The sequence below is a fragment of the Trichoplusia ni genome, chromosome 2 (genome assembly GCF_003590095.1).
Source record: "Trichoplusia ni isolate ovarian cell line Hi5 chromosome 2, tn1, whole genome shotgun sequence".
NCBI classification, from domain to species: domain Eukaryota; kingdom Metazoa; phylum Arthropoda; class Insecta; order Lepidoptera; family Noctuidae; genus Trichoplusia; species Trichoplusia ni.
In genome coordinates, this window is record NC_039479.1 from 16,634,041 (window position 1) to 16,753,549 (window position 119,509).

The following is a 119,509-nucleotide window of genomic DNA, read 5'->3' on the forward strand; positions in this document are numbered from 1 at the left end:
CTTGATAAAAAAAAACTAAACGACTTTGTTAAATGTCATCATGCCAGAACATACTGCCTGCATTATGGTACACATGCATTGGACAACAATCAATTTGAAATTCGAATTCTAAATTAAGCCATCAATATATCGTTTTAAATTGAGTTTGAAGTATTTGAATATCGATTTTAAGTATCGATTACTCTGTCTTCGGCAGCGAGGATCGATCACAATTACTCGAGTTATCTGCACCTGCCGCGGTCAGGAATTGGTTGTGTCCTTTCTTATTCATTAATACCTCATGCCTAAAGCAGCAAATTGAAATGTCAGTTATTTAAATATATGATCAAATTATAGAACTTTTTATTTCTTTTTAGAAACATGGTGTCTATAAAACACTACATTACACATGGGTAGGAAACATTGCCTGACTGCTTTAGCTAGCTAGTTCCTTGTGTTTTTGTTAACCGTATTAAAAATCAGCGATTTAATAAGCGCACAATATAATTACGTACACGGTAGGTTAAGTAATTAAAACCGCTAAGATTACTAACATTTGCAATAATTATTTTTGTATCAGTGCAAATTAAGAATATTTTGAAATTAAAATGTTGAGAATATTTTTTGTATCATACTCGCTTGAGATGAAGAAAATAGAAGTAAATGCTAACTAGTGGAATTTGAGAAAATGACAAAATATTTTTTGCTTTACAAAAATCTAATTCATGTAGTAGGTATTATAGTGCAATGTTGTATATAACTAATTTCATAGTAAACTATTTGCTATTAATTTATTTAAAATGACAAGTATTTTAATCATCAAGGCTACCAACTGCTCAACAACAAAAACACTCCAAAACCAAATGCATGCCTAAAATAATATTCGTTAGAATGAAATCACTCATCGAGCCAGCATCTAGCAATGACCTCGGAGTCTAGGGACCTTCACCGAAATGTTATTGCAGTTCGATAACCCGTGCCATTGTTCAACGCGAATCATTCCCATTTTATATATCACGACCGGCTGTATGATTTCCGCGTCATGACGTTCATAATTATTAAATTAAAGTTTACGATACATATGGATTTATGGCGTTTCGGCCGCAAAATAACATGGATGCACAGAGTCTACCGCGGTCTCTTAAAGTAATATTGTACTTGTGAAAGCGGGACAGCGCTATAAGATGTTGTGTTGTCTCTCTTCCTCAATTGCAATGTTGATGCTTTGTAAGATGGTGGTAGGCTCTCGGGAGATTTATAGTGCGTAAACAATAATTGTTGGATCATATTTACTCGACGTTGAATTTATGTCACGCCTCCATACTGTTGAAGTTTTAAACTGCCTTTTTAGTGGCTGAAGAGTTTATTGACGTCCAGTTTTAATGAAAATTATTCATTTATATCTGTATGAGTGAATTAGACGTATTTTTTCCGTATTCTCACTTACATGATTAAACATCTTTGTCTGATTTTTACATATTGTTGATGAAATGTATTACAGTTACATTATTTCCATAGATTCAAAAATAGGTAAGGCGTCATAAAACCTATAAATAACCTAAAACTCCATTAAATATGTACAAAAAAATCTATAAAATCGATTTGCTATTTTCGTAACGTCCATCAAACGAAATCAGAATAGACATAATTATGTTCGAGGTCAATTCATTTACGAATAAATGTTAGGCGCGTACATTTTACTAAAAAGGTTGTTAATGGCCGGCGCCCGTTAGCTCCGATACACTTCCGTTTTTACAAGCCATTGTTACGAACTTCCTTGTGGTTTGAACCAACCAGGAATGCTATATTCCATATCGTACTTAATTATATACAATTTAAATTAATATGAATAGAACAACATGAATATTTATCGAAAACTGCATGTATAAAATATAATTTAGACATTTACCGGTTTGTCTACACGTGGTTGGATGCTTGTGACGTATACTATGCGCAGAGTTTTATGTTAGAAACATATTTAATTAATTATTCATAAAATATAGTTTGTTACCTTTAATTTATGAGTGGAAAATATAGAAGAAATTTAATTATACAGTTGTCGTTAGTTTATTTACGATCTCATAAAGTTAAATTAAAACTATTATTCAATGCCACTTTTTTGACAGCATTTAGTAACTTACTGGTGCCACTGAATGAATATTATTAAAATCCATAAATAACAAATTCCAGAAAATAAAGATGACCTAGTTCTGAATACACATCACGACCGATTTATTATTTGTATTCATAGTTAACTAAATATCCATCCATACAAATTACCAAAAAACATGTCAACAGCGGCTTTACCCACAAATCTTTACTAACGGAAATAAAATCATCTCAATTTAACACATCTGAACTGAAAAAAAAATAGGTATCGTCAACCGTTGGCTACCGTTCTCCATCCTTCAAATGGACAATCAAAACTTATCACACAAAACTCCACACAAGTGCTGACTACAGTATTGTGCCTTTAACGTATCAACGGTCATAACGTATTTCTTACACCTTGTTGGGACTACCTGTACGAGATTCACCCCCAACCTTTTGAATAGGGTTTATGAATTGCGGGGGATGTTCACAATAGGTGAATATAATATAAGTCGGCCGTGGGAAAGGTTGGGATGAATGGAAGCGTAACACCTGTGTCGTCGTGTGAACTCGCAGCCTTAATAGGCTGTGTTTAGTTGGTGGCTAACGTTCGGTTTTACGTTATCTCTTTATCTAATTATGAGGCGGTTAAATTAAATAGAGAACGTCTAGTATTTTGCTTAAAACTCTATAGAATTAAGGCCCAAACTAACTTGCTATTTTAATTCGTAAAAACACGAGGTCTGTGCATACAAAATTTATTTTCGTGTGCCTAATTGTAGTCATTTTCAATAAAGAATTCGAAATCGTGTTTGGCAAAAAATAAATAAAAAAAAAGTAAACTCTCAACAAACAACAACAACTTTTAAATTTAAGTATGGAACAAAATGTTTGTTGTTTCAAAAAATATAGCGTCCTTACATTTCAGCCACCAATAAGTCCAATAACAAATATTTGTGAGTCAATATGGCTAGTATTACGGTGTTTTTTTTTTGGCAACTGTTGTTGTGGCGTTCGAATTATCTGCGTCAGTAGATATAAAGCCAAGGCCATTTTTTACAGCCACGGGGTGAATTTAAAATGAGGTTCAAAACAATATTATGTAATACGTACTTGATATATGTAAATACTAGTCTACTTCACAAACACTAATATTTACAAAAATCTAGACTGTTTACTTCATGTATTGTTTGGTAGAATGATAACAAGTATTTTGATTTGGGCATTGTTTACAGAAATATCAATCATTTCATCATTTTTTGTAAAAGATAAAATAAGTATAAAAAACCCTTTTTTGTTAGTAACAGAAATATTGTAGCGTTATGCCCGCAAGTATTTGCCTTTATACATACATAATATGCCAGTTTGAAAACAATTAGTAATATTCTAATAGCGCTGTTTAATAACTTATAAAATACTAGCTTTTCACCCGCGGCTTCGCCCGCGTCGAGGTCGGCTATATCGCGTTTCCAAGAGAACTCTTCAAAATTCCGGGATAAAAACTATCCTATGCTCTTTCTCAAGGTCAACTCTATCTCTGTACCAAATTTCATTAAAATCAGTTCAGTGGTTTAGAGGTGAAAGCGTAACAGACAGACAGACAAACAGACAGAGCTACTTTCGCATTTATAATATTAGTAAGGATTATAGGGATTTAGTTCTACTAAATATAACGTGTACCAAACGCTACACAAAAACAAGACTGCTATGATATTAACCTACAGTGATTTTATCTGTATCGGCATTCACTATCGATTGTGTAAAATATGAACAATGGTTTGTGTATGAAGTTATTTTGCTCTATTTCGAAGCAAGCTTGTTAGTACTGTTTTATGTTTAATCTAGTTTTACAGGTGCGGATTTTCGATAGTTCATATACAACTGTACCTTGATCGAGAAATTTTCAGTTCTTATTCTCAAAATATCGGTCAACGGAGTAAAAATTGAGGGGTATTTTAGGTTCGCTTGCTAAAGAGGTCGTGTATAAATTTTATATGGGACGGAAAGTTTATATAGCTATAAGCCTGTTTTGTTGTCCAATGTGCATTTATACGACTAATCGCCAAAATCAGGACCACTGAGCGCAAATTACCTTCCGATTTTCTTAAATATATATAATCTATCGCCACTTTACAAAACAAAATTACTTAGACAGATACATACTTTTAATCACGCAACGTGAAAAATAATCGGTTCCTTTCAATATATCACAAAAATCAGCCAAATATCAAATGACACCTACACTAACGCCTTTGAATCATCAAATCATACCTCAATACATCAGAAAGGAACAGGAATTCCATAAAACACGGGATACTTTCTAAACCTACACCAAATTAGTTCCGCCCTTACACGTTCTCTGAATAACCAATTAGAATTGTAATTAGTTGTACCGTGACCTTAAACCGACTAATTGATAGTGGTACAATCAACCTACCGTGTATTGCTTTGGTCTTGTATACTTATTTTTTCAACTAATTTAAGCCTTTTGTGACAGAATTGTTTGAAAGATTCTTGAGGACAAAAACTTATACTGATTTTTACATCGAAAGTATTTTGTTTTTTTTATATATTTTATATTCAAAGAAAAATTAAAACTTAAATGACGTGGCAAGCTCGATCGTTAGGTAATATCAAGGAACTAAATTATATTGTAATAACCATATTACAGATATCATCATCAGCCCATAGTCGTCCACTGCTAGACATAGGCATCATAGATAGAGCTAGGTGTATTAACTATATTACAGAACGCTTAAACTCTGCACCAGTAAGCAGTTGGTTATAACGTTTAATGGCCTTGAAACTTAATTTAAGCATTTACTGTATTCTCAATCGAAGCCTTGGAACTTACTCGGCGAAAACTTGTCAAAAATACACCAAACATTATGTAAAGTAAAATAAATATTAAATGACAGTAAAGTACGAGAAAGTATTGGAACCCTCACATTCACGTTGTTTACTTGGTAACTGCTTAAGAAACTCTACCACGATATCCTTAAGATTATTTAAGAATGATTATTGCAGTTGCGAGAAAGAGACAGCGCTCTACATGGAGTATCGTGCTGTCTCGCTTCCACTCTACAGTAAAACGTATTTTAAGATAATTCGGTAGGTATACAGGAGTGGCGCAACAGTCCCTTGGGTTATTTCCATGAATACGGACGAAAAGTGAAATCAACATAAATCGGCCGCTTCATGAATTTGGGTAACAAATATGTTTGTGATGTAATAACGTCCGAACGTCACATGTTCCCCTGTATAATATCAATCACGTGTCACTTATACTCTGCAAGTCTATTTGAAGGTATTTAATATTAAGTATGAAAGTTATAAATCAAGGGATGTGTTGGTTTTAATACCGTCTTATAGTGTTACTCATAACGAATTTATTGAAGGTTTAATTTTGTATCGAAAAGCCCAAACGATGATTAAAATAATTACATCACCAAATTATTTAAAAGGTAGAGTGTTATTTATTGAAATTACCTAATTAACTCTGTCAGGTCGAGAAAAATTACTAGCCTACTTAAAGACAAAAGGTGCAATATACGTAAGCGGATATAGCTAGCCATTAAAAAAAATACAATAATAATTATAATTGCATATGTATGTACGTTTGTTCGTCTGTGTGTATGTTTGTTACCTCTTCATAAACAAACAGCGAGACTGATTTCGATGAGACTTAGTATTGAGGTAGATGGCATCTTTGATCAACACAAAGGTCTACTTTTATCCGACTGTGTTAAAATAAGGTACTATTTTTGTATCTTTAACCGTTATCCAGGCGAGCAAAGCCGCCAGCTAAAACTAGTAGGTCATAAAACTAATCACAACAAAAATAATTAATTACTTCAAAAATTAGCAAATTGCTTTCGATTATGAGGGATATTCTAATTAAGACCAGTTCTTAATTATTATAATTTCACTCCATCAAATAACATTATAGCCGTGAAGTTTATGTAAATCGTATTTATATAAATAATAATATAAGAACCCACTTGCTAAATCAGAACGATATTAATTCCATTTATAATTTCCTGCCGGTAATCAATTTTAGGTGAGTTATTATATTAAAACTACATTTTACCTATCCAACAGTAAATTGTTTATTGAAAGAAAAGATAAGATGAAATTGAAGTTCATAGAAATACATGGATAATAAGTTATAAAGCATATACAAGAAAATAACCCCATTAAAAATTAACCTTCGTATATGAAAGTTACAAAAAAATTCAAGCTCTATTTTTCACCCCTATGTTGCTTATTTGAGCTCAAACATTACATATATATGAATAAACCTCCCTTTTATCTTTTCATATCTTTAAGGACCGATTTTTCAATCGTCAGACAAGTTTTATCTGAGGAATAAATATGGCCGTTTGACATATTTTCTATACAAAAGCTGTCAAAACGTCAAACATATTCGTCGAATAAAAGTTATCTGGCGAATGAAAAATCGGCCCTAAATCGAATAACTCTTAACGTTAAATGTAATCGATTTCGAGACACTCCCAGAAACAACAGGTCACCATACAAACCATTCACGCAGTTACCTAGTACTAAGTCTGTTCTCCGAATTCATAACATACTCGTAAGTATTCATAGACGAAATCAATACAAATGGGGCCAGTAATATACACGTGACTAGCCTAATAATGTTCATGTAGATATGTTGTTTGTGTTTAAGAAGTTTGTGCAATAATATGTTATGGAAAATCGTACGGAAAATTGTATTCTTTACTTTAAGGTTGTAATAGAAACAAACGCAACCTCATTTTCTAGAACTTTGGCGGGGTTACACCTTGTTGTACATCCTAAATTTCTTTCTCTAAATCATTTGAAGAAGTAATTCTAAAAGTAACTAACGATGTAAACAAAACATTAATACACACTATACTTTAGAATATACCTATGTTTAGTAATTTATTAATCTGAAAAAAAAAACTCTGAAAATAGGTTTTACATCAACCATACGAAAAGAAGAAGATAACTTCATCTTCAGCAGAGGCTTTCCAGTCTTGGACACATGACCCGGATTGATATAACTGACATAAGTTTCAACCAAGGATGCTTATAATTCACTGGTTACGTTATCCGTTTAGCAAAACATGAGCCATATACGAATACTTTAAAGTTATGTTTTTAAAATTCATGTAAAATATATTCGAATTTCTAAAATCTTATGAACAATTTATGATTTTATTTCAAATACATTTTTCTGGATACCTACATCCTTTAGACGGAAGTCTCTTACCGTTTATGCATAGCGAGACAGATGTATGTTTTTCTTTATTTGTAATTTCGACGACCTCCGTGGTCGAGTGGCGCACGCACCGGTTTCAAGGTGTCGCTAGCTCTGAGGTCCCGGGTTCGATCCCCGGTCGGGTCAATGTAAAAATTCACATTTCTACATTGTCTCGGGTCTGGGTGTTTGTGGTACCTTCATTGTATCTGAATTCCATAACACAAGTGCTTCAGCAACTTACTTTGGGTTCAGAACAATGTATGTGATGTTGTCCGCATTTATTTATTTAATATCAACTGTTGTTAGGCATGAGTATTATTTTTCTCAATTTTTATACAGTATACTATTACTTGTAAGAACGTAAGACAACAGTGAATAGTGCTTTTCATCGAAATCCACAAGTAAGCAAGAAGGAAAATGTGTCGTCAAATACACCTATGACGGATAATAGTAATGTTTTTTTTACAGCTTATAAAAAATATTCAAATAAAATTTACTTTTCTTGTGTATAAATCATGAAATCAAAACATTGCAACATCGCCATCGCCAAAGAAATTATTCAATTAATAAATAAAAACAAAAGTACAAACTTGCACGTGTGAAAACAACTGATACTCGGGCAGTATGGAAAACCCGCGAGTGACACTTACATAGTAAACGGGTTTATTTTAACATACATGGACCAATACCACATAGTACGATACTGCAGCAAATGCTTCTTGGTTGTCTATCTATTAATAAATCGACTATAAATAATAAAGCGACGCCGATGAATTTTTTGATGCTTTAATTTAATATTTTTTTGTTTTTTAACTTGTAAATATTTAGTTCTGTAAAATTGTTAATAAATCTGAATTAAATCGAAATAAATTTTCTATAAAAATGTAATTAGCGCCGATTTGCGGTTGAAAAGTCAGAGGATTAAACTAGAGCTAATAACTTTTTAATCTGTTTGAATGCTCAAATAAGTACATCTAAGTCTAAGACGTTGCCGCGTCGGGTGGTTCGGAGAGGGTCAAAAGTTACATATTATCAAATTACTATTAGAAAATTGACGCTTTGTTTTTAGTAAAAGTTCAGATCAAATGGGCAGAAGAGTGGTGTAATTTGATTAAAACAAAGCTCTGTAGCAGGTGTAAGGTGTAAGAGTAATTTTGTTTTTAAGAAAGAGAAACAGAAAGTAAAAATATGCTCCAGAATGCCATATGATAAAGGCAGACACAATTTAACCCATCTAAAGCATAATTATTCACAAAATACCAGACCTTGCAGAAGTGTTCGGAAAATTTTCGCAACGAGTGACGGAAATAGAAGGCCTCCATGTCTAAGCTTCAAAACAGTTACGAAAACGCTCGACAAACAGTTGTTATGCTGAAACCGAAGTATATTTATATGGGCATAGGAAAACGTGACTAAATATCCTTCGGCAGGGCTGGTAAATAGAAAAAGTTATCGAAAGTTAAAACGGTGAGTATCGTTAAAGATTATTCTACAAAATATCTGATTAAATACTTTTTCGTTAGGTTACTTATGTCCATGTACTATAACGAAAATTCGACTTGCAAGTCTACTTGTAAAAATATAATATATCCCTTCTTTATGTCTGTTTTTAAGTTTGACTGCTTTTCAGATTAAAACAACGGTAAATACATAGTGGCAATTGAAAAGCAATTGAAAAAAAAAAAAATGAAAGTGGAGAATTTTATATAGGGCATTTACTTGTCAACGAAAGGGAAACAAGGGAATGATTGAATATAAGTGATTAGATTAGGTTCGCAACTTAACATTCATATTTGTAGAGTTCCGTAGGTACATTAACCATATTACACTATTCTACAATAATGCTTCAACTACTACCTGTACTATACGAACTAAATTTCCACTGTAACTTTCCTGAATAATCTACTTTTCTTTTAGTTGTAAGCCCTATAAACCATCGCTTAAAACACGTGATACACGTGACACGAAAGTTTAGCTAACATCATAAATTCTAAAACTATTAGAATTTTTAATATTGCTTTTCACCAAACTATTCAAGGTTTTACCAATGAGGTGAAGTTTTTATTATAAATAATGTAGAGTCAATGTCAATCTTTAAATAATATAGACACTCATTCATAATATAAGTAGGTGTGTAAATAAAAGATTTTGTAGTTTCACGATTCTCACGTTTTCTGCGAAATTTGAAAAACAAAAGCTTGATATTTAAAAGAAGTCGTAAATACATACGATGATACCGATACTCTGAAAATTTAATCTATGTTACATGACTAGAGATTTTCTTTTTCAAATTCAGAAATTATTCACCATCAAATAGATATAATAAGCGCTTTTTTACTACTTCCAGTACATTTGAACTTGCTCAAAAGTACTCTATTTTAAAACATAATATTTACTATGGAAAAAAGTAGACATGAAGGTTAAAAAAAAACTTTCCGTTAATTCTAAAATCTTTTGTTTTCGATATGTTAATGTGAACGAAACCCATCGTTTAAAACTAGATCCCTAGTGATCCATATAGATGCCTAACGAAGTGCCTTATTACTGCCTCCTTCATGTATATTTTGACGACGTTCTACAAATTAAAAATATAAACAAAGTCACGTTTGGACAACGAGATCGTCTTTCTCCCGAGCACGATTGTTTCACGTGAGTTTATGCTAATAGTGGTCTGTTTTCTTTGATTAATTGGTCTGAGTTAGTGAAACTATTCCTATATATGTACATTTTAATTTTGTAATTTCCATTTTTGATTTTCCTTTTATGGTGATGGAAATTATATACAGATACTTTATGATTTCGTGCATTACTGTATTTTCAAATTAAAATTAGGATATAAGATGGCTGCTCTACCGTTACGAGGAAGGAGAAAACAAAATTTTCATTCAATAAGTAGAATATTATTTATCAAAATAACTCGTTATTAATTTGTATCCCTCATCATTGCTACATCTAGCATAAGCTCTCCACGTTTACTGAATAAAGAGAATTTTAACATAAAATACTAGACTTTTTAAACTGTTATATATCGTCACAACAATCAGATTTACTTAAATTAAATTTTAAATCGAGTAAAATACAAAAATAGAGATAATCTAGATACGATTTTGGACACTGAAAAACGTGACCACTGGCCTTGAATAGGGCTGCCACAGCGTGAAATTTGTTTAACGGAAAATTAAAAAATTGTTTACTGATTAAGAGCAAAATTTTTATTTATTTAAAATCAAAATAATTACTTTTAGTACCCGTTATTAACTTTTAACTTAGCATTTAGCAGCCCTTCACAATTTGGTAAAACTTAATTCTAAATTTTTTAGATATTTTTTTTCTACTAGAATGTAAGTTGAGTTTAGTATAGTTTTAAATGTACAATAAAAATTAAAACTTATATTCTATTTCGTTTGAATATGGGAAATCTGTAGACAAAGAAAACCTTCTCTGATTTCGGTCCAGCACTATCGTGGTAATATTCTAAAAGACATCATATAGTATTTAAATATAAGTGTGTGAGGTATTTAAATAGAAAAAAGTTAAACTTTCTATTAGTTGTAAGCCCTAGAGACCTGCGACTGTCGCACGTGAAACACGTGAGTCGAAAGTGTTGCCGATATTTTTACAGATCAGAAATTCTAAGTCAAAACATTATAATTGTTGATTTCACCTTCTGGTCCAAGCAATGAGGTGAAATTTTATATTAACTCCAATTTATCAAGTCAATGTTTTTCGTGTGATTGTTCATCTGTTTATTCAAGTATTAGGCATTTAGCACACTATGTAGATTAATATCTTTCTGATTTTAGTTGCTTTTCTGTTCGAGTCTAGACAAGATGAAAATGGTTCTATGATTAAAAACGGTTATGAGCTATACATCCACATATTTTGTACTCTATGTCGAGAGCAAATATCTAGACATTTTTTATTACTACAGCAGTTGGAATTTCTTTTGGAATATTTGTGCAGTCTCATCGATTTTCTACTCTGTTTTGATGTTTTCTGGGATTTTTCACTGTTATTCGTTGCCTAGCGATCTTGCAAATCACATACATAATGATGCCAAAATATACATAATCGAAAAAAGTAAAATAGACAAGGAATAATGAATAATTGGAATAAGAGAGGATTATTTTATAGTCACGTTTCTATCTGCGTTTATTTCTGCACGTGTAAGTTACATTAATGGTAAATTTCCTTCCTCCTACAAATACCTAGTGTGGAATGTAGAAGACTCATTACATCCACTACAAGTCTTTAAGAAATTCATTTCTGTACATATATCTCATGATTATTTCAGAAGGCAAATGGTATTTCTATAAGATTTCATGGAAATGTTTGGAAACTACACCAGCTAAAAAAAAATGTCTTTCTCATATCACTTGCATAGATTTGGACGATACAATAAGGATAAAAATGATAATTGGACGTCACAGAGAGCGTTGGATTGATAATATTGCAGGGATTGCTAGAAGTACTTGGATGAGAGAAGCGCATTACGAAGAAGTAGAAGAGGCCTATACCCAACAGTAGGAGATTCTGGAGTAAAATGATGAGTCAGGTTTCACGCTCCTAATAAAACTCAGTAGCGATACTTATCCACTCCCGTTATTACAGTTCTTTAAGAAGTGGGTAAAGGCCCCCAGCCTTCGTCCAAGAATAAATCCTCTTAATTAAAACACTTCCTTACTTACGGTAGTTGTAGTGGAGACGTAAGCAATACTTTAATTATGCATTCCATATCCTTATAAAGTAAATCGACTTGTATATCAAAGGAAAATTGTTTGTCTGATTTTCCTGTTAAGTGAACAATGTCGAAACTGTAGGTATATTCGTTTGTAAATGTTTGTGTGTATTTCTTGATTTTATTTAGCCTGCGAGTCGATCTATTTTCGTCTAAGAATTGCTCAAAATTATAATTCATTATTAAAGTCTAATGCATTAGAAATTTGACGAGTGTAGATATTTTGGTGACGATTGCTTTTCCTCTGCTTCTTCAAGATACTTAATACCGTTGCAAGGTGTAGTTAAAGAGGAAGTAAACGCTACTTACAATTATAATGGCTATAGTAAAATATGCTCATATTAAAGGATGCACGCATGATTAGTTAAAAGAATGGAGGGTTGATATTAATAGCATCAATTTAAATAGAATTGTTAGTAGTAGTATTGATCCCAGAAGAAAAGGCCGTAAATATAATAATTAGCACAACTATTCTTGCGTAAATACAAAATGAATTCTATCAACTTGGTATACGGGAGGTCGTGGGTTCGGTTCCCATCCAGGACAAATGTTTGTGTAATGAGCACTATCGTTTGTTCTTTGTCTGGGCGTAATTTATCCATAGAAATACATAAGTATTTTCATCAATTATCTAGTACTCATAATAGGTTCAAACTATTAGATGCTTAATTTGAAAGTAGGTGGCATGGTGTGAAAGTTATAATATCATTTTAGCACTTGACTGACACAACGTTCCATTAAAAAAATCCAACTTCATAGAATTAAAATTTCAGTTTTTATTCTGACACAACTAAAACGACTTTTTAATGGGTAATAACGCGGCGGAAAGCCTATATTTACCTACCTTCATGAAGGAAGTTTTAAAGGAAAGGGATGTCAGTAAAGATGTTAATTGAAACTTAAATCAATTGAAAAAACGGGTTTTATTTATTCAATCATGACAATTAATAGCATCATCATTTAATTACATGTAGATTAAATAGATAAGTTTATTGCTAAAAATTTCTTTTTTTCATAAATTTATTGTAATAAAATAACTTAATACGTATATTGCGACGCAAAGTGATCTGAATATATGAAGATGAACTCAAAAGCAAGAGCAAATATCAATATTTTTATAAAGAACTAGCTTTTCGCCCGCGGCTTCGCGAGAACTCTTCAAAAGTCCGGGATAAAAACTATCCTATGTTCTTTCTCAAGGTCAACTCTATCTCTGTACCAAATTTCATCAAAATCAGTTCAGTGGTTTACAGACAGACAGAGTTACTTTCGCATTTATAATATTAGTAGGGATAATGCCTTTGCCCAACACTGGGATATTTGCCTGTCCTCGCAATGTGAACAATTCCTTAACTTAAAATAAAGATCCAGATATTTCTTATGCGTCACTAAAAAGTTACTTACTGTGGAAATTTCACAAATATCTTCTTATTGTTTTTATTTGCGTGTAATAAAACAATACATAAATGTATGAATAACTAGATTAACTGATCCTTACTCTTGAGACTGAACTGTTTATAGGAATTTAAACTTTATAATGTGAGAAATACATTTTAATATTGGTTATGTAAGGCTTTATATTCGAACGATCAATTGAAGCGACTGTATTATGAACGAGACATTTATAACAAGTCATATTTGTACTGCAAGTTATTTTACACCTTATTCTTAGGTACATAAGGTATGGTTTTGTATGGTTGTAGCTAGTGATATAATTTGTTTTGGAATCAAGTGATGTGTATTGCGCGGAGGCCGCTGAGGGTCGATGGCTTCGCGGAGACACGTGAGCGATACCGTTAGCCTGCACACGCCAGGGCCTCAAACACATGGAAAGGAAAATCTGTGAAATAGTAGCGTTAGCAAAAAAGTAAAGAGTGAATGTTTTTTTATTATATAAATGAAATGTTTGTTTCTTTGTAGGAGATCTAAATGGGATTCTATAAAATAATCGATGATGTAATAGTTTATGTTGCTTTAGAGACATTAGAACCTTTTTTATATTTTTTTGTGGATTGACGTGCTTGTGTTACATTATGTTATTATTTTTTATCCCATACTATTTTCGATATTTTTTCTATTGAAAAAACCTTTGACCAGAGCGGTTAACCTCTTTACGTAATACTATCGTTTAATTTTCACTATGATTCACGACGGCCATATAAATAGCAATCTAGAATTTTCCATAACAAATAACGGAACTTCTTTGCTAACCCTACTACATTTCCCGTAGTTTTTCAAACCATTTAGTTATTTGCAACACTATCCACATAAAGATAAAGTCTAATGTTCAATGATCTTGATAAAATATGCATGTGTGTGTAGGTATCGCATAAGTTTTTATTCGCTAACATATAAACTATGTTGTTTATGTCCTTACGCGACCGAGATTTGGAAGTTCCAAAAACATTTCTTTGAAAAATTAAGTGTTTCAATACGAGGCGACGAATAAATTATATTTCTTTTATTTTTATAAAAAAAAAACCAGTTCAATTAAGTTTTTGCTTAAAGTAGGAAATAATTATGAGGACATGCTGTATTATCGAGTACATAAAAGCTTGAATATTTGTATGTAATTGTAGCCATTTATTGTTACTAAGAAAGACATTAACATATTTTACGTGAACACACGTAAAGGTGTGAAATAACTTGAATTTGTTCCATTTTAATATAACTTCTATTTATGGCAATACTCGAGTAACGACTTGAAGGAAAAATATTTATGTATATATTATTCTTGCTGATCTTGGGTCCACCAAAAAGTCTAGATGATTAAGCTTACTTATAGACTTGTAAACAAGTTAATTAATTTAATTCATTATGCATTTATATACTAAAATCACAGATGTATTTCTGTTACCAGTATACGTGGTATGGCATTATTTTTCATTTGGTTTTTGGTTTCAAAACGAAATGTTTTACATTTTAGTAAATATACATAAATTTAGGCAACAAGACGTAGTCAATATTTTTTGGAAGACCGTAACTAAGTTTTAATATTTGTTTTGTAAAACTTTAGTAAAAACTTTTTTATCGTTCCTTGTCTGTAAATAATAAGCTCGTACTTGACCCAAAACTTGCACTTTGTGCCTGCATTCCCAGATATAATTCCTATGGAGAAGAACTGATAGGAAACTCCATAGTGTAAGTGAATAAATATGATTCTTTCACACTTTGAAAATATTAATACATTTTTTAAGCAAAATAATTTTGCATATATTACAAACAGGAATCCCGCTCGCAATATTGTTTTTTTTTTAAACAGTGTAACTCAATATTTGCACTGATGTATTTAACCTTATTATTTAGAAGTGTATGTGGATTAACGATATTCAGTAACTTAAAACCACGAAATATTTACTCCTAAATATATGTTAGTCTTACCACCAACAATAGATGATAAAATAAATAATAATCTATTTATAGAATCCATTTACATGTCATTGAAACATTATAAATCTTTTAGTTTACCAAAATGTTCATTAATATCGTTAATGAATTTCTGTTGAATACAAGGAAAATAACTGCACCGGTAGGTAGGCAATTAAATATTGTATTTATAAGGAAAAACCTCAAAAAGAAACTGTATTCATGATGGAACAATTCATCGACGTCTTACCAATTGGGTTTGTTTCGTGATAATATTTAATAGCTTAATGTAAAACTAATAAAAGACCTATCCGACGATTACTTGTAATGTAATTTTTTAATACACAGGTTCTTAGGGTATCTGTGTATTAAAAAATTGCCCAAAAACGGGGATAAGGATACTTATTAACCGGAAAATAGGTTCTATGGGTATTGGGGCGTCAAAGTTCATATTAAGACACTTTTTTTGGAATGGACTACGGCTTTGAAATTGGGCTTAAATATTGTTTATTGAAAATTATGTAATATTAGCACAGCAGTTTTTAGGTACATTAAATTATAGAGGGGAATTAAGGCTATATATTATCCCGGCTTTTCCACGGAATCGAAAACCCCTGCGCGCTGTAAGCTGAAGACCTGTAGGACGGTCGCAGTGGCACGCGATAGTTAGTCTGATTATAAGTTATTTTTGATGCTTTAATAAGACAGAACAAGTAGTAGTTTGTTTATTCGACAAAAACTTAATACAGTATTAAAAAAAACAATAAGATTAGGCAGCGTCTTAGAAATAGTCGATTCAGACGGATCGAAAGAAAAAGTTCAAAATATTTTTCATTTTAAGTGTGTGCAGATTTTAACATGTTGTAAAATACAGTCATAATAGCCCAAAAACGCCAACACGACATGAGTAAGCTCTTTAATTAAGGCTCGACCCTTCAGCTTTGCCTGCAGCTACACCGGGTAATATTTCACTTACATTTTAATAAAAAATCACGATGACGTGATAACCAATTACTGACCATTATTTCCCCGTGGTTTTGATTTGGTTTATTGCAATAATAATAAGCGTCGTGTTGGTCCCATGAAATTAAACTAACGATACACTCATAACGACCAAATTATCGATCATTATTTTTACAAAAATATGTATATGATAATCGGTTTTCCACTTGCTGATGTGAAATAATTGAATAACGTTTTAAACAAGATCCATAAATCGATAATTGCTTTAGTAATAACATGCGATAAGAATAGACTTAGTTAATATTGCGAGAGGTTTTATTTATAAACACATTTGCACACATAGAACTTTTAATGACTTGTGTTTGCAGTTACCTAAGTATTTGTGAAGGTGTTAGCTAAACTTTTAAGAAGAGCTATATTGCTGTACATGAGTGTCCTTATATACATGATTCCTCGCCTATAAACTTGCTCATAGGTTGAATGAAGTTTATCATCGAGAATCCATTAAAATTACGTATAAAAATAATTAATTGCGTGATGGTAATAATTCTTTAATGGATTTTATCTTACCTCTCAAGATACATTATTATATTCTATTGCAGAAATTACCAGTTACAACTCCATTCAACAAGAATTTGAAAAAAGATTCGTCTGTTTTAGTGTTTTAGATTTTTTTGATACCTGATGGTTTCTAATGCCTATCATTTAAAGGAAACTTACCAGAATTGGTCGAAATAGACACATTTTAGTTAACTATTCGCATAATGACTGTCTGACCTCGTGTTTTCCTCGTATATGACGTAAAAACAAATACCCAAAATCATAAAAACTTCTAATAAAACTCTACTTGGAAGAACTATTAAGTAATAAAAAATATCGAAAATGGGTCAAAGCCAGACAACAGTAAATGAATACGAAGTCAAATGATTAAAACTATATGTTGAGTAATCAAAAATAATTAGTTTATTAGTCATCTTTAGCCTTGAATATAATTTATAGTAGATAAAAAGGCTTATTAAGTAACAATGCAAACATTTATTAATAGTAACCGCTTGATATAAATAATTTTTACTCGACATTAAAAAGAGGTTCTAAATTGACCCGATTTTTATACAGTTTAATATAAAACTTGTTCCTTCTTTAAGCAAAAGTTTTGACGGTTTCAAAAGAGTATATTACGACTTTTTGGTGAAACACCTGCATGAGATAATGCAATAAAATAAACATACGCATTTCATTAAATTTAAATAATAAACAAAAGACGCATGATAATTTGACGGTTGCTGATTGATAATCTTAAGTTATGACAGTAAAAATATGAGTGGTTTAAATGATTGATGAAAATATATTTTGAATTAATGTTTACAAAGAGCGGCTGAGTTCGATCAATATATTAAATGTTTATTTAAATAATGATATTGGACCGAAAGGGTCTACGTTTTAAGGGTCTATGTATATGCGGCGAAGCGAAATAAGTTATAAAAGAATTAAAGAGATTAGCACGCAGACAATACTATTTGTTTAATATTGCGGCCTCCTTTCTTCTTCTTTTGTTTGCTTTCATGTCTTTTCGTAAGATTGTTTACTATTGTCAGTAATTTGTTTTGCGTTGAATACTTTTGAAGTTTTATAAAGGCTCATAGACATAGCTCATGTAAACAATACGACTATGTACATTTGTCCAACGTGTGCTCTTTTGATTAAACGGAGGTACCTAATAACACAGATTAGTGATCATAGTTTCCTTTCAATTTCTTAGTATTGACGTAAACATTTTTATACACTGCTAGTTCTGCAATTCAGTGTCAACGTTTAAAACTATCAAAATGGCCTGTTTTCAATCTAATCCTTAATAGCTACTTTATTAAATAGTTTAGAGGCCGAAACACTCTAGCTTATACCTTATTATTACTTACTATTATTACACTCTGGATTATTCTTATATTTAAATAGGAATTTATTACATTAAATCATATAGAGGACCACTCATGGCACGGTAACGATTACAAGCAAACGTGAATGTTGAATTACAATTGCATATCAATTAAAAACAAGCCAATAAGTTCTTCAGTCAAAGTTAATTTAGACTTTATATTATTCTGAGATATATCAAAATAAGTAAGTACGTTTATACTTATTAATTTCTCATGGATTGAAGTTAAAGTTACATAATATGCTGAAGTCAGCTATATTGACGTGTTAGTGAAGTTACTAAGTTTTTAAGTAAGTTACTGGTAGATACGTACTTAAGTCAATCAAAAATCAATCTTACTGCATCTAAAATAAGGATAATTTACGAGTATCAAGCACTTCCTTGGTGGGTATACCTCGCCCCTGACTTCCCGAAACAATATCAAGGTTTTCGGCACGTTCTTGTTTACAACATCTTGGAACTTCGCTTTGGTTTGCATTCTGAATACAATTTTCAGGTCGTTGTCGTACTCTTAATAGGTCGCTTTATGAATATGTAATCTTATCACTGGTTTTCTACACGTTCTCAATTCGTATTGCGTGCAAATAAACAATTGACAATCATTCTTCCAACCTTTATTAAGAAAAAAGGTTATGAGCTGTCAGGATGCATCAGAATTTTTCTTTTTTTTTTGTATTATATGGCGTCATTTAATTTTACATCAATTTTGGGTGCAGAGTATTAAAAATCCTATGCAACTTTCCGGGAAATCAGTAAATAAGAATATTTAATGTTCTTTGAATTCTGAAGTGACACAAAATGGGTCGTGTTTTGAAATTCGAAACGTTTTCGAACTTTGATATCGGTGTTCTTGCTTGAATCTGAGTATTTAACTCCACTATTATTTTGACTTTTAAATCGTTTTATGAGACTTTTTTCTTTCTAGATTTCTGAGAACTTATTTAAATAACAAGGTGGATAATTTCAGAACACATTAAGTTTGTAATATATCAATTTGTAATTGTAAACACTTTAAAACTCTGTAAAAAATTAAGACGACTCATAATAATATAAAAACCTGGTGATGAACCTAAACGTAGGTAAAGATATAGTACATCAAATTATACAGAAGATTTAAGAATTAATTAAAAATATAAGTTAATCGAAATAACAAAATCAAATTGTTAATTTCGTATTATTTTTCTCACGCTGATTCATAACTTAACCAAAATAAATGAGCCGGTCTCTGTGTCCCCATTTTTTGCCACAAACAACTTTGGAGGGCATTACCCTCTCTTACACTCTCGAATGGAAACATCTAGCCTTGAGGCGAATGGCCAAACTATCACCGTCGTGTAAAAAGCTCGTGAGCTTTAATAATTCAATTTGAAAATTCTTTGATGCAAATGGTTGGCACAAAATAAAAACACAATAAGAAAAAAATATGTATAAGAGATGTTTTTTATTGACGTATTGATATCATGTTATTGGTAATTCAACGTATATTGTTAAATGTTGTAGAATTACTATAAAAGAAATATTCTACATTAGAAATGTTCTACTTATAATTTACGTAAACAATTAAATTAAAAAATATTTTGTTAAACTACTTAAAAAAAAACACCTAAATTCAAACACACATCACCAACATACACAATACTTAAAATTAAACCACGTCAGGGATACGTGACATTATTCAGCTAAACAAACACTCGCCAACTGAAATTATGCAATCTCTTTTTACAAACGATGAAAAAACCGAACCGTGTCGAGCCGCCCACGGAAACGTACCAATGAAAAGTCCACTTCAGGTCCGAGGACCTTACCCTAGACATTGGCTCACGGTTCGACGCAATAAGGTTGTCGTCGGTCAACGGCCGCCCCTCCCTCCCCCTCTGGCGCCCCTGCGACCTCTTTTTGCCACAATCCAACAACTTCAAAACGCTCACTTCGGCCAACAATGACCACACAACAAACTACCATCTGACAATGGCAGCCTTATCTAACATGAGCTCGAGAGAATGTGTGGCGTTCGCTCTATTCCAAATTTATTCGAGTCAAGCAAATCTAAACATGTAATGAACACTAAATTACACATCATTATTATACGCACATAACTTTTTATTAGATATTTTTGACTTATTTGTTCGTTTGAGGCAGAGTATTGAAAACGGTTAATTATAACTATTTAGACGAATGTTTTGTGATAAATTTCATTTTTAATTTAGGTCATCATAAATAAAAAATAGATCAATCAAAGATTTTAATATTTACGCGAACTATTTGGATGTTTACACATTATTGGAAGCTTTTTTACTCATCACATTAAATTTTATAAAATCGTCATTTTTTTACTGCCTGAAAATCTACGCATAAAACAATAGGATGTATACCTAATAACATGTGTCAGAATACACAAACGCTGCAAAACAAAATCAATAAAATCCTGTTATCAAAATATCAAGTGTCCGGATTCGAGAATATTTTGTTTTTCATACGCTAATGTTATTCCGTGGCCATTAGCTTCGTGTGCGTGGGCATCTTCAACAATTAATGTTCCGGTGAATAACATCTGTCATGAACGATTTAGGGTAAGTGACTTCATCTCTTTCCGTGACTCTATCATCCATCGGATATTGCACAATATGCTTTTTAATTGGCGTTCACAATTAGTACGCTCACCCGATTCGCTCCAGTTGTTACCGATTAAGTTTTTACAATCCTCTGGCTAAGTCCAGTTTACAGTTAGTATCATGGCCTGTTGCCAAGTTATGCTGTGTGTGCTCGCTAGGTAATCAGATACAATCAAGGATCGACGAGCTGCCAATTAACACTATAACATATTCAAATGAAAACATCGGGAAATTGTTATAATTGCCGTTTTATAAATAAATAATTGAACTGGTTTTTGCAACGTATTCATAAGTAATTAGGTTATTTATGACTGTTCCTGATTCACAACTCTACAAACCGTTAAACACCCAAAATACTGGTCAATAACTTAATATTGTGTAAAAAAAAGTCTTAATATGTCACCAGATTAACAGTAAGTTTAAGATAAATAAACTTATTACATCTTAAAGGTTTTATATTAATAAGTTAAGCGTTTACTTTAAGCCAGACTTAAAAGGCATGATATGTTTACTTACCCACCCGTATGTCAAGTTATATATCGTCCTATTAAATTACAAAACAAAAGAGTCAAAGCAATGTTCAAAATATGAACAGTGGGAATTCCTTGAGGTAAGGAACAGAATCCATACAAGATCTGAAAATATATTTCTATTAGAGTACAAAAATTACATACTCTAATCACTTAATAAAAACATCGCTTATCAAACAATAAGCAACGAAACTTTACGTAACAAATGGACACAAATAAATACCTAAATTATATTCCAATTACTTAAAAATACTTCAAACAAAAGGCTTACGAAGACGCAATAGCTAATTATAATGCGTACCACGCATTTATTTAGTTCAATGTAGGCAGACTAATATCAGCGCGCAGTACATGACAAACAGTAGGAACTTCCGTCGCATCGTGAGGGCGCCCGCATCAAACATTTTCACTCATTATTACTATTTTTACGATATATCCTTATAGCATTTTATTTGTTTATGATAATGAGGTTTGTATCTACAGGAAAATGGAAATTTTGTCGGATTCCCATCTTATCTACGGTATTTCTATTTTTGATCGGCTGTATTTGCAGTTGTTGTTTTTGTGTCGATAAGTTAGTATTTACAATACTCTTACCCGATGAATTCAATAATGTTATAAAGTTTCGTTTGTTTTAAGAGAAAACATGTCTTTTTCACCGTCGTTATCAGCTACGAGCTGTTATAAATGAACGACATAAACTACCATTCATATTTTAGAAGGAAGAAGTAAATTCAGTAAAAAGAAAGACTACAAAAATCGCGAAATTCAGAATATCCCATATACGACGCGTTTCGGTATATGATTTTTTAACCACACAAAATCAGAAGGAACCTTCTTATGGTAAAACTACTTAGATGTTTTGAACTTAGTTTTTAATTTACAAGATAAGAATCTAAGCAGGCTTTTAACGATAAGAATTCATGGGAAACCTTCGTCTTAATTACTCCTGGTCATCACACGAACTTGCTTTAACTTATGACTCAACTCTCGTGAGACTGAGAAAATATGATAGCATATTCTTTAATGCGTTTTATCGCCGTTAATATACATACAAAAGGTTGAATACACCATTTTGTAACATAAGCAAAGTATTCATATTACTTACTACATATTTAAAATACTTGAAACCGATAGCTTTTAACTCTTAACATATGAAGTTGCCTTAAATGCATGAAAACTATACAACATACAGTCAATGTTGCAAGTTATGTGTCAATTCAAATTAATAGTCAACTTCAATCATTCATATTTATTAAGTTGACGCTTGAAAAGTACTTTAAAGGTGTATAAATTTATAAGAAAAAGACATTTCATGTTCGTCAGGAGACATGATAAAAATATACCAATTTTTTTCGTAATATTTTAAATGACATACGTTCACATTATTCCTGACATCTTTTTAGAGAAATTGTGCATTTTTCTTGATTTTATTTCTGTGCGATAGCCAGTATTTTCATTTCAACAACGTGGTAAGTAGCGTGGCTTCTGTCAATATGAAGGTATAAGGGAATAAGATTCCTGAGCAACATATTTTGAACATCAACTTCCCAAGTGCTCTTTCTGTGATAAAAAAAAACAGCACAAAAGATTCAGACCTTGAAAATACCCCTTACAACGTCTCACACTTACAAACTTTACTTCTGTCCAATATTTGTATAGAAGAAGATAGCAAAACGAGTCACCAATATTGTCATAGACTTGATAGATATCCTGAAGCTTAACATGGGCAAGGTCCATACTAACTGTTATTTAAATTTTCTGCGACACCTACAGGAGTTCTTATGGAAATATGCCGACAGAAATATACGACACCCAGTGTCCGTAGGCGGCTAAGCGGATGAGTATAATCGGCTTTTATCAGATTATCGAAAAATCTGTTCGATTTGGTCAAAACCTTGTGCTTAATTATGGGGTTTTAATATTCAAGTTATTTGGAGGATGTTGCCATGAAGTTCATAATTATAGGTATGGTAATGCATGCTAATAATTTAAAAGTGACCAGAAAAATTGTTGGCACTGCTGATAAAGGGGGAATGGAAGTATCGCATTTCAGAAAATTACAGATTCCAGCAACTTTTCTGATTCCAAATACTGATTCTGAAGTCGTTATCATAAGCCTTTGTCCACCAGTGAGGCATAAACAGACTGGTTTTTATTATTGATTTCATTTTTTATTATTATAGTGTACCTACAACATAAATAACATCAAATTGTTTAACAGACTTTATTGAACAATAACGTTGATATATAACCATTGTCATCATTTTTATAACGTTATCTTGGAACAGATAAGTACCTACTCGGATGGTAAGCTATAAACTATCCAAGATAACTCCACATTCAATGCTAATATTCACTGCAAACATGACAAGAAAAATGAAAGTAGCTCAAATATACAATAACATATAACTACGTAACACATATCATATTCTGAACGTCGGCCTATTTACGTCAAATGGTTATAATTTATTCAACTGACACACTGGGTGATTTGAATAGTATAGTGGCTATTGGCCTATTCAATAAGACTAGCGTTTTAGTATGAAGTGCGGACCAAATATTTGTTTTGCTAAGGTAATGTCGCTAGTCATTTGTTTAAATTTTGAGTGGCAGAATTTGTGAAGACGATCGATATTAGTCTTAATTTTAGGAGTCATTTGAGTTCTATTTGTAGTGTAGTTATAGTAGGCTGCACGCTGGAATTAATTGTACTTATTATTTGTTCCGAATCTTTGCGAACCGTCCGCGAATAAAAACACAAGTTCTATATCAGTCTTAATTTTGGGAGTCATGTAGTTCCATTAGATATATTTGTCAGCATAGTCGATTTCATTGGTATTTTTATTTATGCCGAATTTGTCTCATTAAATATGTTGATTCTATCAATTAAAAATCTTCTTTGCCTTTTCATTTTGCCATCTCAGAAGACGAATTATGTTTTTACAGGCACCAGATGACCGATATTATGCCTCAAATGCAAGGAAATGATATCCTTAACCAATTTTCTCACTTGTCACTTATATAGCGACCGCAACAGCGATAACGCTTATAAAAATGTCACTTGTACCGCAAAAAACAGACGACAGTTTTAATTGTGATGTTTTTTAAATGTCTATTTGTCTGTACATTCTGCTTAACAATGACAGGAGCATCATGACACTGATGGGAAACGTTTATCTGGATAATATTTGGCAAAAACGCTAAAACTGTCAAAACCTGCGTTTTGATTAACTGCATCTCTACAGAGAGCTCTACAAAAAATATAGTAACTAAACCTCCGCGTCAGCTCATGATTAAGGACTAAAGTTAGGTTTGAAACTAGATGGGTGATCTCGATCAATACGCGTGTGTGAACCGTTCCGAAACAACGACTATGTTACAAATTTCAAGATAAATAGATAAAAAGCCCCGCTTGGAATGTTTTTTTTTAAATAAGTAGTTCTATATTTGATATGAATGTGTAATATTTCAGGTCGCGTAGGGAAGTGCTCCTGCGCAGGTGACACCGGACGCTGGCTGCCGCGCGCCGCTTCCGTCGGTCATTGTCGTGCGAACGTGCGCTGCTTGCAGCCATTACTGGTTTTAGAGTTCCGCACCCGAATATACGGAACCGTGTTGGTTAAAACTTTGGTCTGTACTTTATACTCTTTGGTTGTAAATGTCGTAATATTCGAAGACTGTTTTTCAGGACATAAAAAAATGTTGTTGTTTTGATGTCATTTTCAGACAATACAAGAATGATTAAAATAGCAACTAATGTTATGCAAGAGTTTTCCTACTTAGTGATGTAATACATACTACCATAAAGCTAGCGATTTTCGGACTTTTGTACCCAATTTAATTATAACATCGACTAAAAAGAATAACATTTAAGTATTTAATTTCCCCGGTGTTTTGGTACAACTATATAAATTTTATATGCTCCTGCAGATACTTGGTGATGTCGACTCGGTCTTGTTCAGTTTTTTATCGTGGCTTTAGCCAGTTAGACTTTTAAATTTACTTTACAAAGCTCGCAATTGGCGAGTACAGAAAAAACTGAAAAAACGTTTATTGCCTTTTTTGGCTGGTATTTTTTACATTATGATATAAGCACCTATTTCAAAGCCGTAAGATTGATTTTTGATTTTTGTACTTTATTACCTCCTATGCATGATCGGCTATACATAGTACAAGCATTTCATTACTCGCTGTTTTAAATGTCGGGATTGAATCTTGCAACAAATTGATTTTCTCTTATTCCTATATTCTGTTTTTACTAGTTCATCTATGAATATGCAGGCAAAATAGGCAATTTACTATTTATTCCATTTTCCAGAGAAGGCATAGTTGTTTTTTTTAGAAAGAAGGCCTCACGGCATCATAACAAAAGTCGAAAGTTGGAATTTATAATCATCTACATCTATCTATACTAAAATATAAAGCTGAAGAATTTGTTTGTTTGTTTGAACGCGCTAATCTCAGGAACCAATGGTTTAAATTAAAAAAAAATCTTTTTGTGTTGAATAGACCATTCATCAATGAAGGCTATACACCATCACGCTTCGACTAATAAGAGCGAAGATACAATGGAAAATTTAAAAAAAAAACAAGGAGAATTATTTATCCTAAGTAACCACGCGGACATAGTCGCGAGCAACAGCTAGTTTTAAATAAAAATATTTTTCAAAAATTTCTTATTAAGTACTGGGAAATGGAATTTTACCAAAATGAGAATATCATACATGTGAACACAGACAGACGCATTGTGGAATATTTTAAACACAGATTTTTGTTGAAGATTTTGCAATATTTTTATAGTGTGGTGGTCTATCAATAGATTTCCAGCCACAATCGTAGGCTTCACCGCTGTGACCAAAGGTCTACATGATCAATTATTACAGTTTAAGGCGACTGTGATTGATATTTACTGATACTTTATTACGTGTACTGTGTATTATTAATTCAAATACAGGTGTATAATGAGTCAGTAGATGACTGAGTGTCTAGAATCTAGTCATAAGGCAACTATGAGGCATTTAGCTATTTATTTTAAAAAGGCTTCTGTGCTAATAATCTCAATTGCAATTCAAAGATAAACGATTGATTGGGGATTTGCAAAACCGAATGTGACAAAAATCCATAGAAGATGGCCTAATATACAGCCTTTATTTGAAAATTTAAAGGCAAAATAAAGAATGATTAATTTTAAGACCGCACAAATTCAATTGCGATTATCAAATCAGATTTTATAAATCCACTATAACATAATATATTGAAAGTTTTATTCCACGTTTAAAATTTGCATAAATTTAAACCTTAAATCATTATAGCATAATACAATTGAAATACTGAAATACGTCATAATAGAAGAATACGACGTAATATATCCTCAGTACATTAATAAGTCTTTGTCAAAACGCTTCCTTTACTTTTAATGTAAATGCATAAACAAGTTGTCTGTCTATCGTTACGCTCTATTTCCCGTGTGAGGTGACATAACTTATCACACCCTCATTTGCATGTCCTATTTACAATGTTAACGTGACATTTTTACTATTATCTCTTTAAGTACAAATTACATTTTTAAATGTTAATAAATACCAGGCAAAGAACGTAGGTTGAAGAAGAAAATGTATGGCTTGTGAAGTATAAAGTAGCTCGATAGATCACTTAAAAGTACTGTTTGGTTAAAGATTAATCTGAGATAGATTTATTTGCAATTTTACTCTGGGCTCTACAATTTCAAAAATGACACTCTAGAGGAAGAAATGATCAAAACTCGTTCTAAAATGTTAAAATAATAATATTTTTATCAACTCTACATTTTTTTTTACTTATGAGACATAATAGAAACATTTGACACTCATTTTACATTAACTCTACATTAAACAGTACGATAAACTTCTTAAAACCTAATATAGGACTATAACAGACATTTCAAGAAGTAGAGCGGCTCTCTTACACAACTACAGTATTAAAGGCACTGACAACCCCCTTCAAAATTTAAAATCAAACATAATTTAAATCGCCACAAATAAAACAAATGAAAAACAAGCGTTGTAGCCAAATCAAAAGCGTATACACAAAAACGCTCAAATTGAGGTGTGACTAGCAATTAACACAAGAACGCAATTGTTCCGTTTCGTCACCACAGCATACGTCATCATCACCGGTCATTCATTGTACGTGATCCCTTCACAGGTCGTTGCCACAACTGAAGCCAACGACCAATGCATTTACTATACCTATCTATTTTTCTAAATATATAAAATGGTACAGCTTTTTAAGAGCAACTGGAAAAGATCGAATACGTCATTAGGATGTAGATTGTAATTGCGGTTGGTCTTCCTGCTTCAATAAAAACTCAAATCAAAGTACATTCACATTAAATGATAGTTTTGTTTTCGCCTAAATAGGTGAATGTTTTACATATTTTTACAAAGTACGCTAATTAGAATCAGAGTATTCAGAAATACGGTATCGTAACTCAGACAGTCAACTCTTTAAGCAAAATATTACAACACCTATCTAAGAATCACCAAAATGAATTTGCAAAATAAGACTCGGCTTGTACCAATTTAATCATAAGTTTTATATTCGTAGTTTCGAGGTAGTAAATAAACGCTTTATCTCTCAAACTTCTAAGAATAACACTTTGTAAAGTGAAGTTTTTAAATTCTCTAATTGTCTCTACCACTTGATAGTGACATAGACTCTTAGGGGTGGCATCGACTCTTAAGGATGATTTAACTCAGTTTCATTCATAAGTCGTAAATCTTCTAGAAACACAATCTCAATACCTACTTCAATAAATTACGGTACGCTACAACTTGAAATTAATTTGATTGATCAATACTAATAACATTAATATGGATGAGCATCGTATTGTAAAAGGCAATGCCCTAATTAGAAATAATGTTGTACACGCGTCTATTGTTGTCTGTCAATTATTGTGCGTTTCATTTAATTTGGGAATTTACAAACAGTTTAACTATCGAATATAGGATTTTTTAAATATTGTTTGTTATTTTTTTTACTCTATTTAGACATACACAATTTTTGAATTCTTAATGTTTGTTTTGATCGAATTGCAGTTTCATTTGTACTCAAATTTAATTTCTTCTTGGCTTAAGATAGTTGCTAAAACCTTATAATTGAATTAAAATATTATTGCAATACCAGCCTATATGCCCTTCCCATGTCATAAGCCTCTTTCCACATAGGAGAGGTTTGATCATTGATCACCGCTAGCTCACCGGCGATTTCAGATTAATATATTTAGAATCCAGGTTTCCTTACGATTTTTTTCTTCACTATGTTGAGTGGTGCCCTTAGAATTAAGATATTACGTATAATTGAAATTACGTGTAATATCGAACCTGCACTTAGTGCTTACGAATCCATGCATAGAACCGAAACGCCACTACGACTTATTGCAATATACCATTCATTGAAGCCGATTAACATTATGTATGCCTAATTAACTACATCACATACTTTGTCAGAAAAAAGGGCAAAACCTTTTTTGTTAAACATAAATAAACTTTTTAATTCCAATTGCACAATTTTACTGTGCATCGTAGAATCATAATAAAGGTTAAATTGCTGCATCTCTTATTTAATTCTAATTTACTTGGTTCATTGTTAATTGCTAAGAGGTCACTATATACAACTGAAGTATTTTACATTTACTAGACAGTTGCATGGTACCTTGATACTTCAAATGGCATGAACGTTGTAAAAAAATAAATGAAATTACAAAATAGATTGCAATTTGAAACTTATGCAGCTGAAATAGGAAAGTTTTTGCCAATTTTTCTTAAAAACCTTACGCAACATTAAGTGCTCTATTGTTGCTCTGCCTGATACCAAAAAGCCATTGTATCTATCAACTACCCATATCAATACTTCTATAATCATATTAATTTCATATCAATGCAGCCTATATTGTATTTATTCAACGGTAACTTAGATAATGATTTAACATCAGACAAGTAGTTTATAGGTCAGATAGTTGTTTCGTGCATAACATGAAAAATGGATAAGAGTACCCAACTTTGAAAAGAAAAAAAGAAAATATAATTTAAGAAAGCGATAGGTATAATACTTCAATAGTATAAGTTACTCCTAATCCAATGCATAGTCTGTGTCAAAGACCCATATTTTCTTCGAGACCTCTCTACCTCTCGCGATTTACCCTTCTATCAATACACCCGGAAAACGCATACATCGCTGCATCAGAAAACGTAATAGACATTGGCCCACAAATATATACCACGATTAGTTTCCACCTGTCGTCCTAAAACAGTAAAACAAAGCATTTATTTAGTTCTACAGTCAAAGCATCTCGAATGAGCCGTTCAGAAACGATGTCAACGCCGGCACAATTTAGCCGGGACAGCGTAAAGGGGGCGCGGAACATGAATATGCATGTTACCTCTTTGTTACTGCCAACTGTTTTGAACTCCACAATTGAAGTTTAAGTAGTGACTCACTTAAATACTTCAATCTTTGCGACAGGTACGAGAAAACATTATTACTTATTTTAAGATTTTTTGTTGCTTGCTATTTTGATGTGTTGTGCTCATTGTTGCGTATCGGTTTATTTTAGGTACTGGTGGCTGTCAGATAATGACAAACATAGATCTTGCGATACAGACTTGTATTATGCATCAATTTAGATTTTCAGGACTTGAACATGTGAGATTTCTGGATCAGTGTCAATGTTAATGGACTCGATCAAATATTATAATATAAGCAGAGTTCCTCATAAACTAAATCAAAACATAATACTTACCACTTACAACTACTAACTAACTACATAATACTTACTATACAACATTGTAAAAGTTCTGTAATTGTGACAAAAACTACTACAGCGAACTAATAAACACTAAAACTTATCGGAAAAATTACCCGCATTCCATTATAATAAGTTTGTCTGTAACAGTTAATTTAATTAAACCCTGACTACGCTACGTGTAGCAAACATAGTTTGTCACAAGGAACCGGCCAGCACCACTGTGGTCCCTAATGATATCCACAGTAATTTTATACTATCAAATTCACATTACACTTCGCAATCAGGGAGAAACATCATGCAGACAATATTTATTCCCATGGAAGAAATAATCATGTCTAATTCGTTCTCTTATTAATACTAGGTACTACGAAAGGTCATGGAAAAGACTTAAACGGAAGAGTGAAAAAAACAGAAGTATTTGAAGCAAAGAACCGGTATTAAAACAAGACTAAAATTACTATCTATCAGGATAAGAAATACATATTTTATAACATCAAATAAATTCTGGCAGATTAATATTTTTCGAGGTTATCGATACACTAACCAATTTACAACCCTAACATTATCATTTATTGCCAAAAGCAGGTGCAAAAACTTTATATGAAGTCATAATAATTATTAGTGCAATCTGCGGACGGACGCTGTCGAAATACTTGACAAAATCATATTCTACTGCCGCAGCTGCGTATAATTTGCGTGATAATCAAACATGCACAGGTTCAGTTCGGTTTGACAGCCAGAATTAGGGTTCTATATGCCATGAGCACCATGGTATTATGTACATAAGAGAGATATTAGTATTAAACAATTGTTCAGTATTAAGTTTTTTTTTTCGTTTTTTTTCAGCCCTCAAATAAACAACGAAATTACTTTTATTAAATTGATAGAAAGATTTTTTTTACTTTTCAATGGTCGGATATTAGCTAAATCATTTACTTGCTGCTTTTCCTGAATGTTAACTACGACGACTATAGAGGTTGTGGGTAACATTCGAACATTTCATTGGTTATGTACGTGTGTAAAATACTTTTCACATCCTATGTTTGTATTCCAAATTCCAATTCCTTCTTTTGTAATCCAAAATTGGCAAAAATTTCATTTTCAATAAATGCCTTACTTGTATTTTCTTTATACGGTGAAGACGACAGGTATGAAATTTATAGGCATTACGTTTCGATGCTATTGCCTCAGTGAAAGAAAAACATAGCGTACATCAGCTGTCCACCCACGTTTTTTTTTAAATGTCAAGTAAGGGAAACAGGTTGTCGCGGACGTAGGCGATGAGCTAACGAACTGTCACTGTTTACATATTTAGATACTATTTACATAAATATTGCGGTATTTTTATACAACTTAGTATAATGTGTGGTCTGTCATAAAGGCCGGTACGGTACTAGGAGTGGCCAAATAACTTAGAAAAATTCTTGACGAAATTTTTGCTACTGTGTATCGACAAAAGTTAGTCTCCAATGTTGGGGAAAATTACAAAACTTTTTTGTAAATTACTGTACGGTTCTTAATATTAGTTCTAATGCATAAATTATTATAATTGACACAACAGCTTCGTCATTTTGATAAACTTCAAACACGCAAAGATATTAAAATCTTCAAGACATTTGCAATACGATTTATCAGTAAAATTATGCAAGTTTTTGAGTCACGCACATTCCAGGTGATTAAAATTAATAATAACGATATTAAATCCAGTCAAAATGCTTGGTATCACTCTCTGTACATCTGATATCATCAAAAGCTGCGAAAAAATTCATCCGCAGGTGGTAGATGAAAACAACGATTAGTTTCAAGACAGCCTTATGTGACACGAAAGTTAATCGTACCGACTGACAAATAGCCTTGTTAAGTCGGCATTCGTAATTAGTTTGAATTAGTTCTCGATAAAAACAAGCATTTATGCATCACTCCCTTTATCCATGTGCATAAGATACTTTCTTTCGAACAATTTTAATTACTCTACAAAAGTAGGGCCAACAATTTTTATGTTCTGTAGAATAGTGTAAAAATTTTAATTGTACATTTTATTGCTTGTATTTTAATGTTAAAGTTCGTTTTATTTTCTTGAAACGAAAATAAAATCTATTGCTTAAAGCTATTAATTACACGTGGAGAATAAACAACATAAAATACTATTAAGGACATGATGATGTTTTAAGTAAGTTGTGTTTTATAATGTCCAGTAATACCATGTGTCTTCGTACGGTTGTAGCAGTATATCTAAAAGACAAACACATAAATAATAAACATAGGCTCGTCAAAGTTATTGCATCCACGTAATGAGTACAGAAGATAAATTGCACACCTGTAATGACGGTCTTACGGGAAGATTACGGGGCGAACCATGTCATAATAAAACTGCCAGTTCAATTAGTAAATCATGAATAACTACGCGTTTCACAAATGAAAAAGCACTAAACGCATTCTTAAAATAATAACTTAAATTCTACCCTTCACCGTAGTAAATCAAACCGTAATCATTAGTCTATTAAGACATCTCGTGTTGGAGAGTTGTTCTAAAAACAGAACCGAGACACCTGGCATATGAACGTAGTGAACTAGACTACCGTTCCCAATTCCCATTGAACACTTACGACATCGCCATGCAGCCCTGCACTACAGACGCAAAACTCGTTTCGTCGATAGGTACTCAAGTACTCAATTTCGTAACATTTCGCCTCTGTGGGGTCTGTGTCTTGGTCAGGGCCGCGGCGAGGGGCAGCAAGAAAGGGGGGGGGGAGTGCGCCGCCGCAAAGCGGAACGCCAGATCGTGCTGCACCGCCGAGCGCGACCGCTAAAGCAGCCTCGGCTCTTGAATTGCAACATCGCTTGCTTTGTAATAGTTAGGTGCTGGCTGGTAATGTCGATCCACGTTGTATTGCGTCTTCTATGGTTATTAGGCATTACTGAATTATAAAATAACGGGATTATACTGTTTCAGGTATATTTTTAAGATTTTGTGCAATTATGTACTTTTTATCATGTTTATACGAACCCGTAATTAAATATCTACCTATTTATTTCTTTAATAACACTTGTTACGTACCACTGCCGCAGCTGTTTTAATTTACCTTCAACTTGATACCACTAATCCTCTCCTAATTTACACATGCTTTTCGCCATCTATTTCTCTTCCATTGCTAGATACCAAACAATTATTTCATCTACTATCATCATTCTCATTACAAATACTTCACCTACAACATAAATCTCAGTAACAAACCGTAAGATAACCCGTACCAAATACTCCATCCAGTATTATGAAGGTAAAGTAATTAATAAAGCTACATAAACTTATGTACTGGAGAATATAAGAAAAGTGGAGCTGCGGTGTCTGCCGGCTCGTAACCGGTCGCGTAAGTCTCATAATGTTATCGTCACTGATGTAAGCGAGTGCGCAGGGGCCGAAGAAAGGAACCGCATGCGAAATAACCACGACAAGCTTCTTTAACATATTTTAATAAGTTTTACGTGACTTTTGTTATTGTAAACATGTGTTGTTTTGTCTAAGTGTATGGTAGAGTAGGCTCTACAAATACGAGCATGAAAATTGTCACAAAAAGAAACCTAGATCTAACTGCATTTTTTTCAAGGCATATATGATATGTAAAGGCATAAACAAAAACATTGTTTACTAAACTAAAACTTCATATACAACACACCTTAACACCTTAGAGAGCGATGAAAATAGGTTGAATCAAACAAAAATGTTCCCACAATTATAAATATTATAAAATATTGATCTAACATCGTCTATCAGTCAGATGAGGCAAGAAAACTTATTTCCATAAGTCAAACGGCGATGTGAGGTCGTCGATCTTTCAGACCAGTGAGACCGGATCTTCGAGGAAACTTTTTATGTGACCACCGGTAACATATTTACCCAAGAATGGCCAGTACACGAAATACTTTAATTTAAAATGTGTGATTAATGTGCAAGTACCATTGTTTTTGCTATGACTCGTAATGTATGTATTGTATTGACTTGGTTCAATTTAAGTACTTATCACAGCTGTTTTTATGTAGATAGAGCTTATTTGGTATTTTGAATACTCATAAAAAGCTTGTTGATATAAAGTTTTACAAACACTTGGACTATAGAACTTGAACTTGTTGAAATGATTTTGCAAGGTAAAATTAAATACTCAAAAACTCTAAAAATCCGTATTTAACTCGGTTCATGCGATTAGGAGCTACAGTGACACAGTCCAATCCATTAAAGTCCAAATTATAATACCCTTTTTAGAAAACAGCTCATGGTCTTGAAATGGCTAGATCAATATTAGCAGAACATGCCTAAGAACCATCGCAAGGAAACGTTCCTTCAAATAAAAAACTGACTGATTATGAAACTGAAACTGATTATGTGTATGTCACACATAATGCGATCAAACTTATAACACGCCTCTTTTTGTGTCAGGTTAAAAAGTCAAGAAGTTACTTAGGTTTATGGGGTTTTATAGCTAACTGTACTTTTCGTTTACCTTCCTATGGATAGATCTCACACCTTTAGGAAGGCAACATTGTCTTCTTCTTATCAACAGTTATGATACTAATTAGATTGATAGCCAATATTAACCTACAAAACAAGTACTGCACAAGACTTTACCGTTTAAACTATATAATAACTTAGGTCAGTACTTAATATTCCATTTAACAGACTTTAAATGGAACATGTATATTTAGAATTATACTTAGAAAATCTATAATTTGGTTCTAGTTTAACCGTCGAAAGCCACCGTCCTCCAGCCGAATCATAAAGCTTTGACATAAATACTTTTTCGATAGCATTCCTCCATGGAGCCCGTATACTTCATCTTCTCCTGACTTACATCGTAACTTACTAATCACCCTTAAAAGAATAAGCGTAACAATTAATAAGAACGGTTACATGTATAAAACATTGCCTACGAAAAAAATTACATGAGTATCCAAATTTGACACTTATTGGCAAACATTTATGGTCACTTTTTTTCGATCAATCTCTTTACACCATTTTAAGGAATAATTTTCTTGACGATGCCTAGTCAAATATAAATAGTGCTGAAACTTATGAAAAGCAATTCTCTCTTAGTTATCACTTCCTGCGGTCTCTACGTTGGAGTCTACTCCTTTCCTATAATATGGCGAGGAGATGATGACTGACCCTTGTGTTATACTCTTAAGCTAAGCTAAGTGCTGCTTGCTTTAGACTATAAATAATTGTTCGGTACGGTGTAATCGGAAAGAGCCCTTTCGTTGCTCCGGCTCCGTAGTAGCCTAATTTTATTAAATGGCATGATTTGGATTTTCTTCTATCTCTCCATTTTGAACACTACAAATCCAAAAGAACCTCTTATCTTACCTAATGCATAATCATTTACAGAAGAGTAAACAAGTACCTTGTGCTACGTAATATTGACTATCATAGTTTGACTTCCAAACGACTTTTGCCACGTCGGTCACACTGTAAATTGATTCAACAGGATTCTGTTCAATTATCGCCTCGAAATGAAGTTTTTAACAATGTTTACTTGCCTGTCGGTTACCGGTTCTACTGTTTATTTAATATTCTAGACGCAACGTCTCTTTATTTATTTAACGTATAAATAAGAAGTCACGTTTGTTAGTCGTTTTTTGCAAAGTATGTGGAGGTGAGTATTTGGTGAAAAATTCTCGTTGGTTTGTATGTTTTGGTTGTAGGTAATATTGATTATAAATACTGTTGTTAAAATTAAAGGAAATGAATTAAGTTCACTAGAATTAAATAAGACGATTGAACTCATGCATCATGTAAGAAGTTTAAAAAAAAAAATATTCAGTATGACATATACAGCCCGAAGATCCATTAAAAAGTGTCGGAGAACGAATAAACCACTATTTTACTTTTATTTATAAAGTTTCTGTCGCGTGTCTGCAAAATATTCCACTTATCGAAACAAGTGGAATATTTCCAACCCTACTTGTGGGATGTCCAAAAGAAAATAAACAGAAGTACTTGTGTTCATTTTCTTTTGGACATAGGACACCTGCATTAATGTATGTACACGTACAAGAGCACTCGCGGCTATGAGTAATTAGGTACATAGTCAATATTTTACTTTCTTATTTGCCTACTTTAAATTATCCATATCCTGTCATTTCCATTATTGAACGACAAAACTTTACTACATTCCAAAAAAAAGACAAATCCAAAAAACTATAATTATTTAAGAACAAAAACAAAAGCTCTACATAAATAGAACAGATGAAGTAAAAAATACCGATAATGTTCGAAAATTATCAGACTCCCTTTCAATATAAATTTCACTGGCTAAACTCTGTAAATCCCGCTACATGACCCGTACGCATTAGGGCAGTGTGTGTTGGTTATGCTCAGATATACATACTACCCACACTGGTCGCACGAACCGTCTGTATTATGCGCGAGCACAAATCGTCCGGCATTCCTGCGCCCGCGCCAGCCCGAGCGAGACAGGCGTGAAGATGATGTCATGCGGTCTCGCTCTGCACTCGCAATCCTTTCCTTTCTACCTGTTGCGCTGTTACAAAAACCCGGTCCTTAGGGCCGCTACCTTACGTGAACTGAATGAGGATTGCGGGAGGCTACGGCTCGGCCCATATAAAGATAGGGCAAGGGCTATTATACATACAAGGTAACGACGCGGACCAAAGCTCGTCAGGAGTCTTGGGACACTGTTTACCGTGGGGATGGTGGGCAAAAAACGTGTGCCTATGTGAGCCGGTTGCATAATAGCTACTCGTTTGGGAAACGGGAACGGTGCCTGATTGGTGCTTTAAGAAAGAATGTTAGAATGTTATTAACAGAAATTATTCCACAGCCTTGCGATCTTTAGTAAAGACGCTCCCAGAAAAATAAATTATCTTAGATTTCATATCTCGAAATTTCTTTTGTGACAACATACGAAGCCCCGGAAAGCAGATTCATGAATACATTCCTAAGTTTATTCAAATAAAGACCTTGAGTACTAACTGCATTGAAATGGTTTCGTACCTATGCATAAGTTCGACGACAGGGATTATCATTCTAGAAGAGGAAATGACACCAGGCCGTTTTTAAAGTAAGTACAGACAACAAGAAATTTCAGTTGAATCGTGATTGTATTCTGAGTTCTAAATCCGAACGATCCAATCGCGATAGCACGAAGCTCGGTCGTGACGTGGCTGACATTCGCCGCGCATGCGCGGTCCGTGATCTTGGCAATGGTGGCTGCGGCGCGGCAACCATCGCTATTGCGGTCGCTGTACCCGGCGCCGCGGCCCGCGCGCCCGCGCCCGCCCCGCCGCCGCCCGCCGACACCCGCCGCCGCCCGCGCACCACGCAGCCTTTTGACAACCGGTATACGTAGGTAGTTAGCTACACGTGAACATAGCTTGAGAATTTCCTGACGTTTAATTCACGTAACGAAGAGTTCTCACAATTGAACTTTTTAATGGAACTTATGGAACGTCGAAGAACTCTACACGAGCTCAGGAGATTACAACACTCATCAGTTTTTATGGAAACAACAATATAATTTTCATTTCGATACAGGTGTTAGAGGTCAATATAATGTATTCACAATGGATGTTTCCTAATGGATATTGTTAAGGCGATAGCCATAGATTAGCAGTTCAACCGCAAAATATCTCGGCAAACAATGCTGTGTTCGCCGTCTGTACTAATGAATAAATTAAGCTATTTATCATGGGAGTACCGTTGTAATAGATTCCGCGTTTTAGGTCACAGGACATGAACATGCATTATCGATATATCCTACTTCCGTATTCACGCAATACTTACAGGTAATGTAACATTGTGTTTCTAAACAACGTCAATTAGTCATACGACATCTTTTACAAAATGTTTAATTCAGATTTGTATCTGAATACGATTGACAGTTCCATGTCACAAGATCTACATGGATGTACTGTATGAGCGAGTACATTATACGTTGGTATTTCGAATGAGGTACGTTACTCCATTATTGGCGGGGTTCCGCGAAGAAAAGAAGTGGTATTCCCGTAATGAATATGGGAGTTTTTCTTTAATGTTACTTCCTAACGGTTGATGTCGAGTGACACATCAAACGTGTTTACCTCGCTTGCGCAACTTAGGATCTGTTGGTATGTTATGAGTTATATTGTTGCAACCCTATGTACCAATCCCGGGACGGATCTGATAGATATTGCATGCGTATGTTTAAGAAATGTTTTATATCCAAATCCGTTACAGACTGATTGTGTAACGAGAAGTAATAAATGTTTGATCTATGTATGTATGTTGCAATATTCTGATTCGTAATATTACATTACTCAATATAGTTTTTTCCTATGGAATCTATTCTACTACAGGTCAATAACCTCGCTTTCTTTATTGCTTTTTACGCATATTTGCTGAATTTCTTTCCTAGACTTGTACTGACCTACAGTATTCAAAACAGATCGACTTTATACCATTAAAATAAACCTCTTTCTATATCGATGAATACTCTATAAATAAACTCACTTTACCGAGTATTTTTAGACCATGGCCTTTGCGAGAAAGACATTGTTGCGGCAACACTATTATTTGTGACAGTAAGTTATCGACTATTTTATGTAAACCTTTTTGTTTGATAAGCGAAACAAGAAGAATGGATTATATCACAAAAAGTACAAGAAAATTTACTCAACAATACATTACATAGTATAAAATACAAGTTAAACTAATCGTTCCTGTTTGTAATGGTGGCAATAAAATGTTATATGTTTTATACATACTTACGATGATTGCAATGGATTTTAATACATACTATAACGTTTATAAATGCCAATTTGAACTGATAATAAGATAGTGCTAATGTACGATATGTATAACAGGACTGGTGCCAAATCTACAAACTAGCTTTTAAGTATCATAAAACAAGAAATCTTAAAAAAGTTTCATTGTTTTTCGTCGTTATGCCTTGTTTAGTACTGAATTCGTATATATAACGTAGGAAAAAAAATGTATTTAGTGTACCCTCGTACCAAGCTACGAGAGACAACGCAGTACAGATCACGTAGGATACACAACTGCCTATAATTATTCCTTAAGGGAACTACAATTTATAAATTAACTTACTTACTTACATTACTCCATTGCATACGTTTCAGACGCCTCCTATCTGAATCCAATTAAGAATACTGTTTAAAAAGAATATTTTGATCCGAAATAAAAAGTAATATTTCTTAGGCTCTTATCGAACATGAAATAAATTAAAATGGTTATCGAATACAGATAATAAAATTTACAATTAACAAAAATGAAAAATATTTTCGTTTGATATATGTACATTTCTTCATTATATTACATAAAATTTATTTAAATAATTTAATTTTAACACAAAGAAAGAATATTATGCAGAGTCTTTTACAATTTCTATAACAGTTGTTAATTAAAAATTCGCATAATAATACCAACTTAATAATGAAATATTAATTATTTCTATTTTGTGGATAAGGTGTGTTTGAATACGTTTTATTCAGCAATAATATAAGCATATTTATTTAACTTTTATTCCGCTGCGGGGTCTTCAATACTATTTACTAAACCTACCATAAAATCCTTAAAAGCTGTATAATCGGTCGTCTTTAATTACCACGATACGATGCATTAGTAAAAGAGAATCAACAACGACCTATAAAAACACATAAATTATATAAAAGCGACAAAAACTGTCAAATAAACGAACGCAACGCTTCATAACAAAACGGCTCGTGCGACCAATTGAATAATACGTGTGTTCATTCGACTTGTAATCAGTGGACCGGTTCCAAACATTAATACTATTGCAATTTATTCCCCCATGATGCGCGTGCTTGGGGGCAATCATCGCGAATGCATGGGGTACCGTTGTTCCGCGATCTATATACGACGCATGATGAAAGACAAGCTTTGCTATCACTGCGGGATGTTATTTACTTGCTTTCCGTCACGTCAGGAATCTGACGAAGGCTTGCGAACAGCCGCATCCGTTATGTCTCTACATAGAATTGTGCATTGCCGATGAAGTGCAAGAGAGCCCTGAGTACTTTTCCAATGTATTTTTTTTTCAAGTGTTAAGGTTTAATTTCTGATAGTATAATGGACTTTATCCAATTTGTGGAAATCCCTAGATCTTCATGCGTTTCGCGTTCGTAGGCTGTAAAAAACCATGTCCCGACCAGCTAAGCTATATCTGAAAATATCCATAAATAGTATTGAAATAATCAAGCTCTTTTGCAGCAAATAATTTATTATACCACATAATGTGTTTAAAAAATCGTAGAAATGAACGACTTAATGTTAATAAACGTCTTGAGGATTTGAAGTAGAATTCCCAAATTCGCTAGTTTAATGCTACTTTAAAACAGTTGAATTTCGACAATCAAACATTCTAAGAACTCTGTCAAATGAACCGTGCATTAAACCTAGCCACTGTCAGTATAAATGTAACTTTATCGGACAATAGATCGGGCGTTAAAGATCGACTTCACTTCGTTCAGTGGTTATGCGTGAACGCCTGTCAAGTGCAAAAAGAGTTTCCGCCGGGGTAAGTAGTCGGGGAATATCATTGTGATCGCCGTCGAATGGAATTGGACAGACATTCTATCAGATATGGGAGAGAAGAGACCAACCTTCATAATTTGTTAGGAAATATGTGACGTATATTACACGATGATCTCCAAGATACTATATCCTGTAAGGTGAGAGGATTTGTGGGGACGCGTTTGATCAGTAGTGGAACGCAGGGGGTACATACAAGAGGATAATTTTAAGTGATCGGTTAATTTCATCATCGACATTTCTTTCTACTCAAAAAAGGTACGTTGAGCACGTGTGGTTGTTGTGAAGACTTATTTTGGTGACCATGTTATCCATTGGAGAGGTAGATCGACTACAGACAAAACATATAAACCTGTTAGCAATGCATCGGTTGGTGCAGAAGTTTCAATAAAATTGTCTTAACTATAAAGCAAAAATTATTCCTAAACCTCAGAATGTTCTTCTTAAATAGTTTTAAAGTGAAAGACAGATGAAATTCATCTAAATAAAGATATATGAGTTCGTTGCACGTGATTTTATGATAATCTTTATTAATATTCAATTATTTCATTACTTTTCGCGGATTACAAATCATAATTCAACTCAAAAAACATATAAAAGTTAACTGTTTTTATAAGACACCGTTATTATTGTTCACCTTAAGATAAGCTTACACTAATTCATTCAACAAAAATATTTCGGAAATTCGCACCCACTCCAGCCTTCATACATAATTCATGTAAATACCTATGTATTTTTGGGCTAGGTATATGACAAGCATAGTAATCTTAGCAGCGTTCTTGATTATCTAATCTGGACCTTAACATCTTCACTGTATAATGCTTAATAGCTTGCAGATTGCAATAATTATTATTACCTAAGAATTAATTGGTGCCAATACAACTGCTTCTTTAAACTTGAAAGAGGTTATTGCCGAGAACTTGAGCCTGGTTACCGACGTGGAACCGGCGCGCGCGCCGTGCATCCAATCGTTGCGCAATCGACGCACACGCACCGCCCGCCGCTCAAATGTGCCGCGATCTATGAAGAAGAGTATCTTTAAAAATATTTATTACACTCTCGGAAAAATGCTTTAAAACTAGCAAATACAATTGGCTTCACATGTTTCTAAAAAGAGTATTTGTGTATTATGTATTTATTTATGAGTTTTTAACACGTTGCTCCTTAGCTTATGGTATATGAGAGGAACCAAAAATTGACGAAAATATAAAAACGAACTTGACTTACCTATAGCGAACATATTAGCTATGTTTAATTATTATCGAGTTATCGGTAGCTGTTGGTTCGGCGTCCAAACTCATAAGAATCATCTGAAGAATCATCCGACCACACTTTACATCGAGGCTTTGTCCATCTTCTTTCGCAGCGTGTATACAGTTTTATACTTCCATGGCATGTTCTCGACGATATCAAAGACGCACGATGCTGTGAGCACGACTCCCAAACACGTGTACTGCTGGCAACACGATTACGGAGCAACCCGCACTGCCCTACATTGCAGTCACACCTTGACAATCGATATTTAGAAGTTTGGTATGCAGCTTCGAAAGTTAATCCACAATTATAAACCAAGATACAATTGCTATTCTGTTAATCTGTTTTCTGGAAGTAAATATGATTTTTCTTACAGTACAAGAATTCAAAGATCATATTAATACTAATGCTATTTTTTTGGGATTCATAAATGTTAATAAAGGTATCTTTTATAATTGACTATTAACTTCTGGTCTACGGTAAGACTATTCATTGGAATAGAACAAAAAACGATGTACTATCAAGCCTCTAACATTTTTGTTAAAAGAATCGACAAAAACTCACGCAGTCGACGCAAAATCGCTACCATTTTTTATGAAACCCTGAACGAAGCGACGGACGGGACCAATTCGGTAGCGTATTACATTCTTATTTTATTTGTGTAAACAACTCCTTGGCACTTTATGGAGTCGTTAGGTTCATTTTTAATAAAAAACAATGATTTATGATCACTAAAATGAAGGCTTTTTAACCATGAAAATAGCGCTGATTGGATTCCTAACGATCTCTACATTTTATCAAAGTATTGAATCAGCTGTGGGTCTGAGGCACTCGTGGTTCTTCCTTTCCTTTTAACTTGGAGTAAACTATGCATTCCTGACTTTTATAACAGCGGGCTAGAAGATAAAGAAAGTTCCAAAGCACATAGCTTGCACTATTCTATTATATCCAGAAACAGCATTACCTTCATATTAAATGAAGAAACGAGTGAATATAAAACTCAACTATAGCTTCTCATCCGTTAGGTTGCCACCAAGGAATGCTTGCAGTAATTTACACTCGGATTGGTGACTTAAGATTTTTTTCTAATTCGCTTCAAGACAACTGTTACTGCTATTGTCTTGATGGCACGAGTCTGATCTGATCACTTAAGTACTGTTCAATTTATATAGCAAAGAGCCGTTACTAAAATAAATAGAATCATGGGATTACAGATCAAAATTAAGACTACTTTGAAACAGAGCTTTACCTGTCTCAGAGAGCAGCATAATCATTAAAGCGTATAATCTAACTATTCTTCTTAAGTCTTAAATGAATAATCACTTTCTTTTTATACTTCTTGGGCTGAGGTTACAAAAAATCCTAAGACCCGTTTTCTTGGGATTACTTTAAGAATATCGGGCCACTTAATCTCTTGGCTCCGGTAAGCCCCAAGAACCCGAACCCGTACTAGTCTCGGCTCATTCCATGAAATTGTTTGTTAAATCTTATTTGTTGCAAACATCTTCATAATAAGCCAAACGCGTTAAATGCACACCATCTTAGTAAGCAAGTAAGCCATATATCCGCTGGACTGGAAACTGCCGGAAACATAAATGAAAAAGAAGGAAGCACACGTATTGTACTAAGGTGTTCAGAAAAATAAAAACGCCATGAGTAATCTGGATGCGGCATCCTACAAACTATATTGTGTACAAGCGTAACTGTTAAAAGCTATGCAATAAAACGTTCTCCTAAAGGATGGCGTCATCAACATGTGATATGAATTCCAAAGGCGCCGACACTTCCACTACGCTGAACATAACAAAAACATTTTTCCCAAAGCCCGTTCAAACAACTGAAGCTGTTAAAGTTTATTGGCGTTATTTCATATTTTGAAAATCCGTTCTATACAGTCCGCTTTCGGCCCGTTCTCGTTCTATTGTTTTGCAAATCTTCCTGTTAATTGAAAGGCTGCCGACAACGTACCCTGTGAGGTCCTTACCTAAAATAAAATGTTAATACTACATTTTAATTAGTCATGAATATGTAAAACACAATTATTAGTTTCCAACAATGAACATGTTGTAATACTATGCCATTTTAAAATCAATGTCATGGTAATTTTCGAAAACGTTAAAGTGGATGAAGATGCAAAAGGTCTCGATGTTATTAAACAATTCATGTCGGTGATTCAGCTGACACACATTTTAATGTATGTTTTACTTGTAAAAATGGTAAAAGATGAGTTTCATTTCCAAGTTTCAATAAAGACATAAGTTGATGCGTAACTTAAAGTTATGTAAGATTCATGTATGTAATATAAAAAAAAATCCGTTATTACTTTTAGTATCTTACTTATAGATTACCTAAAATATTATTACAACAATAATTTAGACAAAGTAAAAATAAATAACAGTAGTAACATAGCATGTACATATATTTACAGAATAGCTTTAAAAGAAAAAATCTAAAGTATTAGAACAATGTGAGATAAAACAAGTCGCATACACAAAATAGCACTTTTACTGGTGCGTGTGGCTGTGTGCAAGGAGGTTGGTTGTGCGGAGGTGCCGGTGTGTTCGGTGCGCGGACGCACGGGGCCAGGCGGCGGCGGCGCCCGCGCGGGCGGGGGCGGACCTGTTCGGGCAACGGTGTCGCGGACACCGCACACTAGCTCTCAGTCCTTTCGCAGCGGCCAACGGTACCACATGTGCCGCTAACTTATACGCACAAAATAAACATCAACAACGCGAGGAAACTTAACGTGCAGTGTGATACGATGCTGATCTGTGAATTTTAAAAGACCAAGTGACATAGACGAACAGAAGGATCGAGTGTAGTGTTGAATAGCGCCCGAAGATGCCGAAAATCTTCCTAATTAAGAAGCGGCTGCATGAGCAGCAACTGGGGTTGCAGGAAGGGCAGGAATTGCTCGCTAGCAAGTCCGACCCGCTGTGCCCCGGCTCCCCGCTTGATGATGGCCCCATTCCACTCCTCTCCAAGAAGGATAAAGATTGCGTCGGTAAGTGTCCACAGTTTGCACTTGCAAGTTTTGTATTCCTACAAAACTTGATTCTAATCGCATCCAAATACTAAAGCAACAAAATTAGATGATAGATACAATTTTCCGTTGTTGTTAAGATATTTAGTTGCAACTGGAAACAAGTTCCTTAGTTGCATTGCCTGTTAGTTCACTTTCTTCATTTACACTTCAACAAATATTATTTTATTCTTCTTCACCGGCATCGTTGTCATTTGGTCCGACGACGTTTTATTTTTATTTATCATTTCCTTCTTAACGGCCACTTGCTTCTCCAAAAAAAAGATACTCGCACTTGAACAGAATCCAGTTCTCGGCTCCGCTTCGCTAACAAATGTCTACCTGCGATCATTTGTGTGTCTTGCGTGATCCTAATCTATCGTTGGCTTTGTCAAATTGAGATTGAAATTCTTCACGTTTAATAATATTATTTCTCAGAACTGTAAATGAATCGTTTAAAATTGTTAGATTGCGAGGATCGGGCTTTAAGTAAAATATGCAGATTAGTTGAATCTCCAAATTCTTTTAGAATTTCCTAATCCTTTAAAACTTTTTGTCTCGTACTTGGAATTTGTTAACCCAATTAAGTGGAAGTTTAGGATAATAAACAAAATCGCATAAGGTAATGGGCGACCCGCCACTACACATTTAACGGTCTCAGGTAGTGAGCAAGCGTGAATCACTCATAACTGTCATGTTTTTGCGTTTTTTCCATGAATCGTTTACTCTCATAGGTATACTAATCACACAGCTTCTTGTTTCGTTATTAAACTTGTTACAACTTTATTTAGAGATTTGACGGTAGTTCGCAAAAATTGGCCTTGAGTACATTGGTCTCCAAAGTTAGGCAATGTCTGATTCTCTTGCGTTACTTTTGAAGTTTTAGATCTATGATATGATAGTAAAAAAAAAACATCATTTGAAGGTTAAGGCTTCTCTCGACTCTATCCAAACACATCTGTTTAATTAATATGTGACGTTAATCTGAACTTATATCTTTCCAATCCTCCAACTTTATTATCGTTCTTAATGATTATCGTTAACCGCTTATTTTCCTCCTTACTGTATTTCCTAATAAAGCTTCAACATTTCTTAATGTTTACTCATAGAATAACGCACTTAATAATGCTACATCATTCAAATTGATCACAAGTACGTAACAGTCCCTTGTTCGCTGATTGGTCCAATATAAAATTTGGGACTTTGAAATTAAATTCTATTGGTTTTTTTTTATCTAATTGGGAGGCGCACACGGTACGGGAATTGACCGGATGATAGGTACCGAGGTGTCAATGGTTGCGGGACAATGGCGCGACTTCCGCCCGCCAGCCATCGCCGCTCGCTTTGTATTTAGGTTAGTCACCGCAATCTCGACTGTCATTTCAATATAATTAACTCGTGTGACGTGTATGTTCCGTATTTGCGTTAATTTTGCTAAAAGTTTCATTACGAAATAATTGATCTCGTTTTTTTCCTCATTCAAACTCGGCAGGAGTCAGACTGAAAAATACTAATTTCGCCGTTTCCTTTCAATTCTGTCATACCAACTATTGTCTCTCATACAATTACAAATCGTTGAAAAAGCTAAGACCTTAAAACTTTAACGGTAACCAAACATCCCATGTTATGGAATAAGTTAAACATAACGTAACATTTTCTCTATAAGTCAAAACAATGAGTCAACGTTTACCGTTTAGCCCGCATGCGATATATTTACCGCGTAATTTAAAATTTCAAAATGCTTTAAAAATAGAGTAACTACGGATGAAGTCATTACAGGTGTGTTGGCACCTGTGGGTAAAAGGGCACGGATGAGTTGGCGAAGGTCGCACGACCCCAACCTGCAGCGAAGTGCACTATAAATAAGATGGGGAACAAATAACGCCGGTAGCAAAGTACTGCCTTTTATGTATTCATATTGTAGGCAAACGATAAATAGGGGAAAAGAAAAATGGCTCTATTATACAGTATTCCTTACCTATTATTCTACGCTAAAAGGCTTCTTAATTAATTAAGAACGACATAAATTTAAATTAATATCGATAAATTGAATATAAAACACACGATTACTTCAATAAATCAACTATTATTTAAATAAAATTCGATTAAATAAATCGGAGCAAGAATTCGTAGCTCTTTAGCGGCCAGTACAAAAGACTTCAACGGGATGTCTGCACCATTCCGAATAAAAATAATTATTTTGTTGAACTATTTATTGTGACAGGTATTATTATTAATAATACTAATTGGTGTTAAGAATTACTTTGGCCCTTCCCCCTCCCCCCTCAGTATGCCGTGAGAACCGTACGGTTACAGTTGGCGACCTTCGTCGGTCATTAACAACAGCCGTTACCGAAAACTTAATGAATTATGCAATACCCACATTCTTAAAACATTTTAAAAGAAAACAAGTAATTAAATTATCCTAATATTAGCGATTTGTTCCGACGATGTTGAAATTTTATTGCAATTTCTACTCAATTGTAATTTTATTAAGTAAGTAATATTTTATCGATGTAAGACGATAATAAGGTGTGACGTTACATACAACCGTCATGTGAATAATTAAGAATGACCCTGCGGTTTGCCGTCAGCGATCATGTGCCAATCTGATGTGAGTAGAGAGACGTCAATGTACTACGCATAAATACAACACTTTAGTGTAAGTCAATTATAAGAAAATTGCCGTTCTTAACAGAACAACAGTAATTATTCGGGAAAGACCGTACAATTAAGTAGCTAGCACATTTTATATCTACGTATTGCTGGGCTGCCAAAAACGATGGATCTCATGCTGAAGTTATTAGAATGAATGTGGAACAAAGTCAAACATAACTAACTAATAGTGACTGATGTAATATTATATCAAAATAAAGTTTGCATAATCTGCGAGCAAATAAACTTAATACACTTAATTAAACAGCGCTTCAGAATCGTGCGCATCAATTAACATATGCTGTTGACGTTCACATTAAGGCCAAGGGATCGTATTGAAGATATATGCACTCAACTGTACTCTCACAACTACATACATTGTTCTGATTAACACTATTGTGGATAAGATCACGACTCAGTTTTACGAATCTAATTTGCCATCATCACAACATTAATTAAATATATTGATGACTGCTGAAGATATTAACGAGTTCTATTGACTTAAATCTACTAATCTATAAAAAAAACGCGCGTAAGTTAAGTATAAGCCGTGTTCATTGCCAAAAGCTGTGACCACAAAGGAGTCCGACAACAAAAACAAAAGTTGTACGCGTTATCGCGTGTTGCCATAATATATGTGAACAGTAAATCTGCATCTTTACGAGTTACCAAAAAAAGAAGAAACGTATTTCGCCATGTGGCCGTGGCTATTGTATCCTACCCATTGTACTGCAGCTACCTTTTTAAGGTTTTGCCTTTTTAAAGATTGGCGATCATAAAAAAAGCGATTACATTCAGAATAGGCGCAGAAAATCTGTTCTTGGAACGACTTTGGATCGTAGAATCGTTGTTAATGGTATTTCGATAGCATTGCCATTTACTTGTAAACATTTATATTTAACTCAAGTTTTTGTGACAACTCGGTTACTTATCGCCGAATTTGCGTGACCCCCTGCGACGTTGGGGGTCAGAAGCCGACGTGCTGGTCATTTCTGTTAAGGGTTAATCGGATTACGGCCATTATTTTGGATAAGAACTTCATTTAAAGAAATGGTGACTTCACAGTGGCAGTTTAAGAATCTACATTCACGTGAATGCCATTTTTTCTTCTGCCTGCCAGCTTTGTGGTTAACTGTTTGGAATTCCATGCCTCGGTTGCGGCTTCGATTTCCGCATTAGAGTTAGTCGATTGATCTGCAGATATCTGATACGAGCTTATGTTACTGTTTTTTTATTTTTAAAATAGGGTAACATTCGCTTGTGAATACCAGAACAAGACACTTAATTGAACCTTATAACCTTGACTCATTAAGTAAGTCGGTCAAGGTTCAACCTATAAGGTATTCTTATGATGAATTGCACTTAAAACGTACTTACGTATTAAACACCAACACATTTCTTATTTCGAAACTTGAGAAGAAACAAGTACTGTAACCACAAGGATATTTACTTAAGTCAAACATCCGACATTGCCTCACTTAGGCGTCGACGGTTAGCAAAGGGCCCATCTTTTTTTTTTCTTTTTTTTTTGACCACGCACGTGTTTTGTTCTAGGAACAGTCTTACACATGTCTAGTTGATACTCGAAGTATTCAAAGAGAATATGGTTACATCGAGTCGGCTATACGGGCACTTAATTGCCAATGAACTCGTTACTACCGCTTATGTAGATACATCTGCTCTTATGTACGTTTCGTAGCTATTTTTAATGTCGTTTTATATGTATTGAGAATATACGGGCTGGTAGCTAATTAGGTACGGGGAAGTAAATGTTGGTCTAATAGATAGAAGTTTTGCTAAAAGGTCAACAAGAATAAGTCATTGCTTTTCCAGAAGAGATATGATTCATAGATATTCTTTGAAATTGGAGGTGGTTATGTAGAATTCTTGTAGCACATTATCTAGTTATTTGTCTAATCTAGTTAAACTCATTTTCGTACCGTTATTTCATTTCAGAAAAATCAAACCAAAATTACCTGATTAATACATTTTTACAAATTTTATATCTACGTAAGTGTTTTTAAAGATCATTTTGTAGATTACAATAATTTCGTTATAAAAGCGTGTTCCATTAGGTGTCGGTTGGGGGGTAGTGGAGTGCGGTGCGACCACAGACTGTGTCCAATCGCCTGTAGTGCGGAAACAATAAAACTCGGCGTCGATGCTCGCGTGATTGATATTATAAAATTCTATGAGAACGCCGTCAAAGATAAACCGCAAAGTAGTTCCAAGATTTTATGCGCTCCATGGATGGTAACGGGAATATAATTACACTGAAATACGTTAAAAGCATTTAATCATTAATTTTAATGTCCGATACTTCTTATTTGGCGAAGTTAAGTTTAAGCGATAATCTAACCGTTTCTTCATAAAAAACTAATCATAAATACGTACAAAATCATTAGTGGTTATGTTCGTCAACAATTGACATGTTAAACGGTAATTTCAACAAATACAGGCGTGTGACGTAGCGGCCTCAGTCTCGTCGCGATTGCGCGTGCGCAAACACAGAGAAATTATGTTAGTAACTTGTATTAGTGTTTAGTACTAAACAGCAACAAACCTACGACACCTATACAACCAATAATAATTACTCAAATGATAATTAATAAGCTGGTATAGACGCCAGAGAACAACGTCTTGACCTTTAAGAGGACGCTTGTAGTTGCTCTAAAAGAGGCACTGCAGCTTTTTAAAATTCATCTTGCATTTGTTTCTTGCGATAACATACAAGCATATATCTACAATGTAGGTATGTTATGTACTCCATAAAACCACTGTTAATAATTTAAAACTCACGTTTACAAGAGACGTTCTGACAAAAATCTGTAACGGTAATATTTCGGACTGCAAATATTTTTCGAAAAACGGACTACTACTACTATTTCCTAAAATAAAGAAAACTGCGCCATGTGTGAAAAAGATGTTATCATTATTTAACATTAGCATTTAAATAACATTCAGACAACTGTTAGTAATGTGAATACAATTCTCTTCAAAAGTGTGATAACCGAAAATGCTTCCATTAAACACAAATGGAAGTAACAATATAGAAGAATGTTCATATGGTAATTTTGATAAAACAACATTCACCATGAAACCTATACATTAATCTCAAACATTAACCGACAGCTAAAACCTCCTTTATCACCACTTAAGGTATACGTTCTTTTTAAATGCTCGACTTAAAATCCTTTCGTTAATGGACCTCAGGAAAAGCTTGACGTTTTAAAATTATATTTAAAATAAATAGCGAGTCAACCGAGGTTTTAAATCTCGATCGTAAGGTCATCTACTCCATTGTTGTGTCATGCGCAATAAAAGATAATCATTTCGTGTGTTTTGGAGCAATTTGCTACGGACCGCCCACGAACTCGTATCAACTGTATATGCGTATGCACGAATAGGTTATGTGTATAAAAGTTACATACAGCATGTTCAGATCTTTAAGAAGAAAAGTTACGGAAACCTTTTGGAACATCGCTCGTAAAGTTGTTTAATTACATTAGAGTATTTAGAGTTACTTATAAGGAATTTGACAGTCTGAACTCCAATCCGAATTCCTTTTTATTCATATCAGTATAGCTACATCTATGAAACATTTTAATTTAAGCTTTATTACAAGCGTAAAGCCCTTAAAAAATCAATAACGGTAATCGCTTTAACGGATCAACCGGTGATGGTTACCTCGAGAACATGGACGGAAAACAAGTCAACTATCAAGTTTTAAGATACCGGATTTTTTCCTATTAGCTAGGCGAATTAGTCGGTGCTAGCCTTGAACACTTCGCTAAACATATTTGGGTCATTAACCCTCGCCAAATCTGGTTGTGATTCACGCCGTGATCAAAATAATAATAAAGCGTTGAACAGTTTTTGCGACCGTTGGTTGGTCGGAGAGGCGACGTATTAGAACCGCTTTTTGTTCCACTAGTGCTATTCAAAAATATACGGAAGGTTGAATAATTACATTTGTAGGCGTACTGGGCGTAGGTATATTGGACTGTATCAATTCACGGCTAGATAACGCGTGTGCCGAACAAAGGCGGCTCGGGGAAACAATCACGATACATTAACAGCTTTTTCTACCTTCCTTTAATGCATTACATTACTCATGACAATTTTTACACTATTATTTTTAAACAAGCCGTCGGAAACGAGTCCTTTTGCACTCAAGAGGCTCGTAAGACAAATGCTCCGAGTTTAGAAACGACGTCGGAATGTTTGCAGATTTGTAAGTGTCGTACATATGGTTCGAACGGTCCACATGCGGTCTCGCCCACGATAAATAATTCAAGACAAAAAAATGTCCTTCGGGGCGACCTTTTAACCGATTCTTCATCGCGGCTGCGGACGCTGCATAGTACCGTGTGCTATCGGTACTGATACTTATGAAAGAAAAAAGGCTTCAACGGAATTTTATATGCTGTCCGGAGCGGTTCTTCATAGCTGTCTTACGTTTTATAATGCGTTAAATGCTAACAGCGTCCGATAACCCCGGCCGCAAGGTCATACTAGTCCGCCCCGCTGCCTCGCTAGTTTTTATTAATGCCTCAGGCAAGTTTTACTGCCGCGTTTACATGTGTGCCTTTGTGTTTGCCTGTGTGCCTAATAATAGTTCAGGTTGTAATTTAACTTAAAGAGTATTAAAACGGCACAAAGGCCATGACCATCTAAAATTTGCACATTATAAATTAGTCTTTAGATCTGACCATTAAACGTATTTTGTAACTTTAACCGCTTTTTGTCTGAATTGTAAAACTGAGTAACCGTGAAGTAAAGAGTTTTTATTGAATAGAATCCTCAAAAAGTAATAAAGATGTAATTGGAAGTTAACAAAAGAAGGCTGTCTTTTTTAGTGTTAATACAATTTCTTCTTAAAAGGATCTGAGACAAGTACCAACAAAGGTTTGACTGTATTGTTTGTTGCACGCGTTCCTAAGTGTAATAGTGTAACACAAGAGTTTGTACAACCCATAATTAATCATTTTAGAATAATATTTTGTCGATGATTAATGTTTCGATAATTACTAGGAACACGAGTCGTAATGGTGCAAGCCGCAAAATGTGTTAAGGTTATTAATGCTTTACATAGTTACGCGGTGATTGCCTGATATTATTACAATTGTAATTTAATAAGCAGGTATGCGTTACCCAAAACATGCTTCAATAATTGTGTCCAAATACTTATAAACGACCGTGAAATCGCAATAAGGCACTCATTATGTCAAATACTTTCTTTGTTAAAGGCCTGATAACTAAATAATATAGGCGATAGGAAAACGTTTTATATGCTGGTTTGAAAACAATTGGCAAATAAACTTTTATATTGTTTTTCCTGCCCGTAAGTCATAGGAAATATCAATAAATAAGTTCTCAAATCACGATCAGGATACGCATTACAATTCTGCTAAAGAACAAGGAAAAAATAGTTTCAACCACACAGATCGTTATGTGCTCAAATGGCTCATGCTCAGCTAGCTCTAAATTGTTAAGAGTTCGGCCAACCGCTCGAGAATCGCTAATTATTGCCAAAATATGATGCGGAGAAGGCTGCCGTTAATGGCCAAATAATGAGTGTTCGTATTCAAGGCTAAAGCGCGCTGTTTCTCGGCAGGAAACACTGAGTAACTGAATAGATATGGTCGCGGTAATTACGGGACCTTGACTTACCGTTTTAGAATAAAAACCGCGCTATTTAAATGTGTAGCTCACACATGATGCATGTGACTGTTTGTTTTAAATGCGCGAGAATCGAGGGTTGTGTTTATAACCTATCAGCTGACAAATTGTTTTACAGATTTTGTACTGCATAAGTCCCAGTTGAACTTCAGCTAATCGCGCAAAATTCTGTTATCTCTTAGTTATTCTCATCTTTTTCGCCTTAATTAGAAATATAGGAAAAACCATTGGTCGTCACAAGTGACGGTTATCTCTCATTAATTAAGTATAATAAAAACAAAACAATATTGAAACTTGATATCAAATAAAAAGCCAAATAATTTAACCTGTACAAACATGCCATTTTTTTTCTAACATTTTTTGTCAAAGTACAAAAGTATTCATCTCATGTAAAATAGTAAGCAAAAAGTATAATTATGACGCACTACATTAAGAACATTTCAATGATCGAATGACGTCAGCGCAAATCGCTAACGGTGATCACCTTAGTGTTAGTATAACCATGACTTTAAGTTGCGATGAAGTGGTGGTAACATGATCAAATGCGGTACTAACATCTCTTAATACTTCCTATAGAACCGCGAATAACATTGAAGCAAATTATCTATTGATTCGCCATTCAATTCTCCATTAGAACGTCTTTGTATAAAATGTTAAATAATTTGACGAAATAAGCAATGAACTTCACGGAATTAATTGCTCTGTTTTTGTAATTTGCAATTCATTTTAATCTATTTATTTAAAATTAAGTGTATTTGTTAAATTTTCTCTGAATAGAAGGATATATGGTGTTTTAATAATTGAAAATTGTGTGCACGTGGAAAAAACAAAGAACAATTTTATTCTAGTTCTAGAAGCCATATCTTATAATTATTGTTAGTGCATTAATATCAAGTTGTAGATTCATTTGGCATATTAATCATGGCGTTAGTCTGGTTTCGAAATGCCAGTGCACAGCGCGAAAATAGACCTGTAGCGTTTACCTTATTGAGACGCGAGTAATTAAGAATACAAATTAGTTTAGTAAGTTTAAAGTTCAATGGCTTATTTATAGAAGAACTTATTATAAAGCAATTCAATATTAAATTATCAGTGTAGTAGGATGTAGCAATTTTGTAAATGGGCAATGATGAGAAATATATGAAGTTTAAGGTTTTTAGCAAACAAATGGTCGTAGAAAAAAATAACATTAATTGAGTCGCGGCAAAATTTCTCTGGAACTTTTCTAAAACTGTGCCGAAACATATTGAAGGGGAAATCTCCGTATTGTTAAAAAACAAAGCAAAATATCAACTGGTATTTTACACTAATTGATACTAATACAACCTTGTCTAGAGGGCAAAATACTGTTGCTTTATCTAATTAAACCTTATTAACTTAAGCACACATTTACAAATCGAATGACACTGGTTATATGAAAACACTTCAGTTATCCTTACTGCTGCCGTAAAAGAAATATCGAAATCAAGTAATTTGTACGCAAAGGTTCTTGTAATATATTAGTGCTGTACAGATCTTAAAGCTATCAAGTTGTAAAAGTAAAAATAGTATGCAACTTGACAGATCATCCATTACCCCTTTATTTATATTAAATAAAACTTCTCTACAACAATTTTAAAGACCATGTCGCATAAGATAAATTATAGTCAGTTAACATAAAATGTTCTTTATACTATTTTTCATTGGCATTAACTTGCTAATTTACATTGAGACATACCTCAAACCGCCGTAATATATCTCTGTCGCACATTTAAACGTTATCATTTCCATCTTAGCCATATGAAGTGTACCGGCCACGGCATTCCACTCCATCCGCAGCGGATTTTATTCCAAATTCGTGAGCTATTTCAAAGTCGCGGCATTATTTTTTGCAGAGCAATATCTTTGAAACGTATTTACATTCTTGTAGAATTTTAATGCCTGACAAAAAAAGAGTCGCAAAATTTCGGATCCAAGCTTAGTAATAAACCCAAACCCAAGTCATTAACAGTTAACAAATTACCGTTCGATATATTTACGTTTCTGCAGTTAATTAAATTAACCTTTAAATAAACAATGACATCCTTTAGCCTTATCTTTAAAATAAACTTTTGTTTTATTTAAATTCTTTCATTAAACTGGCCATTTTATTCCTAAATGGGTACTTCAGAATTAATAATAATCATTACTCTGCCCCATTGCCGCATACGTATATGTAAAATGAACAGTAATCGTTGCAAAAATGCATTAAAGTAAATTATTCAAAGTCCCTTGTAGGTCAGAGCTTGCCCAATAACGAGGGACAGCTTATAGTCACTTCTAAGAAACCGATGCACGAAGGAGCGTAGCGTACAAAAAGCAAACATAAAATATTTACGAGGCTTAAGTGCCGCTATAAACTTTGTCAACACACAACCCAAAATGTTCTTTTTAAAAATTGAAAGCAGTACATAATCGTGGGCTATGGACGATGAGATTCGAAATGAGAGTCCACGTTTCACGCCCGGCCGCGCAGACGCATACAATTACAAGCTCATACAAAAAAGAGCCCCAACAATGCCAGACTTCGTCCTTGGGTCCCTAACAAAAGCCGAGAAAGGGCAAAGAAACTCGTTTGGGCCAACCTTGGGACTTTCACTGACTACCTACGCATATTTTGCTATAATAGAGGGATTTTTTCTACCGGAATATTTACTTCCTTTATAATTGGAACTCGCTCTTGCAATATATTATTTCACTGAACTTCTTAATTTTGAAGTAACGTATTATAAAATAAGCAATTAATATTGAGGTACCATTGAACCCTACAAAGCGATTAATCTGGTTAACCGCTGGCAGATTTGGGTCGAGATTGATTTTGTCACTCTATGTGCTGGCGCGCCAATTACAATAATGCGACAGACATATACCATCATACACATACACGTTTATATATAGACTGGCGTGAGTGTGTATGTGGAGGCATTACCGTTATGGAGGCACATACCACTGACGTCAACGAGGCCTCATGCCGCCGACGCCGCATGAATACGTTAGTAAAAACCCGAGGACGAATAGTAACTATTTTATAACGCGTTTTGTCTTGGATCTAGATATTTTGATGTTTTAAATAAAATATTCAGGATTGATAGTAATAGTATCTATGTTTATAAAATTCATTGAAATTATGTAAAAGTACTTTAATTATTGATTATTTTTACCATTATTAACGTAAGCTTTTTTTATTATTTCAGATCGCGACGTATTTGGCGAAAGCAATGGAGTTAAAAATACAAGAGATAAACGTTTGAAGGAACTCAGATTTGTGTCATCAATACTTGGTGGCGATGTCCCATACGGCAGCCATAGAGGACATGTGCTCACACAAGCTGAACGCAAACAATACTTGCCAGTCGTGGTAGAAGAGAAGAAAACCGAAGACAAACCTCTTATTAAGGAAGAAAAAGATTCTCTAGACAGTGAACCAGTAGTATTACCATCCAGAAATACCCCGTCACCAGAATCTGCTCCCTCACCTGGCATTGATAACAGCGTCACTTGCCAAAAAGTGTCGGTCATACAGAGGACACCCTCACAATCACAATTCCGGGATGGTAAAAAAGAACTATCTGACGTCAGCATTCCACCAACATTGCCGACACCTGAACCTGAGCAAGATCAACCTATCGATTACGTTATTGCCAAAAAACGTGGCGAATCAGAAGACGAAGAAACAGAAAAGAAAATAAGGGAACAAAGGCGAACAAGTAGTTCAAAAATTGCAAATGGAATTTTGGCTAGACCATCCTTCGTACTTCGTAACTGTCCAGCGAATAAAGTCCCTGGCATTATCAATGCCGCGGCGGGTCATGGTCGATCAACCGGTAATACCGGTTCAAGTGGCAGCTCACAAAGCAGTGGTGGCTCGGGCAGCTTTAGTTCTGGCGGTGGCGGCACTGCGCCTTCGTCTGGCGGCGGTGGTGCGATAGGAGGTGGTTCGGGAAGTGGTGGCAATGGCCGCGACGGTCGATCAAATTACGGCCCTAACAGCCCTCCTACAGGCAGTCTTCCACCTTTCTATGAAACCTTAGGACCATCTACAAAAGGTGGTCAAAACTCTTTCAATGCCAATAGCAACTTCTCTAATGAATTCAACATTATTAACGGATTTAACATGGACTGCGAAAATAATGACAATGCCACGAACTTCCCTGAACAAAGTAAACAGTATTCATTAATGCAAAATGCACACTACGGGTTAGCGCTTAAAGATGAAGAAATAGATTATGAAAGCAAATTAGAGAATATTGGGGCCATTGGTAATTACGGAAGCAATTTTGATGAGTCTATGGTAGTCGATATGGGCGAAGATGTAATAGACAACTACCAATTTGCTAACACATTGACATTCCCAGGACCTAACGAAGGTATCTTAGGAAACCTGTCAGATTCAGCTGAAGACTTCGCTAGCTTACTAAACAATCATGTAGAATCTATTACTGACTCCGACATCAGAGAATCATCGTCAATCACTCCAGATTCAGTACACAATCCCGTTGATATTGAATCATTAGCAGAACAAGTTAATTTAAGTAGACAATACTATGAAAAGGCTAACTATTTAGCATTCGCCAGTCAAGAAAACCAGGGTTCTTCATATAACTTTGCAAAGGATCGGCCAGATTTATTGATGCAACTGAATCCAGCGCTTTTGCAACACGGTGAAGGTCAAATGCAACAGCTACAAATCCACGTGCAGCTTCAACAAAGACAGCAGATACTATCCCCCGGCTTCCCCTTCACTAGTCACCCCGCCTTGGACCTGGACTCGCCGACGGGTACATCGCTGCCGTCGCCTGGCGGGAACAACTCGCTCGACGGCAACAGCCACATTGAGAACGCCTCCCTCAGTCCTGCTGCTGCTGTAAGTCTCAAGAAATCCTCTGCCGGCGATGGCAAAATTCAAATCTTGCAACAAAGGGTAAGCATTATTTGATTTTAAGGCGAAGCTTTAATGCATTTCCTTTCTATGTCGTCTTACAAATATATAAACGACATAGAAGCTGTAATAAAATATTTTTATTACGCCGAGCCTAAATCAACTTATGCTTTAACTTACTGCATTTGAAATTTACGTATTCGGGTCATAATTGATATTGTAATTGATATAAGCTTAGCCTTATAATTCAATAATGAAATAATCTTTCTGACAGAATACCCTTTTCGAATCTAATTTCACTATCTTGACAGTTCTAAAATTAGAACTCGTGTTTTATAATGTGTGTATTTTTTTTACAGTTGGGTCTACCAGCAGAACTCCCGTTGGAATTCATAAATGGTGGACACGGAGTAAAGAATCCATTGGCGACAGAAGCGAACGCGAGACAAAGAGAAGAGGAAAAGAACAAACAAGTATTAGTAAGCGAAGATGATCCCACAAAGTTTGTTTGCAGAGTTTGCTCAAAGAACTTCAGTTTACAGAGACTGTTGAACCGACATATGAAGTGTCATTCGGACGTCAAGAGATACCTGTGCACGTTCTGTGGCAAAGGGTTCAATGACACCTTCGATTTAAAACGACACACAAGGACGCACACTGGTGTCCGACCCTACAAATGTAACCTCTGCGAGAAATCGTTTACCCAAAGATGCTCTCTGGAATCTCACTGCCTTAAAGTACACGGAGTTCAACACACTTACGCATACAAGGAGAGAAGGACTAAGGTAACTATCATACTGACAATCTCAACTATTCACAAGTACCTTAAGTAAATCTTATTCTTAAATCCCAACAAATCTGGAGTTCAATCTGACAGGCACTCTTTTTGATTCAAAAGCTAGAAACATGTCCATGAATTGTACGTATAAACATAACACAACGATTAATAAAACATTTTAATTATTCCAGATGTATGTTTGCGAGGAATGCGGCCACACTACATCAGAGCCAGAAGAGCACTACATGCATCTAAAGAAACAGCACCCTTATTCCCCGGCGCTGCTCAAGTTTTACGACAAGCGACACTTCAAGTTCACAAACGCGACGTTCGCAAACCAGCTTCTGGGACAGCTGCCCATGCCAGTACACAACTAAATGTACACTAATGATAATTTCATAACTGTTATAATTAGCACTTGCAATCATTAAGGACATATTTGTGCTATGGATCAAAACAGGGGCATACGAATAACTTTAAGTTTCTCTCGCATTTAATGGTATGTCCGTCATAAGAACATTTTGTCTCTAATGAATACAAGTCTCCAAGAACAGGTACCAATTAAGGTATCGGATTTTTTCAACAACATGGTTTCATCTAATTGAATGAATATGGCATTTTGAAAAATGTACTTAACATTACGAATTTATTCCGTCCGTTTAAACGTATACAATATTTGTCTAAACTACCCAGTTCTTATTTTAGATTTGAGTCTGCACACTCGAAATTCCTCTTAGTTATGTAATCGACATTGTCTTCCAAACTATTATTGTAGTAGACATTCCGTGTTTTAAGAAAATACATATATTATACGGTGTGTATCAAACAACGGAACAGTATCCATGTTTTGTTCCATTGAAAAAATACCTTAATTTTTTAACAGTCAACGTGAAATAATCCACTGGCCTAAGTAGTTAGGCATGACTGCAATTAAAAAATCAAAGTATCGGGTATTATGTGCAATCTTTGGTGATGGTACGGGATTATTTTAAGTTTAGTCTTAAGTTAGATTAAAAATATAGCTTTAGTCCGATTGTCTCATAGAAATCGATTGTAAGTTTCATTTCAAACCAGCCAGGGTAGTCTTGTGAGATTGTAATGAGAGTTGAGTTCAAGTGGATGGTGCTAGATAACGATTTTAACGATGCTGACTTGAAATGAAACCATTTATGGATCGGATGACGCTTATTGTCCGATCTATAAGCAAATATCAAAGACTTATGCTTTGGTATAAATTGAATCCACGGTAAGGAATCTCTTTCCTCGTTTTAGTGATACTAGCTCCTAATTATTTCTCAAATTAATAACACAAATTACGTCACAATTTTAATTTGTATTGTAACTATAGAAAATGTTATGTTTGTTTTTGTTTTGTACTTATTATAAAGTCAAAAATTTTTAAATTCGATAGTGGCGCCCCGATGCGGCGTCACGGCATGTCGTACCAAGTTGAACTGCATTTCTAGAAGTATTTATATTATTTAAATTAAAATATTGATCGGTTACAGTTTGTGCTGTGAGTGTGTGTGAGAATTATGTATTGTGTAAATGTGTTATTTAATGCGTCAATTGTTATAATTTTAATGATACGTCAAGGTCGCCTTGATGAAGCGCTTCCGAGTTATAAAAGAGGGTTTAAAAGACTATGATGCTCAATTGATACATTTGCGCTTTCACAGCGAAGCTTGTGGATAAATTAGGTACTTAAAGAATTGTAAATATGTCTAAATTTAGAAAATAGTAGTAAAATTTTGAGAAAGTAATATTACCTAATTATGTTAGTAGTACCTACTTAGCATTTATGAGATTTTTAAAAAAGATTATTGTTAAAGTATTTTGTACAATTTGGTAAGATTGAATAGATCTGAATTTTGATATTGGCTTATCATGTGTCGATGCGTCGATGGCGGTCCGTTACAATTGTGATAGCGCAATGCCTTCGTTATACATACTGTTGCATTTATTAGCATTTCGATACAATTTTCAAACTGTATTTTAAGAAACAAACAATTTGTTACTCTGTATTGATAAGCAATATATCATCAATAAAACTTCTGTTGTTTCATTTTTAAGGCATACTTTACATGTTATGAATCCAGTTAGAAGTGGAATGACGAATGCATATTTCTCAAAATAATAATATGAATATGCTTATGCTAATATTATGGTTGGGGTCCAAAGCTAGTCTGACGAATACTCTACACGAAAGTTATTACAAAAATTTGAAAAAAGAAATAAGATTAACGCATAAGTGGAAAAGAGACAGCACACTACATGATATAGAGAGGCTTCTCTTTTTCTAATCTGTGTGTTTGTATATTAAGATCCTCAGCAGTAAAGCCGGTTGCAGGCCAAACTAAGCTATGTCAAGGCTAAACTAAGCTACGCCAAGCAAGCCAGACTAAGCTAAGCTAGAAATAAATAGCGTGCACCAACAGCTAAGCCAAAGCTCAGTCAATGTTGCGTAGTTCAATTAAAGGCTGTGCGAGGTAGCGGGAGGGGCTTAGCTTAGCTCGTGTACCTACGCATCAGCATACACAACTAACTTAGCTTTGGTTAGTTAAGTTAGCTTACATAGCTTAGTTTGCGGTTTGCACACAAGTATGGAAAACTGCGTCAGCTATGCGAGCTAAACTAAATTTACTTAGCCTAGCTCTTGGTCTGCAACCCACATAAGGGACAAAAAAGAAGGCTGAAATATAAGAAATAAATTTAAAATTGCATCATACTATAAAAAATAAGGTATCAATTCAAAATAATTCATAATATATTAATGTTAACTATTTATTTTAAAATAAATACACAATTTTATTTTTTATAATACACAATTTCTTTGATGTTCTGATGTTTATTTAAATTACCTACTACAATAATATTTCCTGACTTATAAGTAATTAAACCCGGTTTTTTATCACTCTATTTTTATCCTTTTCGCAGTTATAACCTATCTCTTTCATTTTGGGCGTGACGTAACTGACGTGTCTTTTGTGTCGATATTACATTATCACTTTTGTTTTCAGTTAGTAGTTAAACGACGTAGTCTATGCAATCCATTAATCATCAATATCAATATTAACGAAATTGATAGTGGAAATGAAATTATATTTCAATCAGATAACTTTTGAAAGCCCCAACAGTATAATTTAGCCCCTGATTTTACCCAGGAGACATGAAATATTGTATATCATCTAACATGAAAATATTACATGGTATCAAACAGTGAAGGTTTAAATCTTCGAGAATCTAGACGTGTCTCTAACAACCTTATTTCGAGCAGGTTAAAAATGAATGAAGACGATGAAAAGTTCCTAATGAGTGATTACGCTAAACGACTAAAAACGATCTTTAGATTCCTAGAACCTACCGGGTTTTGTCGCTTTGTTATAAGGAAAGGCAAAGTTGTGGAGAGGCAAATAGACACAATGTGGTACAACATATTTGTGCTGATCGTAGCCGACGCCTGCGCTGCATATCTTCTATGGTTCGCCAATGTCAAAGAACAGTACTTGAGTCTAGTCGAGTACATCGCCATCATGCATTTCTCGATATTCTCAAACCTGCTACTGTGTGACATAACATTCGGAGACAAATACCGTGGCTTGAATCTGATCAAGAAATGTATTGAAATTGACTGCTTATTGGGAGCGAAGGAAACCGAGTTTATGCGAAAATTGTCCATTACTTTCTTCAAAATATTAATCATATTTATTGGTATAACACAGGTTTTCGTTGTGTCTTACATGTACGTCATTTTTAACGTTTCGACAGCCATTCATATCGTCGGCTCTTATTACTTCATGTGGCTATTCTTCGCTTACGACGATTTTTGGGTGTGCCTCTACTTACATTCGTTCCTTGGTACAAGAGTGCGTTACTTGAATGTAGCTCTAATTAAAGTAGCGAAAATGAAAATGGAGTACATACCGAAACAGTTACTGTTTAATAACCTAATGTGGAAGGATAGGTATGACGATATGGTCAATTTCCATGAGAGATCCGATCTCAAAAACTTTTGTATTGCCTACCGAATGTTGTGTGATCTATTGAAACTAATAGCAGATTGTTACAGGTTTACCGTAAGTTATTCGTTTTTCTTTGATATACTAATAAAATATTCTTTATGAGAGAAAGACAACTTTTAGATAGGCTTTACACTGAACTAAGAACATATTTATAATGTAAATCTACAGCACGTGCGTTTGATACTGAACTCCGCCTTAACGGCTCGACCGATTTGAATATTGTTGCTGTATGCAATTTAGATATTTTTTTGTTTGTGTTTAATATATTTCATGTTGTTTTCAGTTAATACTTGGTGCTCTCACCGTGGGAATTGGTTCGATGGTGGCTGTTCAAACATTTATCATGTACATTCAAGAATCAGATGTAAGTGTAATAAAAGTCGTTTGTGAAAGTGTAAAAAAAAATAAAGTTTCTTAAATCTAATTATAAATTATCTGCTAAAAAAGAAACTAATATTTCGTTTCATATTCGGTAGGAATACAAATAGTTAAATAGAGGTGGGATTTATAACTATTGCTCGTTAACCATGGCTAAGCAACCGCCACAAGGGTCGATCGACCAAACCTCAGTGCGGTTGTTCCGTGGATGGTTCACCATGTATGTCATTATGTGTTTCGGATGGAGTACATTTGTAAGTCGTTACTAACAGACAGAAGTCAATCTTGCTAAGGAGTTCCGAGTTGATTGGGTAACTGGGTTGAGGTCAGTGAAGGTGAGGATTGAGCCATTTAGGCAGTCACAGCGTTTATATCAAGCTGATAATGGTGGTATTTTATTATCATCATTTTTAAGGTACAAACGTTACCCTAATACTGAGTACTGCTGTATCTCCGTCAATCCGATCACCTGTCGGCTTTTCACCAAGCTGTATCTCATGAACCGAGATAGCTACACAGTTGAGATTTTGTCAAACGCACAGTTGCGACTAAAATAAATTTATAGGTGCCCTCAATTTGTCTCAAATTTGTTTGACCAGATTTTTTTGCTTCTACGTATATTTTAATTTCAGACAATGGTGATACGGGGGTCTGTGATCTCTTCCTGGTCGTTAGCCAGTTGGTTTCACCTGCTGGTAATTAGTTCACAAACCGACATGTTCTATAAACAATTGGGACAGACTAAACTAATATGCGCTTACGTACAACTGAAGCCGAATACTCCCGGTGAGTCAAATTTCATTAAAAACTTTCGTTGTTACTTGGGGCCTATAGTCATCTCTTGTAGTTGTAGAAGCGAGAATCTCTGCAAAGCGTTGAACTAAATCTCGTCTTCACAACCGCTATACAACTGCTTTAAGAGACGGGGCTGGGCACAGGAAATATTATTCATTGTATTTAATAGTTTTTGTGTACACAAAACGGTGAAAAAGGTAAAAGAAAACATGTCCAAGGGTAGTAAATTAAAAATATGTATAAATAAATATCTTCAACGTTTTGTATAGAAATAAATGAATTTGAAGCAAGACTACAGACTACAGTAAGATATAGACAGTTTAATCAAGCGAACTTTCACACGTTTGCTGGACTTGCAAGGCAGTCTATTTGCCACTATATAAATCTTGTTCTAAATGCTTCACTCTTCATAGTACCTACTACTAAACGTAAGAACCTTAGTCACATAACATACAATGTCAAAAACAAAGAATAGTTTATCAGACTCAACATTAGTTAAAACAAACAAATCTCGCCAGTGACGTCAACCTTTTTCTTTCAGATGACATCCTCAAATTAACAAAAACTATATTTGGTACTTTAGAGCTGCGAGAAACAAGAGTTTCCTTATACGACATGTTTTATTTCGACACTGGATTCGTGTTAAGAATTGCAGCGTCTACCTTCGTTTATATCACAGTGCAGTTACAACTTGCTTTACCAAACCTGAAGGATGCACATTATGTTAGTAACACTACTGCAACGACCTAGATTCCTATTTTTGATGATTGATGGTTTTGTTTATTGCGTTATATTAGCAACATAACGGAATGTATTTATACTGTCTTTTTATAGAAATAAAGCAATTATGAGAAAATTGTGGTTTGTTTCTCTTATGAAAAATGTTATTACTTCCGCTCATTTTATCACTCCTAGCCGGCAATGAAATTATTGGACGATTTTTTTATGCTATGGTTTTTTAGGGTATTTTATTACTAATTGATCAGTTTCTACATATTTTAGCTATGGCTTTATCCTGTACATATATAAGTTGAAAGATGTAACAAAAACTTTGCGTTGGAGAAACTATTTCTGTCTTAATTCTGGTAACGTTCGCACTTACTCTTATTCTTATAATATTTGAGTAAAATATACAATAGCTTTTTGTTCTACAGACTTCTATAACTTTCTGGTGTTCTAATAGTTATCCACTTGAACACACATTATGGAATAATAATCTACGCCTAAACACAATACGGCCTTAAGTGCGACATTTAAAAATGTTGAATCACTCACATAACATAAAAATCATCAGATAGATTGACAGAAGTCTTATAACATTATTCATGTACGAATCTACCTAAATATATTTTGCGTTGTCCGTACTCTGCTACATTGAAAGTTTTATTATCCTAACCGTTGGCTTTGAACTACAATACGGACCAACACATCCTAACCGGACCAAATCGGATTTCGTATAGCCTAGGTTTAGAAGTGTGATACCGCTCTACAGGGTGCCCAAGCACGTAAAACTCAAGAATAGTCTTAGATATTGGCCTATTCGACGTCTAGAACACCATGACTAGATTGAAATATACTTTTTCTAATATTATTTATTTTTAGCGAATATTGGGTTATCGATTGTTCCTTTTTTTATATATTAACGTTTTTATTTGCTCTTAGTTTAGATGCTTCTTTTTAACGATATGTTATTCAAAATAAATATAAACAACTAATAATTTTCTTAATGAATTCAGAGGAAAGTGGTGCACAGCAGGTTGACTTAAATTCATTTTGCATTCTTGTGTCATAAATGACTGGTTTTTTGCACAAAAATTAGTGCCAATCGGTAATTGTTGACTCTAAAGGGCAAGCACTTTGTTTTACGTAGATGATTCAATGCACGTTGTCAGACAAAAAATGCGTTTCTATTTGCGCTCTATGTGACAGTTTATCGTAAGGCCGACGCACCGACCACAATAACTGGCGGTAGGAAGTCGTTAAAAGGTTAGTAATCTAGAATTTCTTCGACATTGATACATTGAAAGTCAGATAACGCTTTGAGCTATAAGAATTGTGAAGTAGTAGAAAATGTTATGTTAATATTTAATATGATTTCTGCAAAAGAAAAATTAGGGTAGACGTGCTTTATTATACATATTAACCTATGCTCTCGCATTAGTAACTTGACTTAACGTATTTACTTCAAAATTTGATATTATTGATCTAAACTTCAAGAAATTCTTTGGTACATGTTTGCATTTTTTAAATGTATGCTAGAAATAAATCTCGACATGATTATGTCTTTATATAGGAATTAGTGACAAAATGACAATGAATACGATTTCATTGTAAATGCGGATTTCTATTGTAATTTTATCAGTTTCTTAGCATCATACCGGAAATTCTTATAGATTAGTACTAAATTGTTTTCGTACAGTTCGAGTAAAGTGTGAAAAAAAAAATCAAAATGAAAACTGCTTTCGTTTTTCTTGTGATGGTGGCGTGTTTTGCTTATGTGGTAAGTGCTTATATGGTTATAATATTTTAAAAATATGTGGTGTATATTAATAGACAAGTAACTTTTATAAAATGTTCGCTTAGTCCAACACTTAGGTATTCTTATTGATATGTACTGTGGGTCTAAACAATTGAAGAAATCTTTGGTACTATGTTTGGCATTATGTGCTAGAAATACAACTCCAATCTTTAAAAGAATTATATAGTAGGAATTCCATTTTTAACAACGATTTCTATTAGTATAATTTTAAAACATCTCTCACTTTAATTATTATTATTGTTTTAGAGCGCTCAGGATGCCAGCCCGCCAGCAGACCAAGCATCAACACCTGCACCCGGTAAGCTTAATCAACAATTGAAATAAATTACAAAAACGAAAATAATTTAGCTTGAAAAATGGATATCGCTGTCGAAGATAGGTATCGACTCTACATGTATCTACTCTACACCAAATAATGATCTAACAGTTGTGGTGCTACTAAGAAACTTCGAAATGTATCCTATGTATAGGTTACCTACATTGTGAAGTACTTACAAACTCTGGACAAATATACACAGATAGGTCTGATAACGTAGTCGTGGAATTAGAATTTTTGCACGAAGTCAACTTTCTTGGATTTTTGAAATTTTCTTTTATTGTGCATATAATTCGTCTTATCATATACTTTGGTCAAATATATGATGCACCCTCGTTCTATCAAGCATAATAATAAGATGTGATAGACCCTCAAGTATATAATGCTCTAAACATTCGGTACGAGGTGGTAGACCACGGTAGATCTAAACATTCGAAATACTATGTTAATATCTTGGTATAAAATGAAGTCCATTCATAGACAACAGCTGTTTTAAATTCAGAACATGTGTGTTTTTGGAACGGGACAAAGACGAACGTTTAGGAATTCTAATGCATTCCCTTCATTTGTTTTAAGTAGCAATCTTAAATTCAGAAGCCAATCTATAGGTGTTGTATTGACTGTCATATAGACGAGACTTTTACTACCTCTGTCTGAGGACCCACGCATGTAAACAAGCGAAAACTAATATCAAGTCATAGAGTCATTTTTTAGATCTTACTGGCAGCTGTCAGGTTCCTTAGCTCATCCTTAAAATCAGAAGAAAACATGTATTGAAAAAAAAAAATGCCCAATTTTGAACCAAACCTTCGACACAGAGAAATACTGTACTATAAGATTCCTTGCACTCATAAGATTTTCACACTCTTAATTAATTGATGATTTCTTTTACAGGTGCAACCTCTGAACCACCCGCAACTGGTAAGTTTCTAACGGATATATAAAGAAAATAATCACATAAATAAAGACTGAATTTTATTATTTTTACTCATTTAACAAGAGATTCTTCTAGTATTGGAAAATATTAAGAGTTTGTGTAAGCTAGTAATTATATTTACATAGTATAGTAGGCTAGCTGACCTAGCAAACTTTTTTTTGCCGTATGTATTATTAAGTTTTAGGAAAAAAGGTGATGTGAAAAATATGTACACAAAATTTCATAAGAATCGATCGAGCCTTTTCTGAGGAGTTAATTTCGTACACCGTGATACGAGAATTTCATATATTAGGAGAAAGATGTAACTATTTCATATTATTGTTATCTCACAACACGAACCATGTTTATCTTTTGATTGTGTAATGTGTGAATAAAACATTTACTATTTATAATGAAGAAAACCTATGTAAACGAAAACCTTACCTGAGACTGCATATGAAAGACGAAAATTATATATAGTTCTTGCCAGAGAGCATATTGATTCTAAAGACAGTATGACTAAATGATGTGCGCTCTTGTTGTTTTTGTTCTGATATCAAAAGAAATGTATGTTATGGTAAGACTGACTGACTGAATGTCATATTTATATGAACACCAGCTACTACCACGACCACAACACCTCCCCCGAGCCGACGTGGATGCCACGGTGGTGGACGAGGCTTCCGCAATGCACGCTGGCCCCAATGGCCACGACGCTTTTAATCAAAAACAAAATCATTTTCTCCCACAATATAATTGTTGTTAATTTGTTGCCATGTGTTGTTACTTAGACATTGATTATATCAATAGATGTACATTGTACAGCGATTTTTCATTTATCACCCTGTTTAGTTAGTATTTTTTTTTATTGTTTGAAGTCAAGATAGTACTTGAGTATTATTTTGAAATGACCTGCCAAAAAATAAATTTCGATCAAAAAATTCTAACCCACATCAGCTCAAAATATAGTCGACACTTTTATCGGTAAAACTTTTAAGAAACTGCTGTTTACCTGAAACTCCTTAAAAACAAACATTGAACTCTAGCTAGTTCAATGTTTGTTTTTCTATTATCTAAAATATATAGCTAAACCTATCCTCATTTAATACTATACTGCATATGATATTATCCCAAAGCTTGACTGGAAATTGTAATACATGCAATATTGGATATGCTAAAAAGAGAAATTAAAGTTTTCCGTATTATTTTACAGAAAGTCCTGCCGGTTCAGACAATCCTGATTCGCCCCCCGCTGACGATGGTAAGAACTATAATCTATCTTCTCGGGTCACTGTTAAAAATGGCCTTTTTTTAATAATGCGAGAGAATCCTCATAAAAACCCACATATAGTTACCGGCACGGATCTTGAGCGCTCGGCGGAAGAGTGAGGATCGCTTTGCGCTTCGTAAAACGCCAGTCAATTCAATTGGCCGGATGCGTACTCGTCGTCTTGAGGTGCATGCAACTGCATCAAAGTACGAATGAAAAGTGACGGCTATGACGCGATGCACTGCAGGCCAATCACTGCACTTTAGTTTACTCCGCGCCTCACTTTATACCGCAAAAGGGACCCAAAAATCACTTCTGCGCAGGTGAAGGTCAGCGCTCAAGATCCGTGCCGGTAACTATACCTTTGTCGAGGAAGAAATCAGGTTGTTTCAGACTTACTAACTTAACCTGAACCGTTTAGAAACTTCCCCCTCTTTTGTTCGGTACGTGGCAATGCGTTGCAAATCTATTACCGACCGCATGAACATATTTAGACCTGTCAAAGATGTTTACTCAAGTCATGCCGAAGTTTAATTTTTAATTGATTGTTTTCTTTTACAGGACAAAAACCTCCCAACTTCTTAAAAAAAGCCATTGATACAAGTCAAAAAATTACAATAGGCGCAGCTAACATGGGATTTGAACTTATGAAGAAGTTCACCGGTAAAGATATTTATTATTTCCTTAAAAAGTATCATGCTGTATTATGACTTCAAGGTGGAGTAGATATATTATTTTCTTCGAGGAGAAAAATCTGGACTGTTTTTTTGTTTTAAAAGATTTTACGAATGGAAAACGTACCCTTTATAGACATTCCAAAATATATATTTTAATAAATACATTTTTTTTAAGTAATGTCTTCTTACATTTTCAGATTTTGGCAAGTAAAACCCCAAGGATGGAGTTATAAAGACAACGGACATTAACTGATTTCCTGATTGATTTCGTGTTTAAAATTAAACAAGCAATAAATTGTTTTCGATGTATTAAAATGGTTGTCTCATTTTGTTCTTCTCCATTAATATTATCCTACTCCGTTAGGCACAGTAGATTAATATAAAGAATCTACTGAGGTTAAAGGTACGTAACATAAGTTTAGATCGGTATTCAGAAAGTTTGCCATGACTAAATAAAAATAACATTTATTTAAACAGCATTTATTGTAGCAAATACAAAAATTAACAATGATTTGTACGAAAATCCTTCTTAAAATGTTACCTACCAAATACGGGTTATTACATAATACAGAGCAGTTGAAATTAAACCTTACTACATGAAATCTAATGCTCATATTCCTCCGGAGCAAAAAAAAACACTTGGAATGGCAGCAACTTCGCTGTACTATGCAATTACCCTAAAACTAAGCTATCTAAACTAATTTGTGTGAATTCATTGTGCTTAAATATAAACAACTTATAATAATAAGCTCGTCAAAAATATCATAAAAAAAATGATTTATAAATTGATTATTTTAACATCGAAGTAGAATCGATATTTTTTTATTAAAGACAATACGAAAATAGAAACAATATAACTGGCATGAAGAATTAAAATTATTATATGTATATAAGTTACGCCATATTAGGGGGCAACCATAACCTATTAAATACGTTGTGGGAGGAAAATGGCGTTCTACAGAACGTAAAGCGCCATCTCTTTTCTATTCTTTCATGTTTTTTCTCGTAACTATTGAGCAATATTATTTGAGACTGAGACATAAAACTACATATCTAAAGTCACGTTAAGGAACATTGTAATTTTAATGAAACAACGAATTAATAAAGGCACTTCAAAGCATTATTATACTTATACAGCGAATTAAAATTGAATCTTAATACATATTCTGTATATCACATTTGTGTCTAAAGTAAATAAAAATGATAACTTATCAGCTCAATTTTATCACAACACCTAAGTTTAATTCTGTTTCGTCACCTACAAATAAATGGCAAATAAATTGGGGTTTATTCAAATTCAAAAGACTTTGTGCTTATTTTATTTCGAGTATTATTTTTTTCAAAAAGTATGTTCCAAACTTTTTTTTACAATTAAGGAAGCATTATACCATTATTATTTTTTTAACTTTCGTTGAAAAAGAAATTGGTGTCTTTTGTTTCGTTTAGTAACACTGGGAAAGCAGAAGATTTGAACTCAATATTTTAACCAGATTTTGCGTGAAGAGTGTACTCATTTAAATACATTTTTTTGTTACACTACCTTGAAGAATAACAAAAAAATACATTTAAATTAGTACACCCTTCCTATCGCCACGCATAAAGTGTGAATTGACGTTTGTAGTTGACGCGCTCAGCTGATTGGAGTCCACTTGACGATCACTGGACCCACGCTTGTCTTTCGTCATCTGTGCCACCTTATGAAGAAAAATATAACGTAACACACGGAAAAAATCACGAATATAATCTAACTAAACAAAGAAAACCCATTCACCTGTGCACTTGAAAAAAGCAATGAAGATTTTTCTGTATTTTCTTTTAAACACATCATTATGTTATACTCCTCATCTAAGCCTCACACTATTGTTAAGAAAGGTATTAGCTATTGATAAGCATTACAACACATATAAGCAAATTACACGTCTAGAATTCATTAAGCAACAATTAGCATATGAATAAACAATACTGTTCTAGATAATGTATTCGAATGAGTCACGTGGTGTGCAGTTGATTGGCCGTATAATGTAACACAGATTATTGAATAAATGGAGTGTGCGTGTGGACTTTTATAAGTCTAGCTGTAAATTGCTTATAGCCTGCGCATAAGTTCTAGTCATCTCCTGAAGAATGTGTGCGCTAGAATTAAGGTAAACAAAAGCCAATCTGAGTCAACATTTGACCCCTCACATACTCTGTAGATAACTAGCAGTTATGAGCACACTATGATCGCCACAGATTATTGAACAAATGGAGTATCACATTTGTTCAATAATCATGTAAAATGGGAATGAATACTTACGGCGTCGTCGATTGCTTTGAACTGCCAGTTCCAATGCACTCGGTAGAGGAATGGGCGGTGGTCGAAGCGATTGTCGTCAGGGCTGTAGGTCTCGGCGTGGTATGACGGTGTGAGTACCGTCATCTTGTGGCGATTTATTGCGTAACAACGGAAGAAATGTTTCACTTTTTCTGCCACCTGTTCCAAAGTAATACATGGATCAGTAAACTTTAACGATTTTATTTAAAGTCGGTTGTGTCTTTGTTTAAAAAAAAAATATGATCACCTCATGAGGCGTGCACTTATCGCTCCATGAATGAACGAGTTTCTGGAACATGCTGTATGGTCCACAATTCTGTGTCTTCCTTAGTCTTCCGAACTCTGACAGCTCAGCATACGTCATACCCATGTCTTGTTCATCTGTCTGTGTTATTTGGCCGTCTGTGAGTGGCTCCAGCTCAGCTGTGGGCGGGGCTTGTAGGATCTCCGATAGAGATGGAAGGAAGAATCTAAACATTAGTGAAGATAATATTATAATATATTATTTTTATACAAGGACCATCAGTTTGGTAAAAGGTAAAATCTCATAAAAATCAATGAATCATCCTCCATTTTCGCAATCCCTGGCCGCGTGGGCACGATGTGTGTTAAATAATAGTCCTGCACACATTATTTCACTAGTCAAATGCTAAGTTCAATGAAAAATATAAAAAGGAAATTACTTTTGTCAATTATTCGCTGTTGAAAGTCACGTTATTAGAGGATGAAAACAATCCATTTGAAACTCTAGACCAAGTGGGGCTAGTAATATTGGTATTTAGCCAACACATTGAATTTGCTCAATGCGTTGGCTTCGATAAATATAGGCTAATATTATTCCTGTGTCAGATTTCCTGTGTGTGTGATCAATTACTTTACGTTCAATTCAATTTCTATACTCTACTCTACATTTAAAAAAGTATTTTTTTTAACTACGTAGAAGTCTGCTTTAATATCACTAAAAACCCAAAACAAACAAAAGCAAAAGGCACTTTAAACTCACTACCATAAAGTCCAAAACACAACATACCTGTTCTTAGCATATTGCAAGAACGCCTTCAAATCTGTCTTCGATATCCCTCCAATAGGGTTTACATCAGCACTTGAGCAGTCGTACTTCGTCATGTATCCGCGTAACGCTTCGTCCACGTTTGATGAGCCCAAGACTAGCAGGCCGCCTGGTCGACCGCGGACCCACAACATGAGTTGTGCGAATAGGTATGATAGGACCATACGGAGACGAGCCTACAATCATATTACATGTCATGTAGAGGAAAATCGGGGATACATAGTAAGGAGAGATAAAGAAGGTACGGAGGGAATAGAGAATCATGCGAAAAGTATTACGTTATAGATGGATAGCTTCCCTATACTACAATTGATGATGGAAATTCAGTCGTTACAATTGATAACAATTGATCAAGGTGGTGATTACACTACGCCAGAATATTACCGTAAAGTAGATTTTAAAAATAGATTTAAAGCTGTGGGCGAAGTATAAAGGACATTTACAATATCCCTACTTGTTTATACCTGTATAAAAGTTATAATCCACCTATTTATGAACATATTCATCAAAAAATTACCTGAATATTTTGTAAAGCTAAATTCTGCCTTGGGCAACCTCCATTGGCTCTAAACTTTGGTATGAAACCGGTAGCCGCTGTGAATATTCCAATAACAGCGCTTACAGCTGCATCGATCAAAATCGGAAAGTGATAGCTACCGATTTGGCTGGCAAGCTGCAACAGAAAAGGTACAGATGAAGCAGGTATCCAAACGTTTTAACCTCTAGGTTTCTCTTAAGAAAAGATTTTTATTAAACTAGGTAACTTCATAGGAAAAGGAGTGAGAATAAATATAATTTTGTCTTTTTTTCAGGCCGAACTGGGAAATTAGAAAACAGATTTAAGGTATTTAAGGCATTCGACTTTAGTAAGTCTGGTTAATACTCCCGCAGTAAGGAATTAATTCTTTTTTCACGTTACGCGTAGTTAGTTCGGCATTGTGACATTTACCACCGGCTATCTGTGCATTAATTGAGTGATACACTTTACCTGTGAGGCACGTTGTTTGGTTTCTTGGCTAGAATTCTCTGTAGCCATGTAACACGTAACCAGCAGTCTGTTACAGAGTTCCATAGGATCAGAAGGCGTGTAGTCCGACTGACAGAGAATTTTGCGGACGTCGTACAAAACTTGACTCTCTGCAACATAAGGCATATTTTCCACAAACGTTTTATTTAAATAATAATAATAATGACATTAATAGATTTTTCGGCCATATAAGCAATTCAACGTTTTTCACATTTAAAAAACGTCTGCCGCTATTCCTATACAATTCAAAAATCAAATATACAACAACAATTGTTATAAGCTTTTCTCTTCTATGTACAAGTTAAACAACTTAAATTAAATCATACTAGAAAGCACTATTATGTTCCTGATATTTTAATTCATACTTAAAAACGAAACACCAAAATTAGACATACCTCCTTTCTGGATAGCGTCACATATCTGCGTGCACATAGAGAACACGATACAAGCCGTGCTAGTGGAGTCAACGCCTCCACTTAACGGCAGAAAGAATCCTCCTTGACCAGATCTGCGTAGATAATCCCACAGCCAACAAGCGGGACCTAGAAAGAAATAAGTTTTTTAAACTTCGAAGAGTACAACATACAAAACCGTAGTATAATATTTAATTTTATACAGTTCATAGCTGACGTGCTTATACACTTTTGTACAAGTCAGTATGGTATGGTGTGGTGGTCAGACAAATACTTTTAGAAATCATAAGACCGATTTCCTTCACTGCTGGTAATCATTTTACCTACTAAAAAAGTGCCAACCACGTTAACAGCAATAGCAATAAAATTAAACAACCCACAAAGGATAACCCACCACCCACCCACGTACAGCTCTTATATCATAACCTACAGTGACTTCATAGATTATAACTAAAAGCACTAGCAGGGCCATATTCATACCTAGTTCAATTTCTTCTTCAGGGGTCAAGTACTGCCATTCTATAGGTGGACTGATAGTAAGATGCACATCCTCGTCGTCTGACAGCGCGAAGTCCACGGTGATGCGAGGGAAAGGTGGGTTCGAGGCCGCCAAGTGAGACCGAGACCGAATCTTAGTTCGATAGGAGCGAATATCCTCGAGATCAATTGTAGCTGTTATTACTTCCTGAAAAGATTTTTGTTTGGTTATAAAATCGAATTAAAATAAAACTATAACTAGTTGTTCTTGGACTGGAATTAAGAAAAGAATTAGATTATGAAAGCGATTAAAGTAAAAATCGAGTGGTTGACTAGAACTCGCAGCAAAAATTGTGAAACGTATTTAGTGGGCCCTAATGACGTCAACTTTTCGATTAAAAATGTACTGCTTAGTGACGTTATGAGTCATGACGTCACTTAGCAGTTCATTTTCACGAGTAATCAATTTGTTATCTGAAAAAAATATAAATACCCATGCGATATATGGGAAATCTATCTGAGGACTAATCCGATTGTTAAGCCAATTATCCCAATACAATACAGTTATTTTCCAAAAAAAAGTAAGAAAATACTATTAACGAAAATGTATGCTCATTAAGTTACGTACTAACATAGTCCTATTTCTTGGTGCAGTTTTTAACCAAAAATACTTACCACATCGTGCAACGCAAACTGCTGTCCTCTACTAACGATATCCCCATTCACAGCCACACAGGAACATCCATTAAAGTAAATCCTCTGTCCATCGCACCCTCTAAGGTTACTGAACAAATAAGCGCCCCCGCTCTTGAACGTAGCGCTTTTGACCAGGTCTACGGTCACGTAGGCCTTTCGTAGCTCCATGTAGCTTCCGGAGCCATTGGATATGATCTCCACACCATCCAAACTGAGAGGAATGTGGCGGCTGAAACATAAATAGAACATCTTGCTCTGGCGAACATTCTCGCCTTTAGATAGTTGGCAGAAATTAAGGTTTGAAAAATATAAATAGGTTGATTTTCTGTAATTAGCTAAATACCATATTATACTTTCATTACATGCAGAATTTTCTTGAACTTAGATAGTATTTAGAAAGTAGCTCAGGGTATAAAATATTAAAAACATTTCCCAAAAATGTAAATCCGATAACATGAAAAAAGTAGGCTAAACGCAAATAGAAAATAACTTTTTACTTTAACGATATGTTTTTTAGTTCTAACCTCTGTGGATTCCACAATTCTTCGCATATTTCAAAACCTATGCACGTATCTTTCGTCGCAATGACTGCATCACCAATAGGAACTGTCGTCTGTTCAGTTATTGCCGTTATCATCCTAGGCAAATAGTATTCTTCAGTCTGTCGCTCCTTAAGAAACAATTAGACTTTGTACAACATAACATAAAATGAATTTGTAAAAATAATTACACTTGGATTAATTAATAAAAAAAATTTCGCAAGTTCTATTTGAAGGAATGAGTAATTATGATCAAAAATTTATATTCTGAATTAACAAGCATTTCATTACAAACAGTATTTAATGTATTATTCTCAACTCAACAAATAAATAAAAACTAGTCATTAAAACATTCTTACTATTGTACTGAATTCCAAATACGTTATGAGTCATGACGTCATTAGCAGTTCATTTTCACGAGTAATCAATTTGTTATCTGAAAAAAATATAAATACCCATGCGATATATGGGAAATCTATCTGAGGACTAATCGATTGTTAAGCCAATTATCCCAATACAATACAGTTATTTTCCAAAAAAAAGTAAGAAAATACTATTAACGAAAATGTATGCTCATTAAGTTACGTACTAACATAGTCCTATTTCTTGGTGCAGTTTTTAACCAAAAATACTTACCACATCGTGCAACGCAAACTGCTGTCCTCTACTAACGATATCCCCATTCACAGTATAAACCTCTGTCATCGCACCCTCTAAGGTACTGAACAAATAAGCGCTCTTGAAGTAGCGCTTTGACCAGGTCTACGTCACGTAGGCCTTCGTAGCTCCATGTAGCTTCCGGAGCCATGGATATGATCTCCACACCATCCAAACTGAGAGGAATGTGGCGGCTGAAACATAAATAGAACATCTTGCTCTGGCGAACATTCTCGCCTTTAGATAGTTGGCAGAAATTAAGGTTTGAAAAATATAAATAGGTTGATTTTCTGTAATTAGCTAAATACCATATTATACTTTCATTACATGCAGAATTTTCTTGAACTTAGATAGTATTTAGAAAGTAGCTCAGGGTATAAAATATTAAAAACATTTCCCAAAAATGTAAATCCGATAACATGAAAAAAGTAGGCTAAACGCAAATAGAAAATAACTTTTTACTTTAACGATATGTTTTTTAGTTCTAACCTCTGTGGATTCCACAATTCTTCGCATATTTCAAAACCTATGCACGTATCTTTCGTCGCAATGACTGCATCACCAATAGGAACTGTCGTCTGTTCAGTTATTGCCGTTATCATCCTAGGCAAATAGTATTCTTCAGTCTGTCGCTCCTTAAGAAACAATTAGACTTTGTACAACATAACATAAAATGAATTTGTAAAAATAATTACACTTGGATTAATTAATAAAAAAAATTTCGCAAGTTCTATTTGAAGGAATGAGTAATTATGATCAAAAATTTATATTCTGAATTAACAAGGCATTTCATTACAAACAGTATTTAATGTATTTATTCTCAACTCAACAAATAAATAAAAACTACAAAACAGCTTACTTTGGTCCAACCTGAAAACCACCGACTCTCCCTATAGTTTCCATCTTCGCATAGCAACATCTTTGGTCTGATCAGCAATATCTTCTTGTTTAAAAATGCTACTCGACAGTTGTACAGAACATTTCTGTGCTGGACAGGCATACCTACATCTATGAGCATGTCTTTGCATGTCGGTGATTTGAGGAGTTCAGCAAGAACTTGCCAACTGTGAAGGTAAGTGTCCGGCTCGTAGAAATGGTCCTCACAACTGTATCCACTGGAAAATGATACATATTATTATTTATAAGGAATTTATGCACACATTACGTAGGGGAAAAAAGGTTAAAGAGATTTCTTTCGATAAGGCTAAAAAATGTAGTTTCACAAGAAACCGTTGTCTGATTTGTTCAGGAGGGAGAAACCCCTTCTAAAGAATAAACTAACGTTAAAGTACCGACATCTATAAAGAACTGGATAGTATTACCATATTTCCAACTCAGGTCCCGTGCGATACAGAGCCCCTAACTCTTTGGCCTCCTGTATGGACTGCAAGATCCTGTTCAAATTGCCCTCGAAGTCCAGCGCCCATTGGTTTAGCGTGGTCACCGCCACTGTGACTTTTCGCCCCATTTCTACAAATTATATCTGTAAGAAAAAAGAACAAAGATATAAAGTATGCAAAAAATATCCCATTTTCTAGAAAATTACTGTGTGTCTCCTACGACGTCAACCCAACAAAATTGATTATGACTTGAAGAAAAACGAATATCAATCAATAAAATTAATAATTCATCACCTAACACGGGTTTAGATCAACTGTAGCCGACGACTCAGCGTAAGGAAATAAAAATCAGGAAACCAAATACGAAATCTTTTCTCCTACCTCAAATCGAATGGCCTTTGTATTTTAACAAACGTTTTATTGTGCATTGTCTGAAAGACATCGTTTTCTATTCCCTATAACAACAGTAATAGGTAGTAGATTTTGTAAAAGATAGGATCATAATACGACGCTATCTCTTACAAGAGCTTAGACATGCTTCCAAGGTTACGTCACAAAATTTGATGAAACTATTTTGGCAAGATTCGTATCGTTGAAACTAAAGTTTGCTGCTACCCTAATTTAACTTTAATCAATCTAGGAAATGTAAACTAAACATTCTATACACGAGCACGGCATAGTTAAAACTTTTTCGACTTAGCAATAAGTCGGTAATCTTCAATCTATGTAGGCACATAATGGGCGAAGAATAAAAGCGAAACTTTTACAAGCATCGCAGTGACTCATTACCATACCATTATGTGAATTCCTCGAAATTATGTATTGAATTTGGAAGTAATCCCTTTGTTTTATTTCTATAAACGAAAGAATATTTGAGTAATCCGTCCGTAATGAGAACGTAAATCTTTGGACGCTTTTGTATTCGTAAATTTTGGTGTTCATTCATTTTCTGTAAAAAGTACGTGAGTTTGTAGAGGTGAGCTACAAGATTCTAAATTGCCTAAAAAAGGAAATAATTGAAATAGTAGCATTGTGGTAAAAGCGAGCCCTCACAATTTTTGCCCACTAACTAAAATACTTTCAGACAAATTTAAAACAAAGCCCATGACTTAGTTGAACAGCATATTTCACTAATAACCTATCTTCTTGATAAGTACAAGCTGTTTACAACTCAAATCATCAACTTAACATAAACAAGACTTCCTAATTTTCGGGGAAGTACGAAAGCATGCATATTCATGAAACATTAAGCATGAACGTTAGAAGCGAGGAGTCTTGATGAATGACAAGAGACTATAAGATCGGCCGTCTAGTATGGAATCGATCCGCACCAGGCCGTGCCATGCCTCGGCCAATCACCCCACAACCCTTACTTGACACGTAGTTCATGCGTTGTACACTCAAGTGAACATTCAGTAATTGAAACACGATACTGAATTGATATCGTTATTCAATTAGTATTAAATTTGCGTTGCAAGGTTCCTCGTTCACCACATACATACGCATCTAGAAAAAAAGGCCTTTTTGAATTGTTTTATGTGAGGCCCTGAAATTATTTGAGATTACGGTTTTATTGTTTCAATATTTTACGAAATATTCAAGTATTATAGAACACTTAAGTACCACTTAGTAAACTTTCTTACGATTACTACACAAAGTCTTATTCAAATTGACAAATGATTGTGGGAATGTAATACATCCAGCTAGTACAGACTACGTAATATCCAAGCTCGTGGTAGCGTCAGCCACGCAGAAATCGAACTCCAAAAAGTTTTATAGCGTCCCATCATACCATAAAATAGTTATAGTATTTTATGATCTGATCCAAACTGTGACACGACAGATTCCAAGAATTACTTATAATGAGTTTAATGTCCTTGTCCTCGGTACCATATTTTATATCACGTATCTGTAATTCAAATGAAATCTTGGCGAATGGAGTTTATAAAGTGAGTTCATGACTGTTATTACTTTTATGCTGATTTAAGCGATCGTTATCTTTTTATTTTACAAATTGCTGAGGTATTTGGGGTTTGAAATAACTTAATAAATTATAATTTGATTTCTGATATCGTCAACCCTATTGAAGTCAATAAAGTAGTAGACAATAATGTTCTAGCAACTGTTAACGAAAATCTTATTTATTTATTCAACAATTTATGTACACATACAATAATGGTCGTAAAATACTCCACTATACTCTTTCCGAATAAAAGATAAGTTAATTTACGCAATTCAAACGATTAGAAGCGAATGTAGCTCATGAACGCAAAAAAAAACGATCTCGTGTAATAACCTAATTTAGAATGTACAGTAAATATTTAAATTAGTTTCCGATTTTAAATACTTCCACTCCTTAGAAATGTTAATTTATATTATAGTCCACAAATTAAGTTTTATGACCAGATAATATCAAAAGACCCAAATACTCTTATCATTAATGAAACCGATCAACCAGAAAAAGTAAAAGTACCAGCGATTTCATGGCTCATTAAAAGGGTAAAATAAATTTACTAATACACTTCAGTGTCGAAAAACTGCGCTTGCGACACATTGCCTAATTTCATACTGCAAGCTGCTTAAGATTGATTTCGGAGAAATAACAGAAAACTATCTATATACAAGTTAAATTTCAGGCTTCATATAATTTACATGATACGAAAATGCAAAGTAAAACAGCCAAATAAAAACACCATATACACCTACTGAAAAACTTACATAACAATCCAGCCCCATTAAATTATGTAATGTCAAAGCAAGCTAACGATATCAACAACTAGGTATTTGAAGGAAAATAGTTAGACTAAAGAGATGACATACATTTACTGAACTAATCTGAGAAATATGCACAGAAAAAATATCTTACCAGGAAAAACTGCGAAAGGTTTCGAGCGGTATTTGATCGATTCTACTTAATCTGTTGCCTAGGTAACTGTGGCTTACAACTTGTGTGTAGAAACAGATGTACTCATGCTACTAAACTCACATTTCAGGCCTTTCATAAAACATTAATTGATATTTAATTACTGCTGATAGCATGTTTTTTGAGTGTGTAATTCAAATCTACGTCGCTGGCAACGGTTGAATAACCGATAAATTATCCTTTATTTTTACATAAATCCTATAGTTTACCTTAATATAAAATAATCAACGAACATTGAAATTCATGACAACTGAATAGTGATGGACAGGCGCACCTATACATTCATGCTACTCTCCCCAGACTTCAAAAAATCGTTTTCCAAAATAAGACTATAATGGCGTAATTTATTGGTCTCCAACATTACAATTGAACCCCATAGTAATAAAAACATTCTGATTTATCGTGTCATTGACTTTAAGAATCCACTTATTGCTTTCTTCGAAAAAGGAATAAGAGATATACAATCCAGACGATAGTATTTTTCTAGTCTAATATTGAAGACCACGCGAGCTTACCCTAAAATAACTAAAGTAACGACACAAGTTCAATATCATAGTAAATGAATACTTGGAAATAGTCATTTATTACGTTTCGATCGAAGTTCAATTTCAGCGATCTAGTTTTATTTTTTGCCTCCGCCTTTTTAATTTATTGCATCCATTTTATCTATTACGTACTTAGATCGTAAAAGTAGCATCTGGATAGAATATTGAAAGCTAGTACAATTTTCCTCGTAAAAGCTTGCGGCCATGATAGAGGTTACAAAGTTTGCAACAACACAAATTAACACCTACATCGAAGAAGTGCAATCACCTCTAAACCTTCGTAGAATCTTTATAACACGCCTAGATATGGAGATATAATTCTGCAAAAACACTCATTCAGTTAATCAGAATAGTTTATAAACAAACCTTGGAAGTACAGAACTGAATCACCCACTTTCGCCGAAGAGCGTACACCTATGTTATGGCGATATAATGCAGCGTTTAGACAGCTGACACCACACCTCTACCTATCCACATACAGTCTAGTCTAGACTGGGTGCCGACTGGAATTTGTAACAGCTAAGCTCTCTCGCCAGACACACGCCTACGTAATCGGACATATTTTTTCATATTAAATGACGGCTTCCCTTTAGAATATTAAGTGATATACGTGTCATACATTTTCATTAAAGTATGGAAGGAAATTGTGTAGAGTTGGCGGAAAAGGACAATCTCTCCGACATCTCTGATCAAGGTAAGTAAACTTAGGTTAATGAACTTCTTAAACCACGACATACATTATATTGCTGGCTGTCTGGATACAATATTCGACAAATGTTATTAAATTTTAGTATTTGAATAATCATTCAAGTACTAAAATGCTACTGGAGTCTTATCTAAACTATAAAATCTCCAAATCCACGTGAATAATAATTTCAGCGAACCTCCAATTGATTACCCCTGTAAAACATCTATAAATCAAATCAAAATTTGACCTCTATCAAAGGTTTCCTACATCAAAATTTCCATAAGCCCAAAGTTTAGCATGAATAGTCATTTGACGTCACCAATCACCTGATAAGCTTTATACGGCCGAAACATGGCATTACTGGGGCAATCGTCTTCCAATAACCGAAAGCGTGTACCCCTGTTTTTGATGTCGTCAGTACAGTTTGGAGCGCCGCGCAACCCACCAGGTTACACGCCTAAAATTGAAACTTGACGACTAACATTCAAACAATTGTGTAACCATGGTGATGGAACGCTCGACATCGTCGTCCATAAAAATACACACGACAAAGATTAATCTGTGCTAGCGAATAGCGCATGTAGCAGTTCGTGAACTCAGTTAATATGTTATGGTGGAAGCAGCACGAGAGCGCTCAAGATAACATAATGATGCTCGAAAGAGAAGAACAAAAAAAGGAGTACATTGAGAACACGACGGTAACGCTCACACTTCCTTCAATAAATCCTGTATTGCAAGAAAGTTTGTTCTTAGGCAACATAGAGCAAGTTAAATCGCTACAGGCCACACTATTTCCTATTTGCAGTAAAGGTAAATTTCGTCTACAGTGAATATTATTAGAAAGTTTTTGTGTATGGAAAACAAATAATACAATTTTATAGCTTTAATAGCGAACTTCTTTAAATGAAAAATTAATAATCAAAATTTAACGCAACAATTAGAATAAACAATTATTATTGCAAGGTGCATTCAAGTTAATTATTAAATGTTATTCTATTTATAACTTAAAGCTTTGTCTCGTAAACAACATATTATTGTAGACGTTACTTTTATGAACTTTTCACCTTAAACATTTGCCACATACGACTTTTTCCTAAAAAACAAAAGTGAAATTAAAAACATAAAATCTTAGTCATAAAACTTGTTGTCGAAAACTCGCGTGCTTATTGATGGAATTCGTGAAGCATGAAATGACTCAAAATACGCAAGCTGCCATGTATACCCTGAACAGAGGTTTAATTCCAATAAACTGGGTCATAACATATTACTACCCATGTGATTTTGACAATTTACGACACAGTTTCAAAGCAACTCATATGTTTTCGTCAGACGCTCTCATGTTTATGATACTTTTAAACAGTGAGTAAACAAGTGTTTTACATCGAATTTTTGGTGCAGGAACCTTCATATCAAACTTTCTTCAGAATAATATAAAAACAAATCAACTAGAAATAAACACAGATATTCGGACATTTCGAACGACAGCTAAACTAAGAGAGCCGAGGGATCTGTTTGCTCTGCCAAAAGAGCTCGACTGCCCACAACAAGCTCCACGATGGCCTTCGGAATGCCAAGTGAGTAACCTTAACATTAGCTTGTTGAACAGTACAATGGTTATTAATAAACAACCTGTTAATGTAAATGAAATTAATGTGTGAAAGAGCCGCGATCCTGGGAATTACTGCTTATCTTCATTTATTGTTAATACAAACTTTAACTTAGCATCGAAATCAAATTATGACTGGGAAATCTTAAAAGCTTTATAGTCAGTACCGTCTCAAATTAGCTTCAACTATATTTATTTAACAAAATAGTACAATGGCGGTCTTAATATTTTAATTATCTTGTCTGGATATGAAATAATTTTGAGTCATCACATTTGTGTAGGTTGTAGAAGAAAAAATACCACATACGGTTTGGAGCCCGGCATCGCCGGAACCATATTATATATCTACAGGGAAAGAATTACAGCCACAACCCGTCGGAGAGGATGCTGGAACCGTAATATTTCAATACTATCCAATGAGCGCTGTTAATTATGTAAGTGGTGTAGGAAAACTAGCCAATTAGGTCTCTTAAATTAAAAACAAAAGCTTTGCAAAATAACTCAATTATTGATGGTATTGCAGTTTAGTCGCTCTACAGTAGGAGGATCTCGGTTGTTTTTATCGGCGTGTGCAAGCGCTGGAGGTGAAGATGAGCTGCGATTTGAATCTCGCTTTGAAAGTGGAAATTTAGCAAAAGCAATACGTATTACATCCGCCTATTACGAACTACATCTCCGAACCGATCTCTATACGAACAGACATATGCAATGGTTCTATTTCAGAGTCACGAATACAAAGAAGCAAATGACATACAGGTAATAGGATTGCATGATGATTGAACGTAACGTGTGATTCCTAAAAATTATACACACGCAAAATGTTCCAGGTTCTCCATAGTGAATTTATCAAAAGCCGAAAGCTTATACAACGAGGGCATGCGACCTTTATTATACTCAACCAAGGACGCACAGCTGCATTCGATCGGCTGGAGGCGATGCGGCGATAACATCGCATACTATAAAAATGATTCGACGTGAGTTTTTAACCTTCAACTTGCGGCCTACTGTCCTAAAAACAACATGTTAATTTCTAGTTTTTGCAATTACAGATGTGAGGAAGAGGAACAGTTCCCAAGTTATACTTTAACATTCAACGTTGAGTTTCCGCACACTGACGATGCAGTATACATAGCACATTGTTATCCTTACACATACTCAGACCTGCAAGAATATTTATCGAAATTACAATCTCATCCAGTAAAATCGACTTATGCCAAACTGAGGCTTCTTTGTAGAACATTAGCTGGAAATAATGTCTATTATTTAACAGTAACGGCTCCACCAAATCCCAATGAAGCAGAACAAAGGGTAAGGAATATTTTTTAAACACATTTTCACATAAGTTATGCACACAAGTCATAGTATTTGATGTTTTCTGTTGTCAGAAAAAGAAAGCAGTTGTAATAACGGCCAGAGTACATCCCGGTGAAACGCCTTCGTCATGGATGATGAAAGGTTTTATGGACTATTTAACAGGCGATTCGAACCAAGCTCGTGAATTGAGGGAAAAGTTTATTTTTAAATTGGTGCCAATGCTCAATCCAGATGGTGTGAGTAACAAATGACTATATTATTAAACTTTTCACAATACGTACAAAAAAGTGTCAAACGCCATAAAATGAGTCGTCTCTATTATTACAGGTAATTGTGGGGAACAATCGGTGTTCACTGTCCGGAAAGGATTTGAATAGGCAATATCGAACTGTTATAAGGGAAACCTATCCACCAGTCTGGCATACAAAAGTTATGCTACGAAGGTGAGTGTAAAGAGAGTATTCATTGCAAAAAATAACGCACTGTTCCTAATAATACCTATACTACTAACTTTAGACTTCAGGAGGAATGTGGCGTAGCAATGTATGTAGATCTTCATGCGCATTCTCGAAAACACAACGTCTTCATTTATGGATGCGAAAGTCGGAAAACATCTGATAAACGCTTGCAGGAGCAAGTGTTTCCATTGATGTTACACAAAAATGCTGCAGATAAGGTACACGATCTCAAGTACAATATCACACTGATAATAACCTTATCTCTTAGCGTCTATAGTACAGTAATACTATCAATTTTCGACTTTCCAGTTCTCTTTTGAAAACTGTAAATTCCGTATACAAAGAAGTAAAGAGGGTACTGGTCGAGTTGTAGTGTGGATGTTAGGAGTATCAAACAGCTATACAATGGAAGCTTCATTTGGCGGATCAGAGCTCGGCAGTAGAATGTCTACACATTTTTCCGTTCAAGACTATGAAAGCTTAGGAAGAACTTTCTGTGAGACACTGCTAGATTTTTATGACGAGGATCCCAGTAAAGAAAGGCTAAGGACAAAAATTGTCACGAGGTTATTAAAAGAAGGTTCGAATGCAGATGAGCCCACGAATATTGATCTTTCCGATTACTCAAGGTATATTAACAAATAAAATATAAGTATTTTTTTGTATTTTTGTGTTCTACACGAACTCCTAATTACTCCCAAACAATTAACAGTGATGAAGGCGATACTTCGAGCAGTAGTTCCGATGCTGGCGTTAGAAAGGAAACCACTAAACAGCCCGCACCACCGCCTTCGCCAATTTTCCCAGATATTAACAAAAGTTTTAGTGAGGTAATAATTTAAGTTTGTGTATGTAATTATTGACCTGTAATCTTTAAGGCACCTATGAATGCATGTACTTTTAATAAAACATTCATTTTAAATAACTGTTGAAATGGACGATTTCCCAGAAACCTAGAAAGCAACGACCGAAATTAGAGAAGATGAAACGGATAGAAAAGAAGAAAACGAAACGAGAAACTTTACAGGTTTGTACTCTGACATAACAAATGGCCTTACATAGTCAATTTCCAAATTAATTCATATTTTACTCTAGGTATCAAGAGCCACTATAGATTTAACATCAGACGCCATGACAGATATGTCGTCAGATGCTGAATCTTACGACGGCAACCACAGCCCTATGAGGAGGGTTCACAAGTTAATTCAATCTTCGGCCAAAGTTAAACCGAGACGAAAAAAGAAAATGCCGCCTGAACTCAAGATTGTTAAGGCTCCAGTAAGTGTGTTTGCGTTTATAGAAGTAAAAAAACAGTTTGCACCAAAACTGAGTAAATGAACAATATTATAACTGCAAAGGATATTGGCCTCTACGGCTCCTCAGCTCAGACGAATTTGAATTCAGAATCAAAAATGTTATTTAACCTTTTCCTATAGGTGTCATAGTTGCAAAGTATACTTTATTTAAGTGATTTTAATTATTTACAGACAAGTGATTCTCCATACCACTCAGACCATGAGAAAACTTTAAAATGCAGAAGGCCGCGAAGTGTTTCAATGTTTAATGAGACTACAGAGAAATCGAGACTGAATCCAGCATCATGGCATCAATTCAGGTGTTTACCACCAGCAAAGTATGCAACTTACTTATTTAGTTTTTTAGTAGACAAGTTAGATAGTGGCAATGTAGAGAATTCCTTTATGAGGTTATTCCCCTACATTCCGACATAAATCGCGCCATATTCGGAAGACGAATAAGGTAAGACGTTTATAGTAAATAAATGACAGAAATTATACTTAGAGTTCATAGGCGTGAGGCATGATGATATTCAGACAAAACCTATAATTTACTTGCCTTATATGCTAAAAAAAACTTTTTTAATATGTCTTTAGGTGTCTATCAGACGTGAAAAACAGAAGTTCACAACCCTCGGAACTACAAGTGAAGTTGAGTACACTGAAGAGAAATATATGGACAGGAGTTCAGAGTGAAGAGAAAGGCCCATTATCATGGGGCATTTCAAGTTTTGCTATGAATTCATATTTTACAGACAGTGAGGCTTTATTAAGGTATTAATTATTTATTACGCTCAAGTGGAAATAATAAACAAGCCAATATCTAGCAGTAGAAAAATAGGTAACATACTAACTTTTAAATAAAAGATTTTTGTATTTTTTTATAGATCATGTTCAAAAAAGCTGGAAGAACTTGAAGGGGAACAGCAGAAAATAAAAGACGAAAAGAAGAAAAAGAAATCAAAGACCAAAAAGTTAACACTAAAAGTGCCAAATTCTGTAAATGACATCTTAGAACCTATAACAAAATTATCTAAACCTTGGAAGAAAAAAGGAAAGTGAGTAATTTAAATACCTATCAAATATATATTTTTTAATATTACAGAAGCTATTTCATGTATACATCTATACTTGTTACAGTAGTTTTTTTTAATCCCTGTTTACAACTGTTAACTGCCTAATTGCTTTGTATTAAACATTATATCTCATTGTTTCAGATTAAAAAATAAGTCTGAGAGTTCTCCTTACCAAAACAATACAAGTTTTACCGATATACCTCGTAATACCCAGCAGACACAAAAAGCAAGTCACTCAGAAAACAGACAAGCTAAGTCTCGTTTCAAAAAAGGCGCCATAGTCACAACAGCTGTACAGACAAAGAAAACAAATGCCAAAGCAACAATAATGTCGGACAACTCCGACTCAGACAACTCTATTCAATCAGTAAAGAAAACAAAGAAAAAATCTAAAACAGTTAAGCAATTAAAGTTTAGTAAAAGTCTTACTGATAATAAATCTAAAAATTAAATTGCAGTTTTATTTTTCATTTTAGAAGCATTAATGCTTGTGAAATATTAGTGTTCACGCCTGGAATTTCCTTATATTTATTATTAGGACATACTTATTTTTTTTTGTTATGTTTCAACAAATGAGTAAATATTAAATATGTTGGCTAAGGTAAAGAATATTAGCTAATATATTTAATATTTACTAAAGGAAGAATACGGCATTGAATAACACAATGTCATAAATCTTCATACGGAAAGAACAACTTGTAAAATGAATGGCATATATTTCATTGCCACAGAATTTATACAGCTAGTTGCTAGTACCAAATACTATCAACGCTTCTTTAGGCAAGAAATTAATTACCATCACAAAATCTTTTTAAGAATATTATTTTAATAGTTTTAAAACATATTTGTCACCTCCTCAGATAAACTTTATCTGTTGTAGTATTACCATTTATCATATCATAAACATATGTGTTATCACAATGATATTCTAATTATATTAAGTAAATGATTCAAGTAATAACTTAGTTATTTAACTCAAGAATATATTTGAATATAAAGATCCAGGGCAAGCATATCATTTGAGGAAAAATAAATAGAACTCAATTGTTTGTACTGACCAATGGTTTTGAGTAAGATGTCAATAAAAGTTTGACTTATATAATGAATAATACAAGTTTAATTGGTACCAATTTGAATAACTACATTTACATTTAAGTGCAATACGAAAAATGTTGAAGACATTTATCACACATTCTCGAGTTGATAATTTGTCATTTTTAGTATAAGTAGTTTGGAAGTGAAATAGAAAGTATTTCCTGAGTTAAACAGACCTCATAAATGGATCCCTATGATTAGTATAATTTAGTGAACTATCTAAAAAATTATAAAATAAAGAGTCAAAATTAAAAGTTTGACATACAATAAAAGTTTGAAGAAAGAGTTTTAGAACAGAAAACTTAAAAAAGGTATAAAAAGTTGTTAATAGCAAAGTAACACTTGGTTTATAAAATATTCTCGATGGAAGCAATGTAATACGGTAAAAACTACTTACAGAGCAGCAAATAATTCTACGATAAGACTGAAAGACACAACTTGTTCATTTAAAAAGAATTTTATTCATAAAACTTATCATGAATCCACATTCATAACATGAACATCGGTTGATAGTTCAATAAATGACAGATGACATCTGACAATGACATTATCTCTTTGAATAATTGCCTTTTGAACACACACAGGCTAACTTAATAATAAATCAGTCAAACGCTTGAGGTAAATAATCACAATTTCAAATTATCAGATTTTGCGTTGTTTACATAGATATTTCAGCAGATATTGGTAAGCCAACTAGATTGTGTTAAGTTAGGGCTACTGGTACAAAATGAATTGGTGACTGGGGTATTAGCAGAAAATGCAAGAATTCTTAATTCGCCAGCTTCTGAAAGCTGAAGAGCGTTACTGACCCTTGTTCCCGCTGCCGTGTAGCCTGGTATCTGAGGTTCTCCTGTAATCGGATTAAATGAGCCACATCGTGATTTGGCTAAAATACACGAGGTAACATTGTTAAAAAACCGGACATTATCCGCATCCACTGTTATGTTGACACCAGTTCGAGCTTCCCGAGTACATTGTATGATCTGAAAATCAAAAATAATATACATAAATCCTTTGAGACTACAAAGTAATAGGTATAAGCTTATTTATTTTACATTAACTTGCAAGTTATTTTACAAAAACGACGTACCAAATTCATAGAATTAGCTCTTCTTAGACAACGCACAAAATCGCAATAACCCATGAAACATCCAGAGGGTTGAACATTTAAAGCTGATGTGGACAATGCCTGGAAACGGTAAGCGTTTTATTTAAAAAGTCATGCAACAGGTTTTTGTTAAACAAGGCACATAAGAATTCAAGTAAAATAACACTAACCATGAGAGCTGTGGCACAGGCAGCGTATGCACCAGTAAAATACTGCACGGCACAAACGCTGAGAGCATTTAACTCTTGAGGTCCCTGTAAATAAGTTTTTAAATATCTAAATCATTTCAAATTAATTAAGCCAAAGAGTGTCAAGCGTTTTACCTCAGGCATCGAAGTTACTCGAGAAAAACATGTAATGCAAGCATCACGTTGGGTCACATTTGTCGGCTGTGCCGTGCTGCACACAATATTTAACAAGTTTTGAAGTTGTTGGCTGAAAACAAAATTAAGATTACGTTGTTACTTAATAAGTAGGTACGAAACTACCAATAAGCCCATTGGCATTGTTATCGCTAATAAAGTGGTCTTCCAAGCTTGCTGCATAGACAAATACCTAAGTTAAAGCAAAAGACCACGTTTACCCGACCGTTTAGTTAATCGTTCCCTTATACCCTTAGATAAAGAATCAGCAACATTTTTGTTAGGTCCGTTCACTGACTCGAGATGAGACTTACGCATTTGATGGACAAAGAGCGGCTAGCTTTTGAGTTTTCCATTGAATTATTTTGTTTTTTACGTCGCTAAAGTCAAAACCACCATTACTAGTTACTCCAATCTGAAAAACACATTAAATACCTAAATATTTGTTTAAACACTAAATTATTTATACTGGTAGATACATGGATTCTAACCTCGCTTAAATTGCGCAAATTCTGGTTCTTCCACTGTAAAATATTTTTTTGTATCTCATTAAAGTTTAGTAAAGTACTATTCGATCCAATCTGCGGGACGAATGTAAGTGATAACACATTAATCATTTAAACAGAAGACAAATATGGATTTCATTCCCAATTTGGCTTTGTATAAAAAATTGTACTTACTAAGTACACCAATATAACAGCAAATTGTATTTTTAACGTTGTATCAATTTTTTTAACGGTCATTTTAACAAAATAAATGTTAAGGTTATGGCTCTCGAAACTCATGTGTGGTTTGTGTGCCGGTATTTCTCTGATGCACCATTATTTATTTACTTTGGAACATATTATTCTAATTGTCCCCCCTTCATTCACCTTTTCATCATTTTATGCGCATTCACCGTGAAGCAGCGAAAGTGTTGATAATACATCACATGACAAATGATATTTATAAAATTGAAATAAATTAGGTCACCAGTAGGTAAATTATGAACAGTTTGCACCTGGGCTTATGCATCTATGGAAAAACCCACACAGCATTCGTTGTACATTTCAGTGTACTAGTGCGTGCATTGATTTTATCAAAATGTACAGTATTTTATTTTACTGTTTTCAAGGATATCTTTGTCCACCTGTGGGGTAGTTATAGACTGCTAGGTACATCGGATTGCGCGAATTGCAGAAATTGAAAGTATTATACTAGACATAACATTTAAATCGAGAACTATAATTGAACATTAAAAAGATATTAGATTTCAACAAATATACATTGCAATTTTATTACTTGTATTGATTTTATGATCTTCGTTCATCAGCTCGTTCTGCTCCCGTTGAATCGATACGCGTTCTCGGCGTTCTTGTCACGGTACATGCATATTGGATTCTAAATAATGTTCACTCACTCACTCACTCTTGTGACCGATGAAGCTTGTGACTGTCGGTATTAATTTTTTCTTCAGTTCTTAATTATTTTATTTTGTTTTAATTTTTATGATGATTGAAGGACGTGCAAATGTAAGTGCAAGTAATGTTTCAAGTGATACTATTTTCATTCAAAAATCTGTTTGACGCTTAGTTTTAATTTCATAACCTACTTTCAGGAACTACCCGATTTTCAAGTCTTTCAGACGGTAATAAAATATTGCCTAATCATTATCGTTGTACCCGTACTTTCGTTCTTCTCTGCGAAAAGTGTGTTATTCGATGGCATCCTACGACTGGAGCCCATTACGAGCAGTGTATATTCCGCAGTAGTCGCTGTTGTAGTGCTACACGTAACGCTCGGTCTTTACATCTACAGAGCCTATAGTGATTCGGAGAAAAGCGAAAGACCTAAACCGGTCAAAAAGGACTAACAACTTACAGTTGTTTTATATCGACTTCTTCTCAAAATGGATAACTTATACATGAAAGGTGAACTATTACAAGTTCATACAAAGAACAGCGAAATACATGAAGGCCGGTTTTACGGAATGACTAACGATAAATCTAAAATATCTCTTTACAATGTTAAAGAATCCCCTAAAGGTGATCCAAGTGATGGTGTTTTACATTATTATGACTCTGACATAAGAGACATCGTGAAGCTCAAGGAACCTACTGAGCAAAAGCATTTAAAAATATCAGAGAAAGATTGCGAAGAAATAATAAAGACATCCAAGAAGTATATTTATATAAACCAGGTTGATAAGAGTTTCCATGAGGCTGTGGAAGAGTTGAGCCAGTACATCTACATAGGCTTGAGTACTGATGGAGCAAGTATGGGGAGAAAATGTAAAATGCCTTTCCTGGTTCTGTCTACACCTCAACAAATTTATATTTTTGACACTAAAGTCATGGAATATCATGCATTTGAAGCTGGCCTAAAGAAACTGCTGGAAAGTGAAACTCCAAAAAAGATTGTCCATGATTCTCGGAAGGTGTCTGATTGTTTGTATCATAAACACAATGTTAAGTTAAACTCAGTGTTTGACACCCAGGTAAGCATGTAAAATGTGTCAACTTAAACCACTCAGCTTCTAGTGCAATTAAATACAGGTCTTCAACATAACTGTTTTTTTTTTAATAATTTCAGGTTGGTGATCTACTGATAAGCAGGAACAAAACTGGTCGCCTGCCTGATAAAGTGAAGAGTTTGTCAGAGTGTTTGAATCTTTATCTTGGATTACAACTTTCCTCGGTGGATGAAAAAGTAAGAATATTAGTTACTTAATAGAATGGTCTTAAACTTATAAGTCCTAAATAAAAGTGTCCTATTAATAGGGAATATTAAATTCAAATACATGGTCTGCTGAATAAAATAAAACAAATAGACAAAGGCTTTGAAACTATTGTAAGAAGTGGGCATTAATAATTTTTTGCAAAGTTTCAGGAATAAGATATTTCTTCACAAATTAAAGTTATTAGTGAAGCACTTACTTGAATTATTTTTACAGCTTGGTGTATTGGAGTGTACTGAGCGTCCATTGCAAACAAAGATTAAGGACAGCCTCGCCAAGAATATAGCTTTCCTGCATCGTCTTTCAGAAACCATCAATGATGAAATGATGTTACCATTTGTAAGGGGAGTTGAATGCTTTGTCGAAAATATACGCGCTTTAGATGACTTCAAAGCTTGGGAACGCTGTAGTATGCAAAATCAACTACCAAAGGACTTTAAGAGTGCAATTGAGTATTAAATACTACTTTTATCACACATTCCGAAGAAAACAAAAATTGTAGATGTAGATTGTTTTTTTCTTTTCTGGCACATTTTGGTTTCATGCTAATGTTTGGCTTTAGACTAGTCTCAAAAATACAGTATTAAAATTGTATTAAGTATATTACAGTTGTACTAATTTGGAAATTAATAATTATATTTTTGATGCTTACAAGTTAATGAGGTTAACACTATAATCAATATATGTAACAATCAATTATACTGCTTAGTGTTTGATGTAACTGTGATCACTCAGTGCAAGTGTCTAAATAGCTTTTTAAATATCCCTAAATTAGGTTTATTTTTATATTTATGGTAAAAATGTTACAATGTAAGGCTTGAAACATTTAATTGTGTGACTCAAATGTATTTATTAAGTAAAATAATGTTTTTCATCATATCTTGTAGTAGGTATAGTATCTATTTATCTTTGATGTAAGATTGAGAATATTTTGAGAGATGGTTTACAGATATGGAATTTAATAATGGTGTGGTTTATAATTACGTGTCTAGATAATAATTTGTCCTTTTCATCAAGAAGCTAGCTTTTGTGAAGTTAAAGCCATGCTTTTAATAAAACCTGTATGTGCTTGAAATTTGTGTATTATTTATATTATGACCCAATATTCTGAAAGGTTATTGTCTGTTGGAGTTGCTGAAAATTCAATTGTATTGCAAATAATTGTAATAAACTCTTAACATAATAACATCATATAACAGTTCTAACTACAATCCTTCTCTGAGGAACAGGTTGGGGTAGAATGCCAGGCCTTCAATAGATTCATCTCGACACGCCATGCCAAGGCGTTCTGTAGTAAACAGGCGCTCGCGAGCTAGCAGGACGGATACCTTCGCTATTTGTGATAATTTCTCTGGGGTCAGACTGCCGTTTGCTTCAAGCTGTAATTATAACAAAATAATTGAATTAAACATGCAGTAGAAAAGGTTTTCATAACATTTTTTTTATGTCTATGCTCAAAGTTGGCAGCTGATTATAGACTCCTTATTTCTCATTATAATTGAGAGAATTTAACCAGCAGTAAATCTATTCCCGCCAGTATTATAGTAATATAAAGATATGTAAAAAATAATAAAAAATACTAAAATACCAATTCATTAGTAGTCTTGGCTATTTCTTCGTCTTGATGGCTATTTAGCTGCAGAACACATGCACCACTGGGGAACTTTCTTAACGACATTGGAGCACCTATTGTCTGCAGCAACCTAAAAAAAGCAATAAACAAATTAAGCATAATTATGACATAAATATAAAAATGACGATTTTGAGCAGCACCCATCATTTTTGCTAAGAGTGCATGATGAACCGACAAAGTTATAAAGGTTTATGGCGTGGCGGCATAACATGCATTCATTAATACAACATGTGTATGATTAGGCAATCAGTAACAGAGCTTTACTCAGAACTGACAATTTTATTTGTATCAAATAAAACTGGATCTTTCTTTTCATGATGCTTTACTTATACTTACATCTCTCTCTACCTATCCTATAGTAATTACTGATGCCCCAAGTTATTCACACTGTACTGTACTCACTTGCATGCATTTAAAAGATCCTCAGGAGAAATGAGCTCCAAGCCTCTTGCTCTGTTTACTCTGCACCATACATCAGCTAATGACATGATTCCTCCTGTGTCCTGTAGATTCACAAGTAATAAAATTATATAATTTTTCCTTTAATTTATTTCATCGTATACATTAAAATACATTTGATTAATCAATGAGCTTTTTAATGGGTTTTTAAAGGAGGTTACTCAATTTGACCATATTATAATGCTTTTTTTGACCTTTTTAAATAAATTATTTGATGAACATAATAAAAAATAAATTTCACCAATATCTTACCATAAGCACTGCAACCATCATATCAGAAATTTGTTGTGCTAGTCCCAAATAATAGTCTGAATCAGATCTGAATGCATCTCTTGTGACTGGATCATCAATACCTAGGCTCATTAAATAAGATTTAAATCTTACTGTATCATCTTCAGATATATCACCTTGTTTATCCTGTGGAAAAAATATAGAAAATGGTTAATCACAGTAGAACAATGATAATGAAAAATGTTTTTTTGTGTGTTTCATATTGGCAGGAAAAAGACTGGTTATAATCTAAAGAAAAAACAATACTATGTAATTCTAAATTCAATTTAAGAGTTTTTCTTTGTATTATACAGACAGTTCTTAAATTAACAATACTGGATATACTTTACAACACAGGATATTGATCAGTATAACATTTACTCACCCTAATCTTATTAGAAATATTTTTTGATATTGCAACCATATCTTTAGCTTTCTCCATAAGTTTTCTTAGATCTTGAAATGCTACTGTAATACTTTCATCAGTTTGTCTATGCTGTTCCTCTATACTTCTTTCAATGCCTACTATTCCAGAACGAATTTTAGAGTTTACAGGCATCACTGAAGGTTTTGGGGATGCATTAGGACTTGTAGCAGAAAGTGGAGAAGCTATTGGAGTTGACCTTTCCCATACTTTGGCTGCTACAGCATCAGTAAGAGCTTTGTAAAAAGCTTGATCAATCCCATCCTTGAATGAAAATTTTACAAAGTGGAATGGACTGACTACGGCCGGGCCTGGCCTTTTACCTGAAAAATAATAGTGGTTTTTACTCTTTGTATAGGAACATAAAAAGGCAAAGAATATTCGGCTATTTATGTCTGAAAACTCAACAAAAATCACCTCTAAACAAATTTAATAGATAAGAATTATTCTATTAAATATATTACTTAAGTATAACAACACAAATCACAGTGAAAAATATATTTTTACCTGGTAGTGAAGGTCCAAGGTGCAATATAATTCTCTTAGGCCCACCCAGACCGAATACTCCGCCACTCTCTTCCTCAATACAGAACACATAATATAAATGTAGGGAGAGACAAACAAGCCCTCTTGGTATGTCTCCTGGTTTTCCCCATAAGATTCTGTGGGTGGTTAAAACTACTTCTCCATCGACAAACTGAGTCTAAAATAAGGAATACCAATAAGTCATAAATCTTTAAAATGAACATTTGATAAAAAAATATTATTGCCTATGACGATGAGTTTACTTGACGATCAGATTTTACGGTATTCGCACCCGTCATTGTGTGATGAAAAAAAAATGTATTTCTTTTAGTTTAAATGAGTATTGATGAAGATTTAAATGGAACCTAAAGTCAAAATAAACAACCTTATCATCTCCATCGTAAATCTTCACATTCTTGTCTCGTTTAAGGTAATTTTCGCCTTCGAATAATCGAGCTTCAATATATTCAAAACGATCCATAGCTCTTTTTCATTGAAATATTTATATTGAAGCACTTAAAATGAAAACTAAATATTTTTTGCGATGAATAATAGTAGATTTTTGACAGAAATCAGATTTGATTTCTATTGACAAAATTGACATAAACATGACAGATTTAAGGTTGTCCATATAACAAGTGGTCGACTAATGAATTAATCGACTAATGTATTTTTTATCACATTAACTTGTTTTTTGATATTAAAATTTGCTGATGTTAATTAAGTAGCAATCAGATTGGGGTAAAACTGACATTGAATCTCTAAGAAAAAGAAAACATTTAAACTGTTTAGGATTGGCTGGTGTGTCCATCTTAAATTTAATGCAATAAATTTTTATTTCTCACCTTTGAGGTATTATCGTTTATACGTAATGATCAAGATAATAAAATATGTTGTGATTGTGACAATCGATTTCAATTATTTAATCGCCTAATTTGCTTTTAGTGATTGGTACTCACTACGTGTTCGTGGTTTAAACGTCAGATGTCAGATGCGTTCCATTGTTGTTGCGGATTTTTACTTGCGGTCAAAAGGAGATGCAGTTACGAGGTCAGTACTAGAGAAAAAGAGAAAAGATGTGATTTTATGTTCCTCATAAGTAATTTTCTGTCAAGTTGTATAACCTCCAATCTAAAGTTCTGTGTGCAAAATTACTTGCTTGCTATTTGCTGCATATAAAAATGAAAGGCATGAAACTAACAGTCAAGAGCCTGTAATTATTTCTATGCGAGACGTACTTTTACTTCATGGGGGTGACAGTACAGTACTTTGAGGACAAGAAAACAAAATGTACGGAAAGTGGTGCCATCTATGCCACAGGGCAAGTCAACTAAGGCATAATATTCCCTTAAATATTACTAGATGCCGCTACAGTAACTGCTTTCTTCAAAATGTTATTCTTTTAATAATTTAATAAATATTATTTAATAAAAAGTAAACTAAAAAAAATTAAAAAAAACTGAATCGCCTTTTCGGTCTTCAATTAATCTTATACGCAATTTTTATTTTGCTAATGACATGACAGCACTGATATGTTTTGAAAACTTTTCACTCAACGTTCGTTTCTTGTGCCGTGAGTTTACCAAGTTTTATTTTCGACTTATTTGCCTATTATTGACCATCGCGTGTTTTCTGGACCTCGAAACTGCTTCCTACGTATTTACTTGGCTTCTCGTGAACGGATACCGACGAATATATTTATTTCTCTTGACCCTGGCATCGTTTAATGGACTACGACGTGTGTTTACATTACTTGATTTAAAAATTTGGCTGCGTTTTTTACGGATTACGATGGCGAGATTACCGAAATACTCTCGCACTCATTGCTATTTTGGATGTGAAGAAGGAGGTAAGATGATTATTGATGATAGAATAAGTGATCTTATTGTAGGAACGATCCGATCGAAGTTTGTACTATTATATATCACTATATTTTTAAAACATAAATTTCACAACCTGCAATTAACTCATTCTTTCTAATTTCAGGTACATTACATCATTTTCCTAAGCCAGACTGTTATAAAGAAAGGTTTGAGATCTGGAAACAAGTTTTAGACGATGATATTATAATGAAAGGAGATACATACATCTACAACCAAATAAGACTATAAACATTTTGAGAAATACAACATAGGTAAAGGAACGGTATTAACGAGAAATGCAGTGCCAACCTTTTACACCAGCCTTATCCCATCAGGTAAATAAATATATTTGCATATTATAACATCCAATTTACATGTAAACAAATATGCAATTAACATTTTGGCAGATGTCTATTAAATGTATGAAATAACTGTGAAATCTGCCCCTAAGATGAACCACAGACCAACAAGTGCTGTTTCAATTTTATTTTCTGTCACCTAATCATCGCAAATGAAGTGCATTAACTGTCCTGTTGGTCTAGTGGCTAGTGTCTTTTAGTGCTATGCCAGAGGTTTTTGGTTTGATTCCCAATCAGGACAAATATTTGTGTGATGAGCATCATCATTTTGTTCTGTGTCTGGGTGTAAATTATTTCTATATTTAGAAAGTATGTTTATCAGCTGTCTAGTATCCATAACACAAGTTCTGCTTAGCTTAGGACGAGACAACATTGTTTGATAGTTGTGAAATGTTATAATTATGTTAAAATACTTCTAAGTAGTCTTTTGTAGAATTGCACAATTATATTAATAGGTTTTAAAGTATGTGCTAAGTGTTTTCTAACAAGATTATTGCTACTTTCTAGATACCACCAGCTCATCTGCAGTTGCAGAAGTATCAGTTGAACCAGTCGCTTCAGTTTCAATGTTGGAGGATAAGGAAAAGGACATGGAGCAAACATTTGTAGAAGGTATGTTGCAACTCATAATGAAAATCAGTTAAATGTTTTGATTATAAGTATTTTTTATCCATATAAATCATACATATATACTTTTTCTTGTGAATACATATCATCGGCCTAGCCAATGATATGTATTCACATATATATACATATATATATTTTGAAATTGATTATATATATATTTTGCATAGGAACATAAATAACCACAAACATTAATGATGTATATATATATTTTTTTGTTTCAGAATGCAACATATTACTAGCTGAGTGTGAAGAAACTGTAGATTTATTGCTGATTTTTTATAAATTATTTGATTCATTTAATGGCCACTCACACCGTGATACAGCAAAAATACTCAAGGGATGTCTTAAAAACAAATCACCACATTTCCCGTTCTGGGCAGAAATTAAACCTGTTTTTAAATCAAGAGGAATTTGAAAAAATTGTAAAAAGTCAAGATGGGTCTCAAACAGTTAAATATGATGATTTATAAAATCTGATGATTTAGATTCTGATTTTGCAGTTGATTCCTTAATTTCAACAATGAGTCAAATTATTTTTAGTAATTTGATTTTGCATTCGGAAGCGAAGAAATATGTACCCTGGATATATAATAAAAAAACTAAATCTAAAAAATATTTAAAAATTGTAATTGTATTGTTGATTTACTTCAACACGAAATTGAACCTAATGCATTTAATTGATGCATGATTGATTATACAAAAAAATCACATGTGATTCATTTATTAAATTACTTAATGAAATATATTTTATGATTGAGACTTGATCGCCCGAAATAATAAACTTAAAAAAATAATAATTGTGTTTTTTATAAATTGCAGATGTGATTTTTCAATTATTCAATGCGATGAACATAAATTGATTTTAACTAATTATATAATTAATTTGTTCATCAACTTAATTGTAAATAGTTGGTGTACGGGTGTAAATAGAATTTTAACAGGAAAAATTGCTGATTTTGATAATAACGATACTTAAATTACAAGCATACAATTTCTATAAAATTCATAAAAAAAAGGAAATAATGTGAATGATATTTAAAACCTTATTGTTAATTAAATGATTTGATTGATTTAAATCATGTGATTTTTGATGGGTGGCCATTTCCAACCATCTACTTTATTTACATCGATAAATAAAATAGAAGGTTCTCAATTATACCCTTAATAATTTAAAAATGGTTTCTATTAATGTGAATTAATTGGTGATTGTAATATACCATAAGTGTATTATGAATGTTAGCCAATGAAATTAAACCATATTACGATTTTATTAGAGAATAATTTTTCTACAGAAAATCATATTACTTAGTAAATTATAATAGTAAAAATGTGTCAAAGTAAAAGTGGTTTAATTTCAATACGTTGTAGACGTTAATTAATAAATTGTATAAATTATCCGTATTTATAAATAAAGAAAAATCTTTATATTTTTGTTGTATTCTTTTTTCTCTTTAGTACATTTTATACACGGCAAAAATGCTGTACTATGCGTAACTACCTATAGCAACCTATAGATATTATGTAGATGAGTGCATACATACATATAGCTATAGATCGCTTCACAGACGCTAGCGCCATCTAGTTTACAGGGCAAGTAGTGAAAAAAAGAACTGATCTGTCAGTGTCTCATCTATACCAGTATTATATGTATTATCTATGTTTTACTTTGAAGGCCTTGAGTGATCATTCTTCTTAAATTATTATTTTAAGTTCAAGTTTATACGATGGCAGATAACCAAGAAACTATACTTTTAAAGATAAAAGAACAAGGCGATCTTGTTAGAAAATTAAAAGCTGCGAAAGAATCAAATGAGAAGGTAAGCTAAATTGTTTGAATTCCTATAGGTTACCGTGAACCATATTGATATATTGTTATTGTATTGCATCATGCTGTCAAGTAAAGCGATTTATTTGAATTGTAGGGAAGGAAGAAAAATTTGCATTACAATTTACCAGAGATTGATGAATGGTTACGTGAATATAGCTACATATGCGGCTACGAGCCTAGTTGTAGTGACATAGACCTCTTCAATGGGTTAGGAATAAATATAGATTTTCAAAAATACAAATATATCAAGAGGTGGTGGTACCATATGCGGAGCTTCAATGACTCTGAAGTATCATTATTCCCTAAATTAGATTCTCCTAAAGTGATGCAAAAAGTGAAAGATGAGACACTACTTGACCAGCAGGTGTGTGATGTGTTATCATACTCTTGTAGTTTCTTTGCTTTTGTAAATACTTTAGTTTCATTTTAATAATTCGGTTTTTGGTAGCACCTTGGTTTTTTGTGTCGAATCTCCACATATGGACATCTCATCACCACAGCCTCTTAAAATTAAACCTTTTTAAGTTTTGAACTGTAATGTTTTGACTTAAACTTTTTTTTCCCGGTTGTGGCAAAGGTGTGGTGTTGAGATCCTATAATATTGTGGGGAATAAAACTAGTGAAGCATGTCTTACAAAGTTTTGAGGTTCTTAAAGAACCATGCTACGTTGTTGAGGTTGCACAACCCGGTAGTCAGCAGTAATTTCACAAAATGCATTGCAACATCATCTCAGTGCAAGGTACTGGCGGCCTACTTACTGCTTTCTCTTTTTATTTTAGATTAATCAAGATTTTATTGTCTTTATTGTTTTAAACAAGCATTTAGTGTCCAATGTATCAGTGTGTAATAGAACTTCTCTTTCTTGCTTGATGTTTATATTTGTGTTAATATTTTGTATTTAAAAAAAAACACTTTAAAATGGAATCTATACATATTTTTCTTTTATATTATACGGACTCTATGTAAATATTTATGATAAACATCAATTCCAAAAATACACCAAAATAATAGCCTCACAATAATTTAATCTCTGTCCTTCTAGATTCAAGAAGAAGTAGCAAAGCTGTTGGCACTAAAAGCACAGCTGGCTCCAGAAGATGCAGCGCCACAAAAGTTCAGTCTTAAAACGCCAAAGGGTACGAGGGACTACAACCCTCAACAGATGAGTTTGAGGAATGGGGTACTGGATAAAATAGTAGCAATCTTCAAGAGACACGGAGGTGAATGTATTGACACACCTGTGTTTGAATTAAAGGTTGGATTTGTTACTTTCTTGTCTTTAAAATAAACATTCACTATAACATCCTACAGTAGGCCATAATTTTGTGGGTATGACATATTTTTTAGGTATTTTATGACATATGATTTAAAGTTACTTTTTTTAAGTCTTTATAATAAAATAAATAAACCAGCCCACAAAACACAGTAGACCACGATTTGTGAGTATAACATATTTTTTTAGGTATTTTTGAATATAAAATAATGCAAAAGTAGCTTTGTATGTGCAGATGTTGCTTATAATAGCAGTTAGTTGCCTACATCCTGGTTACGGTTTAAGCTTAACATCTTACTTGACGAATTTGTTTAGACAGTTTCATTGTGAAAGTGTAACAGACTCTCAGAATCACTTTCACTTTTATTAATACAGTACTTCGTTTAAGTATAAATAGATCAAACTATCAAATGCTATATGAGTTTTCCTCTTATTTATTGTTCTGTGCTTACCAGTATTACATGTCATGTCTAATTTACATAAACATCTGGTCTATGATACTGTTTTTTTTTCCTTGAATATATTGCTTTGCCTTATGTGATGTTGATCATATTTTCTTTCAAAAGACAGTTATGTGTTAACATCTTCTGCAATTTCCCCCTATGCAAGTAGATCATTATTAACTCCATTGCATTTAAAGTGTACATTGACGTTTTTAAATCAAAGTTATTGAAAAGTTATCAAACATGACTTTGGATTTCAGGATGTATTAACTGGAAAGTATGGAGAAGATTCAAAGCTCATATATGACTTGAAGGACCAAGGTGGTGAGATCTTAGCCTTAAGATATGACTTGACAGTGCCATTGGCAAGATACTTGGCTATGAACAAGATTAACACATTGAAGAGATACCACATTGGAAAGGTGTACCGTCGCGATAACCCGGCGATGACTAGGGGGCGATACAGGGAGTTTTATCAGTGTGTAAGTATTTATTAGTTTTTTTTTCAGAATTTACCAACTCATAAATACCGGAAATCTTCTGTGCTAAATTTAATGTATACTTATAAATTGGTTTGGTTGTTATGGTCACAGTGAAATTCATGCACATAATTTGTAAAGAAAAGGTGTAAAAATGTCATTATTTCTATAAAAATGTTTGGTTCTTCTATAGAGAACTTCTAGATAGATCTTCTAAATAGATCTTCTTGAAATATGGAGATGGATTATCTCCATATTTCAAGCTTTTGTCCTTTGTGATATCTGACCCCCGCATATGTTTATTCTTATTTTTCTAACAATTTTATTGTATTCCAGGATTTCGATATAGCAGGTCAGTATGACCCGATGGTGCCAGATGCGGAATGTTTGAAGGTGGTCACAGAGATTCTGGAGTCGCTTGAGATTGGCCAGTATGTGTTGAAGGTGAACCACAGACGGCTTCTCGACGGTATGTTCGAAGTTTGTGGGGTGCCAGCTGATAAGTTCAGGACAGCTTGCTCAGCGGTTGATAAGTTAGATAAGGTGAGAAAAGATTCCTAATTAGTAATGTCTAATTGTCCATTTATTGAAACTAGTCAAGCAAGTGGCACTTTGACGAATTACTTAAGTGTTTAATTTAGGAAACACAGTATTTAACTTCAAAAAATCCATCAATATTCAATTCAAGTAAGGCTACTAAGTAGCAGTTTGCGAATGTCAAAGAAAAACAAAGTCACGGTATATTGTCCCATTAGCCTATTATTCTGTTCAGCACAGCACACTTTCACTTTTCATGCAAAATGAGTATAATATACAAAGCAAAAAATAATTTATGAAGATTTTCAAAATCCCGTCTTCTTTTCCACAGTCGCCGTGGGAGGAAGTGAGATCAGAAATGATAAATGAGAAACAAATATCTCCTGATGCGGCGGACAGGATCGGAGAGTACGTGCGTCTGAACGGTGGCGTCGAACTGGTTGAGAAACTACTCAAAGACGAGAAACTGTCCAAAACGAAGGCTGCCGTCGAAGGCCTTGAAGGCGTGAAGCTTCTGCTAGAGTATTGTGAACTCTTTGGTATCAAGGATAAAATACTCTTCGATCTAAGTCTTGCGAGAGGCTTGGACTACTACACTGGCGTTATTTATGAAGCTGTCTTAACGCGTAAGTGTCATAATTATGGGACAGTCTTAACACCATGTATTAAAAATATTTTAAGTGGTTTTAGTATTTAGATGCGTTTTAGGATTTTGTAACCTTGCAACATAAAATACCGTTTTGAAACTCAAGCTACACTTAACAATTAATTTTAATTTTGATGTTTTAATTAAAGTAATTTTGTTTAATCATTTTAATTGTCAATTTTCGTTTCTATGAAATTGATCTAATCAACACTAGTTTAGCGGTAATTACGTGGATTTTTGTCTTGTTATTAAGGGCACGGGTGTTTCCTTTCAGAGCCAATTAAAATCGGCAATGAAGACCAAACTGTTGGATCCATCGCTGCTGGCGGCCGATACGATAATCTTGTTGGAATGTTCGACTCTAAACACAAACAGGTATGTAAAAAAGTCTTCAAATTTTATCTTTTGTTAAATTTAGTGACCGGAGGCCCTACTACCACGTCTTAAAGTATGTAATATAATTGTTTGAAAACGTAACAGCGCAATACACTGCATACAGCAGCGTCTCTCATCCACACGGCGATAGACCCAGCAAGTTAAAACAAAATACAACAATACTTCTTGATCTGTCCTCTTCATGTAAAAACGACTTTAGAACATATATAGTTAGCGTTTAACATAAAAACCAGATTCCAATTATCTGTAGTTATTCGGGCGCAACATAGTTTGTTGCTTCACAGTTGCGGAGGTTACATTACATTACAGTAAATCAACACTTCAAATACCTCATAACGGATTATCGTAGGCAGGAGGCATTTTGCCTGTAGTAGGTTGTGATTGATGTGAGACATAATTTGAGTTTGAATTAAATTTACCGGAGATAAACAAAGAAAAAGAACATGAGACTTAACTTGTTATAAATTCAAATGAGAAATTTATTAAGTTAGATGTCCATATTTATTGATAAAGTATTATTCCAAATACGTATTCAAATTAATATTTAAGTCTTAAGAAGTCCTTCATAATCTATACTCTATACTTAATATATAAAACTGAAGAGTTTGTTTGTTTGATTGATTGTTTGTTTGTTTGAACGCGCTAATCTCAGGAACTACTGGTTCAAATTAAAAAAATATTTTGTGTTCAATAGACCATTAATCGAGGAAGGTTTTAGGCAATATAACATCACGCTGCAAGTAATAGGGGCGAAGATACAATGGAAAATGTGGCAAAATTGGGGAAAAATATTAATCTTCGAGGGCTTTCGTTCAAAAATTCCTAACTTATATCTTCTAACCACGCGGACGCAGTCGCGGGCAACAGCTAGTTTAAATATATTTCTGTACTATTATTTATATAATTGTATTCAGTGAGTCACGTTGGATTATTTCTATTATACCAAATGCTACAATGCATGTTAGTTGCGTCAAGTATTCTTATCAAAGTTTTAAATCGTTTTATTGTTAGTTCACCTTATAAACAACTTTACATTATATGATGGATGCCTGCATTATATAAAATAAAGTATATAAAAAGGTAAAATTTACACAAAATTAAAATTGTTGCAACCATAAAAATCTATTAGTGCAGTAACTTTAATGATATTAATTATGATGATAATTAGTCTGAGTAATACAAATACTTTCTTGAAGATATTTTTAAAACTAAAACCCACTGCACTGTTTTAAATGCTATTTTTTCCTTATAGCGCGATTAACAAGATGTCAGATACCAATTACGATTAGCAAACCAAATGAAACGTTTCTGGCTTTTTTTAATGAATAATATGTATCTCCATTCATGCGTTGATAATTTCACGCGTGATTTGAATTTGACGTATAAGAATAATGTATTGGATTCACCCGATCGGATGTTGATTATCGCGCTTTTGGAGTTTCAGGTCTAATTGTAAAAAAATCGTTTGATATTTTTTGTTTTGAGATCGAATTGGTATACTAGCACTAAATCGTACAGTGGTACGATTTAGAAGTATGCTCCTCGACAGTTAACAATGCTAATAGGGTATCTTAGTTTGGTTCGTTATTACCATTTCAGGACCAAATCAAGAATCAAAACAAATCTGTATTAAACAGAACCGAATTAGATTCGAAAGAAAAACTGCTGGTTCTTTTTCTTATTACTGCTAACAACGATACATATAGTCAAATATATTAAAAAAAAAACAGCTGATTCTAATTTGCTTTTTGGGATGTTTTTTTTTTATGTGTACAGAAGTGGTACTTTAAAAAGATCGGCGCCTGTAAAATGTATTGAATAGAATGAAGGAATGAAATGCCTCTTTATTTCAAAGCAAATCGAACTGTATTCAATTTCTTTAATTTACCATATTTTGCGTAATACTAATACCAAAATTCATCTCTTTATTTACCCAGGTTCCCTGCGTAGGCCTCAGTATTGGTGTAGAGCGTATATTCTCCGTCATGGAAGCTAAGTTAGCGGCCGGCGTGATCAGCGTGCGTACCAATGACATCGACGTGTACGTTGCGTCTGCGCAGAAGAACTTCTTGGAGGAGCGCATGAAAATATGCGCAGAGCTGTGGAATGCTGGTATTAAGGTAATATTTTTTCGTTTTCTTATTTACCTTTAAGAATATCAGCCTAAAAAGCGAGTGACGCCAGCGTATTTTTCTCTTTATTTTAAATTATTAGACATTAGAAATTATTACCTACTCTTTTATTTTAAATTTTATGGTTGTATTATGTAATGACAGGCATATATCAATTTACATTTACTGAGTGATAAAATTAAATTGTTTCATAAACTAACTAAGGTAATAAATACTATTTATAATATTGTACTTGAGTCTTTAACCTTGTAGGTTGTAATAAAATGTTTTTTCGTATGAATAAGTAAATAATATTCAAATTCATGTTTTCAGACTGAGCAATCATACAAGAAGAATCCTAAAATGCTAAACCAACTGCAGCACTGCGAGGACAACGGCATTCCTATCGCCGTAGTACTAGGCGAGTCCGAGCTCAAAAGGGGCGTGGTCAAAGTTCGAAACGTGACGTCACGGCAAGAAGACGAAATACCAAGAGAAAAACTTGTTGAGGAACTGAAAGCAAGGATCGCCGCGTTAAGTGTTAAAGACGTGAATGGTTCCGCGTGATGCAATGCTTATACAGTTCAATTTAGGCGCCAAACTGTAGACAATGACATTAGAATTGGTGATGAAACTGTTTTATATCTGTTCGTCTTGGATTACGTTTCTAGTCTTCTTTTAGGTTCGACAAGTTGCTAGTAGACCTGGGGCCAAACCACAGCTTCTTAAAGTAATATTGCCGTTGTCGAAGAGTGACACCACACTACTTTATGTAGAGCGGCATCTCTTTCACAAACGCACTTATATTAGTTTAGAAGGTTGTGGAAGGCCCTCTGACCTCTGCTTTTTTCTGAGTACATCAAATGTCGTCTTGTGACGTCATAATCTGAGAATCCTTAATAAATTCACAGTACATTGTTACAATCGTAGTTATTGTGTATAGTTTGGCAATTACCTGTTATTTTCGAAGATTTACATAATAAATACAAGTGACCTGTCTCGTAATAAGAATGCAATGTCAAATTGACAGTATTGGCTGCGTTCAAAAATAACTTTTGTTGAGTGTTGAGAGTTCACAATGGTAGCATTTCATACATATTTCAAATATTTATTAAGTCTTTTTATACCAGTTTGTTTTTATTTATATAATATTGTACGAACGAAATTCATAATTTTACATAATAAATTATGAACTATCAAACAGAATTATTATAACTTTAAGCATTTATTTTCATCGCGTGCTGGTTATACAATTATCATATTTTCAGTTGTTTTTAATTCCATGCGAAGCAACGCTTGTCAACCAAGAGTGTTAGCCTTCGATAACACTTACCTACGTATGTGCGAACCTCCATGATTTTAAATACGATAGTCACTTGGAGACTATGTCATCAGAATCGGAAACTGGCATGATTTGTACGAAGGAAAAAATTGGGTATTTAACGAAAATACTTTAATTAGTCTGTAAGATAGTTTCCCACATTGCGAATACAGGGAACTGATTTTTTCTCATGTTCTTCTCATGAGATTTATCTGATCAACAAAAAATTATCATGATAGAGTAGTGGTTTAGTAATCTTCCTTAAAAATATTTCACTATCTTTGCGTTTTAATTTTTTTTTTATCGTTTTCTACCTGACAGACTAATTAGATATCTTTTAGGCAAATATCCTAGACGTTATTGATTAATTCTGAAAAAGTTCCAGTATATTTAACATGTACAACACAAATAGAATAAGTAGTAAGAAGTATTGTTTTCAAAATTAAATTAGTATTTTAGAGGTTTTACGTTAGAATTCGATGTTAGCTACGTTTAAAAAACAATTTCCCTCTTTAGTAATTTATTTTAGAAAATCTGTTTTATAAGAATAACATGACTACTTAATATTTGTATATGAGTGAACTGAATATAATTTGGTAACATACTTTGGTGGTTTTATTTTTAAATCCTCTGTTTATCAAGGCTGGCGATTTTAAGGCTAGCAACCACAAGAATGTGCGCATGACCGTTATTGGTACTCCTCTAAGACAGCCTGCCGCACGATTAGACTCGTATTAATGAATTGATCAAACTAGGGCATGATTTGGATCAAAAATTTACATAAATGTAACTACAGCCGGGTAGCCTGAGTAAAATTATACTTGAAATGAAAAGAGAAGTAGAAATCATTTATTTTCATACAGCAACTATGGTGTTCAAACAAAAAACAAATATGGTGTTCATTGATAGAGTACCGATACATTTTGGCTTACGGCATGCAAAATTATTTAAACAATTTAATCGTTGCTTAATTGATACGTTGTTAACATTTATATACAGTTGGTTGAGACAGTACATTCAATCACATCTAACATTTTTCGCTTACGTAGGTATAGCACAAAATAAACTTCACTGGTCACGTACCTATAATGTATCTAAATAAAAGATTCTCAGACCTACTTCTTTCCATACAATGTCTAGATTTCTACTATATCTAAATATTAGAAATGATTGATGTGTGATTTTGTGATTGAGTTGAATGATTGTGTGTTAGACATGATGAGAAAACATTTTACTTTACAGGTAATATTGCAATGTCATATCGTAGAACCGATGATAGAATTAACATGATTTTGACATACATGATACGCTTATTCATTGCGCGTGACATAGTTAGTATTGTTTTAATAACAAAAACATACTTCTAACTTTCAATATAAAACTACATAGCGAACCTTAATGAAATTTTTTAGGGCTATTTCACGATAAATTAAAAAGAAACCAAAATCTATTCATCCCGTCCGAACATCCGAAGTAAAAAACATAAAAAAAACATTACAGTCGAATTGAGAACCTCCTTTCTGTAGTCAGTTGAAAATAAAAAGTGTCTAACCGAAACCCAAAATCACGAGACTGAATATAATAATACAACGCTGTTTTGAAAAACACGTCTAGGATTCAACAAATAAAACATGTATAACTAACTTTTACGCGCGACTTCCTTCGCGTGGCTATGATATACCTAACATAGATCGAGCATCCGCGCTACGACAATTATAATTAATATAATTCTTCTAAAATTTTCACTAGCAATATATGCTGAAAGAGTCGTATTTGTTGAAAATCCTTGTAACGCAAAACGTGTTTTTTTTCTTAAGAACATATAATGCTGTTGCGCACGTTTTGTGTTTGATATATAAAACATAGAAGAACTAAAATGTTTACTACATACTACCAGTACAGTAATAAATTCACCTAAAAGTAAGATGTTCAATGACCTTCCAGTCAACGTACTACTCAGACTCCATTGACCTCGATCGGTTTGTCCTACAGAACGTCCGCGTGCTTCTAGTTCAATAATGTCATGTCATGGACGTGCCAGCCAGTTGTTTGACTCATTGTTCGCACCACAGCTTCTGTGGTTCCTGTCATTGTACCCCGATTAGCCGTGAAGTCCAACACGATTTTCAACGATATAAAACTCTTTATACCATCCATGACCACCCTATTATGTGTTATACCGTTGATCAGACAACATCTAGCGTTTAAAGGGTGTTGAAATGATCCCTCGTTATAAATATTGTTTTAGTTTGTTAATTTGTGTCCTGTTGTTAATATCAACTGTTAATGGATCGGCAATAAAAGATGCCTTAGAAGAACATCTGAAGGATATCTCTCACGACGAAGGCCAGGAATCTATCAAGCATGACAAGCAAAAAGGGGAAAAGATACACCAAGAAGAAAGGCAAACCAATGACAACCACAAAAATCAATATTCAAAAGCCAACGACGAAGCAAAATACTTAAAAAAGGAACATGATACTAAATCAGCTTCGGAGAGTGATGCTTACAAGGGGTATGCCGCCAAGCAGGACAAGGCCGAGGATAGTCAGACAACAGGGTATAAGAGAGGACACAAGAAAGGACATCATAAGCAAGGATTTCAAAACTCCTATCACAAAGACGAGTCTTCCAATAAAAGCACTTTCTTCGACGATCTCAATGATGAAGGCGATCAGGCTGCATACAACAGCAGACTAAATTCACACGACAATCATGGAGGTAGGAGCTATCAAGGTTCTCACAACAACGGTCAGGAATATGTGAGAGACAATTACAACGGTGGAGGCTACAACAGATACGGTGACACTGGAGTCAAGAATCATGGTCACCAAGACTATGGAAAGAAATATTACTTAGACGATTCCTTAAACCATAATAAATATCGAAACAACCATAATAATTATGCGAGAGATCATATTCGGGATCGGCATGAGTATCAGGCACCTCATCATCGTGAACCTGGCTGGGATTGGCAAAGGTGGGATGACAATAGAAGAGGTTGGGAGCGTCCCGGATGGCAAGCAGACCCAGGTTGGCAAGCGGACCCAGGTTGGGCGAGGGAACCCGATTGGCAGAGAGACCCAGGATGGGAAAGAGACTACGGCGGCCCCGGTTATTACGATGACAGGGGTTTCCGACACGAAGGAGGCTACGGATATGGATCTAACCATGGTTACGGCTACGGCTACGGTGAGTCCCGAGCGAATCCTGTAGCAGAAGTCCCACAAAACGCACCCGTCGTAGCGCACAGAAAACAGACTATAACTATCTATGAAGACCCGAGATACGACGGTAAGGATACGGGTCAGCTAAGGAAGGAGGAAGGGGATTACCTTCAATTGGACTTTAAGCCCAGTACTCACCGATACGCCACTTACGACGATACCTATTATAACGCTCCCGTTACCCGAGGGGGTGCGGTTGAAGCTAGCAAAATTAATAGATTAGTTTACAACTACCGACGACAATAAACAGAAATTGTAACAACGTGAAGCTTTCGAGAGATACTCATTGAATAGCTGGTAGTGTTCATACTATAGTTTTATTTATTAAAGTGTTTAAAAATAGTGTTATCTATAATAGCTATAGATTCTAAATTGTAATGTAGGTATTTGGTAAAGGTAATCAGACGGATCATAAATTAACAAAATGACTTTACTGCGGACAAAGTACAACAGCAGAGTAAAATTTGGGAAACGGTGGTGGTTAGTTAACATAGAAATAATATTTATTAAATAATAGTCATTTCTCTAAGCCTTGAGGAAAAATAAAAAGTAGTTTGGACACATGGTATTTCAATTCCTCAAAAAAGATTTCACGAAAATTTGGGATATGCGAATATTAAAATGTGAGTATTGACAGATTTCCAGTGAAGCGTGGAAGTCAAATAGGTGCGACGCTTTGAAGGGAAGATCCTCGGGTGGTTGCTACGTGACGGACTGACGGACGGTCAGTCGGGCGGCATTTCAATATGCTCCATGTGCCACGGTTGAGTGAACAGGTCCGTCGAGCGTGACACTACGGGGAACCTACTAAATCGGTGCCACTGATCTGGACTAAATCTTTAGGTTTACTCGTCTTGCTAACGCTTTAAATACATTCGAAATTTTAACATACAAGCTGCATTTAGCTGAATTACTTATACCAGTATAAGTGCCTATAAAACAAATGACACTAATAGTTTATTCAAGTAATTTGTCCCACCTCAGCGATTTGTTCTCCGAGACCGAGGAGTCTTGCAAAATTCACAAAACTCTTGGGTGTCTTTCACGAAAATTTCAACCATAATTCTGAATTAAGTCGTTTTATTACCCCTTCCGCTTTAATTAAAAGACATCGTTATTGAGCCACTACCCACTCGTAGATATTTTTCAGTGCTTTTATTTGTAATTTAAATTTTGCAACCCTTACTCGCAGTACCGCTGTTTCCGTTTTAGGGGGATAAACTAATTTAAACGTTAAGCTCCGGACAAAGTCTCGTTTTATAATATGTATGGTCTGGGCAACATTTTAAAATTGGATTAGACCAGCGTGCATCCGAAATAAAGAGACGTTTGTTTTATTTTTTTCTTCGCATAATTTAGTTGTTTTCACAATGAGGATAATTTATGTTGCAACTGCGCTTTACGATGCTTATTTTACTGTGAACCTAGAGTCAAAATCAGTTTGGTATAGAGTTAGATCAAAAGACACACTAAAATGACATTGAAGAAAAACTTTCTGGGATTTCGTTTACAACTTAAATAGTATTAAGTATTGTAGTGTGTATACCAGTGTTCAGCGCATAGAATAAGCAAAAAATCGTTACTCACTATAAGACCACGACTGCACTAGGCCGGTTCAATATTTGACGTTAATAAAAATCAATAAATCAATTGAATGTTTCTCCTAGATCCTAATTTGTAGGATATACAAACAATGACATAGAAACATTATTTAATTCAAATAAAGTGAAGTTTGCAAGTTTATGATAGACAGTGCGTCGTACGGCCCAAAAGAGATATGCATATTAGCAGCCAATCTGCAATTTAAAAGAAACCAACCAATCATGGTGCTTTGTAGTGACGAGTTGTAGTCGGTGTATTTATTTTATCTCGCCTTCTTGAATTAATTAAGAGAGAGGTTTACATAAAATCCTTTGTTTTTCCTCGCATAGTAGTTTCAATTGCTGGTTAATATTTTCGAGCCAAAGATATTTATGAGCTACAATGTTGGTGCTTGAATATGTTTCGAAAACGAAGCTAAGTTGTAGAGATTGGATTAAATTACTTTTTGAATGCAACCTGGACTTTGTTAGTTCGCTGTGTTCTATAAGTAATACGGTGTACACTTTTTTTTTTATTTATACAACAATGAATACATAAACTGAATCCTTTTGATTTAAATAAACATTGAAGACTGAGCTTCAAAGCTCCTACCAGGAAAATTCCCAAAGCAACAAGAGCGAGTAATCACCTCGCAACTAATCACCGAGCCCTCACTTTTTATTGTACTTTCTAACGACTTGTCTTAACACTAAAGCAATTTCAAAATTGCACCCGAATAACACGCCAATAATCGTTAGCAGCGATTGGAAAACAAAACTGTGATTATAGGGTATTATCTACTATTTTCTTTCTCACTCTAACTCGTTAATAAAAGTAATGTCGTCTCATTTGTCTCGTGAGGGGACGGCGAGATAGAGTGACATTACTTTAACGAACTTTCGATGGTCCACAATGGGATGGGGTTCGAGATTTTCTAGTTAGTTTTCATCTGATAGAGCTTAGCATTGTATAATTGCATACAAATTGTGTTTGGGATGAAGGAATATATTGAGTCTCCCCTTTTAAAGAACGAATTTACTTGAGTTACATTTAACAAGCGTATCCGAAACATGTGAAGTATTATTCAGTGATTAAATGACTTAAATTGTGATAGGAACAATTGTAATTTTCGTTTGTGATATTTCTAGAGGAAAACATGATATTCATTGCGGCTCTCAATTTATTCGTATATGAATCGACCACTAGCTCAAAAGCTACATTTAATTGCCACTCGTTACAAACGAATAATATTCATAGGCCATACTTAAATACCATTAAAATAATCCAGAAAAAAATACTATATCCACTAGTCTATTTATAAAACGAATAGACCTATATAGATACTAAGAATAGCTTTTAAGAAAGCTGAGCATTTATCCTTACGGCAGCCGTCAGCGAGTCAATACACAAATTTATAGTCCGGTAAAGTTATAAAGCCAAAATAATAGTGGAAATGAAAATATTTATAAACTTCTTGCAATGACTACATAATACCTTGATAGAAGTATATTTTTTCTAGCGGAAAACAAAAGAATATCACATTTTCCTGAACAAATGGAGTAAGGAATCGTTTACCGTTTCGCTTCACAAACTGGTATCAGAGAGGTACTTATTTTCTAAGCAGTCCGTCGGCCGCGAAGTTGCCCGACAATGCGACGCAACTCGCTCCGTTATCTGCGACTGTTTATTGTCTGAACTTGGCTGGATGGCCGTTTTGTTGCTGATTCCCCGACAACTCGGTTTAGATGAACAAGTTAGCGATGCTGTTTATACGACACGATTATCCAACGATTCGAGTAAAATCCTAATATTATAAACGTGAAAGTTCGGATGCATGTATGTTTCTGCAAAAGCTAGTAGATTTATCAAGAAAAAAAATTAAGATTTACGAATTACTGTTGATATTAATAATAATATAATGCCTTTAGCATCTTTCTAATGTAAAACTTTGCCGACCGTGATAAGTAATGAACTTTGAAAACGAAGGTTTTTTGAACATCCTAAAATAACGTAACGAATTAAGCCGTTTCAAGTTCCTGAAGATGCAAGCAATTCGAAGTCAAAAATTCACTTGTTTATCGATTTTCGGAACCATAGTTTCTACGGTACATTTTATCTAATTTCATTTGAAAGTCGCATCGTGTAAGACGAAAGGGGTACCTACTCATTCACTCGTGACGAATCCACTGCCTGTAGCTAACTAATTGGTATAAAATGAACCGCTCCCGTGGGACTTGCCGCCCCGATTTTGTTTTAATCGAAATTTTCTGCAAAGTACAAGTTGTGGAATGAATTGTCACAATTCTCAACATCCAATTAAACATTACGCTTTGTTTCACGTAATTTACGATAGAAATGTATTTTTGTATCTAAATTTTCGAAATGAAAAGGCACGTTTATGAAATTTGAAGGATTTTTTAAACTCGTTAAAAAGTATTGAAAAGATTATTTCTAAGGTTTCGTGACGTTCTTGTGGTTTCTTATTGTGTTCATGTTTTACAAAGAATTGGGTAACTTACCACCCTTTTTTTTAAAGAATACTGGTCGTCATTTTATTTTTCTTTCATGCTTGATTTCATTATAATTTACATTTAAACAGAAACAAATTCTATGACGCAAAATTTTGCTAAGAAACGACAACATTTTCTAACACAGATTAGAGCTTACCCTTAAGCCCTGTATTGAACCAATCAATACATAATGTCAGTATTGCAAGTCCATAAAACGTCTTACTACCGTCCGTAACTCATAACATGGCTAGTTTCTGTTTGCGTATGGCGCGGCAATGTTCTACAAACAGCCTTCAGGTGAGTTAGCCCCTGTGTGCAGTTTTGCTTATTAACGAACCAACATGGCGGGCGTTTGATAAGATTTTGGTTTGTCTTGGCATTCGTGCCTCGAGGCGGCCTCCGGGCATTTGGAGTTGAGGCCACTGTGTGATGCAAAGGTGACGGAGAATAGCTCTACTTCAACATTTAAGTTTGATTAATATTTAGAGCAAATTACTGCAAGTCCTTACTTAGGCTATCATTTCTAGTTATCTCTATTACGTATTATCTTTATCTACCATCTTGCCAAGTTGAACGCCTGGAAAAAAATATTGTTTCCATAAGTGAAAACATCACTTCCGACCGAAATAGAACGTAAAAAGATATCAACTGGTAAGTGGATAGGTTTTTCAACTCTGTATAGAATTTTATTAACGAGTATAATATTTTATAGTATAGCATTATACAAAGCTTGAGATTTGACGACTTCAAGCTAATTGTCATGAGACTAATAACCTATTAAATGTTAACGTAGAGCATCTTACCAACAGTTCGACTAAGAAATTTGGTTGCAACGTGTAAGGCGCGCGCGACGCATAACTCAAGGCAGGCGCAAATCGCCCGCCCGCCTGGGATAACTAGCGGCGTGACGTGTGCACATACTCTAGTATGATACCCATAGTATACTGTCACGTTATTGTCTATGATAGAAAATGAAAATGAAGAAATCATTATGAGACATATATTTGTTACAATACGTTATTCGATTATTTGAAGAAAAAAATCTCCTGAGACTGTACAAAACACTCAAGCAAGCTCGCCTTTATGGCGAATAGACTTTTAATTTGTAAATACCTGAAAATGTCACTCTAATATTTCTTAAAGAAAAGTTTCTGAGTTAATACCTGGACCTGGACCTTTGGTACTTTATTAGATTTATTACATTAGATAACATTGGGGTACCTACACATAAAGTATATGTCTGTTAAGTTCTTCTTAAACAACAAGATTCTCTAAAAGATTTTTGACACAAATATACATCAGAATTTCCTTTAACACGCTAAATATAATAAATATCGGAGGCTGTTTAACAACACGCCCAAAAGTAAACATTGGAAGGTTGAAGGAGGAGCTTAATACGGTAGGCTTAGCCGAGGCGTGTTATCTCAAAGTTCAGAATTTGCAAGCGCCTGAAGCCGACTCTCGCGAAATATGAGAATGTTTCAGATGTAACTTTGTATCGTCGCTTGACAATGAAATACTGACGTTCTTATCCTGTGAACACTGTTCGTGTTTCATGTTTGTTCTAAGGAGATTAAGATTTGATTGAGGCTGTTTTGTTTTATGTATTTTCTGGTTTTTTTTTGTTTGTGATTGGGAAGGACATGATTATGGAATAGGAGTTTGGGATATATTGTGTTTGGGCACATTGATCATTTTTTTTCCCTGTGATCAACTTCCAACGCATCGGACAATTAACAATTGGTAACAATTTTTATTCTTATAAGTTCTTCACATGACATCATCTTTGGGATTTAGTAAAAGGCACATACCTACATACGTAGGAATGTGTTATCAATAAGTATAATATTTGCTAAGTTTGATAAGCTTGACAAGCTTGATAAGTTCCACCACCTAAGTATGTTTATTTAATTGAGTTGGATCGCCAAAATAAACGTACGGTGCCTATCAATACTCGGAATAAGTGCTTCATTGAGGACAAATAGGGGTTGATCGGGAAAAGAAACTGATAGATTGCTATCGTCCCGGATTAGGGGCGGACAATTAGATGCGCTGCTCGTCCGATCTAATCTCTACTAAGTTGCTCATTTGTAACTGATCACTGCTAACTAAATACGGTTCTATTTGCTCATAGATCTCGATTCGAAGGACGAACTGGCTTTCGTGAAGACGTATTTTTGTGCAATAATTATGGAACATTTTGATTCGAATTTTAGATTTTGGTTTTCGTTAATTTTTAACTGTATTTTTTACTAAAATACTTAATAAATGTGTGTGAATTCATAAATAAATATGAATTATAATAACAAGCTTCTAGACAGAATAGTAATTCAGATATTGTTATATCATCCTAAGTAATTAATCAGATTGAAACAAAATCACATCGCAAGTCGAATTAAGATAACGCGCTCAGATTCATAGCACAATCGTAATACCGGAGCGTACAATTAAAATAATGACGTCATAATATCATCATCTAAAATTAAATTCCCAGCCCCACCGCTCAAAGGTATCAAGTTGAACATCGAATAAATGCGGCCATTTCTCATTTTAACCGAAGCAAAACTTAATAACCCTACTGGAAACGCAATAATTACGAGCGCTCAGTACGAGATTCGGGAGAGAAATAAATGAAAGCCATTAAGAGAGTCGCGTTTAGATATTTCATCCCCCTTAAAGAAGACGTTAGCGGCGCACGGCACGCCACCGTGTGCACTGTTCCCACGCCGGGAGTCAAAGATGAAGGACGGAGTTTATGCCTACTAGCATCTTTAATAGAGTTTAATGGATACTGATTTGTTTTAATATATCTTAAAGCAATATTATAGTGGATGTGGAGAAAAGATGACACTCTATGCTGTCTATTGAGAAGTCACGCTTCCAAAACCATAATAATATTGAACCCTCAGGTAGCTTTAACTTCAGTTTCAAGAGTGACTAAATAAATGCCCGCGTATTGACCGGTATCCGTACATTTATTCAACAGTCATTCATGTTCACGACTCTCTGAGGGTGAACCTTAAGTTTAACTTTAAAAACCAATTCCATGTAACACTAATACGAGTATTGTCCTAAAATGAAGAAAAACAGTTCTTTGCCACATCTTCTCTGCCTGTTCTTTGTTCGAGTAGCACCTGACAAATTATCGGCGTTCAGTAACAATCCTCACGTTTGTTTTTGTTGAATTGTTGATGTGTTTTGCGGGCCTGAGACTAATGTGCTATGTAATTGCCCTTACCTTAGCAGTAGGTGTGTTTCAGGAAGAAAAA

The 119,509-nt window shown here is 34.1% G+C and overlaps 8 protein-coding genes across 15 annotated transcripts; 5 read left to right on the forward strand and 3 right to left on the reverse strand.

Annotated features, from left to right (window-relative positions):
- The first annotated feature begins 44,538 nt into the window (after positions 1 to 44,538).
- LOC113508444 (transcriptional regulator ovo-like) lies at positions 44,539 to 61,148 on the forward strand. Of its 2 annotated transcripts, none has more exons than XM_026891501.1 (4): positions 44,539 to 45,067; positions 56,635 to 58,361; positions 58,679 to 59,104; positions 59,289 to 61,148. In XM_026891501.1, exons 1-4 carry the CDS (start codon positions 44,905 to 44,907, stop codon positions 59,472 to 59,474), a joined length of 2,502 nt encoding a protein of 833 aa, XP_026747302.1. In that variant the 5' UTR covers positions 44,539 to 44,904; the 3' UTR covers positions 59,475 to 61,148. The 2 variants fall into 2 exon arrangements, with proteins under 2 accessions (XP_026747302.1, XP_026747303.1); XM_026891502.1 differs by having other exon boundaries at positions 44,541 to 45,067; positions 56,635 to 58,304.
- Positions 61,149 to 71,416: 10,268 nt separating this feature from the next.
- Positions 71,417 to 78,862, reverse strand: LOC113508446 (probable glutamine-dependent NAD(+) synthetase). Of its 2 annotated transcripts, XM_026891508.1 has the most exons (13): positions 78,837 to 78,862; positions 78,525 to 78,685; positions 78,062 to 78,317; positions 77,692 to 77,837; positions 75,986 to 76,235; positions 75,314 to 75,518; positions 74,816 to 74,962; positions 74,382 to 74,530; positions 73,911 to 74,066; positions 73,355 to 73,569; positions 72,572 to 72,794; positions 72,307 to 72,483; positions 71,417 to 71,704 (listed from the first exon to the last, which is right to left on the reverse strand). In XM_026891508.1, the coding sequence occupies exons 2-13, from the start codon at positions 78,668 to 78,670 to the stop codon at positions 71,576 to 71,578; spliced, it is 2,199 nt and encodes a 732-aa protein (XP_026747309.1). In that variant the 5' UTR covers positions 78,671 to 78,685; positions 78,837 to 78,862; the 3' UTR covers positions 71,417 to 71,575. The 2 variants fall into 2 exon arrangements, with proteins under 2 accessions (XP_026747309.1, XP_026747308.1); XM_026891507.1 differs by lacking the exons at positions 77,692 to 77,837; positions 78,062 to 78,317; positions 78,525 to 78,685; positions 78,837 to 78,862 and adding an exon at positions 76,531 to 76,706.
- Positions 78,863 to 78,918: 56 nt separating this feature from the next.
- Positions 78,919 to 89,932, forward strand: LOC113508445 (cytosolic carboxypeptidase Nna1). Of its 3 annotated transcripts, none has more exons than XM_026891504.1 (17): positions 78,928 to 82,704; positions 84,097 to 84,272; positions 84,586 to 84,738; positions 84,828 to 85,060; positions 85,132 to 85,278; positions 85,354 to 85,612; positions 85,690 to 85,854; positions 85,946 to 86,061; positions 86,135 to 86,294; positions 86,386 to 86,705; positions 86,789 to 86,906; positions 87,026 to 87,103; positions 87,172 to 87,354; positions 87,564 to 87,709; positions 87,969 to 88,145; positions 88,259 to 88,429; positions 88,589 to 89,932. In XM_026891504.1, exons 1-17 carry the CDS (start codon positions 82,644 to 82,646, stop codon positions 88,896 to 88,898), a joined length of 2,973 nt encoding a protein of 990 aa, XP_026747305.1. In that variant the 5' UTR covers positions 78,928 to 82,643; the 3' UTR covers positions 88,899 to 89,932. The 3 variants fall into 3 exon arrangements, with proteins under 3 accessions (XP_026747307.1, XP_026747305.1, XP_026747306.1); XM_026891505.1 differs by having other exon boundaries at positions 87,564 to 87,691; XM_026891506.1 differs by lacking the exons at positions 88,259 to 88,429; positions 88,589 to 89,932 and having other exon boundaries at positions 78,919 to 82,704; positions 87,564 to 87,834; positions 87,969 to 88,053.
- A 10-nt stretch (positions 89,933 to 89,942) lies between these two features.
- Positions 89,943 to 92,327, reverse strand: LOC113508449. Of its 2 annotated transcripts, XM_026891511.1 has the most exons (7): positions 91,693 to 92,327; positions 91,504 to 91,593; positions 91,327 to 91,427; positions 90,974 to 91,085; positions 90,821 to 90,904; positions 90,633 to 90,731; positions 89,943 to 90,525 (listed from the first exon to the last, which is right to left on the reverse strand). In XM_026891511.1, the coding sequence occupies exons 1-7, from the start codon at positions 91,795 to 91,797 to the stop codon at positions 90,214 to 90,216; spliced, it is 903 nt and encodes a 300-aa protein (XP_026747312.1). In that variant the 5' UTR covers positions 91,798 to 92,327; the 3' UTR covers positions 89,943 to 90,213. The 2 variants fall into 2 exon arrangements, with proteins under 2 accessions (XP_026747312.1, XP_026747314.1); XM_026891513.1 differs by lacking the exon at positions 91,504 to 91,593.
- A 175-nt stretch (positions 92,328 to 92,502) lies between these two features.
- On the forward strand, positions 92,503 to 93,023 carry LOC113501768 (vacuolar ATPase assembly integral membrane protein VMA21 homolog). The gene is made up of 2 exons (XM_026883009.1): positions 92,503 to 92,523; positions 92,610 to 93,023. The coding sequence occupies exons 1-2, from the start codon at positions 92,503 to 92,505 to the stop codon at positions 92,862 to 92,864; spliced, it is 276 nt and encodes a 91-aa protein (XP_026738810.1). The 3' UTR covers positions 92,865 to 93,023.
- Positions 92,878 to 94,803, forward strand: LOC113508448 (piRNA biogenesis protein EXD1-like). The gene is made up of 3 exons (XM_026891510.1): positions 92,878 to 93,488; positions 93,584 to 93,700; positions 93,945 to 94,803. Exons 1-3 carry the CDS (start codon positions 92,901 to 92,903, stop codon positions 94,185 to 94,187), a joined length of 948 nt encoding a protein of 315 aa, XP_026747311.1. The 5' UTR covers positions 92,878 to 92,900; the 3' UTR covers positions 94,188 to 94,803.
- A 76-nt stretch (positions 94,804 to 94,879) lies between these two features.
- Positions 94,880 to 97,623, reverse strand: LOC113508447 (vacuolar protein-sorting-associated protein 36). Its single transcript, XM_026891509.1, has 7 exons — positions 97,425 to 97,623; positions 97,022 to 97,217; positions 96,476 to 96,837; positions 96,073 to 96,237; positions 95,764 to 95,864; positions 95,317 to 95,431; positions 94,880 to 95,107 (listed from the first exon to the last, which is right to left on the reverse strand). Exons 1-7 carry the CDS (start codon positions 97,518 to 97,520, stop codon positions 94,934 to 94,936), a joined length of 1,209 nt encoding a protein of 402 aa, XP_026747310.1. The 5' UTR covers positions 97,521 to 97,623; the 3' UTR covers positions 94,880 to 94,933.
- A 537-nt stretch (positions 97,624 to 98,160) lies between these two features.
- Positions 98,161 to 109,526, forward strand: LOC113508450 (histidine--tRNA ligase, cytoplasmic). 3 transcript variants are annotated; one of them, XM_026891514.1, is made up of 10 exons: positions 98,161 to 98,277; positions 101,547 to 101,704; positions 101,810 to 102,079; positions 102,759 to 102,971; positions 103,693 to 103,914; positions 104,248 to 104,454; positions 104,780 to 105,074; positions 105,369 to 105,469; positions 107,428 to 107,610; positions 107,935 to 109,526. In XM_026891514.1, exons 2-10 carry the CDS (start codon positions 101,612 to 101,614, stop codon positions 108,166 to 108,168), a joined length of 1,818 nt encoding a protein of 605 aa, XP_026747315.1. In that variant the 5' UTR covers positions 98,161 to 98,277; positions 101,547 to 101,611; the 3' UTR covers positions 108,169 to 109,526. The 3 variants fall into 3 exon arrangements, with proteins under 3 accessions (XP_026747315.1, XP_026747317.1, XP_026747316.1); XM_026891516.1 differs by lacking the exon at positions 101,810 to 102,079 and having other exon boundaries at positions 98,165 to 98,277; XM_026891515.1 differs by lacking the exons at positions 98,161 to 98,277; positions 101,810 to 102,079 and adding an exon at positions 102,293 to 102,455 and having other exon boundaries at positions 101,618 to 101,704.
- Positions 109,527 to 119,509: the final 9,983 nt, after the last annotated feature.

Excerpts from the sequence above, each read along its gene's own strand:
- LOC113508449 (XM_026891511.1), bottom strand. The coding sequence starts at position 91,797 with ATGAGTTTCGAGAGCCATAACCTTAACATTTATTTTGTTAAAATGACC. Across the intron at positions 90,905-90,973 it reads GAGTAACTTCGATGCCTGAG|GGACCTCAAGAGTTAAATGC; the intron begins GTAAAACGCTTG and ends ACTTATTTACAG. Across the intron at positions 90,732-90,820 it reads CCTGTGCCACAGCTCTCATG|GCATTGTCCACATCAGCTTT; the intron begins GTTAGTGTTATT and ends TACCGTTTCCAG.
- LOC113508448 (XM_026891510.1), top strand. The coding sequence starts at position 92,901 with ATGGATAACTTATACATGAAAGGTGAACTATTACAAGTTCATACAAAG. Across the intron at positions 93,489-93,583 it reads ACTCAGTGTTTGACACCCAG|GTTGGTGATCTACTGATAAG; the intron begins GTAAGCATGTAA and ends TAATAATTTCAG. Across the intron at positions 93,701-93,944 it reads TTTCCTCGGTGGATGAAAAA|CTTGGTGTATTGGAGTGTAC; the intron begins GTAAGAATATTA and ends TTATTTTTACAG.
- LOC113501768 (XM_026883009.1), top strand. The coding sequence starts at position 92,503 with ATGATTGAAGGACGTGCAAAT. Across the intron at positions 92,524-92,609 it reads TGATTGAAGGACGTGCAAAT|GAACTACCCGATTTTCAAGT; the intron begins GTAAGTGCAAGT and ends ACCTACTTTCAG.
- LOC113508444 (XM_026891501.1), top strand. The coding sequence starts at position 44,905 with ATGCCGAAAATCTTCCTAATTAAGAAGCGGCTGCATGAGCAGCAACTG. Across the intron at positions 45,068-56,634 it reads GAAGGATAAAGATTGCGTCG|ATCGCGACGTATTTGGCGAA; the intron begins GTAAGTGTCCAC and ends TTATTATTTCAG. Across the intron at positions 58,362-58,678 it reads TTCAAATCTTGCAACAAAGG|TTGGGTCTACCAGCAGAACT; the intron begins GTAAGCATTATT and ends TTTTTTTTACAG.
- LOC113508450 (XM_026891514.1), top strand. The coding sequence starts at position 101,612 with ATGGCAGATAACCAAGAAACTATACTTTTAAAGATAAAAGAACAAGGC. Across the intron at positions 104,455-104,779 it reads CGGTTGATAAGTTAGATAAG|TCGCCGTGGGAGGAAGTGAG; the intron begins GTGAGAAAAGAT and ends TCTTTTCCACAG. Across the intron at positions 105,075-105,368 it reads TTATGAAGCTGTCTTAACGC|AGCCAATTAAAATCGGCAAT; the intron begins GTAAGTGTCATA and ends GTTTCCTTTCAG.
- LOC113508447 (XM_026891509.1), bottom strand. The coding sequence starts at position 97,520 with ATGGATCGTTTTGAATATATTGAAGCTCGATTATTCGAAGGCGAAAAT. Across the intron at positions 96,838-97,021 it reads CCTTGGACCTTCACTACCAG|GTAAAAGGCCAGGCCCGGCC; the intron begins GTAAAAATATAT and ends ATTATTTTTCAG. Across the intron at positions 95,432-95,763 it reads GATCTTTTAAATGCATGCAA|GTTGCTGCAGACAATAGGTG; the intron begins GTGAGTACAGTA and ends TGCTTTTTTTAG.
- LOC113508445 (XM_026891504.1), top strand. The coding sequence starts at position 82,644 with ATGGAAGGAAATTGTGTAGAGTTGGCGGAAAAGGACAATCTCTCCGAC. Across the intron at positions 86,062-86,134 it reads ACAAAAGTTATGCTACGAAG|ACTTCAGGAGGAATGTGGCG; the intron begins GTGAGTGTAAAG and ends TACTAACTTTAG. Across the intron at positions 88,430-88,588 it reads CCTTGGAAGAAAAAAGGAAA|ATTAAAAAATAAGTCTGAGA; the intron begins GTGAGTAATTTA and ends TCATTGTTTCAG.
- LOC113508446 (XM_026891508.1), bottom strand. The coding sequence starts at position 78,670 with ATGGGGCGAAAAGTCACAGTGGCGGTGACCACGCTAAACCAATGGGCG. Across the intron at positions 78,318-78,524 it reads GGACCTGAGTTGGAAATATG|TGGATACAGTTGTGAGGACC; the intron begins GTAATACTATCC and ends ATCATTTTCCAG. Across the intron at positions 71,705-72,306 it reads TCAAAGCAATCGACGACGCC|GTGGCACAGATGACGAAAGA; the intron begins GTAAGTATTCAT and ends TTTCTTCATAAG.